Below are 144,179 nucleotides of genomic sequence, written 5' to 3' on the forward strand. Positions count from 1 at the left end.
GAAGGTCCTGAAAGATTACAAGGTCCTGAAAACTGCCTGAGACCAAAACTTATTCAAGCTTCAAGAGAAGGCCACTGTGTCATATATTATGAAAACGGCCTCTTCTGTGTGTTCAGTGTGAACGGGAGACTGCAAGCCACCATGGAAACAGATGACAAGATAAGGGTGAGTGTCCTCAAAGGTGTGCTAAGGACTGTCAGTTCCAGTATCAGGAAAAGCTGTCCATGTTGGAGCTGTGTGGAGACTCTTTTCTATAGCCAGACTGTAAATACATGGCACTAGACCATTACAGCAGTATTCTGAAAAAAATTAAGGGGGCCGTATGCTCCTAATAGCATTAGGAGGATTTTTACAGTTTTAATTGTAAAATAACTCTGTTCATAAAGTAAGGAATACCGTGTAGGCATTTCCTTGAACTGAAGAATACAGTTCTTCACCAGGTCTCCTCTGACCAGGAGAGGCTGGGCTGGGTCTTTACTTTTGAGCCTGAAGGCAGGAGGCCATTGGACAGGCTGTTTTGGATGTTAGCTTTACCTTTTTTTGGCATCTCTGGCTACATTCCCTCATCTTAGTTCAGATAGCATGTGTTGTGCTGAGCTTCAGGAAGTTTATAGGCATATGTCTATATTTCAACTCCTTAGCCCTTGGCATTTGCTAGACAGGCAGCTAAGTTCCACATCTTTAGCTGCAAGAGCCATGGAGCAAGTCCAAAACTATGCAGGAGGCATTTTAAGCTTATGGTTTTATGAAAATTATTTTATACTACAAAATGCAGGTCTCTTGACAGTTCCTATGAAATAGTACCTATGAAGCAGAGCAGAAGCTGCCAGCTATACTACAGTGAGGCAGAAATGTCAGAAGAATACTTTCCTTGAATTAAAAATATTCCTACTTTTTCCTTGAACGAGAAGTAAGGAAAGGGAAAGAAAAAGAATGAACAAGTATTGCTAAATCTGCTACAAAGAGACAGAGGCATGAAACAAGATCACATTTCTGGGTCAGTGTTCAGGCTGCCTGAGTTAAAGTTATGGTCTCTATGCCAGTAGTCATGGTCTGAGAGGCACAGAATCACAGAAAGGTTGAGGTTGGAAGGGACCTCTAAAGATTATATCGTCCAGCCCTCCTCCTCAAGCATGTCCAGGTGGCTTTTGAGTGTCTCCAGGGATGGAGATTCTACAGCCTCTCTGGGCAACCAAACCAGTGCTCAGTCATCCTTGCAGTAAAGAAGTGTTTTCTATATAAAAACTGTTTAAAAAATTTAACATCAGCAAGAGGAGACTTTTGTTGTTCCAAGCATATAGCAGTACTACACCTCCAAGCTGACTTTCATAATCTGATGGAAGATCCCCGGAACTCAGCTGCTGGGATTTCCAGTGTTCTCTTGAGTTGAAAACTCTCAAAAGTTTTTCCTTTACTTGGATTACACGTTTCAGGAAGAAAATGCCTCTTTGCCCTTGTGTTTACAGAATTATTGACATTCTTTCAGTTGTTGTGCAAAATTAAGCATTTTAAATTTGCCTCAGTTCTTTTCTTGACTCTATCCATGCTCATTCTTAAGATGGAAGAATGTGTCAATGTATTTGAAAGAATTTTGATCTTCATTATTTCCATTTTATAATTTACGTGGAACAGTGAATGCTTTTTCAGCACTGAAGTTTCCAGTGCAGTTCAGTATATTCCAGTTAAAACCTTCTAAAAGTCTGTCATGCTCTGTTAATCCAGTATTCCTAGTTTTCAAAGTGTCAGATATGTTGGTGGTGGAATATGCAGAAATAACTCTCTGCTAGGTCTCTTTCCATAGCGAGAGTGCAGTCTGCAGGGGTGAGAGGGCATTCCATCTTTGCATGCTGTGGCAGCCTCAAGTGCAGATTTGAGGCTGGGGAAATGAAGTAGGAATGTGTATATTTCTGTCCCAAGACATTTTTCCAAATTAATGTAGATTTTTGCATCTGTTCTCTGAAATTGTACCTTTGGCTGTCCTTGTACAAATGCTTTTGAGGTTTTCAGCCTACCCTTCCTCCCAGTTCTTGCCATGAAACAAGAACATATCACAGTGTTTTCTCTTTTTACATTAATAATGTTGATAATCTGTCACTTTCAGTTGTGATTATGTTGTCAGCTAGGCCAGCAAATCTGTAAAATATCTAGAACTCCCTTGCCGGCTAAAACAATTTCTGTAGTGTTTCAGTCAGTACCCACAGCTTTAGGAATGTTGCTAGAGGGCGATGGAAGTTCTGCTCTCTGTGGGCCAGAATTACGTTTGTACAGGGTTTGGGGTTTTATTTTGTTTTGTTTGTTTTCTTTCTCTCCCAGTGGTCCCAGCTGAGCTTTACGCTTAAACAACCTACAGCGTCTTTCCCAGTGCTTCTGCACTATATCATCTTAGAAGGCGAGTGGCAACTGCATGATTAAAGTGGGGCATTTAAAATGAATAGCACCTACCCATGGGCTGTGCCGACAAACACTTCTCCTTGGCTTTTGCTTGAGGAGGATGGAAAAGGGAAGGAAAAGGTCATAAGTGTTGAATCTGTAATGTAACATTCACAGTTTCTGTTTCCCTCTGTCATTATGGGCCAATATTTCAGAACGTTATTGGCGAAACTAGCAGTTTTCAATAATGATGTTTGGATCAACATTCTGATTTCCTTCTTGTATTCTTGGGCTGGAAAACTGCTAGAAAAATTTCAGATGCTCTGGGGAAATTCAGGGTCTAATCAATGCCTTCCACCTGTTTTTGTTTTAAATACTGTATTGCTCAGCGGAGCTTAGGCATATCACAGTACATCTACCATGTAGTGTTTAGATATCTTAATGAATAACTTAACTCTAAATAGTCTGCTTGTTCTGAGAAGCAAAGTTATTTTACCCTAAGCAAAGGCTGTATGCTGTTTCACCAGAGGAACCAATTTATTTTCCTTTCATGAGTCTGTTTGAAATGTGGAAGTGCCCACAAGACTCCTGCTGCTGTAAGCCAGGGCTGTCACAGTGTCAGCTCTGCCTTTATACAAAGCACTGCCTTTCAAAACCCGAAACGTTAAAAGGGATTGTGCAAAGTTTTGAGACTTTCCAAGGAAATACGAGTCAGAAATGCAGCTTTTAGAACGTTGCTGAAATTGTGCGCTTTGGGGATTATTTGAGAGTCTGAAGCTCGTGTTGTGAGAAAGATTAGTTGCAGAGTTGTTCCAGTTTCATAGCTAGTAGAATTGTAGATAAACTACGCTGGGGAAAAGCAGAACAGTAAAATTGATTCATGTCATCTTCTATACCAGTTGGAGTACTTGGGAGTAAAAGCATCCTTTGTTTGTTAAATCTTGGAGGGCATATCATGAAACTGAAATGTTGACAGGGGTGACCTTTTTCTTCCATTCATTCATTCCTTACTTCATTCATATATATGTGTGTATATATATATAGGCAAGTGGCTGAGAAATTTATTAATAGACAATAAAACTAAATAAATCAACATCTTGTCTTCCTGACAAGCCAATGACTTAGTAAATTGCATAGGTATTAGTAAGGGTTCAAAGCCTATACTTTATGTAATCAAAAGATCACAAACCCCATTGCATCTTGCAGGTAGTGGAAGAGTTAAAAGATTAATGGCTTTAATTTGCCTTTTAATATAGCATTTCTTCGGTAAAAGCCTCAAGTATAAAATTCAAGTGAACCATGACCATAAGGTTAATGGATTTTCATCAGCTGAATTTTATAAGTGTAGCAATAATTATTTGTCACGGTCTTCATTGCAATTTGAAAATACCCTTAGGACACTGCCATTGCTATAGAGAAGAAAACCACCCCATATTGATTTGGCTTCTAATGAATAATCTCTTTCATAATTATGTGTGATATGTTAGATCTCATGATCATCTACTCAGCGCATGCAAGTTCCACATAGTTTTCACAGTCCTATCAGTTTGTTTTCTACATCTTTCTTACTGAGTTACTCTGCTTTTCTAAGATGGCCTCTAAATTAGTGTTTTCAGGCTCCTTGAGTCTGTGCTCTGGGAGGTGCTTACCATGTTTTGTAGACTGATAAAAACAATCACAGAAGCAATTTATGGTTGGAACATTTGTTTCTTGGGGGAGAGAAGCTTCAGCTCAGCATACTCAACTCTAACCTTGGTTAGTATTTAGTTTTTCATACTTAGATATGGTTGGAAAAATATGCTTTATTGTATCCAAATTTACATGTATGTCTTGTCATCTTAATTCAAAACACAACTGGAATAGTTTTATCATCCGGGTTTTTTTCTGTTCAGTGTTGTATTTTGTTACAGTATGTGTTTGTATTTCAATTACATTCCTTTAAAGTTACTGTGTGAAATAAATTCTAGCAATGTGATTCATTCTGATTACTTGGGAGTTGTTACAGTAAACACTCAAAATTTATAACATAATATAGAAACTCTATGTTAATCTAAGTGTCGCACATCATATAATTCTTAAAGAATGTATTTGGCATCATAGTAATAGAGTACAGCAATACAAAAATACAGATGTGCAATATGTCTGACTTCAGTTATTGGTGTTCATGGAGCAATATCTTACACACACTGTATATTTGGTTTCTAGGCTTGTCAGCAGTCTGTATAAACACTTCAATGTTGCATGAACGTAACGTCTTTGTGTTTTAGTTTCTCTCATTTTTTGTGGGGCAGGCACTATAAATTCTGTATGTTAAAAAACCCCCAAAACTTCCTTTTCCTGAGGAATTTAAAATCACAGTATGGAGCAGATTTTTGCGTGTGGCAAAACTGTAGAAACAGAGACTGCAAGTGCCAAAATACTTGCAGACTTCAGCAGAGAGAGATGTTTGCAAGGTCCTATCTTCAGTTCTTTCTACTGTTTCCTAAATTTAAATCTTTGAGCTGGAATTTTGCTTATACACTATCATCTTGAGGCAATTTCCTTGCCTTCCAGTGAGAATGTTTAGTTAAAGTGGATCAGCCTGTTTGTAGAACGTATGTATTTGGAATTTAAAAGCCGTTGCTCTGAATATCCTCTGTTCTTACACCATTCTATTGAAAAGTTGGGTCAGGGAGCTGAAATTTATCATGAATATATATTATGGTATGAAGAGTGTGTATTTTGTTGAAAGGCTACCAGATTTATTTTTATGTATCGTGATTTTTTTCCAACAGCACACAAGAAATACCAAAATAGATTGAAGACTCCTGTTTCAAGAAATTTCACTCTGAAACTCAAAGATACCCCATCTTTCTCCATGATCTGGATCCCAAATAGAGATTTCAAGTGTAGATTTGCCATCAGTCCCCATGACGCATACAAAATCAGGGTATAAGCCATTGAATTTGTCATAGGCAGTTTCAGGATGGATGATGAAAGGAAACACCATGTCTCTTAAGAGAGGTGGATCACTATTTTATTAATCCAGAGCGGGAATCTAAAAATGCTGGTCTAAATTAATTCTAGTGATTTGTATAACGTTTTGGTTCTCTTCAGCAGTCAGCTTCTGCTAGGATTGTATTAAGACCCTTGGGGGAATGCCAGTGCTGCTGGGTCTTGTAAATCTAGCTAATTAGAAGAGTAAATTTCTTTAGCTGACCTGATATTAGATCTTTGGAATATGGAATAAATCACAGGTCAGGTAAAACTCAGCTAGTGACATCTAATATATTAAAGAGATTTGTGCATAATAACTAGGTAAATAACTGCCAGGTAAAATAACATAACAATAATGTTGCTTCCCAAAAGCGTGTATTGATATGATATTGTATTGGACCTTCAGCCATCAATATGAAACCTTTTATTGAAAGTAAAAGTGGGGGAGTTAGAGCAACACATATTTATCTGACAAATATCGATGTGATTTCCCCTTAGGCAATTCAGCTGAGTCGAGATGGACAGTATCTGCTTACAGGTGGAGACAATGGAGTTGTCATGGTGTGGCAGATGTGGGACCTCAAGCAGCTTTTTGCTTATCCAGGGTGTGATGCTGGAATCCGATCCATGGCCCTGTCATATGACCAAAGGTGAGAGCAAAGCGTGGTCTGGACAAGAATTTTGGAGAATACATGCTTACAATTAAATTACATTTCTGTTTTTCTTCCAGTTTTGATTTTCTGTGGGTCACAGGTCCCGTGATTATCTTGAGAATTCTGTGCTTGCATAAGTTTTTTTTTTTCCTAACATGTCATATTTAGGGCAGATAATATTTTTCAGGATTTTAGCTCTTGGGGGAATGAAGAGAGAGATCCAAGAAGTCTTATTTGGCAGACTTCAGGATAGGTTGAAGTTATTGGCCTGGGCCATGTAGAGTGTGGGTCACATGGAGGTGGAAGGTTACATGTGTGCTTTCATCTCTCTTCTTTCACGTATGATACAAATCACGTTCCTAATGCCAGACCTTTATGTTAAAAATAGAGCAGCTAGAATAGTTGCACACCAAGATTCCCTCCACACATCCATGTATTTGCTAAAGCAAAGAGTAATTCTTATTTTAGACAATTTATTTTATCTACATACATCATAAACCTTATTGAAGACTCCTACTGAAGGTGGCCAGTGAGTATTTTTGCTGCAGTTTTACATCACACTTTCCAGTGCATCTGTACTTAAAAGTGCTTCTGTGTTTTTGTCACAAAAACAGTGTTTGTTTATAAGATGGATGTTACCATCTCATTTGTACACTTTCAGCTTTCAGGCTAGAATTTTATTTGCTTTGGTGTATTAGTGGTGCTCCTGTGTACTTTTCAAGCAGATTTGGCTCCTAAATCCCTTAGGAATGTCTACATTGTGCAGTAAAGCATATTGCTGAGGCTCTTACTGAAATCCATATTGAATGGTTTAAAATTTTTCACAAAATTTCTAAAACTTAGATAAAATGAACTTTAAAAAAATTCAAGCCAGGAAAACCTGTGAACTTCAATGAAACATTGAACAGCTTTCATTTTCCATTAAAAAAGCCTCTACTGTTAAATATATTTCAAAAACTGGAGTTACAGCTGTTGAATGTCAGACCTCTGAGATGTATAAAATTTTGCATTTAGAGAATCTTTAAACTGTAATTTATGGCATGTTAATAACTGAAATCTAACATGGAAATATATAAATTTATTCATGAGCTCAAGTGAGGAACCTATTCACTTCTGGTTTGAAGACAAGGATACTCAGAATTCTGAGATCTACTCAGAGTAATTTACTGAGTAATTTTACATGATTACTCAGCATTATTATTTATTTGGTATGCATAAATGTGTGTGTTTGAGAGTGTGGTAAAAAAGACATTTTTAACCTAGTAGAAAAAGAATCAGAATAGTGCTCTTGAAATGAAATGCTGTCATACTATCAAAATGCAATGTTTTGATGATCACTTATTCAGTCTTTGTTTTGAAGGAAACATCGCAGCTTTTTACTCTGAATTTTTTAATTCTGAGGCTTTTTTCCTGAGATGCCAGAATTTTATACGTCCCTACACTTCTGATTTTTGTAATACTTTAATGAGACAGTAGAGAAGAAAATGTAGAAACTCCTGTAATTGTGTGCTGTGTCAGGATCATGGCTTTTCAAATATATCTAATGATCTCTAGTAGTAGGCCAAGGGTAAGGAATTTAGAAAGAAAGACTGCCTCAGTGGGAAAGCACAGTGATTGCTTTCAGGAGCTTCCAAAACAATCGAAGCCTTCAGATCACTTTCAAACTCAAACACTGATATTTCCAGCTCAAGGCCTGTGCCCACCTTCATGTAGATGTGCTGATTCACTGAGCCGAAACTGAAATGAACACTTCTAGGTTTCCTTCACTTTGCTGCTTCAGTAGGGCTTCATCCCACTCCAGTATCCCTAAAAAACCAAACCAAGCCAGCCAAGAAATAATCCTGGCAAATTTGAAGTGGCGTTGCGGGACAGTGATGCTGGTGAACAGTTCTGTTGTCTAACTCTCAACCATAGCTTCAGGCCGACCATAAAAACTGTTGCATGTTGTTTTGTACTCTTTGTGATCCACAAGCCTACCAGAGGTGCTGCTGATGGCAGTTTTATTCAAATCCAGCTTTCTGAAGTTCTTGGAAGGCCAAGATGAGAGCCCCTAAAGCCTGACTTTCTGACCTGTGGAGCACTTCTAGCTCCAGCTGTCTTCGGTGGAAGTTGTCGTGTCCTCAGGGGTTCTGGGCCTATACTGGTGTAAATCCTCAGGTTTTGACTCATATGCCTGAACATGAGGTGGTTCACTAACCAGTGTGCTCCTGTGCTTTCCTCAGGTGCATAATGACTGGCATGGCATCCGGGAGCATCGTGGTTTCTACAATGACTTCAATCGTTGGCACCACGAGTATCAAACCAGATACTGATGCTCACAGCGACCGACATGAGCACTGACATGGGCAGCTGTGTCAGAAGGGAACTGAACACAGCACGCCTCTCTTGGCGTCGAGCCACACGGTTCCTTTATAAATAGTTATATTACATCTGAATGTAACTTAAATTTGCTGGAAGAAGCAACCTATTTTTAAAGTTAATTGCTATTTTGTAGACCTCGCTTGACTTTTTTGGGGGAAGGGCAAAGAAGCAGAAAAACAGCTGCTGGGTTCTGTAGTTAAAAATCTAGATTTTTAGTCACAACGAGAAGTCTATTTTGATCCCTGTATGTAAACAAAACCTAAAGTAAAGATGGTTAAAACTCACGTTCTAGTTATATTATGAAGAAACAGATTTTCCATCTGAAGCTTTATCTATAACCTTGAGGAATATATGATTTAACATAATGGAAATGAATTATGATATTTGGGGGAATTTTAATCTGTTCTATCTGTACCACACTTTGTCTTGTACTTTTCCAAATGATTGTACTACATCAGCACTGAAGTTTCTGGGAATCAAGGGTAATATTTAAATTATGGTTTAATGTAATTTTAAAACTTTGCAAATCATTTCCATCAATGTTACTATTCAAGCATGTTTTCTAGGCCTAGGCAATTAGTTCTTTTTTTAGTTGTATGTTTTGTGCATTTAAGAGAGAGAAATCAGGAATGGAGTTGTGCGTGAATCCTTTAGTTGCTAGCGGCATCTCCTTCAAAGCACACCAAAATGTGGATTGTTCCTCAAAATCAGAAGGCTGTTTTGAAGACTTTAAAGTAGAAGCTGACAGAGGCAGGTATTTTTAGTAGGTGAGGTGCAAATTCCGAAGCACACCTCTGCTGGTGACTGTGAAAGCACCGAGGCAGCGGGTGCTTGCTTGAGCATGGCCCCCATACAGCAGCAGAAGTACTAGACTTGCAGGTGACTTACTTTCTTTTTTTTCCCTCAGAATTTGCCCCTGCAATACTGTAGCACATGCCATGTTCCTTTTCTGCATATAGCAACGATGTCTTTCATGTTTTGCTATCACCAAATCCAGCCAGATCCTGCCCAGTCATATTAAATTACCTCTTTCTTTTAGGAAATGAAAATAATTTATACTAAGGAACAATAAGTTATTTGGTGTTGCACAAATCTACTTTTCTACAAGATTGCTGTGCAGAACTCTGTGAAATATTGTGAAAAGAACTGTTATTGTTTTGTAAGTCCGTATTGCATAAAAATCTTCTTTGTATGTTGTGATCTATATGAGTTGAAATTTACATTCCATATCTGTATTGATACATACATTTCTCTAGCTGCCTACTAGAGCAGTTCCTGGTTTTTCTAAGCATTTAATTACTATCTCTTTCAGTAAAGATTTGGAATGAGAAAATTCAGTTTGAGTGAAGAAATGAAATAAATTACATTTGTAATTGAGGGCTTCAGTGCAGTACTGGGTTCTTGTGATTCCACGGTATATTCCCAACAGAGGAAAAAGGTGTCATGGCTAATGCATTTAATGTACTCTTGGTGCTTATGAAATGCTGACCAGTTTTCTGTGCTTGTTACGTTTTCATACGGAGGTGGTTATGGTGATAGCAGTAGAGGTTACATTTTTATGTTTTGTGTAGTGGAATTTAATGTGATTAAGCAAAGACTAGTAAGTGCCCAGTGTACCAAGCAATAACATTTGCTAAGCAAAACTTGTACTTCACAGTTCTTTCAGTTCAACAACATTCATAGCCTCATATCAGAAGAGTCTGAGGGGTAATTGGTATGCTCTTGAAGTGCAACTTGCATTTGTCTGAAGCCAGTGGTGGATTTCCTAGGCTGGGTGGAGGGGAAAAAACAAACAAGCAAAGGTGTATTTTGCCAAATGGAAAACCTGAATATCTTCTCTTTCTGATCTCCCGCTGACTTAGGAAACACTTTTATTATCGAGAGAAATAAGTTTCTGATCTTAGAGCCAAAATATTTCATAGGGCATTGATTTGGTAGATTGCTTGTTTCAGAAAGGGCCCTATTGATCATGAGCTGCTTTTTCCAAACTGAAAGCACAACTGTACCTGTGTGTGCTGTCCTGAGCCACATCCAGCCAGTGTGATGGCATGACCACATCCGTGGGGAAGCAGCAGCTGTGCAGCCTGGTGTTCTGCAATATTGATTGCTGCAGCCCTTCTGTGGGAAAGGACATCTCACCTTCTCTGGAGCAGGCCTATGAGGACACCCCCATTCTGGACTGCTTTGGTGAGTAGGACATGCCCCTCCTTCCATAGATAAGCCCAGGTACCCTCTGGGGGATCCAGGCGTGCACTTGGGATCTCAGCTTTGGCTGAACTAGTCCATGTCATGCTCGTTTGTGGTTAGATGGCAAAGCAGGGTTAAATTTGAACTGTTCAGGTATTTGTTAGTCTGTTCAGGGCAGCACCTGTGTCGCATGGATTGCCTGAAACCTGCTTAATCAGCAGGTGCCAGGCATTAACCTGCAGCTGGGCCTCATTTGGCTGTTATTTGCAGAATATTCCTGAAAAGAGGGACTGACTTCTCTCCTCAAAATGCAGAGGAGCATTTATGAAAAGCATTTCTTTCGTGACAGTCCTGGGCTTTCTTCTGTTTTGTAAGTTCAGAGGGACAAGCTGTTCAGCTGGATTTTATGGGAGGTGGCTCTGGAAAGTAGCATTTGCTGCTGCTGAAGTCAGGGTGGTCAGGGAGTCCAGCAGCAGTGCTGCACATTCGGTTGTGGAGAAGTACTTTGCAGAAGTATCTTGAACCCCTTCTATTTTGTGAAATTTCTGATAGAAACGCCGTAGGATCTGGCATGAGGTGATGGGGTGGTCAGGGTGGGGATTTCTCTGAAGGAAGCTTGTGTCGTGGTGCTACTACAAGCAGAGGGAAATGAATGCCATGAGTCTTCTGAGAATATATCTGCAGTTGTTGGCTATGTTGTGCTGTGTGTTATGAGAACCCTCTATAACCTGAAAGGGAGCCTCTTGCAAGGTGTATGGATCTGTTACTGTTTCTGCCCTGACACCCTCTTGGTAGTCCTCCAACTATCTGCAGCACTTCTCCCTGATAAAGATTCCTGCTCCTCTGATTTAGCAGTCAGCACAATAAATGTCCAGAAGAGCTAAGGTAATGGGAAATTAATTCTATTGTAGCTTAGTCAGAAACATGATTGCTGTTAGATATATTGAGTAAGAATGGCCTGGATATAGTGACTGTCCAGATTGTAGCTTTTCCATTTTATGCCCTAATATTCACAGAGATTTAAGTGCGTTTGTGGTATGGCATCTCTGTTTGCTTTCTCTTTCTCCCAAAAGTAATTCAAAGGAGTAAAGATGACTATATTGTTCTTGGAAACTGGTTTTATCCTCATTAAATAAACCCAGAGATGGGCTGTTTGGAGGGGTGTTGCTCTAAACCAGTGAAACCTTTCCCATACTGGGTTAGGGATGTTTGTGTAACACTTGATTCACTCGCTTGGATTTACCACATGATACACTCACATGAAATCCAACATAGTTTATTCTATGCAGAACCAACCTAAGATCTTCAGTAAACTAATGCAGTTAATGATGGACCAAAATCGTTTTGGTGAATAGGAGTTTGAACCCTGTTTTGATGAGCATAGAGGCAGTGGTGTACACATTACTGCTTCCTAGCTAACAGTTCTTTATTGCAACATTGATTAGAAACCGAGAGTATTCTCATATAGGCCAATGTGTCATCCCTGTTGGAAATTCATATGTTTGGATCTTGCTTCTGATCTCTGGATGAACCCAGGGTGCTAGAGTATTCTCCCGTACCACTAGTGCACTCCAAGAACCCGCTGAATGATGCCTGGTTGCTTTTCTTATATATTTGGCAACCTCTTTCATATACATATAGTGTGATTTTGAAGCAGAGAGAAAAGCAGCATTGGATGTTGCAGAAGTTGCCACTGTTGCTGGTCTTGCCACCACATACCTGAACTGTGAACCTCTGTTTTCTGAGAGAGGTCAATGAGGTTTTCGCAGATTCACTCCCTTGAATTACAGGACTGAAATTCCCCAGCTCAAACAAGTGGAAGCTCAAGAAGTGGAACTATATTAAGGCATGGAGTAGTGGATGCTACTTTCCTAAGGTCATACATAGAGTTAAGAACTTTCTCACCTATTCCATGTTTTTAATCCAGTTATGTTGGCCATATGATCATCGTGTTCCAGCTGTCATCACTATCTTTAAAATAGGCATTTTGGCACAATCTTGCACCTGCCTGCTCTGTGAATCAAAATACTTGTATAAGAATGATCAGATGTTGATCAGTCATGAACTCAGGGACACAATTTCAGGATATTTTATCTTTATTCTCTTCTTCCATTAGACAGAGGAATAGTTTAGAACTGGCAGCTGCTGACCAGGCAAATTATCATCCTTTCTTTTACATATGCATGAGGTTTTGTGTAACACTTTGGGTATCTCTGCTAATCCATGAGAGGCTTTGCCTCATAAAGTAAATACCTAGGCCTTGCACACCTGAATATCCATCCTCTTACGAAAAACAGAACTCAACCCAGCATTCATCACTTTCTGGTGCTCCTCTCTCTAATCCCTGAGTTCAGCTCTGGTGGGTAGTGGCTGGTTAACCCTCTCCACCTGAAATCCCACATTCTTTACTGAGCTTCATCTGAGACTTGTTATAGAAATTACCACCACACAAGGGGCCAGCTGACAGACTCTCAGTTTCTGTTCTGAGTAAGGGTAGAGTGCTATCTTCATATTTTTGCTATTCCCATACTCTCCAAATATCTTAAAACTTACTCTACTGAGCCCACAACAAGTTAATTCACAATGACTGCTTGTACCCAACCTTTTTATCACAGTTTAAGACATGTAATGTGTTTCCCTATCTTTATTACCATTCTTCTTGCTGTACATCTTTCAGCTACCGTGACCTTAAGTTCTCAGTTGGCACTTCCTGATCTTTAAATGCCTCTTCAAAAGGTAAAACCATCATGTTTAATCATGTGTTCCCAAGCCTTCCACAGGAGTCGATGAACTTTAAAAGGTTAAGGGAATCCTCAAATTAATTCTATGAAGTGTTTTTGGTAGGCATGGAAGACAACAGTTTCACTGATGAAATAACTGAGTTCTCAAAGAAATGAATGACTTTTTATCTTTTTTTTTAATGAAGAAAGTTTATTGCAGGTCTTTCTTTTACAATTCTAGTAGAAAGTATAGCTAAGAGAGAAAATGAACTATGACCAATTCATAAGAACGAGCAAAGGAAAAGAATTAAGCTGAATACATACTATACTGAACTAAGCATTATGGTAAAGATAAAACCTCATCTATTTTGTGACTGCAGATTCAGGATAGCTGCTCCCCAATCCTTGTTTCCAGTGCCTGCACCAGGTGAACAGGGGGATAGCACTGACAACCTTTGATGGCTATTGATGGCAGCTCCTGTATCAGCTCATCCTAGAAGTGGGAGCTGCTCTGTTCATCGTAGCTTGAATCACATGCAGCAGGCTTTCCCTTCACAGGTCCAACATAATTTTTTTACCTAATAGGTAGTCTGACCCTGGAGAAAGGCCTGGATGGGACACTTGCAGTTAAGATAGAAAATGGCTAAAACAAAAAGGCTTCCTTCACTCCAGTCTTCATTACAAATAAACGTCCAGTGCTCATGTTTACATCCCAAGTCACTTTATTTAAATTCATATTATCTAAACACTACCCTGCCTGCAAGTTAGATAACAAACTTGATGGAAAACAACCATCCTTCCCTCTCTATCTCCAGTGTTTGTTTCATGATATTTACAGTTAGTCCACTAAAAAATTTTTCATGAAAATTTGCCTCTTCAAGTTTAGTAGAAACTTGGCTAAAAATAGAGGCATTGGAATAGAAGGCAAATAGAAGTTTTCATCTCTTGTCTTCCTCTCCCCCTTTTCTGAGAATTCTCATGAGAAGAACAGAACGGGGCCTGCTTGTAGAGGGGAGGCCCGTCACTGTTCATCATCCACTGCTCATATAAAAATATGGTAGCTACACCATAAGTTAGTCTCTTTAAGCCCAAGGCTGTGTGAAATGGAGTTAATTACTAACACAGATAACTTAAAATCTTCTAACATTTGCCAGTCTTTCCCCTACAGCTGTTCTGAAGACAAGGGCAAAGCGACTCAAAGCGCACGGTCACTCGCTCACTATGAGAAAGAAGATCAGAGCTGGCAGGGGCTCACCACGAGAGGAGCACACAAACCAAAAACAGTCATGGGAAATGAAGAGAAACTGTGGCCAGAGTGTGGGGAGCTTCAGTTGGATTTGTTTTCATCAGTCCTACGCACCAGGCTGATCCCCAGCAAGCTCAGGAGATACTGAGGCAGGCAGCGTGGGGGATCGGAGTGGCTCAGAAGCAGCAGGGAAGAGGGTCTCGGACCCAGCCACACGAGGATCATCAGCTGCAGCAGCAATTGCAGAAATTTTCTCCATTCCAGCTCTACCAGAGTCCTGACAGCGCTTGCTGCAGAAAATCTGACTCTCTTTATCTAGAGCTGTGTTCTACAAACAAACAAGAGAAAAAACAAACCCAAGGCACATCATGAATCAGCAGTTAAATAAAGCCCTGTCTGAACTTAAGGGTTAAAACAATCTACAAGACATCAAGTGCATGCATTAGAGCCAGGAAAAAAAGGAGAAATAACATTAGAACTCTTATAGATAATTAAATGGTAGCATTCTCTGTTGCTGACTTTGGAAAATGTAAGGAAACTTATCTTCCAGACATATGTTTGCCAGGATGTTGCAACCTTAAAACTTTGTCTTGCAAGTCTGATGTGGAAAAAAGATGGTGTGAGTGGTTGTGATACAGCAGGAACTCATCATAGCAGCTTAGCCAAATTTATGCACCTGTGTTTTTGCAGACATCACATGATGCTTAGTGAGAGCTCAGTAATACATTTTCTGTAAAAAACTACACATTACAGAAGAGGAGCCCTTGATGAAGGTGACAGATGGAAACCTCATGATTTTTTCTGTCTTAGAGAAAGGATCTGCTTCTCTGCTTATTGCTGAGAGTAGGCAAATGACCTCTCGCAAAGCTGACATGGTGGCAAAAATATGTAATTTCTGACTTCTGTACTTAAAAATGAATTTACTGGAGAAGAGAGTAACAGGTTAGAATGAAAACTGAGAACTCCATAGTGCAGTAGGTGGATTATTTGGAGCACGTAGTATGTCTGCTGAAGCCAACAACTGCAATTTAATTAAATGAGAGTGTAATGTTTAATTGCTAGTGCAGTGTCTAAAGTGACCTAAAGGGAAATCTAGTAGTTCCTGTGTCAAAAACATACGTCAAATTGCTTTTTAAGACTTGGGGGAACAGTGCAATTCACACTTTCAAGGCTGATACTGATCATTATAAATTCATTACTCCTTGGCTTAGCTTACTTTGTGGACGAGCTTTAAGTACCATTGGTAATACAGATTTAAGTTAAAACAGATTAAATGTTCTTTGTAGTTTATTCAGTTATGTAGAATGGTGCAAGGTACATACTTACTCCAGTCATGTACAGCTGGGGCTTTCTAAATCCACAAACGTGGGACAACTTAACTGAATAGTGGAGAACAAATACATGTTTCACCTTTGTGGCACCTCCTGCATATGGATGTGTAAGAATTATAATATTATGTGGCATTTCATAGTCTGAGCTGGGATGTGCTACTTGTAAAGTAAGGTCAGTGCTCTGCCTTTTCCTTAGGGATTTCTTTCTTTGATTGCTCAGGACTTGCTTTACTAGTGTGAACATTTCCGTGTGTTTTTAGAAGAGTTTGATACTATTCACTAAAATATTTAATATTGAAATAATTTTCTGATACAAGTTAAATTTAGCATGGTTCTTTTTTGTTTACAGATGTGGTTTATTGCATCAAAGTCATCAGGGACAGCAGAAATAAGGTACTTACCCTCTTTTTTCCAAACTGAACATGTAGTTTGGTAGTGAAAACTTCCTTTTGGAATGCATAAATTCATATTTCTCATTTATCTGACTTGGCAAGGAGCTGGATTACTACCTCTGATTTCTCAGAGGACTACAAGGATTTAGATGTAGATGGATGGCAACTCTTGTGCTGAAACCATTTTATACAATGCTGTGGCTGTGTGCTGGGGCAGGGGAGGAGGCAAGCATCCTTGTGACACCACTCCTACCCCCAAGGCCTTCTGCCAGGCTTTGCCAGACCAAAGTACTGACTATAAAAGTGCCCAAAAGAAAAGGTAAAGTATTTAGTATTTTGAATTTAGGGTGTAGGTTTTGCTGTTTATTGGGTTTTTTTTAAGTGAGTGACATCACTAGTCTTATCTGCATAGAGTACCAGGAGAAAATTCCATACTACACACTGAATTCTCTGCTACTAACAATCAACTCTGCACACAAAGCATGCAAGAAAGTGACCAGCTGAGCTGCATCTGGACTTTTGAGATTTTGAGGTGGTCTGCAGGAGTTTTATCATTATCAAAGCAGCTGCTATGCTGGCAGGATTGCATTTCCTTTTCTGTTTGCTGGAAAAAGAGTTGTAAATAAAGTGGTTTCTGCTATTTCAGTGGCAGGTAAAGTTATGTAAAAGGGAAAGGACATGCTTTCAGTTCATGCTTGACAGTGATTTTCTCCTGTGCTGTCCTCACAGCAGCTTCTGGTAGATGTCACACGTTGCACACAGCAATACATACCTACGTAATACAATTCAGGATTTTCTGTTTTAAAAAGATTTAAGAGGAGGCTTAATTTTACTGTAACTAGTAAGAATGGTTTTTTATTATCTCCTGACTAGGTCGTAGTACTATAAAACAAGTGACAATTAATATGTTTATTTTAAATAGAAACGATATTTATTTTAGTGTTTTTGTTCTTTGCCTCTGTCTTTGTAGGTTCTCATCTTTTTCTAATTGCTGTTAGATATGTTAAGATATACATATGCACAAAACTACTGCCAGGAGAATAGATCAGGATATGTATGAGGAAGTAAAAAAAAAGTTATCTTAGTGTTTGCTTAGAATTTCAAATATGCATCTCTTAAGACAGATAATTTTTTGGTAACTGCTTAAAAGATATTCCTCAGCTGGTTTTGTGTGGCTGTACAGCTTTTTCCACTTCAGACTGGCTTAGTTATTTCTCCTTTCTTGTTAAAAATGGAGGACATGTATTTTTGTGCAGCAGAACAAAGCATCGCAGTTAGTACGTACCATTGCCTTGGACCTACTCAGAGGAAAGCAATGCAGGCATTGGGAAAGGAGGAAAAAGGAAGGAAGCAAGGGACAGAAACTAGACTTACTTTAAGCAGAACTAACACAATTGCAACAAATTTAGATTTACAGAACATTTTAAAATTGACAAAAAATAAAATCAGTAATTAATTAACAGCAACATGCTTTTGGGGGCAGCAGCCTCCTGTGCAAGAACACTGAACTGGGGATGTGCAGTTTTACTTATCTGCCACAGGATGGTATTATCTGCATTGGCCAGGTGACAGTATTGGAATGAAGTGATGCTAAAGGGGATTCCATTAAATATGCAGGTGGACTGATATAGCAATGCACTGCAATACACGAGAATTACAATATGTGCTGGTCTGAAGCTGAATGTTTTTAAGCAATGAGTGCTAGTACAAGTGAAGAGCTTCTGAACACAAAGGTAACTAAATTTCAAAGTTCAAGATAAACCAGGGCAAGAATAACAAACTGGGGGCCTAACCCTCAACAGATCACAGTGGTTTTGATCAAGATTTTACTTTTCCTTTCACCAATAACTGGGAGCTGCGTTCAGAAATAAATAATTATGCATTTACATCCTTCCATACCTGTTAGAGGAAATAAGGCAGGAAAAGGGAAAATGAGGTGTATTTTCCTGGCTGAAGGCATGTCAGTAGCTAACAGAATCAGAAAAAACCCACACCAATAAGAAGCCAGAAGCTATGCTGTGTCAGAGATCTGAGACAGGCTTAAGTGGCATGCAAGTTGGAGAGGGGAGAGTTAGAATTAAAATTGCTCTTATTAGACGTAGTGCATTTTATACCAGTTTTCAGCTTCAGGCTTATCCATAGTCTCAACAGTATAAAGAATGAAGCTCTGAAGTCCCTCTCAAACTGTCAAGTCAAACTGTCAAATGAAATGTAGACACAGCATGAACCTGAAATCCATTTCCTGACTTATTTTTATGTTATCACTTGCCCTACATTTAAATTGTTGGCCTATTTAATCACATAAATATATTTGCAAAAACATGTATGTATGCAGAAACATTTTTTAAATTTACTGACTTTCAGATGATTAAAACAATTCTTTGTTAACATAAGTGGGCTGGACTTCGAGAGTAATTAATACTAATGGGAAGGGGTGGAAATCACTGTTATGTTACTACCATAGATGGTTTTTTTTTAACTGAAGATACTCTGTGTGCAGTGTCCATCCTCACATCAGCCAAGGATGGACCACAGTAAGGACAGAAGGGCAGTTCAATCACTACTGCAGTTGCATATTCTCTGCAACAGTGACTGGGCAATTACAAATGCAGTTCTTGGTACTGATAGCAATAAATTCCATTTCTTCTGCCATGATTCACACATCTGCCTTCTGGAATTACTGTTTATGTGAGTTCAGCTGTAGGGTCGTCAGGATCCCGTTGTATGCTTCAAGGAAAGTTCCCCATTAGGGAACAGAAAAAATGTAGCAGGGGTTGGATAAGGACAAAATTAATGTGGCAAACATTCAAAACTACAGAGAAAGTTTCTGAAATGGGGTCTGGTTTCCTGGCAAGCACAGTGTTGAACAACAGTATGCTCATGATCAGGCAAAACATGGTCGGGCAGAGGGGAAGAGCCTACTTAACTGACTAGGTGGTCATTATTATTAAAAAAAATCACAGTTTTTGTAATGAAAGAGTTCAAATTCAACATACACCTACTTAGTGTTTACACGTTTCTGTTTGGAAGCTTGTTTTATAGCTTAGGTACTGCACTGTGATGGACTTGGTTGCTCTCAAGCAATGATGAGACAATCCACATTATACATAAATAAAGACTAGAATGAGAGACTATTCTAGCTTTGGTTTTGCTATTCTTGCACCACACATGCTCATAGAGCACTGTTAGGAAGATATGCAAAGTAGAGTATCAATGTATAAAAATGTTTATTTCTCTTACCATGATGACAGAAACCCCAGCAGATGTGTTATTTTGCTTGGGTAGGGTGTTATTAAAGTGCTGCTTCAGTTTACCTGTTACTTCAGCTTGCATATTATTCTCCTGGGAAGCATCATCCTGTATAAGAATAAACCAATATCAAGTAAGGAAAAAACCCCCAAAGTATGCTTGAATGCAAGTAAGTAAAAGCAAAGCTGCAAGTTTTATTCAAGCATGTTAAAAATAACGTGCTTGAAATAATGTTAAAATAAAAGCATACTTGTCATTTGGATTTCTTTTAAATCAGTATTTTAAATGGTCCATCATGTCCTAAGTGTGGAGATGTTACACAGTCCCATAAATAAGTTTCAGGGGAGCTGTTATGCACAAACACACTCATTATAGTTGTCTTCTCTTGTGTCCCAGAACTCCATAGATCGTACTCAGTCCCCTCTTTTAAATATATGTGAAAATAAACATTGACTATGCACATGTAAACCTAGTATTTATTAACAGTGAACTGATTTTAAATCAATCAATGCACTTTGGTGTTCCCCATTGCTTGCTGCCCAAAAAATGAAGGACCTGGCAGCCATCAGCTTAGTCTTAAATTAGGTATTGAATTTGCTAATTGTATTTCAAGCTTGAAGTGCTTCAAGAAACAGACTGTACTCCAAGTAGCTCTGCAACAAGTAAGATGCCAACAGGCACAATAGCCCTTCCACAGACACGTTTTTGAGATAAGTGTTTTCTAGGTTAAATGCGAAATAACAAAGAAGGTGCTGAAGTCACACATCTGCCTGTTGTGCTATGTTCAAGGTTTTAGCAACTCCCAACACCTTCTAATTGCAGTCAGCAAGTGCCAGCCTCATTCTGTTCCTTCAGAGCCCAGAAGCTGACAGTGCTGCTACAGCCGAAGCAAAATTCAGACTATGGCTCTTCTCCTTTATGTGGAAATGGGACCAGTAGTTCCATAAAAAGAAATGGACCTAGTAGAAGTGTATTGCTGCTTCTTAAAATTACACTTTAATGCTTAGATTTACAGGTTTAATATAAAATTAGAGACAAGTAAAATGTAATTTACTCACTGACACCCAGGGATGGCTTAGGATCTGTGCTGCTGTATATCGGGCCTCAGCATTCACGTGTAACATCAGACTAATTAACTCCTTTATTAAAAAGAAAAAAGAGAAGAGTTTGAGAAAAGGATATTACAACTGAAATACTGTTGCACCAAGTTCTTCTCAGTGGAAGTTTCTTGATACCTGGGTGAAAATAAAAGCCAGCTGATTCCAGAACCAGTGATACCAGCGTGACTTCACTGGAACAAAAGATTTGCCCTTCAGGATTAAGAGTATGCTGGACAGCATATTTCATAGCAACTTCCTCATTGTACTCATGTTTCACCAAATCTTTTGAAACCAAATGAAAAGGAAATGTTAAAAAAAATCAGCTATAATGTTCCACTTTGTTCTCTATATATTCATGCACGTGACCAGAACAAAAACAAACCTGGGAGAGATGAGATCCTCTATGGGCAGTGCACACACATAGTAACAGTACATAAAAAATACCAATCAGAGGCAAGAAACTGCATCTGAAAGTCAAGAAACTGAAGGCATTATTTGAGGAGTGTTCATTGCTTCAGTTTTGGGGAATGGCTTCTCCAAGCAGATAACATACCTATCTGAGAGGTTTCCCAACCAGCCAAGTTATTAGTCTGTGTAAGTCTGAAGTGAGAGATCACCTTTAGTGCCAAGACTGAGGGCCTTGTTCAGAATGCATGCCTGGAAGTGTGTGAAATGACCACAGCTTGGGAAATGTTGATAAATGGATAAACAAACAGCCATTGGGAAATGCAGAAAAAAGGAACTTCTCACTGGCTGGATAAAAAATAATCTCTACTTGCTAATGAGCCTTCAGATATCATTCAGAGCACATGAGTGAATTAGCTTGAGTAGCAGGGCTTACAAGTTGGAACCTTTATCCTGCAGACACAACTGTTTTAAACAAAATTGCAATGATAACACAAGAACTGTTAGCAACGGCAATTAGCAGTGGCTGCACCTCTTGAAAAGTTCTAATAACTGGCTCAAGTAAAACAGGAAGAAATGTCAACTGCATTCACTGCACATAGCAATGATTTTTCTTTTTTAAAGAGTAATAGGAGGGGAAATTCAGAGATATTTACTTTGCAGCTGAAGCACTGAACCTGCTATAATAGTCCTTCATGAAGTAAACTGAATATCATGTGATATTCACTGAATGCAGTTGGCATTCTGTTACTCTTACTCACTCAGACAGCAACACAACAGCCTGAAACACCCGAGCTTTGATTTAACGTTAGGTTAAACCAATTAAAAAAGGCACAGCAACTGGAGCAGTGGGCAAGAGTCTGTTCTGAATCTTCTAGTCTGCCTTTCCAAGAGAGCAACATCTTTTCAGGGACTTGTCAGAAATGCTATTTCAGGTTGGAAAATGTAGCAGTACCTTTGCTGAATCAGTGATGTTATCCCAGTAGGGAGAAGGAAATTCCAGCTTCCCAACAAGTATCTGATCAAAGAGGTCTTCCTGAAGGTTGTTTTCACTGCAGAACAGCAGTAATGAAAAAGATGATGAGAAAGAAGTCAATCATGTGAATTCTTAACTTGATTTGGGGATGGAACAGAAATGATGTTAACTACTAAATGTATAATTCTCAAGCTTATATAGAGGCAGCACTTTGAGCTGTTTGCCAATTCGATACGTACACTGCAAACAATACGTACAACAGTGCACAACCATAAAATGTCAGGAAATGAGAAACCTATATACTGAGGTAAAAGCTCTTCCACTGGAAGAGACTGCATAGCTGACACACAGGAATAGGAAAGGGGATTCAAAAGTAAGTCATTTGCCAGCCTAGTTCTAAAGAACCTGCTACAGAAAGCATATGATTGGGGGAGGAAGTGTAGTGAAATGAGCCTCATCTGTTAAACTATCAAAACAGGAGAATTTTCAAAAGCCATCAAGGAGATACATAACACAGTAAACTAAATGTATCATGAGTACTGGCAGGCTACTGATATTAAAAGGATAAGTATTTTTGTATCGAAAACATGGTTTCATGATATTCAGAGATCAATGGCAGCAGGATTTTTGGTTTTTCAACTTGTTGCTGTGAACATCCACCCAACCTATTTCTATAAAGAACAATGTAGCTCTTGAGTTGGTTTTGAAATAAATATTATTAACCTTGGTTAAGGCCTGGTTCTAATAGAATATGGACATTCTCCATGCCTAACCCCTAAACTCTATTCAAATAAACTGCCATTTGTTTCTATACTGTATCTTCAAAACAAGTTTCAGTTTTAAACATGAACTAACTACATAAAACCCCCAAATACCTAAACTAAATAATAGTTTTCCATAACCAGAGTTGTTTAACATTGTGTTCTTTGCAAAATATTCTCGGTCTGGTGTTTTAGTTAATTAAGTATTTTGCTGTAAAAATGAACAAACAGACCATGCATTAACAATTTATATGTTAAGAGAAGAATTCACTATTTAAATATGCCAATTCCCTGGAAAATAAAAATGGCTGAGGCACAAAGCTTATCCATTTGATTTTCAGTAGAGCTCCTACATATGGGTGACGCTGAGTAGCAAGAATGATGTTTGCAAACTCCACCGCTCCTATGACACTTATCAAAAAGACTAACAAGGTTAAAAGTGCAGGAGAAACAAATTGTTCCCCTCCCCTCGGTTCACCACCAGCCACCCTCCCACCTTGGCACTGCAGACCCAGGAGCTGCCGGGTCCCAAAAAAAACGCCAGAGGGCAGCGTGTGCCCGTGGATCGTGGAGCTGGGATACACAGGGAGACAAAAGGAAAAGCGGCTCTGCCCTTACACCCCCACATCCCTGCACACAGCACTAAACCGGCTGCGACCTTAGAAAAATAAATAAATAAAATTAATCCCAGAACCTAAAAAGAAGGACAATTGAAAACAATTTAAAGAAAAGGACAAAGACATAAAGAAAATGTGTCAATCTAATCCACTTTTTTTTTCCCCCAGGATGCCTTCTTCAGGGAGAAAGAACTTGATTATTTTTATTGTTTTTCCCTTTGACACTCACCTGCGAAAAGGTGGAAATCCACATAACAGTATGTATGTGATCACACCTGCAGCCCAATATCCACCTTTAAGCCATATCTGAGAAAACAAGGCTGTGTTACTTGTGCTGAATTAAAAAAAAATCCAAGTCATTTCAATGAAAAAAAAATTGCATTGACATGAATACAGGAGAATCTGTTCTAAATTTACAGGAGAATCTGTTCTAAATTACTTCCTGATTATGTGGTAATGTATTTTGTACCTAAGCACCTTTTTCTTCACAACTTTAGCCTTTAGGAAACCAAGATTCTATGGTTTTTCTTTTTTTTTTTTTCCCCACCAGAAGCCTCAGGCTCTCCAGAGTGTTCTGAATATACTGAAATTCAAGTCAGTACCAAGGTTTTCCCAATCCAGAATCACTAACGATAAAAGACAGGATGTGCCTTCTCAGTCCCTATAGTGAAGTAACTACCTCTTAGGTTATCATGTGTTGCTAAGCAACAAGACACACACCAATCCTCCAGTCTCTTGAGTAACACCGGGAAAAAGAACTGCACTTTTCTTCAAAGCACAGAAATTAAAACACTAGAGGTCAAAAAGAGGTCTTTTTGCCCTGTTCTTTTCTATCCGTAGATTCAGTTTGTCAAAATCTAAAACATGCAGACGAAGTGCCATTTGACATTTGAGTTCGCTGCAGCTGTGAAATATTTCTCCATACAACAAATGCACTGAACAAGGACTGAAACAATACAACAAACCTCCCTCCATTAGGAAGACCAAATTCAGAGGGGGTCACAGCTATGGCAAGACTCAGCTATAGCATGGAATGCAGCTCTAATAAGTCTAAAAGGAAGGATGACTCCTGAAATTCCACCATGTTAAAAAATATTTTGTATTTATGCAATGACCTGTTCAATACAAAAAAATGGGGTTGTTTAATTAAGCAAACAGTTATCAAACAGCATGTGTCACCCAAACAAGGTCACTTGAATCAACATGATCTAATTAGAGCTGCCCTGAGAACAGGTTTAGACTAGGTGACCTCTGGAGCCTCTTCCAATATAAATTATTCCATTTCTAATGCAAACAAACATTGTGTTCTGCTTGTCTGTTTTTTCCCCAAGCAGCTGCCATGGCTGGTATAATGGGCTCTGAACGCAGAGGTGAGGCAGGGAGCACAAACCAATGAACTCCACTGCACCAGCAGGTCCAAGGGAGGTGGGTAAGGAGGCCAAAGGTGAATTCTGGGGTCAGGATGAGCAAAAAACCAGCCTCTTTGAGGAACTATGAATGATGCCCATGGGCGCTTTGGTTACAAAAAGATGGAGAGCCAGCCTATTAAAGCATTCTAGTTCTTAAAACAGTTAGGAGCTACCTGACAAAAATAACTGGTTACAAGGTCTATGTCTTATCCTTACCCTGTCTCTGCAATGATTTCTGGAGCCACGTAGGTGGGTGTACCGCAGACAGTATATAAAGGTCCTTCAACCACAGTCGCCAGTCCAAAGTCTCCAAGCTTCAAAGACTTGGTTCCATCTGAATATTCACATACCTAGAGTCAGAAAAATAAAAGCACATGAGGAGGAGAACATCTGCGGGGTTTTTTATTGTTTGGAAAATGACCATCATCACACCAAGAAGACGGGCAAAAAGAGGTAATTTCCACAGCCCTGAAGGGAAAGAAGAGAAAAATGCTATTACCATTGATTGCAGCTGGAGTTAGTGTTCAATGGAGCTGTCTGCCAGCTATGTAGGTCAGACCATGACATAGCCTCAAGCAACTAGTGGGGGGGGGGAAAAGGAAAACCCAATCCTAGAATACTGAGAAGTTTTAAATATATTAAGTAGAATATAATACTATAATTTCATTTGATTAGGACCTGGAGTTTAAAATGGACTGGCAGCTACATCAGATTTGTTTAACGTCTTGTTAACTTGGCATAAATCTGGTCAGTGTTATAATGGATATTTCATTGGCAAATGTCCTCCCTATGCTTAGTCAGTCTAGGAAAGCTCAGTAAAGGAGTGAGAAAGCTGACTGAGAACTGTTTAGGGTTCTGTGCAGACCCAACTGTATCTTACCAAAAGCCCCATAAATAATCTAGCACTGAGTCTACCTCTGAGTCATTTTACTGATGAAAGAAGTTGAATTTCAATAGAAAGAAAGTGCTACACAACAGTGATTGCAAGAGTAAATCAAACCAGACCAACAAAAAGGAAACATCCCCCTAATAAATTAATCTCAGTTTCGTTCTTAAAGTAAACTATTTATATTAACATAATTTCAAAGGAATCCAATTTTAGAATGTAGGACTCCATAATCTCCAGAATGGCTGAATTTCTTTTGTTTCCTCAAACAACTGAACACTGCCAAGGCAGCAATACTTTCCTTCATTCCTCTCTGTAATTCATATCATTAATGGAAACTCTTGTTCTCTTTTATATAACACCTTCAAAACTCAGAGTTTGCATTTTTAAATGCATGACTAGTAAAGAGATTCAGACAGCTGGATGACCCTGTGCAAAAAAAGTAACTACTTGCAATTCTAGGTAGCAATTGATAGGAATTATTTGCATTTACATTCAATACCAGCATGTTATCTTTATGTTCTGCCACTGTCATCACAGTGAGTAAGATTTGCATCTGTTGAGTAATCTCTTTAGGCTTTCTAGGCAGAAAGGACATTTGTGCCTATTTATAACTGATTCAATCGCTAATGAGAGCTTAAAATTTCTTTGGACTGTCTGTGTTTGAAGATGCACTGATAAGGTGAGACTTCCACCTTCATCTTCTCACTCCTAAGTGCCATGTTGCTGTAACTACATTTTCTAGGAAAAGCCTCCCCTCCCTTTCTTTTGCTAAGCAGTCTAATTTATTTGAGGGCTTATTTAAATGGCCAAACACTGTCAGTGGAATTAGTTGGGAAAGAATTGACTATGAAATGGAAAATATTTTCAGCTTGTAGCCCTATCCTTGTAATAGTTCAAATTCTGTTCTGGGATAAGCCATGACTCCTACTCTAGATGCAACCTCATTACACAGGACTGACAAACACCACAGAAGGTTTTAAGAAATGCCTACCAAGTGTTGATGAAAGCTACCAGCATGCCTGATGACAGTGGCTCAAGCAGGGGAGATTATGGCCCCGTTTGTTCAGTGCGTGACACTTAATATCTAATATCCAATATGTAGTGCACAAGTATAACCTCTGTGTATAAGCAAATGGCATGTGCTGATCCCATTCTGTGAACAGAATGGGAAAGATGCCCTCTGTGGACTGTGGTATAAGTGGTTCCCAAAGCAGACTTCATGGTAATTCTTGTCAACACAGCTATCTTGTGTCTCTGCTGAAAACAAAAGTAGTCAGTCCCCCAGGACAAAATAAACATATGTAAGAGTTAATTCTCAGCTGAAATATTGGTAAATCATCAGAAAGACGATCCTACAATGACAGTGAGAGAAAAATGGGGGGGGGGGGAAAGGCTTCAGATGGTAACCATATGATCGTTCAAAGAAATGGAAGAAATGGCACTCAGCCCACCTTTTCTCTCACTTGCAAACTAATAAATAATTCATTGACGTAGCTTTAAAATTCATTGTTTGTGAGACAATACTCCTGCTTATCCGAATGGCAGCCAATCAAAATGTAAATAAAGATAAGTCTAAGGACAGGTTTGAGCACAGCTCTCTTGCATTACGGTGATTGCTATCCCATGGCAGAAGATTTATTTCATACATGCTTATTCTAAATTATATGCCTGCTCTTCTCTGCTCAGCTCCTTGACATTTATATATACAAGCATTTGCATTAATGAGAACAAGTAAGAGAAAGTATTAGATATAAATGGGACATACCAGAAGATTTTCTGGCTTGATGTCTCTGTGCACAATGTTGAGACCGTGAAGGTATTTGAGAGCACTGGCTAAATTGTAGACCATTGCACTCCCATCTCGCTCTGTGTATTTTGTAGATGAAGTGATAGCATCAAATAGATCTCCTCCCTACATAATAGAAAGGAAAAAGACCACTGTGGGAAAAATTATTAAGATGATATTTAATTTAAAAAAAAAAACACACCAAAAAAAACCCCCATGCAAAATCTTCCTCTACAAAAGGCATGCTCAAAATACCTGTTAAACAGTAAAAAAATTACTTTGCAGAAAGATGATCTTGTCACCAAGATACTATACTGGGACTTGGTCATCTACATTAAATTCTCAGCTGTAATCCTGGCTTCTGGTGTCTGAGTTTGGACAAATCACAGATCTTCTCTGTCTTGATTTCTTTTTATTGATCTTCCTACCTTTGATTACTCATTTCTATTATCTACAGGTACAGGCATACAGTTTCTCTTTTCTTCATCTTATCAGTGTAATACAGTTTAATATAGTGAAAAACAGCCCTGGTTTTGAGTAAAGGCTAAAGTAAATTAGCCCAGTAATAAAAACCTTAACAAACAAATATTCAGCAATTGTAATGAACTGCAAATATCAATCTCTGCAGGTATTGCAGAACTATCAATAAATAAAGCTAAAGAGGACAAACAAGACAAGCATGATCTTTCCAACATAAATGAATCCACTGATTCCATGATATGCCGAAGTGCGGAACCTACAGGTGATTTCTGAATGTTTCAGTTGTGCAGTCTCTGTTTTATGGATGCCCTATTCCTCTTGGAATACATAACAACATGTGAGCAAGTTACTGATGCAGCATTTTCAGTCATTGCAACAAATTTTATGTGGGTGTCTCTATGATGGTTACCCTGGATACATCTGTAGGAGTGATCTGTCTGAGCTGTGGGTGGCATTCCAAGCATTTCAATATACAGGGAAGAGAAGGAGCAATTCAGGAAATACAGGCCAAGAGGATGGTGAATTAAAATATAAAAAATACTGTCTTGAAACCCCAAAAAAGCCTATAGTATATAAAAATAACTTCTAGAAAGGAAGAGAAATGAGTAGGCTACAGAAATTATGAATTCAACAACTACAGACTTTTTTAGAGCTTTCCCAGGCTGGTAACTACTCTAGGGGGGGAATCCTGAATCTAACAATGTTTCAGACAGAAATAAAAAGTGCTGCTGCTGCTATATATATTTGTACCTGACATGCCAATCAAGCTGATGTGCAGTGTTGCTGTGTATGAACACAACTCAGACAAGAGAATGCACAACTAAAACTTGATGCAATTTGTGTATTTGGCTCACAAGGTGACAGCGAAATGAATTATCTTTGTTTTCTCTGTACATGTATGAAAGCAGCATATCTGTTCTCTGGTGAACTGGAAATAAGGGGAATGAATGTTTAATACAAGCAAATCAGGTGAGATTTTTGAGTTTTAATTTTCTTGGATGATGATCACTTGAATTTAAACTATCTGTCTCATTTATTGTCAATTAAGACAAATTTATCACAGAGAGATAAATTCATTACTTTAAGGCAAATTATTAAATAAATATATTACTGACATAAATATATTAGTGAAATAAATGCAAGTGTTCTATTAGTAAAGCACATCTCTATCAGCCCTGCATATTGTAAGCATGATATAAAAAAACACTATCCACTTCTGTCTAGACTGTGCACATTGCAAAATTACCTCAAATCTGTGTTAATAATCTAATTAAAACTGAAGAGAGATAAATTCCACTAATGTAATTGATCAAAAAGAGTATTTTATTATTAAAAATGCAAGTTGCCACTGAAATCGTATATGATTATGTCTCCCAAGATCTTAGTGTTCCCAGATGCTGCTCAGATCTCACACCAACACAAAGAATTCAACAGGATAATAAAGCCTCCTTAGTCTTACCTTGACCAGCTCCATCACCAGATAGAGTTCTGTTGGGGTGTCCATTTCCTCTATAAGCATAATGATATTTGGATGCTTCACTCGACGCAGAATAGACACTTCATTTTCAATCAGGTGCTCCTGTTCAAAACAGGATGGAGAAGTTTATCTGAATAGACATGAAACTGCCAATTTGCTTTTCCTTTGATCAGCTGATCACTTGATCAGTGAGCACCCTTTTTGCTGTTTAATTTATATAGTAGAGGGTTATTGTCAGATGCTGGATTTCACCATTGACCACATTTAATTTAAAATACTGTATTTCACTCACATAAACAATGGGATAGCTCTGAAAAAAGACCCCAGAACATGACAGCAATTCAGGAAGTGCAGATTATATTCTTATGTGGGTATTATGAGGTGAAATTAAGTTCAGAACCTTTCTGCCCCCAAGCTGGATCATTGTAACCTGTCACCCCTCATCAATAGTCAACATGTTCTTGATCCTCTCCAGCCTTCACCTCTCATTTAGTGTAGGTTACTCAAGGACAGATTACCTAGGATTTATATTCAAGGACTTTATTTTTTTTTAAAAGTTGTAGAATATATACAAGAAAAAAATATTATAACTGCTTTGGTTATGATTTTCAGTTCATTTTATATGTATGTTCAGATTTACAATCTGCAAAATGTGTAATAGCTCAGTTAAATCGTTGTGACTCCAACAGCTTAACAGCACACAGATTGCGTTTAATTTCCTCTTCCCTAGACTTCTGAGGAAGTAATGGCGTTCAAGAACAAATTAGTTTCAAATGTCTTGTTTCTGGAACATTTTTAGCACATGGTTAACACTGGAGAGCGAAAAAAATTACATGCCCCTTTCATGTGAAAGAATGATTTTAATTTTCCTTATAAATATTGAAATACGGACGTATTTAGGTTCACTGCAAAATAATACCAATGCTTGCAAAAAAACACGAGCACCCTTACACTGGGGCAGATAACAAATCATGGCACTGGACTCAGAACTTATTCATGTTTAATGCACCGATTAGTAGCATGCACTTCATGCATTTGTGAGCAGAGCATTAGAAGGAGATGTGATCCACTGTGCAGAGGCAGTGACTGAAGATCTTGTGCTACTTCACCTTCTTCTTCCAGGGTTATTTACGGATGCACTGTGTTTTTGCCAAAGCTCTATGTGGCTACATAACTCAGAAACCACATGCCATGTGTGCATCTCATTTCGTGAGAGTAGGGTGCGGCATATACGGGTTAAACAGTCACACCTTTGAAATTCAGTTTGAAAGAGCATCAATTGTCATTCTGAACAAACATATGCCTGCTCCAAGCAAAGTGCTCTGGAGGAAAAAAAACAAACAACATGAAGCAATTTTGTTAAACACAATGCTGAATCTCATCACCAGACAGAAGTGAACAGCCACAGCATACTAAGCCTTAGGGATGGAAGCCTGTAAATTCAAAACTAACATTAAGAGTCCAAGCAAAAACTAGAATATTATTATAGCTTTTCTACCTAAAGAACAGATAGCATATTAAATTTATTACATCCATTAATTACAACTAAGGCACAATAGCTTTATCTGTGCTTTATCTTGTTTCACTTGACTAAATTGTTAATTGCTTTAAATAAAGGCTCAGGAATAACTAATGTTTATTTAAAATAATAATAATAATTTTAAAACAGTCCCCGAAATGTTGTTGAGCTACTGTTTAAAATGCTGACTAATACGTGGTTCTTTATTTTCAACCACCCCACTGTTTTGCTCTATTTTGCTATATAAAAAACCAGTAATTTTCAAAGTCATTACAATGTTTTTCCTGGATAGTGCAATATATGCTTCAGTTTACATTAATATGATTTATTTACAGTGAAATTACTGTGTAATTAACATTTAAGCCACTTGTGGAAAATACATTAGTCAACTGTATTCAAGTTTTAGGACATCCAAGATCAACTGCTAAGGAGCAGTGAGCAACACTCAAGTCATCCATATTTGGGCTGGATGGGTGTTTTCAAAGCAGTGCTTATGTTGGCCTGTGAAACTAAGCGAGGAAGGAATAAGCTGTAGCAAAACTTAATTATTTTCTCTGTTGGAATCTTCCTGGACAGTTCTGCCACTGCCCTAACAGGTACAAACATCTTCCTACAACAGTCTGTAGCTATACAGATACAGATCCTTTCAAAACAGGTAAGAATGCATCCATGGGGCTGATTTTTAATTTGTTTTAAAGCAGGGAGAAAGACATATAGAAAATATGTCTAAACTCTACTGTATAAAACAAACTGTCTATCTCTAGATAGTTGTATGTGTGATACTAAGCAGCTGACTCAGACAAGTAATAAACACCCACTAAAGCTGCAAGCTGTACACATCATCCAAAATTTTGTTTGCAGTGGAAAGCGCTGGGTCACCCTTCCCACAGCTGAAGAAATTGCAACACTTCAATCTCAGAAAGGCAATTTTAGCACTTTTTCCTCATGGTTATGCATTTTATGATTCCTTTCTAAATTTTCTAAATAAACCTGGAGAATATGAGATAAACAATGCGGATGCTGGAACACTGATCTCCTAGCACGTAACACATGATTTAAAATCATCATACATAAAACAATTCTGTTTTAGCACCTCTACTTAAAGGAAGTCATCACAGCATCATACAGCTCCTTACCACACAAAGAATGTCACACAGACTTGCTACATCCTCCTACAAGGACACATGCAGCATTTGGAGCTCTGAATGACACTTCAGAGCAGTTACACATGTAATCAACAAAAAGGATACCTTTGATTTAAACCCCTGACTTGGTTACAAAGATACCTCTAGAATCATTTCAATCAGTCATTTACATAAAAAACATAAGGTGTCTGGATCAAAAAGTCCATCTTTTTAGTAGCTGAAAGAATAGTGTGTTGCCTACTGTGAAAGAGACTTCAATGCAGATTTTGATTGTTAATAAATACTGTGTTTCAGTGATCTTTTAGCTAACACTTAACTATAATCCATTTAATTCCTAAGTTCCTTAAGAGCACATTTCTTTAAGATATATCAAAGCAGTAAAAATAGAAGTATTTTATTTGCTGTTATCTATTCCAACGCTTTGTCTACGTTCTTGGCTGTAGGTTAGCAGTTTTTCTTCCTTTTAAAAGTATACTCATGAGGAAAGGAAAGAAGGGGTGAGATACTCTCAGATATCTATTTCACAGAATCACAGAATTGTTTGGGTTGGAAGGGACTAGAGATCTAGGCAGGATCACTTAGAGCAGGTTTCACAGGAATGCCATTCAGATGGGTTTGGAATGTCTCCAGAGAGGGAGACTCCACAATCTCACTGAGCAGCCTGTTCCAGAGCTCTGCCACCTTCAATGGAAAGAAGCTCTTGCTCATGTTGAGGTGAAACTCCTTGTGCTTTAGTTTATGGCCACTGCTCCTCGTCCTCTTGCTGGGCACCACCAAAAGGAGTCTGGCACCCATTTTCTTGACACCCATCTTTGAGATATTTATATGTATTAATGAGATCCCCTCTCAGTCCTTCTCTTCCCAGACTAAACAAGCCTGGCTGCCCCAGTCTCTCCTCATAAGAGATGCTCCAACCCCTCATCATCTTGGTGCTCTCCGCTGAACCCTCTCCAGTAGCTCCTTATCTTTCTTGTACTGAGGAGCCCAGAACTAGACTCACTATATGAGATGCTGTTCTGCTGAAGAGACAATTTTGGAATTTTTTTTTTTTTTAAGCTGGAATTAAAAGAAAATGTTTAGGAACTCAAGAGATCCTTGTTAATACAGGATGGTAAGAGTATGTAAACAGAAAGAAATGGCCACAAAAATTTCTTTCCAAATCCATGTTCTGCTTATAAAAGGAGCATGTACAGCCATAAAAAGAGAAAAATAAGAGGCAGAGTGGGATGGGAATTACATAAATACCAGTATAGCTACAAATTTCCTTTCTCATATTTTACAGATAAAATAGTTTCAATATATTTTGGATGCATATTAGCATTTTTTTGTCTGTCCAATAAAATAGACAACAATTAGTTTGCTTTTTACTCTGTTATTTAGTAGACTAACACTCACTGCTTTTATTATTTGCTTCTTGGATACATTATCATCTTGTTAAACAGATATTCTGAAAATACTCAGAAACCCAAATACACCCACCATTTATGACTAATGAGCAGCTGCTAGTGCTGCTTCTGTATACATGCAAATTGTTGTACACTACCTTCCCACAGCATTTAGCCTTGTCTATGATCTTCAGAGCAAACTCCTTTCCTGTGGATCTAGCAAGAAAAACATGAGAGCCATTAATTAGAAACCGACCAACAAATTGTGACATTATCTGTAAATATGTCGTCATAACAGAATGTTGTGACCCACCGAGATTGCTGACAGAAAATTCACAGAATGGGCTTGATTTCGGTTTTTGTTTTCTCAGCAGCATTTGTGCCTGCTGTTTCCCTGACTACCACAACCTGGCTCACTTAGTGTATTAATCCCAGGATCCAGCTGCAATTATGCTTTTTGACCAGGCACGGTTCTGTTACGTCCTTAATGCAACATGCAAAATTTGCCTTCAGCCTTCCACTTAGCTTTGTTCAACTGGTAAGCTTTAAAGAAAAAAATCATACACAGATATGTGTAACTGAGCAGAAGAAAGACTGATATCCTTGTAAAAAAATTCAATAAGATTCAGCAGAGCTAAAACCCCATAGTTCATTACAGAGTAGTCTAAAATCCTGTAGAATATATTAGGTAGTGATTTTGAGCTTTTGTATTTTGTTATTCCTTTATTTACTTTTTTTTAAGCATTTTGTTGAATTCTACAGCAGTCATCTAAAGTCCTCATTTTAAGAGGGTGGTTATATACAAAGTAAAAAGGACTGCTGTTTTGGTAAGTACTCTCACAGAAAGGAGCTCTTGTTTGTGAATCATCCCTTTAAGCAATAAAAATCTCCATTTCTCCAGAAGGGGAGAAAATGAGAGAAAAAAGAAACACAGTGTAATTTTTTTTTAAACTAAGAAGAAATTACTACTTATATTAATGATGAACATAAGAAAGAAAATGCCTTAAGACCTTGTTGCTACTGTTTTGTATTGTGCCAATGCCTACAGACTCCAGGTTGCATCAGAACACCACTGGCATGTTCGGCAAAAGTAGGAGGTAGTTACAAAAGCAAAAGTCAGGTATGTTTCTACACTTCCAGGGTAATTTTCACTATGCTTTTGGCATTAGATACAACTAGTCCAAATCAGTACCTTACAGAAAAAAATAACTGAATTAACATCTAACATTTGATATATGCATTAGTGAAAAAATGCAGCAGGGAATCTCTTCCTGAAAAGTGCAGCTGTAGCTGCAAGGTTGTCATAGTTACAACCTGATCTGGTCTTTAGATAGAAGCCTTATCTAAATGGTATCCGTGAAATGCCATCCTCTCTTATTACAGGTATGATGTAAAATCTACTATGAATACAGCATGTAATTCAGAATCACAATTTGTGCATTATACTATAAATTATATCTGAAAGCCTTCAAGCAACTGATCAGCAAAATCCACTTAGCAAACCTTTGGCACTTATGTTGTGAGAAAACAGGAGTTAACATTCACAAAGCCAATTCATCAACCACTTCCTTCTGCAAATGTCCTCTACCTAAGAAAAAACCCTGGATATAATCCACATAATTTCTGTGCTAATACCACAGTGCATCATACACCAGCATTGTCTGACAGGTTTCTGGTATTCTTCTGTCGAGCTGTCAGTGCCCATCTGTTGAATTATGTCTTTATATACAGACATATAGGCACCCTTTACAAAAAAGACCCCCTTATTCTCTTTGTAGAACAGCTGGTATAATGGGATCCTAGCTCCACAACTAAGGCTTCTTAGCACAACACTATTAGAAATTAAGTAGATTTAATAGGAATTAAAAGAGAAGCATTTATGGTTGGCCTTTCCTCTTTCACTCTTATTATTAGCAATTACGGTTGTGTATTTATTTTATATAAATTCATTTAACGTTCACTAAAGATTCAATCACATACAAAACTAGACATTAAGTTTAATTTTGCCTTTTTTTTCTTTTTGTTTTTACAATTGGAAGGTTGTTTTTCTAGTCCAGTTTCCTCATTCCAAAAATCACAGATGACATTTGAAACCCCAGTGACCTACCACCCCTTGTCCCATTTCCAGTGGAACTTAAGCGATTTCCAAAACGCACAGCTGATATTTCTGAAAATAATATATTATGTAAGCTGATGCTTTTAATCTGCTAGCTTCATGAATGTTGTTCACTCTATAAATAACAAAGGATGTGTGGCCAGCTTCAGGGTGCATGAGAAAACACTGTGAAGCATCATTCATCTTGTGCTTGAGCTGAAACCTGGGATTTTAAACCACAGAAGAACTTCTTGAGACACAAGGTATGCTGGGACCTGAGGGGATCCACCTGTCCCAGTGGGGAAAATGCATCTTTGGGCATTTCTGGGGGAGCTGATTGAGAGAGCTTTAAACTAGACTTGGATGGGGGAAGCGGATACCAACAGGATTGTAGCAGGTAAGCCAAGGGTTGGGATGACATCACCTAAGGATGGCAATGCCAATGGGAACATTTGCACTGCTCCCAGGAGTGTGAAGAGCTCAGGCAAGATGCCCTCCTAGACTTGCTATTTGTGAACAGAGAAGGACTCACGGGGATGTAATGGTAGGTGTCTGTTTTGGGGATAGTGATCATCAAATAGTTGAGTTTAAAATTTTGGTGTAATGAGAGAAAAGGACAGCAGTGTTGCTACGCTGGATTTCAAGAAAGCAAACTAAGTTATTCAGAGAGTTCTTTATCAGAGTATCCTGTATCTTCTTTGAGGATCAATTGCTGGTCAGTTTTTAAGAACCACCTTTCAGAAGCACAGGAGTGGGAAATTCCATTGTGTTCTAAGTCAAGCAAGCAGGGCAGAAGACCAGCTTGGCTGAACAAAGGAATTCCTCGTGGTAATCAAGAGGAAAAAAGAAGTTGTACGATCTTTGGAAGCAAGGTCAGGCTCCACAGAAAGATTATAGACCTGTGGTCGTATTTGCAGGGAGAAAACAAGAAAGGCCAAAGCACAAATAGAGTTGAAACTGGTCAGTGTTGTGTCAGACAAGGAGGCTTTTTGAAGTATGTCAATAGCAAAGGGAGATCTAAAGAAAACATACTTGTTGAAGATTGTCACCTGACTAATAGACATTAAGATAAAGCAAAGGCATGTAATGCTTTTTGTTTGCCTCAGCCTTTAGTAGTACTGATAGACATGGGGCTGCCCGGTCTCCTGAGTCAGAGGACCATGAGAGTGGGAGCGGTGACTTTCCATCTGCTGACACTGAAACTGTCAGGGACCAGCTGCATCAGCTGAGTGCTCACAAGTCCCTGGGGCCTGATGGGATTCATCCCAGAGAACTGAAGGACCTAGCAAATATCATGGCAGGACGCAGTTCAAAGATATACCAAGGTCTTAAGAGTCTAGGGAGGTCCCTGCTGACTGGAAGCTTGCCAGTGTTATTCCAGTTTACAAGAAGGGCACAAGGGAAGACCCAGGGAACTACGGACCCGCTAGTACAACCTCACTTCTGGAATGAGATGTTGTCATTCATAAGTACCTTTCTTTCCTTTTAATAAAACCAGAAGATGAGGATCAAATAGTAGAAACCATTTCTGTAACTTTTATGGTTTTTACAGTCATTTGCTGAATTTTCCCAGTATTTGCAAACAAGTTGGGAATTCCTCATAATATTTAAGAAACTGACACAGCTCTCAGATTGATGAAGATAGCAGAAGGTGGTTCTAAAAAAATACACTGAGAAAGTGACAGTCAAATCATCTGTTATGTTTGCACTAGCAGCACAGTGTGACACAAAGCTTTCAGAGGAAGGGCAGTAATACAGCACAGGTCTGCAAAGGTATCCTGTCTACCCCATGGGAAATCAGGCACAAGAATATTTCAGGGTCGGGTGTATTGAAGGGTCTATTTGCAAAGTCTCTGGCTACTCACCGCAGTACCTCACAGAAGAAGGAAGCACAAGGGAGCCAGTAGCACAGGCTAATAGCCAACAACTGCATGCCTTTAAGAATGCTTTACCCACAGTATACTGAAAGCTGTGAAAAATCATGTAAGCAGCAGGCAGTAGGGACATTAGAGCACCAGAAGTGCTGAGGCAGAAGGGGGGCTCTCAAAGACTGTTTAGATGCCACACACTGTCACCCACAGCCATCTGTAGTGTGAGGGATTTCTTGAAGATCTGTGGGGTTTCCTTAAGAGTCACCATTAGAAGGTGATATCTCCTTTAGTTTTTGGGATAAAAAAATGTTTCTCTGCTGTTCGCATATTCCTTTGCTAGAAGAATACATAAGAAGCTCTGCATATTTCATTATGCCTATTTCTCCTGAAGTGTATGCATATCTTTGCATATGGGTATGCTGCTCTTTGCTTTCATCTCCTTACATTTTTCTAAGAAATTATGTTAATGCACAGGGCTTTATCCAGTAAAATAAACAGCAGTACTGGACAGTTTCCTTGCTCACCGTTCTACACATTCCTTACGACAGCAAAATTGCCATCACCAATCACCTTCCCCACTTCGTACTTCTCAAGATGGTAGATGACCCTGAGAACTTGTTTCCATTCACGCCTGTAAAAAATAAAAAAATAAAAAAGTCAATAATGCAAGCTGAAGTGTCAGCAGGATGCAGTATATCCCCAGTGGGTTCCACAGATACAGAACAGTCACAAATGCAAAAACAAACTTAAAAGTAAGCTGTTTTCTTCAGTGCTTATTCCCTCGGTTTTATCTCAAACGTAAGAAAGAACAAGATAAGCCAAAGTTGTTTGACCTTTTCACACACAAATCAATTCTTACTATGGTTTTGTATAGGCATATTCTAAAAGTAATAAATGCAGTTAGAAGTTCTTAGTCTAAAATTTTTCTGAGCTCTAATTACTTTTTTGAAGTATCTTTTTGCAAACTCAAAGTAAAATGCAAATAAAATTCATCTGCATGCATGTAAAGACCTAAAAAGTTTTATCTGCTGATTTCCTTCAAGTTCCTATGGCTGCTGCTGAAACAAGCAAAGTGCAAGGAATGCTGGTAGGCACTTATTCAGTATTTTTAAAATAAAAAAAAATACTCTAAAATGAAATTTAAAATAATTAAAAATAACTAACATTGCTTTAAAGAGATAAGGAATGAAAGGTTAAGTTTAGCTATGGTCAACTGATAGGCCAGTGGTTCTACCTGAAGTACAATCAGCTCTTTAAGGAGGGTTCCTCTTTCAGTCCAGCCCCAAACACATTTCTGGTGATACTGCAGGTCAAAATCAAATTCCTAACAGTGACTATTGAAGAGCACGGTCCACTAATATGCTACCACTTGACAAAAAAATTTACAAAATTTGTTTCCTCTCTTTACTGCCTCGATGTATAAAATGTGATAACAATTTTTCCAAGATAAGTTTGTCGACAAGGTATCAAACATCTCAGAACAGAAAAGGATTTGGAGTCATCAGGAACCACCTAAAAGTGCTAAGTCAACTGTCACCTACAACATAATTTTTGCAAGGACTGTTAGCAATTACTGGTGTCCTACCTTCAGGACTCTGGCAACGGAGTGATTCAGGTACACCATTCACATTGGAAGAAGATCCACCATGTGGAGAGATCTATGGATATACACAAGAACTTTTTATTTCTGATGGTAATCACAAGAAAGAGCCATATAAGAAAGCAGCAAAGTTGAAAAAAACCCACCCTAAAAACACCTATAACCAATCAGTTCACTTTTTACTCCCATTGTATTTTTATTCTTGTTTCCTCATCATCATAAGAATACACCATCACTTACACCAATTTAAGATTCAGTCCCAATTCAGATAAGTAGTTGAACAAATATGAGTAAAAAGCAAAGAAAATTACTTCCAGCTGCACCTACTTCCAACTATACACAACAGTCAGTTGCGTGGAGCCAACATTCCCTCCTCATTCTATGCAAGATCATGACAACAAACTCTGCACACGTTTTCATGTCAGCTGAGGCAGCCACCTCCAGACAAACATCAAGAGGTCAGTGCAGCAATCACGTGCTGTCATGCTGCAGTCTAACACATCTCTTCAGAGATGGCACTGTCTGAGGTTTCCCTACCGGAACTCTATCCATATATGCTCTCTTTAGAGTAGCACTGTAACATGCTAGGAAGGTAATAAAGAAATGTTTGCATGGCCGTACCAGTTTTCATTTAAAGAAGAGAATTTTGGCATAGGTGGCCAGGTACATCTACGATAATCAGATTTATTTACTAATCTATCAGGCTGTAATTTTAGGTTACTATACATGTGAAGATTTATCACATCTACAAGCACTTCAAGTTAGATGTGTGATACGCATCCAGACACAGATTCAGTTTTAGTAACTACGACACTGTAAAAAACAAATATCTAAATTATTTTGAAGCATGACGACTGAAGAAAACTAATTTTCCTGCACTAAAAACTCAACTGGTACTTCATCTGAATCTTCACGAATCTACTATAGTCATCCTGTCATACTGCCCAGGGACAGACACAGCAATAAATTTTTATTTTAAAAAGAGGTGGAGGCATAGGAATGAATGCCATAAATAGTAAAATGTACTGGCTGTGTTCTGTGCACCACTTTCATAAGTTCTCCCATTACAGCTATATATGATCCATAAAATTAAAATACATTTTAGATCATTCCCCCTCTTCTACGTAAAATTTCTTGCTGTTCTGTGAAGTTCCATGTCTTGTTTTCTTCATGGGCTATTATAGTAGCTCACCACTCACCACATAAAGGATTAAAATGCTTCTCTGCCTTAAGCTCAGTGTCTGTTGAAATGGCTTTGCATGACACCAGGAATGCAAATGCAGCATTTCCGTTTTAGCTGACATTGTCTGGTTACACTGCTGAATATTTTAAATCATTAACACTATTGTCAGCGAAAGAACTGAACTGACAGATAGGGATATTGTCTAAAGGCTCATGAAATGCTAATGAATGCTTAAGTTTCTAATGGCAGCTGAGCTGCCAAATCAGCTAAAGGTACAGTAACTATAAGCTGTACAACTTAATTTTGCAGAGCCTCTAAAACAATGAAGTTTACTAGCATTTGGCACAGGAGTAGCATCAAACAGCAAGCAGTCACCTGCTACTCTGCTTCTTGATAATAACTTAAAACTAGGCTATGTTAATGCTGCTGCCTTTCTGAGTTATCTATTTATTTAACAAGGATCAGGAACAAGGACATCTGGGTTAAATGACATTTGTGCAAAATCATGAGTCAGTTTTATAACCAGTCACATTTTCTTCAAGGATGAAGCAGAGCTAACAGAAACAGATCACTCACTGCAAGTATTAGTCATCAGCCTAAAATATTAGTAATCTATTTTGGGTATTCAGTGAGTGACAATACATGGGAATATCTAGCCCGTATTTCCAACTTCCTTCAGTCTTGTAATCAGGGCAGACCATGACAGGGCACATTCCTTCTTACCACAGTATTTACAAGAAAGCAAACGCTAACAGGAAAACAGCTAAAAGGAATAAAAAAAAATTATTGCTGCTGTTGTGGCTGAGGTGTTAGATCAGAATCTGAAATGGCAGGTTTAACCCTAGCTCTGCCACAACTCACATGTGGTGGGATTTTATTTTTTGTCTCATGAGAGTGTGAGGAAGGACCCACAAATATAAACTCATATTCTTCTGAAGTGGAATGGTACCTTAGCTGGCAAATTTTTGCACTCTGGATTAAAGTATTATCCATGACACAAATGTTTGTGGAAACATTTGGGTATTTTTTTCATATCAGAGGAAATACCTAACTCCTCGGCAGCTAAATGGGACGGTGGCTTCTAGAGCATCCATCTAAATGTTTTCCTGTGTCTGTCCTTCTTTCATGTCTACAGAGAAATTAAGGACTTTAGCCACCAGGTTGCCAGGTATACAGAGCTCCTGTATACATTGTCCTGCACACATTCATGAAGTGCTGAAGAAACTGAACTGTAAGTTACACATATACACATATGTATGCAGACCCACATCCTTGTGTCTGGAAAAATGCAGACAGAAACATGGGACACCTACACAAACATTATTACTGTAATACCCTGGAAGTTCATCTAGCCAAAGTTAAAAAAAGTAAGTCTATTACTGCTAACCTTTCCTTGAGTTCTGATCAAACATTGCTGTGGTAATCTTTCATCTGAAGGCTAAGAAAGGAATGTGAACTCTCATACCTTCAGAAAAACTCCTTGGTATTCTCCAAGAAGCTTGTCTTTATGAAAACATTCAAACTGGTGATGAATCTAACTGTAGACTATGAATATTTTAGTGAAACTGAATTAACTGTGCAAGTATTCTCTGAAATCTGGGGACACTTTGGTAGTGTCATTGTAATTCATCCTGACTGGCTGCAGGAGGAAAGGGCTAAAACATATTCCAAATGGAAACAAAACATTTATATAATCAGTATTTCATTGAGATGTTGGCAGTATTTATTATTATAATGATTAACAGCAACATAATCTGTAAGACAGAAACTTTGTATTTTTTAAGCGATACTTCAACACTGTAGTAACCCAACCATACTGAGAAGCTACTTTAAAAATACAACAGCCAATTAGAACGTAGTGATTATGCCTCCATTAATGTGAGCATATATGGTAGGGCATACAGATATATCATGCACTTTGTTGCATTATTCTGAAGAACCAGAGAAGAATTACCCTTTTTCTAGAGATATTTTTGAGTGGCATCATATTATATAAAGCATGTAGCCAACTGATGAGAACGGTGAAGGGACTTGACAATAAGTGCAATATCTCAGTTTCCCTACCAGCACAAATTAGCCAACTCTTTTCCTCCACTGCATGGGCAAAAAAGATGCTGAATTGTAAATGTAACAAATGCACCACTTAAAAGAGTCCCTCTATGAACCCCTATGGCACCTTCGTCACTTGGCGGATAATCGCATGTAAATATTCTTAACATGCAACTACCCACAAAGCACATGTGTACAAAATTGAGGAGATTAAAACCTTGATGAAGATAGGCACTAATCCTTCAAATCACTTAAGCACATGTTTAACTTTAAGTACATTAACGCCCTCATTGAAGTAAAAGGGACTACACAATAGCTGAAAGTTAAGCATACTTAAGTTATTTGTTGATCAGGCTGTAATGCCCTTTCACTTCGGTCACTTGGCCAACCATTGCAAAAATAATACTAAGACAAATTCAAACACAATGATACTTAAGACAATTGGGATTCTAAAAAAGGCCTCAACTGTAAAGCTTCTTTATTTGTACAATTTTATTTTCTTTTTAAAAAAGATTACAAGACACTGTGGTACTTAATTTCAAGAGGGGGCAATAAAGTACACCCAAGTAAGCATAAGGAAGTTATGACACCACTTTCCAAAATGTTAAATTTAATCTAGTCTCTGGATGATTTTATGGTACAAATTGTGCATAGTAACAGATGCACTAGAAGAGCTAAGAGTGAAATTAACCCTAACAGCATTGCATTCAAATGCCACTTAGAACCAGAGAAAAACATTAAACCTTTCAGTTGTCACTTGCCCACGCAACAGCAAAAGGACTCCTCTCAGTCAGTTGTCACCTAATGCTCTATTCCATTATTTCTTAACCCATGAACTAGATTTTATCTCTAAGGAAACTTATAGAAGAACCCAGAAACTGGGCACATTTATCAAAGAAGAATATTTACAGAGTAGTAATTTACTTATGCCCATACTTGTTAACTTTTATATCTAAATCTTCACCTTGAAGAAACCCTCCTCAAAGGCTGGATATCAAACTGGCTTACTGTATGTACTGAGTAATTAATAGCACAAGGGCACTTTGGCTGGAAGAGCTAAAAAGGACAGAAGGAAAGCCCTTTTCTTTGAAGATAAGCTGTTCATGAGGAATGTTTCCTGAGAGGAACTTTCTGTGCCTGAACAGAGCACTTCTTCTTACAAAGCGTTGTGAAGCAGAAGGAATCCTTGGGGACTGAAGAGACTTCATTGGAAGGAAAAATGGCTTTCAGAGAATATGATTAGGACTCCATGCCTGAAACTAAGAAAAATTGCTGCTGGCAATCACTATATTTGCAAGCTGACTGCCTTGATGTTTAGCACTATCAGTTAAGTTCTACGTTGACTGTCAAAACTACAAAAAGCTTAGCTAGGTTCTAATCTACAGTAAAATATTTTAGTTTAAAAATAAAAAGCCCTGGCTTTTCAAATAAAGCAGTTTTTAAAGTACAGTTCATGTGCAGCTGCTCTGATGCTCTGCTCTTTACAGGTAGAAATGTCAACCCTGATTCATTCCCTTTTTTCTTGCTGCCTCAAGCTCCTATAAAACCACTAAGTGCTGCTGTTTCATCTTCTACAAAAACAAACATATATGATTTCTACACAACAAACCACTCAAAATATTGCATTCCCAAAGCCAGAAAACTCTTAAATACACTTTATTCTGTCACTCTCTGCCATGGTATGTATATCTACATTTTCATTCAGCTGTAGTGATGGCGCCTTCTTTATACAACTGCAGGAAGCCAAACTGCTTGTCTTTGCAGCAATGCAGTCTTGGCAAGAAGGAATTACTTAACAATAGGGAAAAAGCAGCAATCTCAAAATAATGAAACTGTTCCCTGCTTTCTCTGTTTTCCTCATCAATCTAACTAAAACCAGTTCTACAAAGAAAAAAAAAGGAGGTTTCTTTAAAGAATCTGGTTTTTTATGTTGATACTTCCCCAAAAGTCATTCCTACTCGAACATAATCAAAAACCAAGTGTGACTGAACAGCACACTTGATCCTTTTGGAATTTACCCTGTGATTCACTAGATAACATTCCTTATCTTTTAGTTTCAGGAGTACAGTTGGGATACGCCTACTGAACAGATGCATCCTAATGGAATAAACCAAGAGGTACTCACTACTTCAGTAACACATCAGGTCTGAGATGCTTAATTTGGTTTTGCTGTTTTCTTTGGTCATATGGGGATGAATTATTTGACACGAAAACCCATTAGTATCCAGCATCAATTAAATTCCAAATTGAAAAAGTACAATAGCCTACTTGAGTGAAACAGACAGTGAAGGGGAAAGAGGACATGTCCACTTTAGTGAGAATTGCTTGTTGCTATCAGAATTATCTCTGTCTTAATGGAGCTTTAATTGGCTAAAAGCAGACAGGACAGCAGTGGAAAAACACGAAGCAAATTATCTAGTTTCTAAACTTGTAATTTCATTAAAGACAGACAAAAGAGCATTTGTTAAATATAGTGCAGACTAGATGAGAGTCTAAGCCCAATGATTTTGGTGTTCTCTACTGTAAGATCTACTGCAGAGTTGTCCAGACAAACTTTTAAGACACATAGCTCTAATTCCCAGTGTCAGAACTATTACAGCTCTTGGAAATGCTTTACAGGAGAAAGTCTAAACTATGTTGCTTTGGATAAAGAGTAGCTATGGGATGGTACAGGACAACAACATAAAGACAGAGCTCAACAGTAAATTACCTCAATGAACCAAATAACTTCAAACATATTAAACAAAGCAATAAAAATAAAAAATTAAACAAATAAATTAAAACAAATACTAAATAAATTAATTAAATAAAATCTTCTGTCAGAATTATCACAGAAGCCTGGCAGAAACCGGTGGCATTACTCCTTGCAAAACAAAGACTTGATAACAATTAGCATGTCAAAACCCAAATCTAAGTACTATTCAAATCACGTCCTTTAGCCAGTCTCTTAACTGCTAAAACAGTTTTCCACAGAATTAGCAGCCTCTTCACAGACAGGAGTTCACCAATAGGAGCTATTACTTGATGAGAATAATCAGTGCAAACCATCCAGGCTGCTTTAAGAAAGGCTGCAATTGGTGATTCCATAAGAAAATTCTCCTTGAAAGGGCAGCTGCACAAATGCAGCAAAAAAGATGCTCAACTGTGCCTCAGGCTGTTCTTTTTATTTTACTGAGCGAAAGGCACAGAGCAGCCTCCAAGAACTGTAAATGTCACCAGTTTTTAAGTGGGAGAGGAAGGGAATTCTCTTAGAGCAACACGGAAAAATCTGCCAGACATGAGGCTGCTCCCAAAGGAACTCCTCAAATGCTTTCAGACCAGAGACTGCATTAAGGGGTGAAATTGTGTGCCACAGATGAAGAAGGGTGCTTCAGATGAAATTCAGGCAATGCTACAAGACTACAAGGCATTGAAAAGAGGATACTACATTTATGTAGGCTGAAGGAATATAAATTACTTGGAGGATTTCTGCAGTCCATGGAACAATGGAAAATTTGGAGGGTAAACTGGCATATTCAAGCCACCACCACCCTCTGCCTTTCTAAGCTGAGTGTTCAAACCCTGTTAACCAAACAGAATACAAAAATCTTACTTCAAATCTATTCTCCATTTCATACCAGCAAAAATTATACTAGCAAGGCTACCCTACAAATTATAACTTTTTCCTTTTTCTGTTTTTTTTTTCCCTTCAGCACCACTGAATACATTCAATGAGTATGGAATGTAGGGGTTTCTACAGTTCTTTTCTTTTTACCTTGAGTCCACGAAAGCTGCCTGGGCTTGTTGGTGAAGAACTGGAGGACTTTGTAGATTTTGGGGTAGATAATTGACTGCTTGGGGTTCCATTAACTGGTGAAGCAATAAAAAGCAAACAAATGGAAGAACAGATTAATAAAATTCAGAAACTGTAACTTGATTTTAGACATAACATACTCTCTTAACAACTTATCCCTCAAGTCTGCATACAAAGATCTCCTCAAAAAAAGACTCCTCAGCATTTGGAAATAAATTACAGACTTGCATGCCACACAACTGCACCCCAAAAAATTCATGTGGTTGGATGTGGGTTCAAAAAGACACACAAATATTGCATCTTCATTCCAGAGATTAGAAAGGCCTATTCTGTCCTTTGCCAGTGCAAGAGTTTTGGGTAAATAAGAGCCACAGCCTTTAAAAATTACATAATTTATTGTGAAATCACACAATAAAATTTGTATAGAAAAAACGCTAAAGACATTTGACCCTCCTTCTATTCATTTGGATCAAGACCCTAATTTCTAGGTAGAATGTTTCATTTCTAGGTAGAATGTTTCACAGAACACAAGCTGTTTGTTTTTCTTCCAAGAAAAAAAACCAAACAAGTATGAACTGTTTGGATTATAAAGAACTTCAGCAGCAGTTCAGAAAAAAATACGGATTTAGGGGGAAAAACCTCAACAAGGGAAAAGCTGTAGGTTATTTCTGAACTTCCAATAAGTACAAGTGTCTGTGAAAACATACACTCCCTCTTCCTTGACTTAAAGAGTTCATTTATGTTAAGTCCAGTTTTCCAGACAGGCCTCATATAACATTTGTTATCTCTCTGGTGACTTGAATACAACTTAAGTCGGTCCTTGTATTTTTCTGAAAAGAACAAACTGAAGAATTTCATTATGCAGACAGAATAGTACACTGTCCACCATACACAAATATGATGCAATGTTATATGATGAGACATTATTTCCTTTCTAACTGAACCTCATTTTTTGTGGGAGATAATAATAGGCAGAAATTTAAGAGCTAGAAATGTTTCATGCTGATTCACAGTGATGAATTATTTCTTCATGAAGAAAAACCAACTTTGGTAAATAAAAACTTAGCTTCAAATTAATTAACAGATACACCTGCAAATATTCTGTCATAGGTTATGCATCACTTCTTAAACAGTGCTATTGGATTTATTATTCTGTCATAGGTTATGCATCACTTCTTAAACAGTGCTATTGGATTTATTTTACAAGTGTCTACTGACCTAGTACATTAACATTCTCTGAGTGTTGCAGATGCCCTCCAAGGACTATTTTTATGACCTGGGCAGTCCATCAGGCCAGGTTGACTGCATTGCAACTTCCACAAATCCTTGTTTTTCACAAAAATCTTTCTCTGGTGTATGACATTAAGATGTAACTAATTAGCATTTAGCTACAGAATAAGTCTATCTTGAAGTCTGGTAACTTGAATTTACATTCTCACTTCTGCTGCAGGACTAGTACTTTTTCCTAAAAATATTCCGTGTGTCTAGGATATTTTTGTCTTGACTTTAACAAGGATTGCCTGTAAGAACACAGGCGAGTTACTTAAGTGGGTTTTTTAAGAAGTTAAAAGTATTTAAGAGTATACATCCCTCCTGCACACTTCATCACTTTGTTTTGGATAATCTTTTTGAAACTTGGCACATCAATTATCCTTGTTTATAAAGAATTGCAAGTACGACAATGAAAAGAGCTACTGAATCCTGTTTTCTGCATGACCAAAAATGAGATACTTCAGTAGAAGAGTTTGCTTCCAAATGACAAACTATTACTACAGGAGGAAAAGATTTTCATTTGTTCACAAATTCTTTTATATGGTTCACAGAAATGTCACTATTTCCTGAATATGACCATTAAGGTCTACACTACAAGGTATCCTTCTTTGTCTCTAAGTCACTTCCATTCTCTTAAACATTGACAGAACCACTAAACTGTACCAGTGAAACTGGCTGGTTAACATAATGTTCTTTCCTCTCAAAACTGTCTAAGGGAGAACATCCCAGCCTACACTGACAGTACTGTAGCTCTTTGCTAATATCTTAGCAATGTTTGGTGGACAAGGGTGGTGTTCTGAGCCAGGGATGTGACCAGATGACATCCAGAGGTCCCTTCCAACTTTTATCCTTTTATGAGTCTACAACACATGGTTCATTCTGCTGAGGATGCTACTGAAAAGAGGCATCTGTAGATTCCTCTTTGCCAATGTCTTCTGAGATCCACTGCATGTGAGTTGGTACAAAACTGCAACCACAGAAAAAGCTGGAATTGGCCCTGTGTAGATGTAAAAGATTTGCATTTATAGGGAGTCAGCACTACTTGTGTTGGTTTTGGCTGGAGTAGAGTTAATTTTCTTCACAGAGCTAGCACAGGGCTGTGTTTTTGCTGGAAAGTGTTGATAATACAGGGATATTTTTGTTATTGCTAAGCATAGCATCAAGGCCTTTTCTGTTCCTCACATGGCCTGCCAGTCAGTAGGCTGGGGGTGCACAAGGTGTTTGGGGGGGACACAGGCAAGACAGCTGACCCTGACTGACCCAAGGAGTACTGCAGACCATACGGCATCACACTCAGGAATAAAACTAGGGGGAATTTTGGCAGAGGGGTTGCTACTTAGGAACTGGCTGGGCATCTGTCACTGGTCATTTGCATCACTTGTCTTTCTTGGGTTTAATTTCTCTCTCTTTGTTATTTTCCTTTGCATTATAATACTGTCATTGTTACTACTATTTCAATTATTAAACTGTTCTTAACACTTTCTTTTCTCACTTTCACCCTTCCAATTCACTTCCTTCATGCTGCTGCAGGGGGGAGTGAGCAAGTGCCTATGTGGTGCTCACTTGCTGGCTGAGGTTAAACAGCTAAAACTGCTATTACATAGAGCAGCACTTCCCCCCCCCAAAAAAAAAAAAACCACACAAGCAATCTGTACAGGCACAAGAATTGTACAGGCAAAAACTTGTCCAATCTTATTGATTTGCTGATTATTTCACATATATTCCAAACCTAATGTTTTTATCAACTCTCTAAGCATAAATTCTTTTGAAGTGTCTTTCAACATGTATACCAGTTTGAATATAGAGAAAAAAAACATCTTTTTTATCATTCTTAAGCAGTATATGTTAGGCTACAGTTCTTTAGCATACTGGAATGTTTAAAACTGAAAAATTATTAATACCCTTTCAGTTGTTAACTTCTAATAGGGTCCAAAGTCTTAAGTTATTTGCTAATCAAATTATATGTTACTTGTTTCACAGATACTTTCACTTTGAACTGAAGGTTCAGAGAGATTTCTCAGTGTTTAAGAACTTAGCCTGAAACAATATAAGAAAACAAAGAGAGATAAGAAAGTGCAGATAAAATGAAAACCTACGACATGGTTTTGCACTGCTTTTTTCAGTAACACTCCTGTCTTTTTTTGCTGGTTGAAATTTTCTCTTATAATAAGCTTTAGAATAGACATATAAATGTGTTGCTCCTCAGAACGCTTCTCTACCTGTAGTCAAATTACACCTTTAAAAATTTAACTTTGACACCATTAGCAGGTGTCCAACAAGTAAAAAGCATTATTTTGCTCAAATAATCTACTTCAACAAAAAAAACAACACCCATTATGTCTCTGCTTCATCAAACGCAGAATGTGTGTTTCAAGCTTGAAAATATTCACAAACACAGCAAAAAGAATACAGGTAAATGGAGAGGGAGGAGACACACTGCTGATACACAGCCATAATAGTAATGGCTCACCTGGGGATTTTGCTGAAGAATGAGCACTGGAGTAGTGGCCACCCCTCTTTACTGTACTCATATATTTGACACAAAGGAAAAAGACATTAAGGAAAGAAGTTATTAAACAGCTGTGAACATGCATGAAAGGAAGAAGGGTAAATAAAGATAAGTAAAGACTACATGAAAAAGAAAGGCAAGTAAACAGAAGGATAATATCAGACATTTGGATAAATTTTTCAAATTAACCAAACCAAGGGAGGTCCAAGTAGAATAAGTAAGGAAATGGCAGCACTGATTTATAAATACTTTGCATAAAATTCATTGCTGATAGATATTCTACGCGATCTCACTGGAGGCAACAGAATTGCACGAAATGTAGATCAGTTGCGAAACTTGTCCTTTATGCTACATTTTCTGTGATCCTTCTTTGAAGCTTTTCAGTTAAATACTCAACCTTTACAGACAGATTATAAATGTTCTACTTTGAAAGAACCCAAAGACATAAAATTACTTTAACCAGTGTCAATTAAGCAAAACAAATATTGGTGTGGAAATGAGAATATGGAACATGTCACAGGTTTGAATACACACACGGGAGCTTACATGTACGGTTACATTCAAAAAAGAGCATCGTATATTTACATATTCAATGGTTTGATTTCAGGGCTACTTCTCCAGGTCTGAGAGAAAAAGAATTAAAGTTTTACTATATTTAGAAATTAAATGCAGAGGTTAAAAAAAAAAAAATTAAAACCCCAAGTTTCTCCTTTTATTTATTGCACAACAGACTCAATGGTTGGAACATATGGTGTTCAGGACCTTTCTTGAAATTACAAGAAGAAGAAAAAAATTCTCTGCTATGGGCAATAACATTACAGTACATCTCCTAATTTACTTTAAACCTCAAAGTCCTGTATTTCCTGCAATATTTGCCTTACATAGAAAAAAATCTTTCCATTTCAAAACTTGAGGGTATACTCTACTTCAATGAACACAAATTTAACCACATAACCACCCTGTAGTTAACAGTCTTCAAGAAAATCAAGTGCCATGCTGAAAACATATCCCAAGTGTACAATTAGCACAAATCATTTCAGTGTGAATAAACTGAAATTATTTGTTCCTGTAATTAAAAAACAGAAACCATATTTCTTCCCAGAATTAAAAAAAAAAATGCAAATTTTATTTTAGATTAGTATTAAAATCTATGAGACAAACTGAAGGAACATTTTTTTCCCCTCAGGAAACAAAGCGCGGCACTTGTATTTTAGACAGCGCCAACAGCTTTCTTCACCCTATTAAACGAATTCTAACTTTCAGGTATTTCATGTGTTCAGCTTTTTCCTAGAAGTAGTACCTGAGGCAGGTGATTTGCTTCGACGTGAAGGTCCTGGACTTCTGGATGCAGTGTGCCTCATGCCAGATGATCGGGAATAAGAGGACTTCATAACACGACATTCTACAAAGCAAGCAGGTAAGAGTTTTGACAACAGCTCAGTGTTGCAGCCTTCCTCCACACACCCCTGATGCTGTTTATTATCCAGAAAATGCCCTACTGAACTAAACAAATTTGTAAGAGCATCTCAGAACTCTAACCTACTTAGCATAAAAACATATTTGAGCTACTCAAATACTGTATGTAATATTTTGCATATAACACTTCTTCATGTCTTGAAGCTGGTTTATTACTATAATTTAAGTTTGTACATATGCTGACGCCAAGGTTCTTCTGATAATTCAATAAATTCTGCATGCTGTAACAGCAGTTTCATATAGGGCAACTGCACAGCCAGCACCATTTCCCTTCTCTTGCAAGAAACTGATATTGTGATCAATTTTTGAACAGGTGAAAAACGTCTATTGTTTCCAAAAGGCTGAAACAATAGATTACTGTCATTTACCATCAGTTATATATTATTAAATAAAGGACAACCTAAGTGGAAAAGGAATCAATAGGCATACATGCACTGACACTTTGGAAACATTTCATTCCTACAGCTGGCATTGTTAGCAAATCATTCTGAATGGAATCATATAAATTTCCCTCATAATTTTGTCCCTGTTATTCATCACTGCAGTGTCAATGTCATCATCAAAATGATGACTGTTGAGCTGTATGCCCTGCTAGTCATGTTCCTCTCTGTACCTAACCTGCTTTTCCAGAGTTATTAGAGGAAGCAGGGACCACCAAAGCTGAAGAGACAAAGGGAGGAAAAACCCCTCCATCACTGGGTTCTCAGTGAGGAAATGAGCCCAATTAGTCTGTGCACCTTGTAATGTGAAAAGTAATCTTATAGCCTTAAAATGTGCAAGAGAAATTAGGATCATGGCCAGACTGGAATTTGCATTGTGAGTTAATACAGAGAGGTGGCAGATGTCTCATTCTGGGAAACATTCAAGGTCAGGTTCAATGCAGCTTGGAATCATGTGAACTTTTTTTTGAAGATGTTGCTGCTCAGGGTTGGAGGGGCTGCAGTAGATGACTTTTAAGGTCCCTTCCAAATCAAACCATTCTATGATTCTACGAACATGGAGAAAAAAATCCAACATGTATATGATTTGATAATCCAGGACAATTCTAAAACTGCCTGGTAGAGGCAGCTTTTCTTTTATTTTCCTTGAACTTTACGTTATAAAGTTTCTCTTCACAGAAAAACAACTTTCATAAACAAGTTAAATTCATGATTTGTCCAAGGCAGACAGGAGAGGCACAAAGTCCCAGTTTGTCTCACCTCCTCCCCTACCCAACAACCCCTATAATCTCACAATATATAAAGGATCAGCACTTGGTCTACAGCAGACAAAACTGGAATGTGTGAATTGTCTGGCAGGACAATTCAAGACCTGAAATGAGCATGGTTACATATGTGACTTTTTAAAAATCTCACGAATATAGAAACATGGAAGTTATCTTACAGTCACAGATGTCAAAAGTGAGCATTTTTAACAGATTTCAGATTCATTAGATTGATGACTGCACCTTTCAAAATTCAATGCTACTTTCCATGTAACTTTAGAGACAGTGTCCATTTTGCAGGAAAATAGATCAGGTTTGTTAGTGCATTTTAACAGGCTCACAGAATCCAGCTGACGGTTTGAAAAAACTTTTTCGATCCATAGGAAGATGTCTTTCCACGTATAGTTTCCTGAATGACATAACTCTTGAGGATTGAACAGGGGAGCTGGGGGGAGAGTTTACTCTTTAAGTGGGTTTAGGATGTACAGCCTTACCGCTGTGATCTAGCACGAAGTCATCCTGAGCATACCGGTACTTCTCAGGCCCACACGCAATGAAGACGTCGTCATCTCCAAAGAAGTCCTGCAAGCACGTTACCTTGACAGCAAAATATATAAAGCAAAATGAACAAATGCAATACTTTCAAATACTAAATCTTCAGTTGGTCAGCAACAATAAGTTTGTCTTTACCTTTTTGCAGTGATACCATAATGTTCTTTTGTAATCATACAAACACTTGAGTTCCCCAGTACTTCAGGTCTCTAGTAGTGCAGGAAACCTCAGGGCCAAGAATGTAAAACATGATTGCTCCCTACTTCCAAAAACACCTTCTCTTCTGTTTAACACCTGTATTTTTGCCAATAAACTACATAAGCACTGATGACTTTTGCCTTTAACTACATATGCAGGTTGATGACTTTGATAGGAACATCTGAAAATACTATTCAAATATCAAAGCTTCTTACATTAATTGCTTGTAGGGAAATCTGTTGAGTTAAAGAGATTGCATCTGGAATTTATTTATTTGTATGCTCTGTTTTAATGTCCTGTTAAAAAAATAATTCTCCCTTTTATGAAAAGGTATTTCATATTCAAGAAAAAAAAGAAACAGAGTCCCTTCCATGGTCTTTGCAGTTGTCTGTCCTTAATTATCCCAGTAATGATGTTGCAATGTATTTCAAGAAGGATGGGGATATCAGAAAGAAAAATGTTTTTGACATTCTTTAAAAACACAAAATCAAAGACCTTGAAAAAACTTCAGCCCTCAAAAGTCAATAAAAATCCGTTTGTGAAGGAGCAAGTGTTTGGTTTAAAAACAATGAAAACCAAAAAGCCACAACAACAAATTCCACTGAACTCAGTCTAACTCCCTTGTAAGGAAAAAAGGGTTTGTAGGTAGCAAGCTATTTTTTAAAATGTAACCAGATTAAAATTTTGCTGTATTGTTTCCATATTCATTTTAACACTGCACGCTCAAATGAATATGGAAGTAAAAGTCATGTAGAAGCTACATAAATTAGAATTACTTGGTAAAACTACAAAATTAAAGCGGTAAAACATAAAACTGCTTTTAGAGAAACTAGCTTTTTCTCCTTCCCCAGGTACCTGTCAACAACACCATTTCCGTGTTTTACCCACTGTGATAATACTAAACATCGGCAGAGCTACGGGAAGGGGTCTCTACTGCCTGCAATATTCCAAGAAACACTCAGAATATCAATGACCCTCAGCTCTCTGCAAGACCAGCACAGGGCATTCCCCAGCAGCGCAGTTGTCATGGCAGCTAACCCAGGAGAACAGCCGGATACTCACCGCAGTGCCACATGCAGTATCCAGCATTTGTGTCACTGTGTTATGCAGCCAAAGGGCTCCAGTCACCACCAAAATCCTTTTATTGTTATCTTACTGCTGCAATGACAATTTGCTCTCATTGAGGAAACACATTTTCAGTTCTGCTTGAAACGGCTGCTTCTAGATAACCAAAGAGGCAGTGAAAACTGGATTCGAAAGGCCGTACAATTTAAGAGAAGTTTCGCTGACTTGGGATTTGTTCCTCTCTGCTTAATAACTCTCTCTACCAACAAGAGGACTCATCATCATTTCCACAGATTTCAGGAATCCAGCAACCAGCCCAAGCCCACCACTACAGGAAAAGCTGTGAGAAAGGTTCCACAACACTTATCCCACACAGGCAGAGATGTTCTGTGAGGCGTAAGTTCACACCCAAGGCCCCTAAAACCGGGTGCCACTTCCACAAGTTCTGCCTACCCACCACTACTCACGCCCCCAATGCCTTTGCAGTGTGTTTCGAGCAGGTTGGAGTTAAATGTTGTGGTTTAGCAGTGCCTAAAATTAATTTTTCTGCTCTGATTGAAAGCCTTGCCCTCACCCCTTAACCCATCCAGTATAACATCCAAGCTGAAGAGTAAGGGAGGAGGAAATGACAGGTTTCATGTCAGACTCTGTATGCAGCAGCATCCTTTTGTTGTCTGCAGAACAATTCTACAAAGGAAGGGTCAGATTTGTGCACAAAAGCTGTCAGGAGCACCCTTAGAAATGCACCAGAAAATCTGCTAAAAATGGAGATTGGGAATGAATAAAGAACTTTATGAAACACATTAATTCCCATAGGGGCTTTCTCACATGTCCATGTATATTGTTTCCTCAGGCAAGAATACACAGGAGTAATCATGAGTGCCAGTGATCAGACAAACTGCTGGAGGTAGAGCAATGACACCTCCATCTTGGAGTTCAGGCTTTCCAGCCTTTCATTCTGCTCACACGCTGTGGTATCTGACCTGTGTGACTTCCACCTGTCAGTCACACACCACGGGAGACTTCAGCTTACTGCAAAAGACACTAAATACACTTATAACTGAAAGCCAGATAAGTGCAAGTGTGAGAAAGATTTACACAGATGCTCGCTATATTCCAGCAGTGAATACTGGAAGTCCTCCTTCTCCCTACAAATAGTCCAGAATGGCTAACATAAAATACACAAGAAGAAAAAAATATTGAACAATTGCACACAACAAGGAATAAAGATCTGCTAGAATTTACAAGTCCCAAATAACCACACACGATGAGGTGAGGGAAGTATTTTTAAAACCAAGCTCATGGAAATGTGTTTTCCTAAAAGGACTTTTTCTAGGCTTTTATCATAATAAAGTCAAAGGCACATCTCTCGAGGTGCAAACTGATGTTAAAATGAAGTCTTCATTTCCTACAGGATTAAAATTAATGTATACAGTGTAATTAATGATAACAGCCCACTTAGTATGCAAGAAAATATATAGAGAAAGCTGAAATTAATACTTGTTTGCCTGTGTTTGTAAATGCTGCAAATCCACCACAGTCTAACTTGCAAAACACACAATTCTGCTCCAACGAATATCTGTACTTAGGTCATATAGGAATTTTTTTGTAAATTTGATCAGAATTCAATCAGTTTAGAAATTTAAAACCAAAAAATTTTGAACATTTTTTCAAAGAATGTCAGTTATTCCAGTAAGTTAGGGATCAAAACTTAGTTTTTCAAACTAGTGTACCACAATGCTGCTTCTTTTTTCACTAATCCTCTATACAGTCTCACACACTCTTCGTTTTGTTGTGCTTAGCGCTAAAAGAACCGTTCCGTTCTTCAAAATCTTTCCTAAAATGCCTTTCCAAAGAAGATGGTATTAGCAAAGCTGCATAGGAGTGTATCATAGCAAAACCAGTCAAATATGTACTCATTCATTCAAATAACAACTCTGTTGCTACTCCTCATGCTGTGAGTTTTCATGCATGAACCTGAAAATGTGAAAAGCTTTAGACACCTTGAGGAAGGTCAGCACCAAAAGGAGATTTGATATTTAACAGTGTTGGGAGCTTTTTTAAAATTAATCATCAAGTAATTTTTGAGATTCAGATCTGTCCACTTCCTAGTTCACATCCACAAAAGCTCTAGACAAGTACCTTCAATGCACACTTTCCATCACTGCCTTTGAGAAAAGCTCAATCAGAATGTCTCTCTTCTGTCTGTGGCTTTAATTACCACAGAAAATGCTCTTTTAAAAGAACAAAATGAATACAATTTGTTTGTCCACAGGAAAAAAATCTACCTTAAATCCGACTTCTTTTTTTATTTTTTACCGAAGGCATATGCAGAGCTGAACAATGAGGTTTTTTGGGAGGTTTATCATTATAGCCAACACTACAACGGCTTCCACCAAAGAAGTTTCACACTTCCTTGAATTCTTTTTTTTCCCTCCATAAAGAAAACTGAAATATACTTTGAAACAGTGCTCTAGGAACACTTTAGAAAAATGTTATCTTGTTAACTTTAAATGTTTCAATTAACATGTTTAAAACCCTATTTACTTCTAAATACAATACCCATTCCCATACAAACATTGCCCATGTCCTGCTGGTAACGCCACTGCCTTCCCCTTATTTAGAACGAAAAATGACTTAGTGCTGCTCCTCTGACAACTCAAGACTGCTCAGGTCATCTTGTCATACTGCTTTTCTTCAAAATACGTTACCATACACAGCAGAGTGGATCACATTTGTGTAGGACTGAATTGGATTTTTATCCAGTCCTTTAAAGACACTTCTAATGGCCTAGAATCACAAGAAGGAATAAAACAGAATAAGGAAAAGCAAAAATGTTGTCTGAGAAGTTTCAGAATAAACATAATTTGAAATCAATATTATATTTTCTTTTTTAGTAGAATCACTACAGTATTATTGTGGGCCTGTGCTGTCAGAATCCTTTCACTTCAATTCTCACCACAGTCTTCTGAGAACACATGTAAAGGACTCAGGGTATCACTGCTGCTTGATGGGCTCCAAAAATATCAGAGGACAACATAATTCACGCAGTAGCATCAGGAGAATTAAACTGTAATTCGCTTCAATGGCTACAAACCCAAACAAGTGGCACAATGATCCAATGATTAAAACTTGTATTGCTTCTTATAAAAAAAGCAGTCTTTTCTCATAAACCTTTTCCCCATACTCCCCAGTTGAGGACACTGGATGAAGTTTATTGAAAAACAAAGACCTTTCTAAGAGACGTACATATGTTATGTTACATTATGTTACAGAAGTGTCACGACTAACTACAGTTTGCAAGACAATTTATGTTAAAGCACTGCAAAATCACACAGCTATAAGCACAAAAAAATGTGGTTTACATGCAGAAAAAAAAAAGGTGAAAATGTGGTGTTGAAAAGGAAGGGAGAGAAACGCATCTATTTGAAAAATCAAATTCCTGATCCACTACTGTCCACTAGTGCCGTGCTTTCATGTCTCATACACCCATCATATTTACCTTTTAAAATAGGCTTATATTACTGACAAATATTTATAACCAAAGAAGTTTGCTCTTTCCAAAGAAATACTTCTTCAGTCAGATCAAGCCATTGGACTAGAATATTCCAGTTGTGATCCATACAGAAATCCCGTTCCCATTACCACCACACACGCCTTGAAATGTAATTTACATCAATCCCTACTCCCACCTCTGAACCTAACAAACAGAAAATACTTTCCCTTGGGAAGAAACATGAATAACAATCAATCTTTTATAGATAGAATTCAACACATATTCAATGATTGTCCTTTATGGTGAAGTTACAATGAAAAAAAAATTGAAATAATAAGTGAACATTTATCACAAATGTATTTGTCCTCCAATCTCCAGAAGAAAAATACTAAAAAAAAATTAGGAGACTGGTGCCACAGAAGTTTTATAAAAATTTGAAAAATTAATGGAAATTCAAATGCTCTGAAATCTTTAACGCTAAACAGAGTTTTGTAATCATATATCAACAGCCTCCAGCCAGGAGCTTGCTGGATAAACTGTATTTATTCCAGCTCTACAAATATACTTCATTTTAAACGTAGCTGTAAAGACAAATAGTTTGGCTTAATTTAGTATGTCTGATTCCATTTAAGTAAGCAGCTACAGGACTGTACAGTTTAAGTCTGGAGAGCCACACCCTCTGTCTGGGGAAAGCTTCTCTGGATGACAAATTCTCTACAGCAGCTGAAAATGGAACTAAAACATTAAAACTGGAAAAGATATGTGAGATTATTTGTATTTGTTTTAACAACAGAAGAAATATTTGTATCTACTGACTTCAAGAAACAGGATATGGTGCAAATATTTTAAAAAGGAAGCACATAACATAGGAGGCAAAAGGAAAACTGGCATGCACAGTAACAGCTGGATTTGTGAATATATTTTCAGGTCAGCAGTTTAAGGTTGAAATTCTTAAAGAAACACTGTGGGTTTTTTCCCATGAATTGCTGAAAAAAAAAAAAAGCCAATAATGTGTTAAACGTCAGGGTGGCAAATCTAGATACAACCTCCCTGTACTGCCTTCAGTGTGAGGAGTCTCCACATTTCTACTGGGAAATGCTGTTCCTCTTTGACTGGGACAGATTACAACTGTGCTGTCCTGATGGTTCTGCCCTTTCCCCCCCGGTATCAACCTTTTTTTTTTCTGAGTAAGCAAAAGTCAAATACTTGTCTATTTTGCCAGTCAGGTCATATTTGCAATCATCATTTTTGTTTCCCCTTCTGAAATACACTTTGCCTGCCACTTCCTCTTCACTGCCAATCAGCCTCATTAAAATTCTTGCACTGTTTCTGAAGTTGCCAGTCTCCCATTTCAAGGGTTTCTGTGTGTCCTATAGTGAAAAATGCAAGGAAAGCACTCCTGCAGAAACAGGTCAATTGTCTGTTTCCTATTTCAGTTCCATCACCAAGAGGAGGCTTAACTTGGAAAAGGAAGTTTCCTCTGGGCAGCCTCAGGAACTCAAAAAGGAAGGTGAAAAGGGCATTCCCACCCTTTCCAACTAAGTACCGTGATTTTAATACAGGGTTTTTTTTTTTTACTTTGGAACTTCCCCTTGGTCTCTGCACTTTCTCAGAATAGCGTGACCAAGGGAAAGAGGGTGTGTTTAACCAATATTCTTAAATACTTACTTAGCCATCAACGCCCTTCATGATTGAAACAAGAGGCACTAGAAGTTCACTACTAGATTATGGCAGCTATTTGCTTGGTTATACTGAGTCATGTTTCCTGATATGTCTTCAGTAAATAGCTGGAGAATAGCCAGATGGGTAGCTACAATACACTCAGGAAGTAGAAATACAGAGAAAACTCAAACCAATGAGCCCCTAATATGCCCTTTAAAAAATACTGTTATTGCCAGAATTATTTTCTCAATTAACAACCTAGTCACTTGGTAGAAATGACAAAAGTGACAAAGGCAACTATACTAAGCAATTTGGGAGCAGGCAAAAAAGAAACTGTTCCAAGGGCCAGAAGCCCATACTGTACACAAGAACAGCTGTTATCAGACACATAGTAAACCTGGAAAATCAGGTCAAATTATAAGATTCCTGCTGGTATAATGAAGAAGCACTTGACATTTGCAAAAGCTTCTGTTCCTCCCCAGCTTATGTCCTCTGTGACAGCTCTACTACAGAATCTCTCTGGGAATTCTTAAAGTAAATAAAATTACACAACACCAAAAGAAGGGTAAGCAAGCTGCTAACTTTTGACATAAGGCACGAAAGAGCTCAAATGCTACTAAAACTGGGCACATCTGCCCAAAATAGCTACACGGTAGACTGGGGGCTCCTAAAGTTTGAGGACATAAAACCATGAGCTTGATAAACTCTAGACAACTTTCCTACTGGCTCTAGTTATGAGGATTATGTGATGCATCATAATAACTTCCCCAACAGTCAACGTCCATGAGGTAATTAGCAGACAAGGAGAAAAAAATCCACTCCTTTGTTCTCTGAAAATAATTGGAATTAGGTCAAATACCTCTTAATTTCTGAGGCTCAAATGAACAATTATTTTGTCTGCAACTGAAACATGAAAAACAGTAACAGAGATTACATCATGCAGAAAGAATGCAAAAGTATCAACTATGTTACAAAATTCAAAATTCATTACCTGATCTTCTGGTTTGTGACTGTGCATCTTGACCAGCAAAATTACTTCAGATTTTTAAGACTATGATTTTTCTTTCTATTAACTTACCATATTTCTTGATAAAATAAACTTTTTAAACATGGGGCTTTTAGGTTTGTTTGTTTGCAATTTACTCAGGGGCTCTAAAACCTTTCTAATAGTACCAGTTAACCTGTTTATTGAAACATGTTGGTGGTCCTTTTTCTCTACAGTCAATTCAAATAGTTCACTTGGGTTTGGTCTCACTCTACAAAGTCCCTAACCATGCAGTTGGTTAGCTTTAGACTTTAGAGCAATTCCACCACAGTCAGTGAAATTATTCACATTTATGAAGCTATACACAACCACAGCTTGTCAAAGGTCTGAGGACCTCCTGAACTCTGCTGGACACTGCAATAAACTATAAAATAAATCTGATTTCTAGGTCAGAACTTCCACAAGACACTGTCTAATTTACCATTTGAGGTTTGGCACCTGGAATCTTTCGTCTTGTCCTTCAAGTTTATTAAATTCAGTGAACAGTGAGAGAAAAAAGTAAGTTTTCTGTTTGTAATAATTTGTAAATGTTGATTTTGTCTGTCTTGGACAAAGGGAGTTCATTAACCTATTTAGGAAAACAGAAAAAAACTGAATCAAAGACCATAATGAGAGCAATTCTTCTAGGTCAGCTTCCTAAATGACTATTTAATCAGTGGCTGTGTCACATTATTACACTGACCATTAGAAAATGAACCTCATTTCACTGATACTCCATGATGAGGAACAGCAGTGAAAAAAGGAGAAGACAAATCCTTCTGTCTCACAGGGAATCTGAAGAGTAAGAAAGAAAACAGAAATGTTAAATCTTTGCCTGCTGCCTTGTAAACAGAGAAAGTCTGGCAGTAAGCCCAGGAAACGCCTAATACAGGATGACAGTGCAGAAAGACTGAACAGACAGCCTGGTCAGGGCACCACAACTCATAAAGCCATACAGCTGTTGGGAACAGATGATGAAACAGAGCATATATCACACTTTAGTTTTATCTCAATTTTTGTATATTTTGCAAAAGGCATTTTTGCATATTTTTTTTAACATCTCAAAATTTAATTCAGAGAATGAACACACACAGAAATGGAAGATCACATCTGGGTGTGATTCAAATAGCTCATCCTCACTGCAATGGAAATGACAGCAAGGAAAATAAGCTGTAGGAATATGCATAAGTTAAAGTGAGTTGCTACATATATCTATTTCTCAAAGCCTTCCAGTAGTGTAGGACTTTCTGGCAAAGTCCATCCACTGGTTTTTCCAAAGGGCAAAACTGATCTCTGCAAAATGGTATTTCAATTATTGCACTGATTATGTGCAGCTATTTAGATACTGGAAAATTACAGCTGGAAAGGACTAAAATGCTGGAAATCTTGAATTATTTTGAATCACACTGTACAGTTCATCTTTCTCTGTAATGCAAAACACCCCTGAACAACCCTTCCCTCAGTATTATCCACTACTTCAACTAGAGTCCATAATTTCAGCATATTAAACAGTGAAATTTAATGTCATGCTTCTCAGTTTCATGAGTTACACAAAGAAACAACAATTGGAAACAGAAAATTTGCAAATACAGCTCATGATACCAACATAATCCAGTTTGTCTGAACAGAAAACCAAACAAAAGTGTTTTCAGTTACCAGACAAGGGTATCTTTGCCCATAGGTGCATTAACCACACCAGCTCACAAGTCAGCATAACAGATTCTCCCCTTAAGTGGCATAACTGGGAAGGCTAAACAGAACCAAAAATAGCATCTGACTTCACACAGCTAACCTTCCATCTTACCACTGAGTAGCTAGTCTAAAAATAAAAGCTAATTGTATTATGAAAGAATATTAAAAGAAAAAGTGTACATATAAGGACAGATTGTCTAATTCAATAAAATCTTATTGATTTCATGACACCCTGTTCCACAACACAAATGCAGTTAAATTTTAAATTATAACAATTTTTCCATAAAATCACCTCTTTTGCACTATTTTAGAAATCAGTGCCTTTAGCTAATCATCCTACTTGAAAAACATGGCAGTCACATACTATTGAAAACTTGGAAAAATCAAAATTATATGGGCAAATATTCAATGTACTTTCATTTTTTTGAGTCTTCATATGAGAAGAGTTGTAGTGCCATGTCACAATAATTTAATGCAATGTAAAGTTTCCAGTGTTCAGCAGCAGGCACTATTTCCTGGAGAGGTTACAAAAGCTGCAGTTCTTTTAATGAGAAATATTTTTCCATAGACAAATAAGAAATTCAAATTCAGTGTTTGTGGTCAGTGCAGAAAGAATAAAAGAAAACTTATAAATCTAGAAAGCTCCTTTGATGACAGGTACAAATAATTTTTCATGAATCCTTAAGCTTCAAATGAAAGTTTTACAGTTTTACACTGGAACAGGTTGCCACAGAGGTTGCAGATGCCCTCTCCCTGTAAGCAATTCAAGGTCAAGCTGGATGGGGTTCTGAGCAACCTGATCTAGTGAAAGGTGTCCCAGTTCATTGCAGAGGGGTTGGCCTAGATGACCTTTAAAGGTCCACTCAATTAATAAAACCATTCTATGATTCTGTGGTTTTCCTATAGCTTGAATTGTTCATGCAGTAGCTGCTAAAGTCAGGTTTATGTTCAAATTCTATTAAAAAAATCAAATTAAGTAATTCTAAGACACAAAATATTAGTTGAAGTGCATGACTCACTGCAGTGTAACATTGTTATGCAGAGCTATAAAAATCTGAGTTTCTGTGTCAGGGTTTCAATCTTGTAGTCAAAGTTGTTTCTCATTACACTGCAATAGGAGGAGAAAAGATTTAGTTACTGTATAAATTCAGGTCTTTCTCTCAATTCTGCTCCTTTCATATATACCACTTTACATAGCAAGAAGTCTTGATAAAATCCACTGAGCTCATAACAGATTAGAAGGATATTTTTCACATATATTATAATTTTTGGTCAGTTAACATTTTTTTTAACCTTTAAGATACTTCATTTAATCAGTGTTCTATTTGTCTCAGTACAACAACAACTACACTTTCAACTAACCTGCAGTTCTATTTTTATAAAATTAGCTTATAGGTTTTGCAATGCTAATTGCTTGCCATACAGTCAAACAGCACACACAGCTTGTAAAGGCATTTGAATCTTGAAGTATCCTCCTCACTTAATTGCAAACTCGAAATGAAGGAACAAAATTAAACTTATGGATGCCCTCTGTGCATGACTTCCAACAATATTTCCCAGATGCAGTAACAGAAATTTTGCGTAAAACAACTACTACCACTATATATATATATATATAAAAATAAACTTCCATGCCCTACCCTGCTTTGCCTGTCATTAACTACTGAGGTCTGTTATACTTGCATGCAGAAACTGGAACAGCTATGATGGGCTAGGGGCATCAAGTAAAAAAAATGAAAATATAACTGATTAATAGAAAGATCAGAAGCTCAGAAATGTGAGAAAAATTACAGTAATACAGGAAACAAACTACTTTGGATCTGGCTTTCAGAGATCCAATTCAATCCCATTAGCCGCCAACTTCAACCAATATTATTTCCAATCTGTTGCTGCTGCTTCTGAATTGCTTCCCTAAGCAGATAAACAGATGTAAAACACATTTCAAGATGCAGAAACATCTTTGTTTTCAAGTTCAGACAACAAATGTATTAGGAAGGCAGTGGAAAAGTTACATGTTTAGGCATTGAAAAAAGAACAGATGCATTGATACTGTCATATCAGAAGTCCTGCCAGAAAAACTAGGTGTCTCTATCAGTTTCTCCGTAAAAACAAACCCCAACAAAATCCCACACATTTCTTCCTTCATATCTGAAAATGTCAGTTCTTCCTTAGAAAAAACATCCACAAGTTTCAGAAGAAAAGCAAAATAGACACCCTTCACTCCAGCATCACAGAACTGAACTCTCTAGAACACGTAACAGTACAGAAAAGAGATCCAAACCCCATTTATCAGTCAGTTGACTTTTGTGGCATCTAAAGGTTTGTTTTATAATCACAGTGTGATATGATTTTACTGCAATACTGCTATTAGCAGATTGGAACTCGACTTTGGTGAGTTAGGCAGAGTTTTTAGGTGACTCAGTACTTTTTTTTTCTGGGTTAAAAGCTGACTCAGTCTGTTGGATTATTTTAGGTAAAATGTGAATAAATTGGAAGGTGAAAAAGATGCTTATAGGGTCATAATTCAGCAATAGACTACTAAATATTAAAAATCTCTGAAGGAGTCTGGATGACTGTTTCTGCTGAGCCAGAACATCAGAGACACTGCTGAACATTGGAAGCATCTCGTAGCATTATCTTGTTTTAGGGACCTCTGTATCAATCATAGGACAGGTGCTTTTGAAATGCATGAGAAAGACCACTCCATTTTGAAATAAATTTTCAGAGAGTAGGAATGAGACATCACAGATTGTTACTGAAGATCCATTTTCCCCCCACTTTTTTTTTAAGAAACTTTAAAAAACACATTCCAGGCTTCCTCCCTAAGTAAGACACTGAACTATGAAGCATAAAATGGAGCAAACACAATCACAAAATTATGACACCAGTAACAGTGAAACTCAACACTGAAGGCTCTGCTGCCCTCAGAAAACAATGTTGGCACCCTGAAAGAATTTTTCACTTTCTTCCACTTATATCTGGAAATACTCGAATCACTACTTTCTTCCAAACTCATACCACTTATTCAAGAGCAAATAAACTCCACATTTATTCCTCTAATACAAACCTCTTCTGACTTTAGAATTACATAAAGCCAATCTACATGACAGAAGGTCCAATGCAAAATTTAGATCTCTATAGTATAGAGATTCTGGTTGACCTAAATCTTTTCAGTTGTTTGGCTTAAGTCATTTTTTCCAAAATTCTAATCAACATAACTGCTGCTAAACTGACAGTCTCCAAAGGTTGTGTTTTCCAATATTAAAGTCAGAGTTCACTAAATACATTCTTTTATTCGAGAGTTGCTTTTTCAAGGAACTCTTTTTCCTCTCAATAAAAAGCACTTAGAAGCATTACTACATTACTGAAAGCCATTTAAATACAATAAGAAATATGAATTGGGATACATTTGTTAACTTCAACTTGTTGTTCAGTTCAGAGGGTTTTTTTTGGTTTCTTTTTAATTACCAGTTCATCAAGCATTTCATCATACCTTGTCTGCATGATGCTTAACACCTCATACATCAGACCTCATTTTCACTGCATTGCTTATTTTTTTTCACATACAGAAAACAACTAAATGCAGCAGCAGGATCTCTTCACATTCCTAGTCATGTTGTTCACAAAGCATATTACGTGAAAACTAAGACCAGGCTATGGAATTGGAAGCAAAAATTATACATGTGATTAATGAGGAAAAAAAAGGATGGTATCTCCACACCAGCAAGAGCAGTTATGAAATAGTTTTGTGCCTGCTAGTACCACTGCTTCACCATTCTGGGGGGCTTTTTTTCCATTTAAGTTTTCTTTAGCATCTTTATATAATACCTGTTTTCAATTTTGATGAAAGAGGATTTTTCAAAAACATTACTTAAACCGCAAATATAGATAAAAATGTAAACTATGTTACAGTTTACAACAAAACTGGGAACAGATGAGGGTTGTAATACAACACAACTAGTGACATGGAGATTACCTCCAAGGGTACAGAGTATTCTTCCCTGTGTTCCCAACCCTAAACTAGTCTGGGGTGGTTAAGAATAGTAAATGCAGCCCCAACAGCTGAACTGCCATGTTATTTTGCACAGAATTAGAAGCTACTGTAGCTGCAACATCTCTCTGGTATCTCTTATGATGTTCCCATCACAGTTCCCAACAAGTGGAATTAATCAAGATCCAGCTCAGTCTGGCTCAATCCAAGCTGCAGCACTATGCCTCTGCTCTATGTTCCATATTGCAGTTTCAATAGAATGATATCAAGACGTTCAGTCTGGCTCAAAATGTACCTATTGTTGCAGCTGATGGAAATACCTATGCAAATAATTTGTGAATCCCTGGATTACAGCTTTTTTCATTATCATTATGAGAACTAATTTACAAACCAGAAAAAAATTGCAAATTCCCTTCTTGTTTGCCTAAAAAGCAGAGCAATATCCTCACCAAGACTAAGCACATGTAAGATCATAGAATCATAGAATGATTGTGCATGAACATTAAAAAGAGCCAAAAAGGGCACTTAAATAGGTTTTTATTTTATTTTGTAGTAAGATAAAAATAATGCTGAGATTGAAGATGATAGTATCTACATCTGCATACAAATTCTAAATTTGGCTCTAGTAATACGGACTCCATCTCATACACACAAATCCAAGGTAACTTTAATCTTGCCACATTCAATACCAACGGTAGCAACACTCCAGCATAAAGCTTTGCAAAAGGCAGTCTGGCATCCTGGGTACCAAAAACCAGCCACTGAGACCTGGGCTGCTGCCAGTGCACTGCTGGTTGCATCAGAGCCAACTGAGAACCTGCAATTGCACCATGCAGAAGGGAGGTCTGTAGCACAGACAGCTCCTCAGCCTGCAACTGGGTTTGCAACTGCGCAGAAATGCAGTGTAACAGAATAAAGGGAGTATGAGTGGTCTCTTAATATCATAAGCATAAAACTATATGCAACTAGCAGCAGCACCAGCTACTATTGAGTAGCACACCAGCAGCAGGCACTGAATCTGCTCAGAATTACGCAGGCTTTGAAGCAAACACTGCAGCAGGTTGTACTTGTCACATGCTTCTGACCACACACAGCAACATGGCACCAACCTCATTCTTGCATTTTTCTGCAGTCAGGTCAAGATTTTATTGGCTCCATCTCCATAAATATACAATGCCTGGAGAAGCATCATAATTTAAGAGGCATATATTGTGATTTGTCTCTTTTTTTTTCCCCCTTGCTAACTTCCATTACATTTATGGCTTAATATACAGTTAGTTGTGTGATCCTACACAAGCTGATTAAAAAAAAATATTTTCATTTTACTAATATTTTGTAGGCACCTTGTTTCAGAAAAACTTGAATTCTTGTCATTTCCTTTCTCCTTAGACCACAGGAATCATACTCTGCAAGAGCAAAAAATGCTTCCTCAGGTATGATTTCTGACATTGTCTTCAAAGGCTGGGATATCACCAGTCTTGAGATAATACAGACCATAAAAGGGTAAAGCAAGTAGTTAAACAACGTGCCAGAACATCATCACTGAATCTCACGTACTAGTTATACTAATAGATCACCTTTACACTGTCTGCTTTTACAATTTCTCCCATTGAGACAATTTCTGCCCATACTGAAATCCTGGTTAGAATTTCAACCACTCCTACACTTGTTTACGGCAGTATTAGCCTTAATCCTTTTAGTCACTATTACTAAAAGCAGGAGTATAGTTGTGGTGACTACTCCTTCATTATGAGGTTATTGGTGTCCTTATTTCTACTCTCAAGGTCTAAGGCTTTTGCAGATATTCCCTAGTGCTTAAAGAGCTTCCTAAGCAGCTTCTGGGAACATATGTTGTTTTTACTAACTCTGGGTAGAGTTTCACTATGTGTGCCAAGCAGATCTCCACAGGGCCCTGTCAGTGATCAACTGATTTAGTGTTGAAAAGCAGAACCCAAGCCCAGCTACTTCTGCCAGATTCACTGCAAGAGTCTTGATTCTTGTCTGCATTCAGCATATCCAACCACAATCACTTGATTTTACTTACCCTGACATATTCTCTACTGATACATTAAAAGAGGGCTCTGTACAGTGCGTTAAAATGTGTTGGCAGGTACCTGTCTGGATTGCAAAGTCTCCCCCAAATAAGAAGTTCTCTTAGTAGCTGCCTTAAAGAAAATGCCCAGAGAAATTATTTCTATTGCTACAAATTATCCATTTGACATTAACAATAGTCATTTTCAATTCAGTTGCAAGAGGAAAGTCTGAAGCACAATAGGCAACATGGCTCATTTATTCCCAAAATAAGGGCATAACGTCAAAAGGTTTTCTAGAAAGCATATACAGGATTAGCTGAATATTTCCTCCCCCTTTTTCTGAGTCCCTACAGAAATATTTCTAGAGGAGATGCAGACCCCCAAGAAGGAAATTTTAAATTATCAGCTATTACTCTTCTAGTCCTAATTAGTTTTTAGAAACCATCTGTTTTCTATGAACACCATGCTGAAACTGCTGCTTAAAACACCATATGGAAAAGTTAACTGCAACTGCAGGAATCCATGGCTCTTACTGCATCCATAGATGTTTCCCCGACAGGCTTTTCTCTTCTGTGGAAAGAAGGCTGTAGGAGTATTTTTTGTTAAAAACCCCTTTGTTTACTAGCCAGAAAAACATCTTCTGAAATTTTTACACAAGTATTTACATTCAATAAATGGCAGTCACATAATGGTGTTTTTAAAGGAGGGAGAACTATCAATAAATACAAAAGAACTCAACCATCCTGCAAGAACTGAATATAGCTTTCTGCAGAGTTGCATTGAAGTCTAGAACTCATTTTTATGATACCTTTATTGCAGTTAAGATCCAGATCAAACAAAACATGACATCTCAGAGCTGTAAGCGAGCAAGAGATTCTCTGGACTTGTGCTGAGTTTCCTCAACTCAGCATCTACCAGTATGGACATTCCTAAGAGTCTATCTGGAGAATGCTCTAAAAGATACAGTATGAAATGCCTGCAGGGCAAAAATCAAGTTCATTCAAAGTTCTTAGTCCTCCTGGGAAGATTCTTTTCTCTGATTCAGTTAACTTATTTGAAGTACTTAGGATAACTCTAAAACCAGTAGGCTTAAAAATGAAAACCACTTACAAAACAACTCACAACAGAAGTGCAATCTCTCCCTACACACAGTTACTCTTAATATGCTTCATGTTTCATTAAGTACTGTCAACACGAATTTAAGTCTACACCCAGACCCCAGGAACGTTCAAGTACTGCCCGGTGCATCAGCAAGTTACTACTGCCAGAAGTACGTGCAGAGGAGATAAAAGCAGTAAGACTCAACAAGAATAGAAACCCAACAAAATTTAAGACTATAACAGCTATGAAAATAGCACTATTTAAGACATGCACACGTTTCATCTCCTTCCAAGATCAAAGTAAAGATGGGAAGAGCAAAAGTTTAAAAATATTTTTATAACAAGAAGATATTTTATGCTTTTTAGCAAGTATAGAAGTTAAAAAAGTAAACCATATTAACTCTAATATGCCTCATAGGCTATATGCAAATGTATCTACCCTCAGTCTCTAAACTGTCCCATCCTCTTGGTCATGCACTTTAGAAGTTATTCCAGTGATTTGCCAAGTCAGACTTCACGGTAAATATTGACTTCTTCTGTCAAAATTCGCAATTTCATAGATATTTTTAAAATAAAATCTTTTAAAAATAAGACTTCTGCTTCAGTCTACTCCACTTAAGTAGACTAAAGGCCATATGTATTGTGTGTCACTGTAAACTCCTTATATCCAAGGCAAATGAATTCAGAAATCCTCTGTGGGGATTTATTGTCTGCCAGCATGAAGTGGCAGATGCTGCATCAGCTTTTTCTTAAACTGTCTGGTAACGTTCTTTTAAAGAAACACTGCAAAAGTGCATTTCATTTACTTCATAATGGTCCCTCCAAACTCCACCATTCCTGGCAAGCACAGTTGCTCATCCCTTAGTACCATCAAGCTTGTGTCAAACTCAGCCAAAGGAAAGTAAAACTTTAACCCACTGAATTGCATTCAGTCAAAAAGCAGTCTTCATTTGACAGAATTACCTGTGCAGGGACATTATATTTATCTAATTTGAGTGGTTTGAAGCTTCAATATTTCGTCAACTAAAACCCAAGAAATATTTTTCATCAAGTTGCAAGATTAATTATTCTTCCAATACAGTGTTCTAAATAGCTTTTACTACATCCACAGCCAAAAATTCATAGTGGTTTTCCATCAAAAGACAATTACTCTATACTTCACTGCAACAACAACAAAAAGGTACATCTTGGTACCACCAGCTTAGCAAGTCCACTTTTTACTACAAATCATTCCACACTGGATGAAAGACTTCAAGAGAGGGAGGAGAAAAGGTAAGTGAAAATTCTCAGTCAAGTCATTTTGCTGTTATTTATAAAAACCCCATACTATCACTCTGAATGAAGTCACAGTGTATAATTTAGAGTGTATAATTTAGAGAATATGCAGTAATGGTTACATTGATGAGATTTTAAAACTTGTTAAATGTTACACCTGTCTCTCTGTGTATTATCACCAGGAATGAAACAAAAAAGCATTTACACCAAACATACAAAAAAAAAAAATAATAAAAAAGCTGTGGAAACTCCATTTTTTTAAGTTGGAAAGAGGGCAAAGAGACTGAGTGTGGAAGCAAGTAACTTAATCCCTCAAACTCCTGTGTACAACTAACACCTTGCCCAAAGATGCCTTGATTTACATACCTTCCCTAGTACACACCAGCATCACTGACAGGAGGGGAAAAAAGGGGGATGTGGGATATAAAAAATCATGTCATATTTAGAATGAAATCACTTCAGGGGTTTCCAAGGCTATCTTAATACTATATTAATAATAATGCTACAACAGTTGAAGCAAAACAAGAAAAACTAATGTAAATTGAATCCCACCAGAGAGGTGATGGAGATGGGTCACCATGAATTAGAAGGCGGCAGATAGCAAGTTTCTGTTCAAGAGGTGATGGACAATAAATAATTTGCACCCAGCAATTTTATTATCACCGTTTTACAAATTAATAGCCTGCCAAGTGCTACAAGCATATCTATGCACTAATAAAGACATGCTGGTATTTTTGAAAATCAATTTCTCAGAACTTTGACCCGAGTATTTAATTTTTAAAACAGTTGGAAATGTGCTCAGAGGTTTGCAAATTTGAAGCATAACCTAATACATCAAATTCTAAGAACTGTCAGCCAGATTTAACCACAGAATCTAGTCTAGCAGAACACTAGAAATGAACAATTTCTTTCAACTACACTTTCTATTAAAAAAATTATTTTCTGCTGTATTGAGGATATAAATTCTGGTATCAATTTCATCTGTTTATTTAACAAAATACACAAACTCAAGTGCATATATAGATATTGTGAAGAATTCTACTAAGTAACTTTCTCACTGAAACCTGGTAGTACAATATTGGAATAAGAGTTTCCTTGTTAATACGCCATTTCACAGAAGACCTGACTTTTCTATTATAGCAAATGACAATTTAAAAGAGTATTTCTATAAATAAGACAGAATTATAACTTGTTCCCTGCCAAATGAGGACAGTTTACAGAAAAGGTCTTCACACAAACATTCAGGTGTCATACACAGAATATGCAGCCCTTAGCTAAAAATAAAAATTTCTGAGTATGCTAGTCAGAGTAAAAATGACTCATGGTACGAAGGAACATGAATCATCTAAAAAATTTTGAGACTAATTATATATGGATATATAAAACACCGGGAAAAAATGAGTTCAAAAGAGCCTCTAACTTCAAGACTCATCCCTAACAAAAAGTCAATTTACAAAAGAGATATTAATATTTATTCCTCATGTCACACCTGACAAGGTTCTTTTAGTTCAGTCCCAAGTCAGTTTTGAACCTCACATAACCCTTCTTTCCGTCATAAAAATGAGAAAGTGCTATAATTCTTTTCAGTCTTCTAACAATGATTCACAGTTGGGTCTGCATGTGAAAATATTAGAACCTAGTTTCCCCCTCTATCCTTCCCCAACATTTACAGTAACTAAGACTTGTGGCTCAGAGCAATGATAATTTTCACAATACATCCTGTCCTGTTGCCAGGATCTGTATCAATTCCCATTGGCTTTGAAGAGAAGGAAGAAACACTGAGATTACAATTGTGAAAAAATTCTGGGAAAAGGAAAAGATTCCATTTAAAAGATAACTCTACTTCTAACTATCAATCAAACAAACCAGATGACAGGCATATTTTGCCTCTAATGCAGATGTGATTCCAAGAGAATTTCACCAGATGAGGGGGGAAAAAAACCCCCACCAAACCACAAGCCATATGAAAAGATTTGGAAGTCATTTCAGATATACACTGCAAGCTTGGGAAGAGTGAAACACTGGGGACTCATATTTTGAAGAAATACCCAAAGACCTATTGTCACAGTTTTTCCATTGTCCAGAAAAATATGACTCAATGTGCATTGAGCATTTGTGCCCAAACATTTGAGAATAGCCAGAGCAGGTATGCATCTCATTTTCCTAACAGTTGACTTTTTAAATTATAATTTATCTTTTGTAACCAGAAGAGTACGTACAAACTATTTTCTACACGACAGCAATGTTTTCCATAGGGTAATTCCATTTCCTCTCTCTTTCTTTTGATAAAGAAACAATGCCCTCCACTTCCAGCCCTGTTGACAGGGCTAATGCAATGAAAGCTGCTTTTATTACTTAGTTAAGAATCCTTATTTAAGCAATATGGATAAACTGAAGTTTTCAATTTCAGACAAGCATTCAGACACTATCAAACTTGCATCTGCCTTGCAACAGATGAAGAAAGAAGGTCTAGGATGTGATACTGGGATGTTCCCCACAGTGTAAGCATGAAGTAGAAATCTTGGAGGCCTAGCTATTAATAGGTTTGGAGTCCCTCATCATTCTGGAGGCCTGCTGGGTTCTGAGTTGATAAAAATCCCTGCTGTGTTTTACCACTAATATGCAAGCAGCAGAGTAGCTTTGCATACCTCGACTTAGCAATACTTATACAAGGATTAAGGAGAAGCAAAGCAGAAGAAGAAATGCAGCTGGATGGCACTGGACTCTGGTTGTTCTCTCTCCAATCACGGGTACCTCAGTAAAAGTACAAATAGCTGGGAATCCATCCTTTATTCCTGTAATGTGTACGGAGAGTAAAAAGAATGAAAAACTCCTAACAGTTCAGACATCTGACACAATTTCAGAAGGGATTTTCGTCTCCCCTCACATGGAGATACTACTGAATATTGAGCTGATAAAGTACATCACTGTTCTACTTGCTCTCACTAGAAAACTGCATACATTAAATTAGTTTGTCAGAGACTGAAGGGTTTCAGTGTTGTGATCTGGCCTTATAGACTATGTGGCTAATCATATTTTAATAGTTTTAACACTAGATGTGCTTTATTCTTAAACATCAATCAGACTGAGTTTTCAGACATACCCTTCCCCCATACTTAATAACTTACACTAGTGCTTATCTCCAAAAACTCCATAGGAATCTTATTTCTTACGAAGGACTGTGACAGAGACTTCTTGAAAGCCTCAGATAAGGCAGGGAAAGGTGCTAATCTCCTAATCATTTTAGAGGTACATAGTCTGTCAGTGCTTCTGATAATTTTGTGCTCATGTCTTTTGATTTGTATTGAAACAAACAAAATATCTGGTGAGTCCTTTTTATTTCCATTAAAATACGTGTAGTGTCATTCGTACTTTGTTACCTAGGCCTTAAATGAAGACAAAAAACTTCCTAAAAAAACGATATAAAAATGTTCATCCATCTAATCTGTGCATCCATGCAGATTTTGGAAAAAAAAATTATACACAGTATTATGACCAGTAAATACTCCTAATATTAGCATTTATTTTATATCTCCCATATATTAAGACACCTATATATGGAAGATGGAGTTACTGGAATGTAAATAAAGTTCCAAAATAGACACTCAAAGAATAAAAACTTTCAAATCACACTGATTATTGCCAAACTATGTGAGCAAGCCATGACAGTTACTTTGAAAATTGCAGACAAATATCTGTCCATAAGAAGTAGTATCAAACATCTTCATCCTCCTACTTACTATAATACTGTTCTAAAATTTGAATATTCAGTGACATGTAGATGGGAAGGAAAAGAAGTTGTTGAGATATAAGTATCATAAATACATTTTTTTAGAAGTCAAATATTTGAGAAACAGAAGATAGAAAAAAATAATGTGCAAAAGGTGAAGTGTGCTCTAAGAAATCAAAACATATTAACGTGTCAAAACCAAGAAAATCTGTATAATAATTATTAGTTCTAAGAGTACTCAAAGCCCTCTCAGACCCTAAAAACTTCTCAAAAAACTTCTCCTTTGCATCTTGGACTGCACCTTCTCTCATGGACTTCTCGATAATGTGTGACAGAAGACAGCTATGAGGTTCTCACACATCCGATTACGTACGTCAGCCCAAGAGCAAAAGCAAATCCCTGTCAGGAAAAGGAAGATTAGTGCTTAAGCTAGAAGTGTGCTCTTAAGAAGGTGACAGACTTCAAGGACTGAGGTAACTCCTTGTCTACACCAACAGCCACTCTGATACTAAAACTGCAGGAAATAGTATTGTGTACGAAAACCAAGGAGGACAAAATACAGAGCTTTGTGAATGAGATTTCATCATTGGTTCATCATCCTCTTAGACTTCATGACTTTACAGTATCAATTTTACTGTATTTACACTTTAAGTAAAAATATAAAGTAATATAGTCTAAAATTTACAAGTATATATTAAAATAAGTAATAGAAATATGCTCTAATACGTAATCCTTTTCCACACTAATCTGTTGTAACAGATCTTGCATGGGTATCTGCAGAAGACAGATTTCCCTGCTTAACCCACCAGGCTCCAGGGACATGGAGAGAATACTTTTCCCTTTGAGGCATAAATATCAGCCACAATGAGAACTGACCAGAATTCTTGGCTACCAGGAAACCTCACCGTGCCATGTTTCCTCTTATGTTCATATAAAGCCAATTGTGGCATACGAATTTTGTTTGCAGAGACTTCTTTTCGAGTCAGATGTCAAGAATACCAGTGTGTTCTCTTTGCAAATCGAGGCAGAACACTTTCCAATTTCCAAGACATTTCCAAATGTCTGCCTGTACAACCACATGAGCATATTCTAAGTGTCTGTATAACTGGGTCCCTTGCAAAATACAGGGAGAATAAGGCATGCTTATCTCCCGTGCTTGAATCTCTCTCGTTCAGTTTTATTTGTGTTAAATCAACCAGACCCTTGATTTCTCTAAAAGATTTCTCTAAACTGCAAGTTTCCACATGCAAGAAAATGGCACCTTCAGAAAGCACTTACGAAGAGGATTCTGGCTGTTTGTACTTTTTATGGTATAATCATCTTTATCTTTCTTAGCTAACTGGCCTTTTTTCCAATAATTTTATCCATAATTCCTTAAGTACTAACTGACTTGAAAGTTGGAGATAAGATTGGCAAAGCCAAGAAATGCCAAACCTACTAGCCCAAGAGTCCAACTTCCCATCTAGTTTATGAGTTATGTTCTTTTCTTTTTGCTTTCTTCTGAAATATTTTTGTTTCTCTAAAAAGCCTTTCATGATTACAGAGATATGGTGTGTGCCATGTATCAATAAACAAAACACCAAATAAATATGAACAAAATAAATATTTTGGGCACAGATCGCATATTTCTGTAACAGAAAAAACGACTGTTGGTTCTGTGAACAAGATAAGTGCTATAAGAACACTGACTTTTACTGCCTACACTGAGTTATCACTCCTTCCTATGTAAAGCTTACAAACTGCAAGCCATAAACAGGATCACTGTCCCATTTAAGTGCTGGGCAGCTCTTCCCTTTTAAAAGTTGGCTTGTGTTGCTCTTACTTCACTATTACTTTTAGAGTCCTCAGGGCTACTGTGTTTAAAGGTTCATTGCCCATTAATCAGTTAGCAACATTTTAAACATTAAAGATGAATAGTCTCTTTCCTCTCTCTGACAAACTGTTTCATGTTTCCTGCCATTAATTTATTATGGAAGAGAACATCATTTTTCTTAGTAACTAGTACAAATAGAAAAGTTCACATTTTAAGATTTCAGTATTTTTGCCTCAGTAGACTTAAGAGACGCTGACAAGCTGATTACAGCCAAGCAAGAAGCAGCTACAGGTCCATCAACCTGACAACCTGGAATACTAATCTTAAAACTAGAAAGTCTGCTTAAAGACTCCATTATGATCAGGAATGGAGAAAATTCAACCTTGATAACTTTTCATATGTGATTGGTAAATAGCTTTAAGCTGTAACAATCTTCTTAAAGGAAATTTGCATGTTGTAATGTTATAATATAACAACTGTTTACTGAAGTAACATAGGGTAATTTAATTACAGGAAAAAAATTTCCAAGATCTCAAAGTAATGAGGAACCTGTGACACAAATCCTAATCTGGCATATGACAGCTGCAGAACGAATTCAAAAGATTTTTACCAGACTAATTATCTGTTAATGGCCAGGCTCAGCGGGACGTAACAAATTCCCAAGGTTTAGTTTCCAAGTCATGTGATTCAATCTTTAGCATGGCAGATGGCAGACAATGATGGCATACCGCTCTTTTATTCCAAGAGCTACACACACCATTTCTGTAACCCATCACTAAAATTATTGTAATCATACATCAACAAAGATACGACGCTACCACTGGTGACACCATTATTTTTGCAGTGATTGTTTCCCACACTGTGCAGCATGTCATTTTTATTAAGTGCTGTCAGCTCTTGGTGTGCGCAGACAAAAATTGAAATCCCAGCAGGATTCATCCTCTCTATAGATCCACAAAGACTCCAGCAAGTTGTATGTCACTTTTAACAGGATACACATGCTTGCTGTTAGCTAAAATATTAGCAAATTTTTTCAGTTGCCATGGCCTAATTTAAAAGTGTTGACCTCACACCAGGGTCTGATTTTACATTCATTTTTAGAAATACTCTGTTATTTTAACATCACACTTCACCAACCTGTTAGTCTGATGACAATGGGTATTACTAATTACATATCTAAACTATACCTCACTGAAAAAGATTAAATTCACACCTAGTGGACACCAGCCACTAGATTCCCAGCAACATTACACCACATCCCTGAAGCTAGAATTATGCATCCCCGTGGGAAGGAAAGAGATACGTTCTCTATTCTATCTGTACTGTACTCTGGGTTATTGATCTCCAGAAAGTAAGAATAAGACACAGGGGTTCCCCCGCTGTGACAAATTCTAAAGACCTTTGTTCCAGAGAGCCAATTTTTCCCATGCTAGACTGTGGCTGTTTCACATGGCATGACCTTTATTTTTTGCATATGCAACAAAGCTGAAGAGCTTTCTCAGCATTATTGCTCACTTCCAGTTTAATACACTCTCCTGAGATGACTCACTAGATGTTCAAGGTTCTATTGCTTTTTTAATCCTTATTCTGTAGCATCTTAAGCATCATAATTTTGCTGCTTTGAAACGAAACTTATCATTTTGCATTTTCTTTTTTCCTTAACATTGTAATTGGATTGGTAATGGGATCCTCTGACAACTACAATAAAAATTGTAAATACTCTCTAGGCTAAACCATAAACCCCACATTAACTGCCTGGGGCCCTCGCACCACTGTGTGTAATGAAAATGCTTTAGAAAGTATTCCATGACAACATATGTACCCAGAACAAGACTTCTATATTTTCATATTTAGGGTATTTTTCAGATTGCTGCAACTATGACAGGGCAGGGTTAATTTCAGGTTAGTTTCAGATAAACACTTCCTTCCATAAATAACTACAGATGGGAATATCTCTATGTCCACAAACAGAGGCCAAAATTATCTCCACTACTTGAATATGCTATTTCCTTTTTTCTTCTAGCAATAAATAACCATGGCTTCCAGTTCTGAGTGTACCGACTGAAAGTCTGAACAAGAATACCACGTAGCAGTGTCCATGGATGAATTCATTTCCTGCCATACAGACTTCCTCAAGATTGGAGCCACTTTAATTCCTTTGTTTTCAGTAAGACTTGCAAGATTTGTATCCCACACTGGCTAAACGGAGCTGTTCTCTGAAATAATTCTATCCTCTAGCACAAGTCCAACTTCCCTTAAATCACGTGCGAAGAGGCTTGCTAGCACTAGGATAAAACTTACTCTAATTGTAAACCCCGCTGTTTGAATTCTGTGGGATGTGCACATTTTATTATTAACAAGCATTCAGATTTTTGTTACTTTAGCTTAAGAGCTCTTTCAAAGCAGTAGATGACCTTCAGTTACTGAAAACACTCTAAACCAACCAGTTTTCAGAAACCTTAGAGACTTAGACTCCAGTTATCTGCTCAAAAAATAAACGCCAAAACCCCCCTCTTCATTACTCCTATTTTTACTGTGACTATTTACCATAGAGTTGCACAGGGTCTGATCTCAACTGTAAGACTATTATTTCTTTTTCTGCACATAGGGAAGACACAGAAGTAATTGCCTTATTGCTGCTAGGCTTTTTTCTTGTTCATTCAAAAAAAACCCCGCTTGTTGATTATCTTTCTATAGTCTAAGCAATCCCATTTCCTTCAATCTTTATTCATATAATATGTTTTCTTAAATCTTTTTACTCATTTCTGAATTTTCCATGATAAAGCTGTGTCTGGCTGGTACCATTGCATTGAGAAGGACAGAGCAAAGTGGGCACTATGACTGTAAGTTCCATATGGATGCTGGCTTTCCTCTCCTATGCATGACCAATGACACCATTAATTCATCTTCACCTGTGATCCTCTACCACATTTCCTATCTGCATTTTTAATAACCAGTGAGTGTAAGATTACTCAACCTGCTTTATCCTACGCTATTTCTGCATCTTGTCAAAACTATTCTGATCTTCTGTTGTGCAGGTTTCCTGTAGCTCATCTGTTTTGTGTGTTCTTGGTATTTATTAAGAATATCCTCCATTCCATCTTCCAAGTCATTTACAGACTGGTATAGACACACACTCATTGACCCCTACTCATATGAAATGCCAGTTTGGCAGTGAATCATCAACAATCACTCAAAACAACAGTATCCTAATGGTGCGTTCAGTAAGTAGTGCATTTTCTGGACCATGCCTTCCTAGTTGACTGATGAGAAAAGACAGCATATCCAAAAGCTTACTTCAGATACAAGGAAATAGCCACCATTATTTCCTTCCCTTTGTCTCTCTTTTTAAAGACAATCTAAGTACAACTTCTGGTTTCATTTCCACAATATGTTTTACTATTTGTCACACAGTAATAAGGAAAGACTCCTTGCCCACGAATGCCAACTTTCTGTGGGATCTGCAATGCAGAGATTCGCTCTTTCCAGCTGTCACCGACATTCCTCTTCAACAATACATAAGCCTTTCTAAGAGTTGAGAGATATGCAAGGGCTTAAGGATTTCTTCCCTTCATACTTGCAGATTAATGCAACATTTCAGCTTAAAATGGAAATGGTATGTTAAATTTCAACAGAGCTAGAACTGCAAAAGAAGCTGGAGATTTCTATATTCTTGCAAAATTGCCTGTAGCAGAAATTCAAATCTGTGCAATTTCCAACACATTTGTACAGTGCTTGCAGTAGGTTAGAGCCTGAGATGCAAGATAAAAACTGTTTTGGCTTTAGCAGGTTTCAACTACAAATAATGCCTGCTAACACTGAAGCAAGTTTCTATTACAGTTGTTTCTCAGTCTGCAATGAGATATCAATGAGGTAACAGGACAATTAAATGACATAAGATTAAATAAAAAAGTACACTTAACTCCTAGAGCTGGGTTTCTTAAGGAACCTCCTCCTTAGGTAGGAGAGAACTGAACTAAAGGGAAATATCTGCTAAAAACACTTATTTAACTGCAATAAAATTATTTTTAAAAAATCGTCTCATACAATATGACTTCACATACAAAACTGCAAAACTGAGAAAAAACAAAGTTCACATGTTCTAAAACTTGTCTCAGTACTAAATAGTCAGATCTCACTGAGATTAAGACTACAGCAAAAATACTGTATTAATGGAAATGTGCAGATCTGAATGACTGAAGGCTATGTGCCAAAAGACTCAATCAAGAATATGGGGAATATCTGTTATACTAATAAATGAAATCTCTCCTGCTCATCCCTTGTTTTGGTTTCTCCTCTCTATGATGGGCATGTTAACAGCAAAGCAAATACAAAATTCAGAACCTATCCTCTCTACTAAGAAGTTTCAAATCTCCCACTTGAAAATAAAAAAATTACTGAGAGGAGAGCATGATGAGTCTGATAAATACATCCACATGTAGTATCTATTTCCTTCAGTTACCCATTTACTTTTATTAGCACTTTATAAAAAAACCTCATTATCAGAAAATTGGGGAGCTATTCATTTCAGAGACAGCCACCACTACACTTATGGTCCACCAAAAAACACCTTCAAACTAAGGTTAATCTGCAGTGCATTCTCACTATTTTGGGAATGGAGTACAGAAAAGGTGGCTCATCCACCTTTTCAATTTTGTTACGGATATTAATCCATCAAACTGCAACACATGGCAAGCCTAAAAAGTGTGAAAATTTAATTTTCTATTGTGTGTCAAATAACATGCTTCAGAGTTCTGCATGGTTTTTTGTGAGCTTCTCACAGGAAATTTCCCCTACCCCTCCCCCAATATAATAAATGCTTTTAAACAACTAGTGCAGGTAATTTACCACTAAGTTGCCACTCTACACTTTGCAATGACTGAAGCTTGAAACTTGTTTAGCAAGAAAGAAGCCCTTCATTCTCTTCAGGGTTAACAAATGGTTAACTTCCCAACTGGAGAAGGTTCAGTCTCACTGTCCTTGCTTCACAGTAGGATAGTGACAGATTCCAGGAAAAATGCAGCCAAGTAAGGAAAACACTTCGGTCAAGCAAATATATTAGGCAAACCTCAATGTCAAAAGCACAAAGACTGGAATAGCAGAAGCCTGCACTGCAAAGTTAAAGCCTAGTTACTTTGATAGAAATATTTTTTCTCACATAGAAACCCTCAAAAAAGTCTTGGGAGGTAAAAAAAGTTGGTTCCTCAATAGCTTGAAAGTTAAAAGTCAGTTGCATCAACATAGTTAAAAAATAAATCTGTACTTGAGGCTACAAAGCACTATGTAACTAATAAGTTACAGCATATTGAAACTGAAGACAAAAGGAAACCTTGTAAATATTATAAAATCTTACAATTAAAAGCTAGATAATTGTCTGTCTTCACACACAATAATCAAGGAAAATATCCAACTCGGATGTTATTCTCTGTATCACTATTATCATCAAGATGTTGCTACAGTCAAGATTAATGAAGTCAGAAGGGTAAATAAAAACTATTTTGAGGACATACTTTCTGTTGTACTGCTTAGAAAGACCTCTTCATAGATCACTGATTTCACCATCATTTCTTACTACACGTGTTAAATACTTCCACTGGAATACAAAATCACCCCGCAAGTTAACAGAACAACACATTCCCTAATAAAAGAATATGAATTTTATACATGCATGTTTTAAACACCTGAATTTCAGGGTCAATTCCATATTAAGCAGAAAATACAACCTAAATCTATTCACTACAAAAAAAAAAAAAGTATTTCCACAGAGATAAAAACATGAAGGAGCGGGGAGAAGAAAAAAGTTAAACCCAGGAGAACACAAGAGCTACATTTATAGGAACACAGCCATTTACAAAATGCCTTTTTTTTAATGGTTGCCTTTCAAGCTGTGCCAACACTACAACAAACATAAAAGATCTGCCTCCCTAGCACATTTAGAAGAATAAGCAATTACTACATTAGAGAAAATAGGCTCAGAAATTTCCACCAATTGGTAATTGGCAGCAAAGCAACTATTTATGTGCCAAACCCCAAAAAGCCCTTGTGCACCAACCTCTACATATACCAGCAATGAACAAACAAATAAAAAAAAACCACTATTGCCTCAAACTGGGGTCAGCCCTTCACTTTGGGGAAAAAGAAACAAACAAACAAAAAAATCCAGAACTCTCCATCTTCCTAGATATGCACTAGAAGGCTTTTTTGTAAGGGTGTTTAAAGCCATAGGTCTTCTCTCTGGGGCACTACATCTCATGACCACTCAAAACATGACTTCACTACAGTTGTGCAAGCAAAGGCTCCTTCCCAAAGTCTACAGTAAAGCAAAAGGCCCTTCTTCCACGTGGAAGGGAGGTCTCCACATTTTTTCACTACTACTACTACTGCTGAAAATGTTTACACAGAGAGTCAGCTGTAAGGAACAGCTATTTGCAGGTTGTTCCCAGTGAGAACTAGGGATTTCTCAATCCTGCTTGAGAACACTTCTACATCCGCAGTCCAAGTTAGATTATTGCCTTTGCGAGAGAAAGGCAGGAGGAGGTACTGCGGCAATTAAGAATTTTATTTTGGAGCATAACCAGTGATTGGTCATCCTCACCATGGACTGAAGACAGCCATTATCTACCATGAGTGATGGTAACATGCAAGCAATGTATGTGAGATTCAATGCTAATTATTTTCATTGTTCTCTGAGGCTCTACTGCATCTTCGACATCAATGCAGATCAGTTAACTTCTACTGTATTAACAATGTAAAAGAAGAGGTGAATGTGAACTGAGTTTCCTTTCCTGACTAGTTTGAGAAGATTAAAAGCATCTTATCCAAGACAGTAACAGAGTACTTCATGGCCAGAAGAGACTACTTACTGCATAATAAATATCCTCAAAACCATTTTATTATGAATTAAATTAAACATGACTGTAAAACGTTTCAGATGTTCCTAGGAAGGATTCTGTCTTATGAAGTAGCATTAACAAACCTCATTTAAAATCAAACCTATTAGAAGAACTAAAGCTAAAAAGCACATTACAGTGCTGACACCAAGTACTGAAATTAACAGTCTCAGTGATGCATTTGCCTTGCTACATTTAATACCAAAATCCAGAAGTTATTCTTTTCACGTATTTAATTATAAGAAGTGTATCCAAGCACACAGAACATAACCAGAGACAGATCTCATATTGAGGCCATCTAAGTGCACTTGTTCTGCAATACATTTCCTAGCAACCTGCACCACAAAAAAGTGCTTTTTAAGCAGTCTGTAGGATTACAACCATTATAAAAACCTTGACAATAAAAATTTCTACATTTCTGAATACAACTGAAACTTCTACAAATAGTTCATGCAAATATACAGGCATGCAGGTGTACAGAAATACCTGCTGAATGAGCAGGGATACTAATATTTAGTCATCAGTATAATAATCCAGGTACCCAATACCAAATGTGATCTACTTTGCAGCCTGTGTTGCTCTATACTAAAATCACAATGCTGTCAGAGTTCCAATCAGTGTTGAATAAAAGTGTCAAGTATCAAAATCCTGTTCCATGAAGGGCTGAGTCATTAACCTGACTGACCAACAGCAAATGTATCCCTGACACTTTAAATTGGTGCAGCAGAACATCTTGTGGGCCACTCCTCTGTATTTCTGCAGAATACTGACCTACCACATCATTAATTCTGGCAGCATGTTTTTGCAGTGGTAAAACTAAATGCAAAAAAGAAAGTTGCAGACATGTCACCACCCTTCTGAATTATTCATTTCAGATAAAATTCTTGACCTTAGATCATGTCAGTAACTGCTACTTGAGTAGCTATCTATGGAAGTGAAATGGAAGGGGGCATCAATATTTTTCTTCTACCAGTCAGCACTGTGTAGTAGTCTGAAAACAGGATTCTGCTTCTGAGAACACAGAAGTATTTTAAAAAGTTTCCTTTCAAATGCTTCAAATAAATTGTATTACTAAAGCAGCAGGCACTTTTTTTAGCAATAAAACAGGGTTAGTATAAAAATATTTTTTTTTACTTAGAATGCAAAGATCAACTTATTTTGCATTATATACAATCCTAATTTTGTTGTAGATATTAATATTTTAACACAATTTTTTTAAGTTGATGTTTCTAACGGTCCTTATTCAGATTTAGGTTAAAGCATATACAGTAACGAGAATTCAAGTTATGAAAACAAAGCAGCTTAGATTAACTCACAGCTATTAGATGGTCACAGCAGTTTATTCTCCTACCTGCTTTCCGTCCAGTGTACAAAGTCTCTTGACTACACCCGAGTCTAATTTAATGGCTTCGGTGATGTCATTCAAGACCTGTTCAAAGGAGTGAGCAGTCTTCTTATTCAGCAGAATTCTCACAGCTTTACGTGGTTTTACTCCACTCCTAATAACAGTCACTAATTTGGGTTTAATGAAATCTTTACTCTCCTTCACTTCACTCTTTGTGGATGTCAAAGATGTCAAGGATCGACTGGACCCAGTCCTTATGTTCACACACCAGTTCGGATTGACGTTCTTGGTGTAATCAACTTTGCGATATGGTTCATTGGACGCACATACATAACTTTCACCTGAAAAGAAGATGACATTTGCACAATTTAAGGAGGTTTGCAACTACTTTTTGTCAATCTGAAAACAAACAAACAAACAAAAACACCCAAATTTTTCAGGAGTGATTTTCCTGTGTTTCAACTACAGGTCATTTTAAATGTAAGACTGTAAATTATCAGAGCTTTCCACTCAAACAATACTCTCAGAGAGTGGTTTCAACAGGTTGAAAAAGACCTCTGGTTAAGAAATAAAATAAAAAATAGTAAGGGGTAATGAGGAGGTTGAGGGGTAATGAGGAGGTTGAAGGGTAATGAGGAGGTTGAAGATATTTCACGTTTCTTTTGGACTCAGAGTAATTTTGCAAGTGCTTAAATTACTTGAGTTAACAGTACATGACAGTAAGAGCATTTTCCTATAGCAAATATGCAGGTCCTTCCCTTTATGTTCCTCAGTCATATACTTCAAGATATGTACACACATATATATGTTTATCTTAAAAATAGCAACTTTTAACAGAATAAAATTCAAGCATCTCAAGATCCTTACCCTGAAAGACACATTAATTTACCAGGATTTACTGCCTTTCTACCAAAGATACACTGTCAAAACATATTCACTTCAGGATTTTTTAGACGTACAAACACCTGCTGAGGCCACAAATGAGTTTTTGAGACTACAGGAGTATAATAGGACATCTACACTTCCCCATTTTTAATTTCTTATCTAATTCAAAGTCTGCATTGCTGAAGTCATAAAAGGGAGGTCACAGGACAAAAAAAACCCATTATCACAGACTTGTAATGCACACCTTCATATCAAATTATTAGTGGCACCAGTCATGATGCAGACAGAGGAACTGGTTACTCTTCTCCATTTCTTGACATAATGCAAGGCTGGAAGATAATTTTAAAAAAGAAAAAAAAAAGAAAGAAAAGGGCAGTTTTTAAACTGCTGCTTGTTGTTTACCATAACTCATAACGTCTGACAGCAGTATTCAAGATGTAAACCATGACAAAGAACATCTTATTTATGTAAACCACATCCTCAGGATCTCACCAAATGACATTCCAAGACTTTCTCAAAGAGGGAGAGCTTTGCCAGAAGGATGAAAGGTTAAGCATTCCAAACTGACAGAATACACCACTCCTCCAGGCAGAAGAACTACCTATATCTTAAAAAGCTAAGCCTGTTCTAAGACTAAAGTTACATGCTCAAGGTCACTGGTGGAACAAACCAAACTCACCTCTTACATACAGAGCAAGACAAGTCAAGAGTAAAGATACATCTACTGGACAGTATTGTACCACTCACAAAATGTATACCCATGTTTAGATACATACTAGAAAACTTTTAAACAGTACTTTTACTTTCTGAACTCTAGTTTGGAGAGCTGATTTATCTTAGAAGTTGTATAGCTTATTCTAAAAGCAAGATGCTAAATTACTTTCAAAGCCCTGAAGAATTACTGCGAGCTGAAAGACCTTTCTATTCCTTTTCTAATACTAATTACACTGCTTTCTAATTTATCTTGTATTTAGACCTTCTTGAAAGTCTACTTGTTGTATTTGAAAGAACACAGACTATAGTGAAGTCAAGTTAACAATGATTTTGTTTGGGAAAGTCTGGCAGCCAGTTCTATCTCCACAAACATCACTGGGACTTCACTCCACTGAGGCATTAAGAAAAAATTTGGTGTGAGGTTCTGTGGATGCCACTGCCTTGCCTGTATTCTTCCTCTTCATTCATCCCCATCATTCCTCCTCATATTTTTAGATCAAGTGGTGCACAAAACAGAAATCAATAGGGGTAAACCCAGACTCCTCTTTCCCCAAAAAATTAGCCAAGAGAGGAGATGTTTTCAGCCCATAAACTCCTTTAATAGGAGCTGCATGCTGCATGCACACTAGCACTAATTTACAAGTAGGGGGAAAAAAACCCCCCAAGCTTCACACAGCTTTGTAAAGACTGTGGTGGTCTAGAAGCCTATGCTGCCCCTGAGCTGCAGCTAAGTTGTAACAAACCTCCAAGCAATCTCATTTTACCAGACCTGCTCTGAGCAAGACATTGGACGAGATGACTTCAGAAGGTCCCTTCCAAACTAAGTTATCCTATCATGCTAAAGATATTCACAGTTCTCTTTTGACAGCTGTTTCACTCATCTATCCTGTTACTGCAAAATAGCATGAGATATTCAACTTTTGTTACAGCAGCTCAGCTGCAACAGAAAGCAAAGGCTTCTCCACCTGCATCCTCTAGATTCAAAAAGCTTGTTTTTGGAACAATTTCTAATAAGCCATGAAGTTGTCTTTCTCTAAACACAGTGCTACCAAATAAGAAGCATCTCAAAGAAGTTGGTAGTTCTAATTTATGCCAACACACTTTCTAATTATACCTGCTGGTCATTGTGTTATTCTCCCCTCTACAACTACTTTACTGTATGACATAGAACCCCGGCAGGGTTTAACCCCAGATGGCAACTAAGCATCACAGCTGCTTGCTCACTCCTCTCAGTGGGACAAAAAAGAGAAAATCAGAAGGGTAAAACAAAACTCAGAGGTTGAAATAGATACAGTTTAATAGGTAAAACAAAAGCCATGCCTGCAAGCCAAGTAAAACAAGGAGTTCATTCACCACTTCCCATGGGCAGGCAAGTGTGCAGCCATCTCCAGGAAAGCCGGGCTCCATCATGAAGAACAGTGACTTGGGAAGACAAACACTAACTCTGAACATTACCCCTCTTCTTTCTTCTTCCTCCAGATTTATATGCTGAGCATGAAGTCATATGGTCTGGAATATCCCTTGGGTCAGTTGTCCCAGTTGTGTCCCCTCCCAAATTCAATTCCCCTGAGCCTACCCACTGGTGGGATGGTGCGAGAAGCAGAAAAGACCTTGGCTCTGTGTAAGCACTGCACAGCAATAACAAAAACATCCCTGTGTTATCAACACTGTTTCCAGTACAAATCCAAAACATAGCCCCTACTAGCTACTACGAAAAAAATTAACTCTATCCCAGTCAAAACCAGCACAAAATCTTAGGATTTTTTTTTCCCATGATTACATGCTAAAGTTTTTATGGATGCACCTAGTGAGTGATTTGGTTTTGTGTTTGTGTGCTTGTTAAGAATGCCAATTATTATTTAAATGAACAGAAGGTAATTTAATCATTACTCTGGGTGCATAATATCAGACATTCAACCATGTAAAGTCAGTCTCTGAGCACTTGCTTTGAAGTTTATTGATCTGCGTAAGACTTTGGTTATATTCAATCATACTCCAGTAATAAGTTTATACATAAATAAACTTGACAGCATCCTATACCTGTGAATACATCTCTAAACATGTTGAGTGCATCTTAAAGACCTTACATTAGTTTCAGCACATGAAGTCACCTTTTACTTCAGAGCAACCTTTTCAGTACAGCCTGCCCAGCTGTGTGCAAGAGTTTTAAATAAACTCTACAAAGTACCTCAAAACTGACTATCATTGAGCATATTCAGAATTATCCTTTCCAACTCATAAACAATGCAATTCCAAGGCCATTGAAAAAAGCAAAACCAAACCACAAAAAACCCCAACAAATGCACACAACGTAATTCAAACCTCAGGGTTGAAGTTTAAATTAAAAAAGTGAAAAAAAAATCAGAATTAAAGCTATTCAGAAACAGGCTCTCAAACTTGAAATAAATTAATTGCTTTAAATAAAGAAGTATGGGTAGAGAACCAAAGGTCCCCTTGCTAGAGGATTTACCAGAGAAGAGTTTCAATATGTTATGTTGGCTTTGTTTTTTATGGATTCATAGTCATAAAAGAAGCATCTTTTTACTATCATGGAATGTGATCTATTATCTGTTACAGCTGTACTACAACACTCTGTTACAAAATTTTTGGTCAATATTAATCCAAAAGGATCTTTATTTCTTTAAAATAGTGTAAAACTCTTTGACCTCTACTAGTTCACTTGTTTGATGTATGAATAAAATAACTTCTTGATTATCTCAATATGTTGCAAAGTAGAAAAAAATCTGCATTTTTTTTCTTGCTATTTCTTTTCCTTTAAGTAGAGGCCATGATTTCCTTTTTTCTGGTAAACAAAACCTAGGAAGTCCTTTCAACTTAAAACAATGTAATACCTTAAAAGAATAAATATCAAATTATTTGTTTCAATTGCATTTAGCCAAGCCTTAAGTTGAAGCACAAACAATTTTAGCTTAAAGAAAGAGAAAAATCTGGCAAAATGGATTGTTAGATTTCCTACAATTGGCAGACATGGGAATGCCTAATTACTTGAGATCTGTAATATATTACAGATTGTTTAGTAAGTGTTTTAAATTCCACGCCTGCTTTCATACACCAGCCATATAAATAAACTTAGTGACACAGGTTTTACATGGAAAACAGATTTTACTACTACATGTGCAAGGCAGGCACATATGGTAGAACTAGAGCAAGGACTGTAAGTGAGAAAACACATTCACTGCTTGGTTCATGACTTAAAAGACAAAAGATGAAGTTTTTACTACTTAAACTTCTAATGATTTCACCACAGCCAGGACTTCACCCACAGTTTCTAGGTTCTACTGAAAACCTTGCAAAATACGAAAAGAAGAAAGAAATGGAATATGATTAGGAAGGCAACTGCTTCTCTCCAGATAAAAGCTGGTTTTCTAGGAATGAGTTAAACACTGATTTGTTTGGTTTAACAGGGGCCTACAACTGATTATTCAACAGAAGAAAAAAAATGGCAGGGATAACTTAAATCACACATATAAAGTTAATGACAGGAAACTTTCTTACAGAATGATGTATTTAAAATGCCTGGGAAAACACCATCCCTCAGTAAGCAGGCATTAATTTTTCAACCTTGTCCTATTGTTTAAATTATTTTAGTCATCCTCCAAAGTAGGAAATGCATTTATGTATGTTTGTTTGGAAGAAACACTAAGTCATTTGTAAGAGTATTATCTCTCTTTTACATTATATTTTGTAGGTAAAAACCTGAAAGTGCAATATTATAAACAATATTTGCTCACAGCTTTAATGTATGACCTGATTTTAAATCTGGCTTGCATTAATTCATGTATACATACACACTTCTGATAATCTGCACAATCTTCCAGAAAACCAGTATTTGTAAAATATAACACATGGTACTTCTTTTGGGGAGGTGGTGTTTGAACCAAGCCAATTGATATCAAATATTGTTAACAAAGTAACAGACAGCTTTACAGCTAAAAATCACATAAATAAGTTTGACTGTTTCACTGACCACCCTGAATGAGATTTTTCTGTGTCTAACCTAAATACATGTCATCCCAAATACAAAGAAAATCTTTTCTGAGACTTCAGTGGCATTTTGATCAGGCTGTAGGTTTTCTTTTTTTTTTCAGCTGTAAATCTACCAGTCCTAGAAAGTTGACACAACTCCAAAAAGAGGCATAAATAAATACTTCAAATATTTATACTGTTGACTTCAATATGGTCAATTTTATGGTTTGAAGGTCCACTTTCCAATTATAATTTTGAAATTTGCATACTAGCTTTAACTAGCACATAGTCACATCAGTTACATTACTGAAAATAAATACCATGCCTTTAGCTTACAACATTAGCATTGACATGAATCAGCTCTTTAAGTTTCAGGCCAGATCACAAACTTAGTTATTAATATTACATTGAGATTTACAGGTAAAAAAGCAAACTACAGGCTAATGAAGTAGAAAGATCTATTAGGCTATGCTTTCTTCTTTTTATTTAAATGCAGGGAAAAAAATGCAAGAATTACAGACGTAGGTTACATGTGGGGATCTTGAGCCCAGCCAAACTATTCTACAGCAGAAAGCTTAACCAGGCTATAGAGCAGTTTTGGCAGAAAAAAACCTCCTTATAAATTCACATTATAACTTCAGAGTGTATGTGCCATCCATCCAATGCTTCGTGACAGTACCAAAGCAATTTAAAAGTGCCAATTCTTCCATGAAGAAATCCTCCTACCACCAAGAATTCCTCAAATAGGACATACGCTCACTTAAATGGAGTAACATCTGCTGATATTTTGGGTCACAAAATAATCAACAAATGGAATAAGTCTACTTCTGATTCTCTAAGTCTTATTAACATTAGAAAATCAAGAAGACATGGAACATTGCCTATTAACAAGGAAACACTACCTGCCTCTAAATAATTTATCTGTGCTACATTAATAACCAGATACACTACCCATGAAGCAAGACCTGTGTGTGCTGTGTATATGGTTCAAGTACACTGTCCAGTTTCAGAGAGCTAACAATTTAAACATAACACGTGCCATTCCCTCACAACAGGAAAATACAGATGATAAACACAGAGAATGGATAAAAGAGAAAACAAGACTACCTTGGTCAGTCTGACTAACCATTAGCCATAGATCATCAGTTGCCTAAATACTATTTTGCTTACTTAAAAACTCATCCACTTTCTAACTTTAGGAGACGCAGCAGAGTACCCTTTTTGTGTTTTGTAACACAAAGCCAAGCAGAATTCCAGAACAGTATATTTATGGCACGTATAAAATGACTGATCTAAAAATAAAACAACCCCTTTTATGAAGGATTAGCTTATTTCTCTTTCCTTCCTTCCTTTGAGCAACTTCCCTCCTCATCAGTTTCTTACAATACACTTTCACATCACCTCCAATAACCCTGTATAAATCACGATCTTTCCTCATCTACAGCATCTGAAGTTCCCCATGCACTTTTTAAAACCTGGGATGACAACCCAGGATTTTAGCAGATGACTAACTGCTACTACTTCTCTTTTGACTTTATTTAGACAAGAGGTTCAGATGACAGCTTCCCACAGGCTTTCACAGAATCACAGAACAGCTGAGGTTGAAAAGAACCTCTGGAGGTTCAACCCCCTGCTCAGGCAGGGTAAAAGCTTTCAAAAGACAGTCAATGCCACCTGGTATCAAACCCACCTAATAGCATGTGCCTCCTCCACAGTAAGTAAACAACTCTTCTCCGGGAAGTTACATTTCCCCCACCCCTGAAACTAGGAGATACACAGTGGTGGAATTATTTTATTTTGCGGATGGGAAGTTAACCAACAATTTCATCTGTATTTCACATCCACACCCTGTTGCTCCAGAACTGGGTAACTACAGTGATTTGAACATAGATTTGGAAGCATATGTTTTTAATCTTTTTTTAATCCTTCTTTTATCCTCCGTTTTTACCCTTCTTTGTTCAAACTGCTATATTTGCCTCTTTTTTAAAGTATTACAGCTTCTGGCTTTAGCACAGGAAGGTAATAACACCTTCTGAAAGAAGCAAAAGTAAAAACTCCCTTCTTGGTGTTACCATCTGCTTGCCCTGACAAGAGAAAATATATTCTTGACCTAATATAACAGTGCACATTGGCTAGAATCACAGCTACTTATGCAGGATTAAAATCTAATATGCAGTAACAACAACAATGATCTAAGGCAGTAAAAACTTGGATTGTTCAGTATCTCGTTCCAAAAACATTCTCTTACTCTGTATTAGTGAGGCAGAGCTCATTTCTATAAATCAGATATTGCCCTGTACTACATGTCCTAGCCATGCATAAGGACTGCCCTGCTCAGATCCTTCCCACCTCCTGCCCAAATATTTCCCTACAGATGCCTGTTGACTGTGTGCACAATTGTGCAGGCAACACTACTGACATTTTATAAAGGATTGTATTAATTAAGCATTGTCATAGAAAGAACAAAGACTCTTAGCAATGTTTCCTACCTAGGGAATGTGAAAGATTCCCTATTACATGCAAAATCAACATAACTTTTCTTGCCAGGAATAGAATCTACACTTGGTTTTCTCTACCAAAATCCAGCAATAACGCCCAACTTCGTAGCAGACCTTTACAACCAAGATTCCCTGTCTTCCACTAACAAGACAATGAAAACAAAGAATAGTGAGACACAACATGACTGACTGACATCCATGTAAAACACATTGCCAAGGACTAAAAACCTGTATCGTTCTATTACCATTGTATCATGCTTTAGGACGCTTGCATTTGAAAGGAAAACAGAAGGATACAGACAAATAATTAACTTTGACAGAAAATAATAATCCATTGACTATTCCATTTTTGCTACTGAAGGGCAAATCTAAAATTACACATGCAATCTCCTATTCTAAAATAAACAGTAATATAACATCTGAGAGTAAAGCTGAAATAAAGAAAACCATAAGAAAGTCCTAATAGTCCCAACCCCCATTCTCTCTTTGGATCTGCGTGCTCGAGCAGATAATGAAATTCTTCCCTCCTCCCTTTCCAAGATCAGTGAAAACTGTCAAACTCACAGGCCATAATGTTTCCTAATCTACAGGGGTTGGGAATATAAATTATATTTGCCTAAGGCTGGTCCAGCAGAGCACACTTTATTGATTGTCACAGCCAGTTAAGAAAAGCAATATACTTAAAATGGAGCTTCTATTTTTGACTAATAAACATGATCTGGTCCAATTTTTAACTGAATAATCCCATAACGGTAATATTTCATATCCTCAGTATGTCTATGCCTTAGCTATTTTTCTCTTAAATTGATAACCAGCAAAACAGATTGCCAAATCTAGTCAATCTCCAAAAAACATTCAACAGTGACTCAATTCAGCTAGTTTGGATTATTATGATACAGAATTTGATCTTGCCAGCTTTTATATCCCTGACAGATACTAACCTGATAAATGGCAAATAAGCCTTAAAGAGCTTGCCTTCACTGGGGCATGCCAATATCCAAGAGCTACACCCACATGTTCAAGCTGAGGGAGGTTTAATGCAGATCTTGTTGGTTTGGCAAGGATTGCTGAGTGCTCACCCTCTGCTCACTTCATAGATCTGCCACTACTGAACTTGAACTGCTGAGACTCCATGTCCCAGTTCAACAACACTGATAATGTGCCAACTGACCAGTCAGCGAGGTATTGCATCACACAGCCGTGTTCCCTCTGCTGTTCAGCCTGTAGCTGGCACACACTACAGCACTTTATTTTCCTTTCTGGAAAAACTAAAAAGCAATATAGCAAAACACCATTCAAAACTACTTCTGGTGCTACTGCAGTTCAAGCTTTAGGATAACACCTATGTTTAAGTATTTATTTTAGAGCAGAAATTCAAGCCTGCTGTGCTGTAACTACAAGAAATAAAGAAAATAAAAATAAACCAAATCTCTTCCAGAATCTCAAGAACAAAACAGTTGGCAAAGAGCTCAGATAATTTCAAGGAATGATGGAATCACTATTTGTTTGCTTTCCTTTCAGTATATACTTTCCTTTCTCTGTGTGGTCATTAGACTTACACAGGTGAAAATTTTAGCAAGCTAACAGGAGAACATACTAATCCAATTATAACGCTATAGGATTTTCTTAAGATTGCTGAAAGTTGTACTGGTCATGGATAGATGGCTAAGTAATTGGGACTCTTTTTTTCCCCACTTTTATTTAATTGAGAAAGCATGGAAGTGGCATTTTGACTGTGACATTTATTTTGCTTTATTCTTCCAGTGAAGAGACATGACAAAGGTTATGCTTTCAATAAACATTTGAAGAGAAAACAAGTAAGTTTTGCTTTCAGTATTAACTTAGTGTTGCGAGAGTATACACTGTATTTATACTGTTGACCAGCAAGCAATTTTGTCATAAAAAGCTTGGTATCATTTCCACTGCAACATTTCAAAAGTCATCCCAAGTTGTTACTTGTTTATCTGATTTCCATTTCATTTCCTTTCATTACCATCACCACTTCAGCACCTCATATTTTTTGTCTAAATTAACCACCAAATCATGAAAAAAAAATTATTTAATTTCTTTTATCATCACAGGGTCAGCATTTCACTCTGCAATCACTTCACATTTCCTCCGTTTTCACTGTGGAACAGCCTAATGGTAGACCAGATAATGGGGAAAGCCCTCAGGCACTGTTACTATTATGAAATGCACTTTCATGTGTATCCTTTTTGAGGGAGACCCAGTTGATGCAGCAAATGTTGTAAGCTCTCCCTTTCTTTTCCATGTTGTGAAGTGGCTGGTCCCTAACTCCCAGTGCCTTTGCTGGTGGATCATAAAAAGGTCTTCAGGTTCCCTTTCCCATCAAATTCTCCAGATGTGATTCAGCATTGCTTTGAAAAGGGAAGTTTCCAAATCAAAGCTTAAAGGACACACAGCTGAAATAAGCAGGATGCTTTAGAAGGTCTACAAATCTTACTTCTTTATTAATGAAAATCAGCTACACCTGGCATACAGAGTCACTGGGTCAAAGACTGTAGTGGCTGATGTATTAAATACCTGAGGACAACCATTAAGGGCAAACTGATTGTGAACCTCACAGTGTGCACAACATAACCAATGCATTTGAAAAGCATGTAATGCTGAGCTTAAACTGTATTTTAAGACAGCATGTGAAAACATTGGAATTCTGCTCCTCATTCCAAAAATTATCATTCCTTACAAACAAGGGGCTTATGTTTCATTCCAAAAACAGTACTTCTGGCCCCATTTTGAGACAGTCAAGGCTGCTCTGATCAGATTTACAAGGTCTACATAACCTTAGCAGCTAAGTCCCATTATCAAAAGCTACTTAGGAACAATTCTCAAATACATCAGATTCTATAACATGCTTTTGGAAAGTCAGACAAGGTAGGTAATTCCCTCTATTACCACGGACTCTGATCTCATTTGAAAATAGGACTTTACACCTGTTAGTTTTAATATGTGGTAGGTTGTAAATACCTTTTTCACTGGGGCTTTCTCTCTGAAAGCTTATGCCACTGTGAGTCAACAATGACACTTAAGAGACTTAAATTACAGGACGTCCCTCTCTTACAAATGGAAGGTAGCCAAGAACTTTACTACAGTTCTTGCAGATGAAAAGGACACCTGCTGCTTAATTACCACTGGAGTCAAGCCCCGCACATGCAGACAGCACTCCTCAGAGTTACTGGAGAAGTGGATGGTCCACTCTAGGAAAACGAGGCCTACTGCCTCTCAAAGCAGTGGGCAACCCATGCCACTTGCCCACAAGGGCTCTGTGGCTGCCAATTTTCATCACGGCACCATCTCAGCTTTGATCCAGGCAGCGACAGGAAAGCTCACCCCAGGGAGCGCCTGCACCCCACCACCATGTCCCACGGCCGCCTCTTGCCGGACTTTGCCATGCCCCCTCACCTTCCACCAGCTCGTCCAGGCTGGTGAGCTTCTTGCTGCCATCGATGGTGTAGATGGTGCGGACCCCTTGGGGCAGGTTCACGTTGTCCGACAGGGAGCGGGTGAGCTCCACCAGGAGGGCGTCGAAGGAGCGGAAGCGGTCGGGGGAGATGGCGTACACCAAGCCCTTGAAGTACCTGTCCCCGTTGCGGTAGAAGCGGGCTTTGCGCGCCTTCTTCTCCGAGCTGAGCGCCTGCAGGGTGCGGGTCCGGTAGAGGCTGCAGTGTGCGCTGTGCGCCGGGCTGGGCACCAGCCCATTGCCCCTCGGCCCCGCGCCGCCGCCGGACCCGGAGCCGCCGCGCCGGGGCCCGGAGCGCTGCTGCCGCTTGTCCCGCTCCTCGAAGTGCTCCAGCTCGATGCTCCGGTTGCTCGCCATGGGGAGGGAGCTGCCTGCCCGCCCCTCCCGGCTCTCCGCTACGGGCTGCTACGCCTGCCCCCCGCGCTCGAAAGGGCTCCGGCCGCCTAATTCAGCATCGCGCCCGGCCCCGCTCGCCGGGAGGGCTGCGGGTGAGCGCGGCGCCCGCAACCTGCCCCGCAACCGCAGCCGCCGCTACCCGCTGCTGCGCCCGCCGCCGCGCACAAAAGCATCCCTCATGCCCCGGCACGGCGCCTCCCGACTAAGGGCGATGCCGGGAGGGGAGCGAGAGGCTCGGGGGAGCCCCGCGGCCGCGCCCCCGCGCCGTGCCCATGCAGGCTCGCACAATGCTCGGGTCCCCTCCGCAGCCTCTCCCCTGCTGGCTCCGCCGGGAAGCGGTGGCCGGGGCCGGAGCGCCTATGCCGCCAGCTCCGGCGCTGCTCCTGGCTCCGGTCCCGGCGCGGGGGCACCGGGACCGCCAGTCGGCGCGGGGAGCGGCGCAGCCCCGCCGGCTCCTTGGCGGGCAAGGGCGCTGCTGTCGCCCGCCTCGGAAGGGAAACAGCCGCAGCGGATCCTGCGGGAAGAGCGCGCTCACGGCCCGGCCGCTGGCGGTGGAACGGGAGCTGGCGCTGGAGCGGGCGGGGCTCCCGCCGGGCCCCCGAGCCGGGCGGGCGCGGGGGCGGCGCCATCTCGGCTCAGCGTCCGGCGCGGGGGCGGTGCCGTCCGCGGCGGCGGCGGCGGGATCGGGCGCGGTGAGGGGTGGGGGAGAATTGTGGGGGAGAAGCGGGAAGGAAAAGGAGGTTCTTCTAGGGAAGGAGAACGAATTTGGAGGAGTAGCTTTCCCGCAGGGGCAGCGCTGCCCTTCTCGCGGCGGCTCTGGCGGGAGCGGTCCATGGACACCCCTACAGGCGCACCAGCGGAGCTGCCTGCCGGCTCTCTCCCGGCTTCACTTGGGCTCAGTCACTAGGTTAAAACGCTAAAAATGCCCCTAGGGCTCTTTCTGTATGGCCTTCTGCCTAAAATATATCCCCCGGGACGAAAATTACGCATCCCTGTCATTTGTCGAACACAGAAACTGTTTCACAAGGGCGCATAATGATAGGTCATGGGATAATGGCTTCAAACTGAAAGATAGTGGGTGTAGATTAAGTATTAGGGCGAAATGTTTTACTGTGAGGGTGGTGGGGCACTGGAACAGGTTGCCCGGAGAAGCTGTGGTTGCTCCATCCCTGGAAGTATTCAAGGCCAGACTGGATGGGGCTTTGAGCCACCTGGTCCAGTGAAAGGTGCCCCTGCCCGTGACAGAGGAGTTGGAACTAGATCATCTTTAAGTTCTCTTCCAACCCAAACTATTCTGTGATTCTGTCATTCTGCGATTTTCCTTTTGCATTTGTGCACACCACTGATGCATTCCGAGAAACCAAATAACCCCATTCATACAGTCTAGACCTCCCAAATGTACTGCAGCCCACAGTTCATGGCTTCCCCAGAGATCTTGTCATTGCTCCCTAGGTTGCTCAAGTCAAATTAACTTTTGGTAGAAATTGCCAACAAATGCATTGAAATGGATGCAATCTCTCTTTTTTTGTTTTTACTTATATTTGACTATTACAGAATATATTTTCTTGGCATAAGGATTACGTAAAAAAACATAGAAGGCATTTACAACTACCTACAGGTTTTCATTTCTTTTAGGTCTCTTGCATTGGGAGGTTCCAGTTGTGTTATGCCATTACAGGTGGTCACAATTTCTGCTTTTGCCCAATATTCTTTACCACACTTCTGAGGGATTTATTATTTTTCACTTTTTATGTTCTGAAATACCAATAAAATCAAGCACTGTCTCGCTATTATTACTGAGCTTCTTACAAAGTAGATCAAACAACTAGCTACAATATTCCTAAACACAATACATAAAAACATCAGTGATTTTCACTTTTTATTGAAGTGCCAACTTATGTGATGCTTGGAAACATTCACAAACAAAAAGAAGTGGTAAGCCATGGTGCTGGATTATCTCTTTCAGTGGTAAGATCAAGAAAAGGAACGGAATAAGGGGGGAATTTTGTTAGTCAGGGAACAAATACACCTACTAAGATTAGATATGCAGGTCTTGCCTAGGAATCAACTTTCTAGACTGGTTTTGATATGCAGTTTCTCATCCTGTTTACAGGCAAAGTTACACAGACAAAGTTCAAACTCACTTGTGTAACTTGGCTCCAAAGTGGATTGGTCTTAGCTGCGAGGCTGTATTTTTTTCCAAATGGTACCACACTACATGGGCCTTTGTAGAACAAGTCTCATTACTTAGTTCAAACCTCAGCTGAAGGCTATTTGGACTAACCTTTTTCAATTTGCTCCGAAGCAGACCACAAAAACTCATGGAAGTTTAATCTCCCCTTGTACACACCTTCTGTCTGCTCCCAGCTCTTAACTATTGCCTACTGACCACAGTATAGTGCTCAACTATGTGTAGAGGACTCCTGCTGACTAAAATGTCAAATATATATATATATATATGTGAATTCAATATACTAACTGTGTCTATAACTGCATTTATGTTGGAGAATTCAGTGCCAGGGTAAGCATTTCTTTGATTTCAAGTTGTTTTGCTGGGTGGTAGGATATGTCATGTGCAGGACTTGCTCTGACTTCTGAACTCTCTGGCTGGAGATGGGATAGAAGGAATGGAATTTTATACAGCCTCTGGTAAAGTAAAACTAAAAGGGAATTCTTCGGCTTTTACCAGGAAAATTCTCTCTCCTCATCAAAGGGAATTCCCACTATGGAGAGTTTTCAAAGTCTGTACAGCCACTGTTTTTTATGGAGCATATAAACATGAAATTGACTTCTGGCCTGTAAAACTAAACTACTTCTATATTAAGAGGCTGTTTACAGAGAGGTTACAGTTAGATCTGCATGTGTAACCGCCAAGGAAATGCCTGGTGACACCTCAAACATGGTCCTACAACTTGTGCTCTTTCTTTTTTGGTTCTCCTCAGATGTTGTGTATATTTTTAATAAGCTCTGCAAGCCCCCATTAAGAATGGTTCATGGTGCTTCCATTTGTGTGTATGCTTTCCCTTTTCCTTGCAGCCTTATTTCCCCTAGGGAGTTGTCTGTAGTCGAACAGGGAGGATTTAAAAGACTTTCAAAGATGAGGAATAAAACCCCCAAACAATCCCATATACAGCTGGATGACATTTGTTGTTACACATTAGAAATTTAGTGTGATTAATATGCAGTTCTGTATGGAACTGAGCTATGCATTCCCGTTATCTTCTTCCAAAATAGAGTTGACAAATTAGTGGTTCACTTAGCAGCAAGCAATGTTACATGTATAAATGATACCTTGCTTATTAACATAAATCTCAAAACACCATAAAAATGTGATTATCATTCATTCTTGTGATATTCTATTAATGTACATCTCCTATTTGAAAAGAATAGAGCTTCCAGTTTTCATGTCCATCTAATTAATCAGTTCTCCCGCCTGTCTTTGGGTTTTTTTTTGCTTTATTGTGGTAAGCATAATGAATTCTTTGTTTAAATCTCTTCCTGCATCTAGAAGGCCTCTTATGTGGTTTGGTTGGTTGGTTAATTTTTTGCTTTGAAACAAGCAAGATCTGTAAGAAATTTCTAAAAGGAAAGGAAGAAGACTTTGCCATTGCATGCAGCATCTTTTCTTCTTCTGTTACCTGAACTCCCTGACTTCCTGGTTGTATTCAGTGAAATTCAAGTCACTTAGCACATTTAATAGGATTGATAGGTGAAATTCAGTTCAGAATCAGAGTTTACACTAGATGGTTTTAGAAAAGCAATTGTGTATCTGACCTTCACGTTTAGCCCATTGATTTCACCTTGAAAATGATAATACCTAATGTTGCTGAAGAAATAAAAAAACACCATAAATGTGGGGTCTGTTGAATCAAGATTTATTATATGAAAAACATTATTGGAATAACAAAATATTTACTTGCCACATTAAAACCACCAAATTTGAGTATTTAAACAACTAAATGTTTATTTGTAATGATTTGTTTTCAACCCTGAATGTTAAAATGCTTTTAAAATATTCATACATTAAAATATCTCAGCATCCCTGTGAGATGCTGTGCCCTACTTTATAGATATATAAAATGGGAAACCAAAAGTTTAAGCAACTCGACCAAGTAGCAGAGAAATATTTCAGCATAGGTGACATAAGAAGGATCTTCAGTCCTCAGTAAGGTGGCAGTGTGCCCAGGTGGCCAGGAAGGCCAGTGGCATCCTGGCTTATATAAGAAATAATATGGCCAGCGGGACCAAGGCATTGATTGTCCTCCTGTACTTGGCACTGGTGAGCCCACACCTCAAATCCTGTGTTCAGTTTGGGCCCCTCACTGAAAGAAAGATGTTGAGGTGCTGGAGCATGTCTGGAGAAGGGCAACAGAGTTGAGGAAGAGACTGGAGCACAAGTCTGATGAGGAGCAGCTTAGGGAGCTGGGGGTGTTCAGCCTGGAAAAAAGGAGGCTCGGGGAGACCTTATTGCTCTCTACAACTGCCTGAAAGGAGGTGGGGGTCATTCCCTTCTTCCCATGTGATAGGACAAGAAGAAATGGCCTCAAGGTGCAGTTGCACCAGGAAAGGTTTAGGTTGGATATTAAGAAAAAATTCTTCACCAAAAGGGTGGTCAAGCATTGGAACAGGCTGCCCAGGGAAATGGTGGAATTGCCATTCCTGGAGGTATTTAAAAGATGTGTAGATGTGGCACTTGGGGACATGCTTTAGTCTTTCTGCACTCCAGTAAAAATCAGTTCCTAGCTGATCACCCACTCATATTGGATCAGAAATGTCCCATTAAATAAATTGAGTATGAGTGTCTCTGATATAAATAAATGCCCAACTCCCAATGCCTTTACTGGTGGATTATATAAAGGTATTCATGTTCCTTTCCCATCAAATTCTCCAGGTGTCACAGAAAGTGAAAGAGAAGTTTCCAAATCAAATCTTAAAACATGCACAGCTGAAAGCCTAAAGGAGAAGAGGCATTAGAAGGCCTTCAAATTGTATGTCTTTGCTAATGAATCTACATTGCAAGCTAGTTGTGAATTTCACTTTTTTGCCAACAATTCAAGATGGCTACGTTGACTTGTATGACTCATTTAGGCTTTGCATATGGCAAATTCCAACTATCCAATACCACTGTAACTGAATAGAAATAGATTAAACAAAAAATAATTTGAAGAGGAAAAAGGCATGATTTACAGACAAAGAAATGCCTCTTTTACCCATCTATTTTTTTTCTAGATAATTTAAAAAAGAAGTCATTGGAGTTTTTAAAACATATCTATTACATTTTTGCTGGTACTCCATCATCATTTTTGTATAATCATTAATTATTTTAGTTCCATCTGTTGCTCTTTCAATACAAGATATCACAGTTCTATATTTCCAGTAGAAATGGAGGTCTGGAGAGTTGCTGTAAGTTTAGTTGAACAGTCTGTGATCAAGGGTTAAATGGATCATTTAATCTGTTGTCTTACTTAAAAGTATGATTAGTCAAATGTAGGATCTTAAAAAAAACCCTGAAGAATGATGTTATTTCCCATGTTAAATAACTTACGAAGAGAAAATTACAGTAAGTTTTTCAAAGGCCACTGCCAAGAGTTATTTGAATTAACAATAGTTATAATGAATTACCAATATAATTAAAAAAATGAAAACTTAATGTGCTTTCTGAGACAGCTACTTAAACAAAGACGTCTAAAGTTCACTGCTGCTCCATACCTGGCAAAATATGGAAACTAGAGATAAAAACAACAATGAAACAGTACATATTTTGAAACAAATGAACTGCTCAAGTAATTTCTGAAAAATAGAATTTTATAATATGATGGTTAAGGAACCAAAGCCAACTACATAGAATTCTCTCATCTACACTCCTATTCCTACATGTTTCTTCTCACCCCCCTGGGGCCGCTGCCCTTATTTGTGCTGGTACAAGTATCTGTACTCCTAGTATACTTCCATCAATAATGCCTCCATACAATCCTAAACATCCACTGGTCAGATTATGTGACCAATACATCTGTTCTAGAACAAGCAGCAGTCACAAGCATTGAGGCCACGTTGCTGAGAACACAGCTGCGCTGGGCAGGACACGTCTCCAGGATGAAGGACCACCACCTCCCTAAGATCTTGCTTTATGGTGAACTTGCCACTTGCTGCTGCAAGAGAGGAGCCCCAAAGAGAAGATACAAGGACTCCCTGAAACAACATCTCAGCCTTGGCCATATTGATCATCATAACTGGTCTACTCTGGCCTCAAATCAGGAGGCCTGGAGACACACCATCTGTAACGCTGCTGCTTCCTTAGAGAACGCACACAGGATCACCCTTGAGGAGAAAAGACAACGCAGAAAGAATCGTGTCTTGCAGAATATACCACCTAAGGAGTCTTTCTGCTGTGCCTTTTGCAACCGGACGTGTCTATCTCATATTGCCCTTTTTAGCCACCAACGCGCTTGTAACAAACGTGGGTAGAGCCCTCCCCAAATCTTCGTTCGCAAAGCCCAGCCATGATGATGACAAGTATCTGTGCAAACTTGATCTGGGAAAAGTTCTTGGTTGAATAATAACCCTCACCTCCAAAGATGGGATAGGGCAGGAAGTTAGGATAGCATATTTAGCTTGCTTTGAGAACAAAGCATTGTACAGGGTAGCTTTATACCGTGAGCATCAACTTTCTAGGCCTATGGAAAAACGTGCAAAAGAGCCACTGCAGAGAATAAAATGAGTAATAATCCTCTCTCTTGCTTTCTTCCAGTGTCACAATTGACATTGCTGGCTTCAGGGACATTTTCATCCAAGGAATGATTTTTTTTGTAAAAAAAGGGAGAGTGTACAAATTACATCTTTTGATAATATTACCAAGATGAAAAAAAAAGTGAGGTATTATATTACATCAGAGTAGTTAGTATAGGTGTTACAAGAAGGATAAACTTTTAAGCCCACAAATCACTTTCACGTCCAAAAAGGTAACAATATACCATTTAAAGGTACCATTTAAAAACAATTTTGCTCTAAGAAAAATTACTTAAGTAATTAATTCTGTTAATCATATTAGCAAGAGGAAAGTAGCAGATTTACTAGCCTTGTGATACAGAGAGTAAAATAGGTGATTGTTGCTTGTGGGAGGTAGAGACATAACAAGAAACTGTCTAAAAGAAAAATATTATGTGTAAAATACCTCCTCACTTTACATTGAATTTGTGAATTTTAATACCTAGAAGAAATAGGAATTTTATTTCTTAGGTTTACTTTCTGTATGAATCTTGTAGCTCCCTTAAGGATTTTGAAAAGCATAATTAATGCAGCAGAGAATGATGATGCTTTACAGAAATACCTTGAAGACTAAACAAGTAGAATGACACGTAGAAGTAAAAGTGTACAGTCATGTATTTCAGGATTAATTTCTACTCCAAGGTGGACTAGAAACTCATCACTTGAAAACAATAAAGGAGAAGAAAGGGGGGAATGAATTGTTGATCTGAAGTTTTGGCTAAGCTGGAAGAAAAACAAATGTAGCCTTATACCTTCTTCTTTAACTGAAGACAGTAATTAATTAAAAAATGGTGCAGGGAGACTCCTTCTGAATAAGCAATTGCTGAATGTAACCTATATTCTTTTAAAACATAATAAATTTTAATTATTAAAAAGTAAGCAAGCCATTACTTCTGATCTGTGTTGATATGTCCAGGGTGAGCATGGTCATGTCTGTGGATGCACGTCTTGCTTTCAAAGCCTGTGTGTGGCCCTTACACTTGTGGCTACTTGGCTGTGGAAGTCCTGGACCATGGTGATATTCCCAGTAATAGACTTCATAAAGTGTCAGAGCCTTGTTTTGTGCTGTATCAATATAGTGATGAAGATGATCAAGAAGGCTTGCAGAAATTGCCAATGAGAATTTTATAGCATTATTTAAAGATCTGTCACCTAGCCAGCTACTGAGGAAGATAGAGTTGTATCCCCTTAGGGTGTTTTCACTCTTTTTGTGCTAATATATGCTCTGTGCCCATCACTAGAGACTTAGCACCCTAGTAACTTTTTTTAGAGAATTCTTGCATCTAAAGGTAAGTGTTGTTTTGGAGCTGAGAGATCCAACCCAATCCTGGCCTTCTAGGTCTGTGTGACTGCTTGAGTAAAAATGGTCTGAATATCTGTGTGTGTGTTGTCAGATTTACTGGAGAATGGTGTGCTGCTGTTTTGTACCTAATTAAAAGCAAAGGTTTTAGTTAACTTTAGCAAAGTTATTTTGTCTGTTCCTCAGCACAGTACAAGATGAAGTTCAGTCGATAGGGTTGGCTCCTGTACAGAAAAGAGAAAGCAGTCACTTGGTTTTCATTTGATGAGAATGTTGCTTTTATTTTTAAAAGGAAATCAGATAAAGTTTTGTGAAAATCTTTAATCTTCTCATGTTCTCTCTCTAGCAGTCATACTTTAGTTTGCATGTTTTGCTACTCCTTGTATCTTTGACAAGAAATCTATACATTTGACTGCTTGCTGCCAGCAAAACCATTTACATTAGCAGCAGAATGATGTCTCTCAACTACTACAGACACCATGGTCGAAGTCATGTTGGAACTTTGCCAGACTGAACTTTTGGCCTTAATAAAATAATGAAGTGCAGCTTTGGGGCTTAATTATTGGCATATATAAATGTGTGAATATCACATTTCTTTTCCACAGATGACTTATATTGAGAATATTGCTACCTTATGATTCCTTATTTTACTGTTTCCTTTAGGGTCACTCATCCTGACAGGTCTGGAAAGAGGAAAAGGATCTGATTTGTCAATAAAGAAACTATGAGAGGTAAGTGGATGGAATCTGGTGAGTTTCTCAGGTCAGGGTAGTGTATATGGACTAGAAAGTGAAAAATTTACTGCAAAACCAGTAATGTTTCTTCCAGAAGGGGTAGTGGTCTGTACTGCTTTGTAAAGAGCTGGAAATAAGATAGAATTAAAGTATTTGGATAGAAATTATTGAGTGCAGCCAAGTAGTATTCTTGAGAAGGCAGAACCTTAAGCAAAATAATTTCAAGGTCAGTTGTGACTCAATTTGGAATAATTCTTAGTTATACATCTAGCTGAGAGGCAGAGGAGATGAAGGGGCACAGAAGCTAACTGCTGACAAAAGAGCGACTATGGCTATAGGCACAAAGTAACCCTGGGCTGTTCCAGAGTTTTCATTATATTTGCTGAGCCTGAGTGTGGAACAAAAGTAATAGTTTCGATACTTCTTTTTTTTTTTTTCTTGTAGGAAAGTCAGATGCAAGGTTTTAATTAGAAATCAAGCCTTCTCAGAGAACTTCAGGAGTCTGAATCCCGCTTTTATGATGAACTTCTTCAAATCGCAGAGGTGGGAGATTTTAAATGCAATATAACCCTTTGGTTCTGTAGAAGTAAGGAGAAGCAAACCGTTCTCCAAGTACTCAGTTTTACCTCTTCCTTGTTTCTTACCATAAAGACAACGGACCAAGTGCCACATGTATGCTAAAAGGACTTATGGTCCTAAACCCACAGAGGTTACAGTCCCAAGTTCTTATCTTGAATGGTTGTGCCCACAAATGGTAATTCATTGACTTAAAATTTGACCCATGTGTTTGCAGAACAGGAACCAAAATACTACTGACAAACACAAGAGTTGCAACTAAATGTCCTGGGAAGGGATTTTTTTCCTTACCATTAAACGTTTCATAATTTTTTTCTTTATTTTTTACCAAAATGAGAGCATTTTTCAGTCCTAAATTCTTCTCCTGCCATACACAGAAAAAAACCCTAAATGACTGGAGTCAGTCATTCACTGCTACTCAGTTACTTACACACAGGTGTTCTACGTCTTTGTCCCTCAGTGATCTAAAAGTCACTACATCTAGGCTATTGTGGACAAGTCAGTGGTGAATTTTAATGGCGAAAAAATCTATGGAAAAATTCTTTCTAGGAACTTCTACTTCTTTCTAGTAGAGACCTCTCAGGAAATATAATAGCTCTAACAGGTCTTTATAAAAAGAGGAAGTTTTTATATAGATACATATACACACATACATATAGTTTCAGTGTGTGTTCTACTTTACAGAACAGAAAACTGTAACACCTGGAAACTAGTAGTTAGCCAGAGCAGATAACAGGGAATTAGGCTATTAATCTGCTTAACAAGGACATATGTCAAAGTAGTTTAAATTGTGCTAGGTTGCACTTCTATTTTTATATAAGAGGGATTCAAATTTAGCAAGACATGCAGGGGTAAAAAGGCGTATAAGCATGCTAGTTCATTCAAAGTTCAAATCCAAGTGCAGTAACTGTCCTATTTCAGTTTTTCAGCCATTAATATACAGGCTTATGGTCCAATAAGAGCTGGGTTTACACCAGCTGGGATGGTATATACTTGATTGATGTGCAAAGCTCCATATTTCCACAGATATTCCATCTGTTCTCTTGTCTGATCCTTTACTGGCAAATTAGTCATAAGAGTCTGCTGTTATCATACTATGAAAATACCTCTAGTTTGATTTTTTTTTATTTAATTTTTTTAATTGGACACTTGTGTTTCCCCCTGACACTTTTATTCTAAATGGCAAGAAAAGCACTGTGCTGTGAACTTGGTGGAACTTTTGCCACTCTGCTGTTCATTCAGTGTAGAGCATGAAATTTTCAGAGACTTAGTAACCTCTGAAATTTTAGGTCAGTGTACTTTGGCCTGGGAACATCTCTTGCAAGGAACTGCTGTGGATTAAACAAGGAGAATAGAGGGAAGGTTAATATTTAGTTTGTAAAGTATTTCTTACGTGTAAACTTTTGCAGCTAAAAGATCATAAATCTTGATCTTACTTGTTCTATTACTTGTTTGATACTGGATTTATTTTATCCTCCCCCTGGAAGATTTTTATATTTGTGGAAAAAAAGATGGCACCAACTTTGCATTAGGTTGAAGATACGTGGGTAGGTAATGAAAGAGAAGCAGAGTGGTGATAGTTTCACAGTAGCAGAAATACTCTCCATGTCTTGCCTTTTTGTCTAAACACATGATTTAATCTGGACAGTGAAAATATGTGCAGCTAAATGAAAAATATACCCTCTTGAGGGTATCCTGTATATATTTAATATTGATAGCAAGAGCAACAGCAGCAAGGTGAATGAAAACTGAGGGGGTGTGAGGAGTTTATACTAGAGTTGACAGCACATGCTGATTTGTATTCACAACTATTGTTCACTGCAATACTTCTATCAAAGTAGCACACATGTAACGTGCACGGTCATGCCTTTTATTTTACTGCATAGGAATACACAGAATGGTATTTGATTGTGACAATTTGTCACCAGTTTGATTTAAGCTGTTTAGTGGGTCTTGGGTAAATATCCAGCTGGCTGTAGGGGATAACCCAACCAATTTAGCAGCCCTTTGCACCGGAGATGAACCTATAATATTTTTTTCTAGAAGATTTGTGGGCCAGTGCATTCACAGAAGAGTCAACCCAAATGACCTTCTTCACTCTGGCTGTCAATTGGTAGCCTGTAAAACTAATTATTACAGCTTGTTAAATACTGCTCAGCCAGTTGCTGAATGATGAGGGTTTTGTCTGGATGTGAGTAAATACCATCTTAGAGCTGTGTTTGTAGTTAGGAAAAGATTAGTTGTGCTGATATTCGGTTTAGTCAGGTTATTCTGCCATCTTGTGGGTAATTCGAGGATGTGGAGAATTTTTGTTTACTTGTTTTAGAAATAGAAGTTTTATACCTTTGTAGATTAATATTTGCAGGAGGAAAATTTTGGTATTGTTATAAGCAATGAGAAAATGTGGAAAGAATTTCTACATTTCCAAATGCATTTTATGTTTGTTTGGTTTTTTTTTTGCTAATTGTGTGTTTATATCCGCTTACATTGTCTATTTGTTTCTATCTTTTTCACTGCTTTTCTTAATTTAAGGAATGTATTTGCTACCTATGGTGTTTAACAGTAAAAAAGGGGAAACTTAAATCACATTTTCTGGAGTACAATTCTTTGTCTATTAGGAAACAAACCAACAAACCACCACATCAGTAAAACAGAACACACAAACAAAACCCCCCTATTGTCTTAAAGATTCCTTTTAGAACAGACTGCTTGGCTGTTGTATCTTTGTGTCTCTATTACTGAGGAGTACTGTGTGACCTATTACTGTCCTGCTGATCTTCAGTTCTGTTGTGGATTAAGATGTTTCACAGTAAATTATTGGACATTTCTTAACTGAGAGCTAGGAAGGGTTGCAAGAAGTGGTTATGCATAACTATAGAATTTTCTAGCTCCCAAATTGCATCTAGCTGGCCATATGTCAGTCTAGGTGCTGTTATGTACTGAAAATAAATAGGATTTTTTTTTTTTTTGGGTTGTGTACATCTCTGATTGTCAAAAAAAAAAGTATGGGGAAAGGCTATTTGATGATGGAGATATCACCATAGCTCATTAAACTTCATTAATCTAGACCCATCTCTTTGTGCAATTCAGAAAAATAACTTTTAGAAGGTGCCAGGTGACTTCTTGTTGCCTTATTGCTGTTGCACAAGTATGCTGGCTCTATCTGAGATTAAAGTGTTGTAAGAAGTGATATGCAAACATATAATAAAATCATAGAATAGTTTAGATTAGAAGGGATCTTTAAAGTTCATCCAGTCCAACTCTCTCTGCAATGAGCAGGGACATCTTCAACTAGACTGAAAAAAAATTATTATGTTTATATTTATATTTTTATATTTATATATATAAGTATGTATAAAAATTATGTTTAGTACCCAAAATGGTTAACTTTAAAGCAGGCCAGAAAGAAGAAGGGAGGAAGAAAGGGCATCTTATCTTTACTTTAAAAAGGGGAATTAGTACAGCAATATTGTAGTGAGACTTGTAGACCTAGAACTCCTATTTTCTTTTTCCTAGACCCCTTTCATCTTCACGCTTTTACTTAGTGTGAACTATTTACAATGGCAGCAGACCAACAGGAAAATATAACAGGTGAGTTGGTCCTTATTTAGAAATCGTATCACAGCAAGTATAAGATTGAAGTGGTATCAGAGTACATTCTAGCCCCCAGAATATTAAATACCTGGGATGAAGTAAGGTTGCAAGTAAAAAATATGAGTGTAAATCTTTCAGTCAGTTGAAAATAGTTTTGCCTTAGTCATGGTTTATTCCTGCTGTTTCTAATTGAATATTATTCTCTTTTTGGAAAAAACTCTCATCACCACCAAAACCCAACCCAAACCAAAAACAAACAAAGAAGAAAAAAACCCCCAAAGACAACCAGAAAAGCCCGCAAAGCAAAACCCAAACCCCAAACAAAAATAGAAAAACCCACACCAAACCCCAGCCTAGTGTGTATCACCAAGTTCAGTTTTGGTCACAGTTCTTGAAGGGAAAGCTTGCAGCCTAGCTCAATCCAGTCAGTCAAATCAGCCCAGCACTGACCAACTGCAGTGGATATTCTGGGTATGTCCTATCCATTCCCTCTGTCCAGCCCCTACAGAGCAACTGGTTTGGGGAGGGGGGCCCTCATTTAGCTATGAGTATCCACAGAGAGAGATTTCATAGCTACTACAGACAACTTGTTTCCATAATACTTTTTCCCGTTAATTTACCTATGTGTGTGAACTCAAAGAATAAAAGAATTGAAAGCTATTCTTTGGAAGGGTAAAAAAGCAGCTCCGAAGTCCATTTTAAAGAAAAAAATCTCGAATCTTCCTACCTTTCTCTGACAGCTGAAGCTAGCAAACATGCAGACTCACCCCTGGAGGCTATTGCTCCTTAGGCTGTATTTCTCTGATGGAAAACAGAGGGAAAATAAATATTAAACCAAACCAAATAATGCACAAGGGATGTTAATAGTTTCTTCTGAATGAGGCCCTAGAGGCTGTGGCACAAGGTAGCTACTTCTGCTAATGGACCAGAGGTATGTCGCTGGAGAAACATCCTTATGTGCACCTTTTCTCAGAGGAAAGAGAGCTTGTGTTTGGTTTTTTAATTAAAAAAAAATAAAAATACAAAGGCTGTGACAGGTTCTATCAGTTTTACCACTGATTCTTAAGGCTGTTACGTCCCCACCTGTCTTCATCTCTGAACAAGGTTACTTCTGTCAGCTCTTCACCTCCCTCTGTTTCCTACTTGAGGTAGTAACTGCGGTATTGTTTCCTGGGGAATTAATCAGCTACAGCATGCTCTGAACTGTGACATTTGAGCTGTTTTACAGATTTGCTTTTTTTGATTGTTAAGGGGGAAGAGCTTTTCGTGAAAGGGAAGACTGTAGGTGATGGTAACTGTTAAATCAAGGGCACCCAAGTCCAGAAGAACGTGCATTAAAAGACGTGATGACCTGTAATTGATTTTTAGCTGTAAATGGGGAAATACGTCACAGATTCCAAACTACTTGTTCATCTCATCAAAAGTGGGTTTTGTGGTTTAGTGCTGTGGTTAAATAGTTTGTTGAACCTCTGAGAGAAAACAAATCTGGAAGAAACAAGCAGTAGAAGGTTAAAAATAAGCTAAGAACCAAAAGAATTAAAAAAATCACTATCTGGTTCTTAGGTAACAGTGCTGTAGTTGACTTGCAAAAATGACAATTTACACTAACTTTTCTAAAAATCAGTTTGCAAGAAATTTGAAAATAAAATAATTAGAATAATTTTAAAAGGTTGTAGTTGCAAGGTTTTGAGAATCTCTTACAAATGTTGCAGAGAAGGCAGCACTAACACAAGAATGTTGATGCTAGAACATGGTCAGCAAAACCCCTGACATTAGACAAATCAGAAGATGTGTTGTCCTTGCTAAAAGGCAAATGAGATAATTATGAAAACACAGCTACATCAACAAAAATGAGAATACTTGCAAGGTGACTTCTCAGAGTTGATTTTAAAGAAAAAGTTGTAATTTTGCAGAGCTGGAGTAAAAATTACTTAGAGAAATGTAATATCAAAAAGTATCACTGGTATCAGGCAGCCATTGCGAAATATTAGTTGAATTAAAAGTAACTTTATTTTTTAATTTTTATAATGCTGCTGGTCACCTAATAAGATATCAAGCTCTTTTTTCAGCCCTTTCAGTCAAGATCCCTACTACAAGGTCATCTGCCTTTTTGCTTTAAAATATATCCATTCTATCCTACTTCTCAGCTAATATTTTCTATGCTTTCAAGTTGTTTTCCCAGAGTAGAGAAACCAAACCATCTTGACAGAACTCAAACAAAACTACAGCACAAGAGAGATCTCCTTGCAGTACTAGTGGAGAAATTTAGAATTCCTTTACGAAACTGGTATTTTAAAACTAGAGTTGTGATCTTTATTGCTGCACATATCTTATTCTTTACAAATAAGATACCCTTATTTACCTTTGGTGAAGTCAAGGGGTGTTTTATTCTAACTGAGAGCATCTGGGTGTTCTGTGCTGTGGAGAATGATGATGAGCTATATGCTAGCACTTAATTAAAACTTGTAATGATATTCAGTTGTCATTCCACAGATACTACGATGCTCAAATCCTAAGGAGTAGATTTTGCTATTTAAAATTCTGTGTCCTACTAGGTTCCTGATTAAGCACTGACTATGTGCAGAGCCTACCAATATGTTGTATCTGGGGCTTGAAGTCTGCATAGTGATTTGTATGTTCAGGCTGGAAAGCTGAAAGATGCAAAGGAAACAAGAATCATGGAACATTACTAGATTGAAAGAGGTGTCTGGAGGTCGTTTTGTCCAACCTCCCATTCAGAGTAGGACCAACTTCAAAGTTAGATCCAACTTTGCCAAGATCACGGAGCAGAGAATTATACCAGAATTAGAGCCAGAATTAGAGTTCCGACATTTCTTTGATGTAAAGCTGTTAAACAAGCCAGCAGAATCTGTTTCACATACTCCATCTGTGAAGCAGAGATAATTCTTGCATAAATATTCCTAAAGTATTTTGATCTGTCTGGGTAAAATCAAAGCTCTAGACAGGAGGGGTTCACTTCAGTGCTGGGGTAAAATGATTTTTTCTCCTTTTCTTGAAGATGTGGAGGAAGTAAAAAAGAAATCTTACATTTCCTGTCAGTATCAATGAGGATTACAAGTACTACTAATATCCTTTTCATTGAGGAAATAGGTCAGATTCCTATTTTCTAGCATTCTCACTATTGAGAGGTTGAATTGCCCATTTTGCTGTTCAGCCACTTAGGGGAGATGCTGTATTTGTGACTACAAAAGTTCTGAAAGCTCCTATTTTTGTCCAGTTCATGAAGCAATTCACATCAGGGAGAGTAGAAATATGATCTCATGACATTATTTATATGAACTGAAACAAAAAGGTCATATTCTAAGTGTGCTGGTTTTATCTTCTTCCTGAACACTGATGAATAAATAAGGAGACTTGAATAGTGCATGTTAGTGACAATGGTTGAACAGGCAGCTAAATCCAAACAAGAATCCCCCTGCTGAAAGCAGAGTTGCATGTACTGACTGGGCAAAAGGTTACAGTTCCCTAGGTTTCTATAGTATTGCTAACACTAGCTTTAAGTCTTCAACACATGGCAATTAATTCTCAAAACACTCTCTGAAAGCCTTCTTGTTTTACTAGCCTACGGTCCTGTTACAAAGGTGAAGAAATCCACAGAATGTAATTTGACTAAGATCTTGTCAGTCAATGACAAGAACAGAGAAATATTGTTATACCCTCTGCTGCTTTCTAACTTGCATTTCACTCTTCTAGTGTAGATTGGCAGAGCAAGGCCAGGGCATATCAACTGGCACAGAATATGGGGGCAAGGTCTGAAATACAGGGACTGTGGCAGATGTGAGGGATTTTGAATAGCAGAGTAAGGGCAAAGGATGACAGAAGGATTGATGAGGAAACATCTTTAATATATGCTACTCACCTTTTTAGTTTTCTCAGAAACAGTTTTGCCATGATTTGGCCATAATAATTTGGAGTTCTGAAAGGTAGTTTAAACTTCCCGTCAGGATTTTTCAGTTTTTTCCTCTTGCCTCTGAGCTGTTTGTCTTCTGCCTTGCTATTTTGTTCTTTCTGGTATTTGCAATATTTCCTAATTTTTTTTCTGCTGGCAATTTTAATTGCTATGCTGTTTCACTTACCTGCTAAGTCATTAATGGCAAGACGTGTAGATTATGTGACATTTTTCAGGAATAAGTTGGGTTTATGCTTCCTATAATTAGGAAAATATTTCAGTGTAGATGTAACACTTGCATTTCCTGATAGGCCTCCTCAACTCAATAAACAAAGGTTTTATAAATATTCTGAATTTTTTTCCATCAGCGGACTTTCAAAAGGTGAAACAGTTCAGGTAAATCCCTAATGAATGTGCCCATTAGTCTTTTTGTTTCCCTCATTTGGATTTCGGGTTTCTGGTGACTTAACACAATACTGTCATGCACATGTGAATTAAAAACCATGCTAACTTTTATTTTTTAATATGTTTCAAAATTGTGATTGGGTACAATTTATAACTTATGATGTTTCTAGAATACAGCCACTTAGCTCTTGTGGAAGAAATGGGTTTTTTCGATTGTTTGACCCATAACTAGAGCTGAATTTACTGACAAAATCACAAGAATTTTTTTTTTCTATATTTGTTAAAATGGTACCAAATTTGCCTTTCTTTTCTCCTATAGCTTGCTATCTCTCAAGGCATGCATGTCTTGACAAAGGAATACCTCTCTCCTAAGTTCAGAAGTTTTTAGGTACATATGGTCATGTTTAAAAGTCCCCTCTTACCTACAGTCAATGCAATGCATTACATACCTCTACCACTTGATGAGTTGCCAGTTCTCTTCTCTACTTGCCTCACTGAAGGCACGTTTTTATAAAGCAGTGCAATATCTCAACCATTTGATGTGCCTCATTAATTTCAGCAGCCCTCTCATTTATTAAAAGTCCTTCGTTGTCTCCAGTTTTATTCTTTTCATGATTTGTTATAACCCATCCAATTTTCTCTTAACTGATTTGACTGCTCTAATTCATTCTGTGTTTTGGCTGCCCTTGTCTTTGCTGCAGTAATACATTCTGTATATTCGTATTCTGTTGCTTCCATTACTCAGTTTTAAGTTCACAATTAGTCCCTGATTGCTTCATATTCCTTGTATTCTTTTCCAGAAATTTTTCTATACAGCTGATAACATTCCTGCTTGCAAGGGAATTTTCACAATGGATTCCATTTAATTTTTGTCAAACTTCAATGAGAAATTACAGAAATGACAATTTTTGACAGGTAAATGGAAGTCCAGATGTCTAGATCTGTAAGTAGAGGTTACTCTCATCAGTCTAAATGGGGGTTACTAATGACTCTGTTTTGTGAAATGCATTCTGGTGTATTTGCCATTTGTAATGACAACTTGATTCTTTCTGTACCAGGTGTTAAATTAGGTGAGGTATACACTGTCTGATGTTGAATAGCTTTAATATTTTATGCTACTGGAATGTGGAGGGCGTTACCAGAGCAGAGAGATGACTACTCTTCTGCAAGTGCTTACCCTAGGTGAAAACAAAAGGTCAAGAGTCTACTGCAATCTTTTCACGTGTTTTGTAACTTAGGAGACCTGTTTACACTCCACCTGGGACTTAATAGAAGTTCTTCAGACCAAGCCCCCCTGCCTATGGGGAGAATTAAGTTTTCTTTTATCTCTACTGGGGAGAATTAGTTTTTCTTTTTTCTATACTGTGCTGACCACTGGAGCTGGGACCAACCAACCCAGCTAATCCTAAAACATAACAGGAGTCATGGGTTGACTTCTACTGAATTAACAGAGGAACTGTTTATCACCAGGTACCTATTGCTCAGCCTCTATCAACTGAAACCTGTCAAATCTGCCTGTAGTAGCTTATGTCAGATTTCACCCATATTTTACTTACTTCCTTCCTCCCTCCCCTCCCCTCTCCTCCCCTTCTCTCCCCTCTCCCTGTTTCCTTTCTTTCCATCATCTCCTTCTACATTTTTCTAATCCACAAGCAATTTTTCTAATTGCCACAAGCAGCAGGGCTATGGTCAGGCAAGCAGGGATTATAAATTTCTTTAGCTAGGCAAAATGTAATGACTGTCTTGAAGATCTTGGTTTGCTCATGCTGTTCAAGTTAGTTTTCAAACTGAGAAGATCAGTCATCAGTGTTGTATTGGTCTCTGCTACGGTAAGACAGGACTGTGTGACAATAGGGGAGGTGTGATCATTATGATGTATTACAATTTTAGATTTGTAATTTAAAATTTTGTAAAACTTGGTGGAGAGGGACTAAATCATTGCAAAACTGCAGGGTGAGGGAGTATCCCAAGGACACGAAATGACACTTCAAAAAAGCCTCTCCTAGAAAGCTGTTTTTCTTGGGGGGGTGCATAACAGAATGAACACCATTAATGTAGTAGTTTGTTGAAATACAGAGAATACGGGGATCATTGTGAAGGTGTTCTACACAGCATTGATGTTTGCACTTCAGTTGCGTTGTGAACCACTCTGCTAGATTTGTTTTGACATCTGTCTTCCTTTTTGCTTCCTGAGAAGACTTTGTTCAATGGAAAAGGTCTTGGATTTAGAGTTCAGCAAACTCTGACAACAAATGGAACTTAAAAGGAGTGATAAATTTTCCCCCTCCTAAATAATGAATTGCTTGTGTGTTTGAAGAATGAAATAAATTCTATACAAATTAGCAGAAACAATGAAAAATTAGTCTCTTTCGATTCTAGCGAAATAAATATGTTTAAATCTAAGCTTTCTTTTGGTTCATTTCACAAAACTTCCAATTAAATGGAACACTGTCAGCACCAATTTACTATCTTAAAGGAAGTTTAGCATCTCTGCCCTATAAACAGTCAGTTTACTTTTTCTTTTTTGTGTCTTGAAATTTACAGGCATGGGCATTCAAGTTAGGGAGATACCTGTCAAATCCTAAATTTTTAAGTTAGGCATAAAAGTGTGATCACTCTGATTTGTGGAGTTCTCTCTGATGACTTATCTTCTTTATCATCCATGAATCATGAAAGCTGTTGAGTATTGAATATTTGTGCTATACAAAAAGCCCATAGATTTGAATAAAGGTGAAAGCAGTGGTTCTACAGTTATTATATTGTATAGCAGTTCTTATTCTGTATTGTTGTTGTTAATAACTAAGACAATTTTCTATAATACTTTATGCAATTATTCATAAAAATCCCTACAGGAAATTTCTTTGAATTATAATATTATATAAGTAGACTGTGTTAATAAAACTTTTATTTGAATTTCTGCAAACATTGTTGTAATTTAAAGTATGTTTATGAAGTTTTTAGAGTCTCAGTCAAACTAGTTTAATTTAATGCAGTTCCTAACTTATGTATTCTGTAAAACAATCTTCCCTGGGTATCTTTGCTGTGCAAGTGGAAGAGAAGACATAATTTTTTATATGCTTCTAAAATTGACTTTAACTGCTAATTCAACTAACCTTTAATCCAATTCAACTAACCCAATCTATTTGTGGTCAAGATTTGAATGAACATTGAAGAGGTTGATGTTTTTGTTTGTAATGCACCTGCTGTCTACAGGATAAAACTTTGTTCAGCTGGCCCTCTTGATATAGAAGGCCTTCTTCATGTAAGAGTTAAGAGAATTAAACAAACAAACAAAATTAAAAGCTTTTGATAAGAAATTCTTGCTAATGTAAATTCTAGGCAGTCCTTAGGGGATCAAAGCATAGGTCACTGACATTCTGAAAAAGATGATATAAGAGATACAGTAAGTGTGAGTAAACAGTTGGAGGCTGTTATTTAGGTGCTGCTGAACCACTACTTATGTTTTATAAACTATCTGTTAGAAATGCCTCTGTATAAGAGAAAGTGGCAAATGCATTACCAATTTTTAAAAGGACTTTGGACAAGATGTGGAAAATCCCTGACTGGTGAGTCTGATGTCTGTACAAAGAAGTGAAGCCATAAATAAATATAATATGTTCAGGAAGAGCTAATGTAGCTTCTGCTGGAGACAGTCATGTCTCACAATTCTGCTATAATTCCTTGAAGGAGTCACTGTTGTGTGTTTGACTAAGGTGATCTAATTGAGGTTGATTTTAGAAAGTCTTCAGAAATCCCTCCAAAATGCTTAAAGAAGCCAAACTACCATAGGATAAAAGGAAAGGTCTTCACATACATTATTAATAGTTGAAAAGATAGGAAACAGAAGGTAGAAACATGTTCCGTTTTCTCAGCGTAGGATTTTCACCTGGCAAATTCCACTGAGATCTGCATTAAGACCCATGATATTCAATGTAATCAGTCTAGGAAACAGAGTAGAGAGGGAGGTGACAACATTTGCTGCTGGCATTAAGTTGTGCAGAGCAGTAAAAGGGAAAACTTTCTGCCTCGAAGAAAGGTCTTGTGACATGGAGTGATAAAATGACAGATTAAATTCACTGTAGAGAAAGGTACAGCAACATAGATGAAGAAAATGATTCTTAACTTTGTATATGTGATGAAGAGTTCTGAATTAGCTGTTACCAGGCAGGAAAGAGATAGTGCAGTTATGAGTATTTTAATGACCATGTAAGTGCAGTGCTCTGTGGTGATTACAAAACAGCAGATAGGTGTTGGGAATGATAAATATAGAGAACAAAATAAATACCATAAATTTCCTGATCTCAGAAGCTGATCACAGGAAGAGAAACAAGGAAGATTGAAGTTACAGAATGACTTCCATATGAGAAGTGACTACAGACCTAATGACTGTACAGCCTGTGAAAATCTGCTGATGGGGACTATAATAGAGCTTATAAAATGATGAGTGATAGTGAGAGAGGAAATAGGGTCCAAGTGATCAATGTCGTTTCTAGTCTGTGAAAGAAGGGCATCAAAAGGAAATATCAGGAGGTTGAAAAAAACCAAGCAAACCTCAGCATGTTCACATAGTGTGCCTCTGAACTGTGGAGTTCACTGCTGAAGGATACTGTGCATGGCAAAAAGTTTGTGCAGGTTTGAAGTCACAAAATAAAACCCAGCAAAGTTTGTTAAACACAATTCTAGGTCTTCTGGCTTATGAAGTTAATTCCCCAAGTCACAGACCTCTGGAAGCTGGAGGAGTACTGGGATATATTGCTGCATATTTGCTCTATTCTTACACACTCTTCCCTAAGCCTCTGTTATTATACCAGTACTGAAGAGACTAAATGGACTATTTTTATATTCTCAGATATTGAAGATTGCAGAGTAATTTTCGTAAGCTGTTAATTTGTGTTTGTACAGTATATAACTAGCTAGAACCTAAGCAAGCCCTTCTGTGTAAACTAGCATTTGGTGACATTAAGATAGAGAAACACACAGATGCTATATTGTGGGACATGGACAAACAAGAACATGGTACAGTAACATACAGAAGACGTGTCAGAATGGTGAGGTTACGGTTGTGGCTGTGACGTACAGCTGAATTCATCAGTGTTCTCTGAGGCCTTATTCTCAGTTAAAGTATCTTACTTTTATCATCAGGGAATTGCTTGAGCTAAAATTAAATTCAAAGCTGTTAATGCCAGAAAGAAAGGGAGATTTTTGTCTCCTGCCCACTGGTAAACCTATGTAATTCTTTTGCCAGTACAGTTTTCTATTTCAGGTGACAGCACTTCTAAACATTTTGGTTTCTGAATGGGATACATGTGGGGATCTGCTGGTAATCAGAGCTGGGAGCAGAAAATGAGTAAGAAACATACTCCTGGATTGTCAGTCATAGAACAGCAAAACAGAAAATACACCTGCTAACACCTAGATTGTCTAGAAGGTATGCAGGCTTTGTTGTTTCAGTGTGATACAAAGCTACAAACATATTCTTCCAGATGTGGAAACAATTTCTTCCACAGAGAGAATAGCTGTTTGACCCTTCTGGAGGAGATTGTTTTGCTGTGGAATTGGTGTGGTATTAATCACAATATTGACAATATCATACTATATTACTTTTAATGTTCTGGATGTGGTGATTTTCTTGGATAGCGAGGTTTTTTTTAAAGTCTACACATAGGACAAAGGTGGCTGAGGTTGCCGTAGGTGATAATGGAAGCAGGTGCTTTGACCTTTTGAATGACTAGAGGCCTGTCTAATAACTGAATTTTTTTTTCTGTCAGTTTTCTTGTTCTGGGTAGGTAGTGTGACAGACAACTCGCCCTTTTAAAAATCAAATTGCCGTAAAGCTAATTTTGAGTGGACTTGGATAGCCGCTTTTTTCTTCTGTTATGTGTTTGTTTCCCTTGGGAAATATTCGCTCCTTCCCTTAGGTGTCACTGTTTATCGCTGCTAGACTTCCATAGGCTCCGGGTTTGGCTGAATGGCGGCTTCGCTCCTCACTTCAGGCGTCTTGGCAAGTGCTGTGTGTGTAGCCTGCTCTGCCAGTCTGTGCTGCCTCACATACTTGTCTCCCTCCTACATCAGAGAATAGCAGTGACAGCCTGTGTAAGGCTGTTACCAGAGATCTATATTAGTGCAATGTTAGATACCTTGCCAGTAATTTCTCAGTGTGCGTTATGTCTTAAAGTGGGGTTAATAGTTGTATGCACTCATTTCCTTAACAAAAAAAAAAAAAAAAAAGTGATATAGCTAGTAAGAATGAAATTTCTCAGAAACCTAATTTGTGAGCCCTTTAATTTTTTTTTTTTAAATCTTTTTAGTTTTGCTTCAAAAATATTTAGATTTGGCATGTTTTTCCCTTTCTAGGTCAACTTTTCTTTCATATCATTATTTTATTTAAAAAAATAAATTAATTTTTATGTATATTTGTGATGGGAAAAAAATATTCCTGTCAACACTTGCCATTTCCTTAAGAATTAATTCTTATCTCAAACCATCTATCTGATGTCTTGGGTCATAATACCGACTTCTGAGCATGCACATTAATTTCTTCCTCCTTCATGCAACTAATGCATACTCTGACATGCAAATCCAAAACTTGTAAAGTTACCAAAGGGAGTTATTTAACCTGCCTTGATCCATCTATTCCTGCAATGAATACCTAATACTGTCACACCAAGGACCTTTGGCTATTTGCAGTTATATTCACTAGATCTTACTAATTACCACTGAAGTTGGGACTCCTTTGCAAAATTCTTGCTCTGTGTGTAACAAAGGAGGCAAGCTGTGTCTACCACCACATCCTCAGGAGCTTGCTTGCTCTGCTATTCAGGAACTTTAAACAATTCCTAGGGCCTCCCATGAGGTGCTAAATCCTTACCTGGTGGACATGGCCCATCCTCTTTGACAAACCAACGTTAATTATTCTCATAGGTGGTGCCATCTCCTTACAGCTCACTAAGTGGTGGGGAAGTTTCCTCTAGTTTCCATAGCAAACATTTTACTACTAACTTTATACTTGCAGAAGCCTCAATTATTCTTACAGGAGGCATAAATATTGCAAAAGTTGAACTACCGTACATAAAAAGTTTAAAATATTGAATATTTACAACATCATATAAAAATATAACTGAGAAAAAGCTAATGAGTTGTAAAGGCCCAGGTGATTGTTTTTAATTTTTTTTGTATTTGTTTTATGTTGTGAAGGTGTTAAAGAAAATTTCTCTAAGGGTGGAGTCTCTTGTTTTTAATCCAAGAATGACCTAGCATTATGGGGGAAAAAAAGTGGACCAGACTGGCTAGCGGATTACCCAGGGAAAACTCTGATATTTTTAACCATGCAAATAGCTAGTCATCTGTTTTGAAATAAAGAGGATTATTTTTGCTGGATAGCTCTGTGTTGTGTTTTTGCAGTGCCCGGAGTATGAACCCTGCAGTTTCCAAATAAGGGGAAAATGGCCGTAGATCACATCATAGCTTTAGCTCCGGGAAGAAAATGCAGTGGTCATTTACAATGTTTAATCTGGGCTTTGACAATTGCGTGCATGCTAACTCATTGATGATTGTATAAGCAAGAAATGCAGCAGGGGTTGCTCCATTTCTCATGTGGGAGGTTTCATCTTTAGTAAATGGAAAATAAAACGCAAAACCTACTTTTGTGTCCATGGGCAGAATTTCTTTTTATTTCACCAATAACTAAATCAAGGAGCCATCTGTATCTCCTGCAGGGTTCAAATCTCACAACTAGTTTCTCCATGAGCTGGCAACAATATACATATAAGAAAAAGTACAGAAGCAGAATGGCTGACATCATTTCTTTTAAATTACAAAGGGAATTTTTTTTCCCTTGTTGCTAAGCTGTGTTTCTTGTTATGACTCCCCTAACAATGCTGTTTTAGAAGACTTGTTGATTTGGCAAATTAATACTTCTAAGTTACATGTGGCAAAGAGGACATTTTGGTCCTGCTTGAACAATCTGAAAAGCTTGCAAATATTAGTGGAAAACTATCTGCAAAGAGAGCGTCCTTTGGGATTTTCACACTATTGGCTAACCTGCTCTTGGTATCAATAATATGTTATTGATGTTTAAATGTTATTTTATGAGGAGACAGCAGGAAGAATGTTTTGTTATTTCAGCTGAGAGGAAGACAAAACTTAATGTCACTTCTGGTAACTGAAAAAATTGAAGAACATTAGAAAATTGAAGAACATTAAAATTGAAGAACATTAGAACAGTGTTCGCTGAATTCAGGTTTTCGTGTCATACTTGAACTGATCTGATACCTTTAAAGAAGGCTGCTAACATAGTTTTTGCAGAGCAGAGGCCATTGGATAAAACCTTTCTAATTGCAAATGGCAGTCAGGTCTATTGAAAGAAGAATAGCTCATCTTACTTGAAATGTGAGTGGAAGTAATAACAGGATTGCTTGCCTTTTTTTTTGTTTGTTTATTTCTTTTTTTTTTACGATCAATGACCACAGATACCCTTGCAACTTTTTCTCCTTTTCCTATCTTAGTCATTAATTTTATTCTACATCTGAATACAGCCGACTTTGAAAGTGCATATTTTTCTAAGTACCTATTACCAAGATACGAAGGTAGAAAGTGTGTTTTGAAACTGTTTCTAACTGGTTTGTTGAGTGCACCTTTGTTAGAAAAGATGTCTGGCCAATTTTTCTCTTCTGTGTTGTTTGACTTCTGTTGAATCTTGCATTTTAAGGTATTCTGAGCAAAGCATGAACAGAAGAACATATATGTATTGGCTATGAAAATACAATGCTATAAAGAAGCAGTCTGAAGATAACTGATGTCTCCTCGAAGCATTTCCATGAGTTAACTAATTATAAATATTATCATCTGCCACTAATTTTAAAATATGCTTAGAGAAATCTTTCTTAAGAGAACTTGAAAGAATGCACTGTTGGAGGTGGATAACAAGAAACAACTCCCTGCCCTGTACACTCCCTGACTACTTATGCTGTGTGCTGTTTGGTTTGGTTTTGGCTTTTTTTTTTTCCGATTTGTTTTTTCTTTTTTTTTAGTTCTGCTCCTATGAAGTCATTATTTTTACTTTAGAGAGTCCTAGTTTCCTAGTTTATGATTATTTTTCTAAGCTTGAGTTTGGCATTAATACAATGGCAGGAAGGGAAGGAATCATGGTGTGTGTGGGAATGGAACAGTAGTTGTGCCCTCACCCTTCCTTACCTGTTTGGAAATTTCTGTTTCAATGAATCTGACAAAACCAGGAGCATTTTTGTGACGGAAGCACTAAGAGCAGGCTGGTCGAATGATACTCTCTGGTCTCAGATATGCATAGCAAGCCAGTGTAGTAGCCAGCAAGTCTAGTCTTGTGATAATGAGCTTGTTGACTTGACCCGAGGATGTGCCTTTAATATCTTAAGAAACCATTTTGTTTCACCAACAGATTCTGTGTCTTTCTTGTCAGGATAATCCAATGATGCATCTTGGACACATGCACATTTTTCTGTTGTCCGTGAGTTCAGTTACAATAAGTTTTGTATCAGTATTTTTGGTCTGCTATGTGGCTTTTTTTCCTGTCATGAATTTAGTTGTTCATGATTACTTGCCTGCTTTAATTAAAATAAGTCTGCAAGCTGTCTGTGTCGGTAACTTCTTTGCCAAAAAATGTTCTGCAGAGGTAGAATTCTTCAGGGATTAAACTATGCTTTCTTTAAATATCCTTGGTCATTGACCTGGGATCTGTTCAGACTCATGTGGTGCTGTACCCTGACCTTGTATCCAACCATTTTGTGTTTCCATGAGGCTGTTGTTGCAGCTATGGGCTGTTTCTCTTGGCTGGCTGGACAGTCTGGTGAGAGAGGAAGGAGAAGGAGTACTGTTGTGTTGGCAGAAGTGAGGAACGTTGCTTAGGAGTTGGATCACTTTTACGATGACCCTGGGTTCAGTTTCCACTGCTGCTACTGCACCACATGCTCTGCAAGGGGGAATTACACCCCACTATGGTGTGGCTGCTGGTCAAGAAAAATTGAAGTAACTTGAGAGAAATCAAGGAAACTGGAGGAGTAGTTCTCTTTGGAGTCTAGATTTGGAATAGCTCAGTGAGTGACAGATCAGCAGATCTCCAGTTGAGGCCATCCTTTACTGAACTTGGCCGAATAGGGTAGATAAGAGCAGGCTGTCAGTCCGGCTTCTGACAGTTATAATTTTGGAATACCTACTGAAAAGAGTGACACAAGCCCAGTCACCCAAGCATGTTTCAACTCTTGCACAGTAAAATGAGAATTACTTTCTTAAAGGCTTCTATGCACCTAATGAATACAATGACTGGTATGAAAGCAAGGAGTTTAGAAAATGCTAGGTACAATTCTAAATAATTCTCTGTGGTACACGAACTGTTGTCAATTCCTATTACTTACTCTCTCAACTTTTAGATCTTACAATAAGGTTCGAACTTCCTGAGTTCCTGCTCACTGTTCCTACTTTCTAGAGAAAAAAAGGCTCAGGAAAATTATCCTTATTTCAGGGCTCTCAAGCCCTATGTAGTGTGCATTTTTGTTTGTAAAGAAAGGTCAGATGGAGACTTCCATTTGCGATGCTCACCAGCTCGTTTGATAATATTATGCATTCTCTTCTGTTTCCACAGAGTGTATCTCTTTCCAAACCAGATCTTCTCACAGAGGTAATGCCATAATCTTATCAACAGTTTAAGAACTTTAATATTCTCTGTGTGGTTGTCTGTCCTAACAGTTTTCAAGGAAAAGATGATTTATTTGGTGACCCTCCTGCCTTTGCTTGTCTCAAAAATGTGTGCAGAGGCCTTTACTGCCTTATGTAGCAGGCAATTCATTCTCATCTGTCTCTTCTTGTAGTGTCTCAGAAAGAAACCTCCAATCTCTTGCTTAGTTCTTCACTGCCAAAGAACAGAGCAACACAACAGTCTTGTTGCCCACAAGTCACAGCAGGAATTTATAAGCTCTAGCAGTGGTATAGTTTTTAGAAACTTTGAATGGTAATGGAGAAATAAAAAGGGAAGAATAAAAGAAAGTAGTTCAATAGTTTCACAAGCAGTGGACAATTACAGGACCCTTTATTCCATCTTCTTCAACATCCTGTGTTAAATGTCATTTATCTTTTAGAAATTATGACCTTTATTGTTGATTCTATTTTTATTTACAAGTCCCTTCAGAGCTAGGACCATGCGAGCTATTCCTTGCAGTAGCTGTAGCCCTTGCAAGCTGGCCCACCAGCTAACTGTTGCAACACCTCCATGTTAAGTCCCTTAATCCTTTTCCATTCCTCTTACCCACTTACATCTGGAAAGTAGAATACAATTCTAGTGTGTCTAATGTAGACGTTAGAAATGAGGAATAACTTCAACATTGGGGGAAGTCCTAGTGATATTAGTTACTCTGCCTGTGGTCCATCTTTCAAAGATTCTGTTACCAGATATCTTCCAGGATGATATTCCAATAACTTGGGTCTGTGGTCTGTCCCCCATAAAAGGAAGGAACTGGACTCTGATCACTTCGAACACCATCTCATTTTATGTGAGGGGAAATGACGGTATTACTCTAAACACTGAATGACTAATGGCTATGTCTGAACCCTGGGACCTGATCATTGTCCTACTTTAGGACTTGGCCGTAGCATATTATAACACTCTTCCACCCTTCGTGTCTGTTTTTTTTCCCATGGGAAGTAAGGTATGGGAGAAACTGGCAGAGGGAGCCAGAAAGTTTGTGAACACATGTCTTGACTTACCATTTAAATTTATCTCGGTAATTTGAGGTTGTTTATGGGATGCCTTCTTCACATCCTCTCAGTGCAGGGAGGGGTAATGATCCCTTATGGAAATCAAGATTTGACAGAAAATGAGGGGGTGATTTAAGAAGAGAAGGTCTAATGCTGAGAAGTAGCAGTGAAAAAGCTCAGAAGTGGCCAGTGAAAAGCAGCAAAGCTATGAAAAAAAGAAAAGAAAATTTTTCTTTGTCATCAAAGAAATTATAGAATAAACTGAACTGATTTCCAAGCTACTCTATGACACAGCTTCCCTGTATTTTTGGGGATGCTGAATGATTCATTTTATAAATATCCAATTTTCCCAAAACTGATTTATATCAGACATGGAGCAGCAGGAGATTCTTTGTTAATCACCTGTAACCTATTATGTCTTCTGTTCCACTACAGTAAGAGGAAAGAGAAAGCCTTTAGATCCAGCTCTGCTTTTCCTGTTAGATGCATTAAACAGTTCTGTAGTTACCAGGTATAGAATTCAGAGGCAAGGCTACTGTAATTCCAGAGCTTTGCTTTCAAAATCTATCTAGTACTAAATTCCATCCCAACATGAACATTTGGCCCTTTTCTAGGCCTTCTTGACTTTTCACTAAGAATAACCAGACATTTCAGAATAAGTTATAATACTTGGAAGCCATAAAGAACCGCTTCTGCCCTTCTGCCTCATTTCTCCCTCCTTTGTTTCATGTTGTTCTTCTCCCTGATGCCTGACCAGAGTAAATCCCTGAGCGTCTCATGTTTATTCACCAGGCTGTTGCTGATAATCACAATGAAATCTCAGTAGTTTTCATCTAGGGCTGAAGTGTTATTTTTTTAGGAAGTATTTCTATTCCAAGTTATTGCATATGATATCTTGGGCCTTGATCTTATGAAAATCATACTTGATGCCAGGAGTAGTCAGGCTGGTAAAGCCAAGCGCATACATAAATGTTGGCAGGACTTGTTCTTTCAGGAGTGTAACAGTGAAATAATTTAACAAATTATGTCATACATGTAAGGAGTATTTATCAGGCCCACACAGAACAGCTGTTAGTAGTTTAGAACTGTAATCCATAAAATGTGTCCATGTCAATACGTGTCTTTAAGTGTGGAAGTATACCTCAGGGGAAGATTTTTGGAAGCAGCCATCTTCTGTTGTAAAAGCAGTTGAAATATGCTACTTGTGTGTTTGGGTGTGGTTAAAGTTTGGGGATTTTAGGACTGCATCTTGTCACAGTTACAGAAATAAAGATTTTTCCAGGTTTGTTACAGGAGCTCCTGTCTGCCACCTTGTGTGGCAACATCTAAAATACAGAATTGGATATTTAGAGGAAAACTAGTAGCAGTGGTTGTCAGATTTTAGAAATAAGTACTGTACCTTCATATCATTGAGATATGGATTCCCTTGAAAAAATACCCAGTAGAGTACTAGAAAAGTGCTTTGGTAGAGAAGGATCTGCACACACATTTTGAACCCATAATGATTAGAAAGACCAGAATAAAATATTTCTATGCAGGGAATCAATAAATGAAATGCCCGTAGTGCTAACAGATCACAGTCCTGATCTTAACTGAGGATAACTAGAAAACTGCCATGACCTCCAAAAGGCATAAGGATATCCTAACCCCTTTCTCTAAATTAATCACTAAACTTAGTTTATTGTTTTCATAGTGGTCTACTATTTTCATACTACTCTCTGGGCTATTTCTCTTAAGCCTGTGGTGACTAAGAGTTAGTAATGTTTTGCCTGTCAGAAATGCTCCTTATTTTTGCCTGTGGCATAGACTTTAATTTGTAATTTCTAATTCCACCCTTCCACAGTGAGCTTCTGCTGATCTGGTCTTTATATCTTGTTCTCAAAGTACTGTTGATGATATTGGTTGGATCTGTTTCCCTGCCCCAAGATACATTTCCTGTTTCCACTGTTGTAGTCCAAATGGATTCTACACCTCTTTACTTAACTGTGTTCCCAGCTGCTAGTCCTTAGAGGTACTGCCAGCCTTTAATGGAGCTCATATCCAGGCAGAGAAATGTGAGATGCTGAGCTACCTTGGCTGTAAGAGAAGTAAGAGAAGAGCAGATTCACCATGCTAAGACCATTGAAGCCCAGGTGCATGAAGATATTTAATTATCCAGATTTAAACCTCTGATTACATATAGATTTCAATGGTGAGTTATCCCTCCAATTAAGAATCCTGGCAGAGAACTTCTGCTTGTTTTCTTGCCTAAGTAACCTAGCAGAGGCAGGGGCATGTCTTGACTAAATAAGGTGAAGTGTTTGAATATAGTAGGAAGAGCATTGCCAGCAGGTCAAGGGAGATAATCCCACCATTCTTCTCAGCCTTTGTGAGGCCACAACTGCAGTGCTATGTCCAGTTCTGGGCTCCTCAGTACAAAAGAGACATGGAGCTCCTGGAACGGGGTCCAGTGGGGGGCTGCAAGATGATTAAGCAACTGGAGCACCTCTCATAAATAATAGGCTGAGGGAGCTGGGCCTGTTCAGCCTTGAGAAGAGATGACTGAGAGGGGACCTCATTAATGTATATAAGTATCTGAAGGCAGGGTGCCAAGAAGATAAAGCCAGGCTCTTCTCAGTGGTGCCAAGCACTGCTAGGACAAGAGGCAATGGCAGAAACTGATGCACAGGAAGTTCCACCTGAACATGAGGAAGAACTTCTTTACTGTGTGGGTGACCATGCACTGGAACGGATTGACCAGAGAGGCTGTGGAGTCTCCCTCACTGGAGATACTGAAGAACCATCTGGACACAGTCCTGTGCAATGTGCTTTAGGATGACCCTGCTGGAGCAGGGAGATTGGACCGGATGACCCACTACGGTCCCTCCCAACCTTGTCTGTTCTGTGATTTTGTTAAAGAAACAAGTTGTTTAAATTACATAGCTAACAACCTTTGTTCATTATCTAACCCCCTTACCAATACTTATAAATGCAATTAAACAAATGTAAAATCAAAACCAAGATATACAAATCTAAAATTAGAAAACTAATTAGTTCTGTATTTCCTGGTTCTAAAGGGGAAAAATTTCCACCAGATTGAGAAAACTGTGGCAACTCTCTCATTGAATTAATAAAGTACTCAAAAATAATCTTGAAAATTAATGTACTTACAGCTGATTTTCAAAGAATTAATATAACAGTGATATGAAAGTACATGGGTATTTCCTACCTAATGTTATACAGATGCTTGTACATGTATGCAGTGATATGTACAAGGACATTTCTAGGGTGGACTTCATGTCACACACCAACTTTAAAAGTTTAACTCTGTAAAGTTAGACATTTACTTCAGTCTGCTAATCTACATTGCCTCATTAGTCAATGGAGAGAAATAAGGAACTCTAAAATGTCTTTCTTTCAATCTCATGAAGGATGGGATGAAGCAGAATTTGAAAGTTCTCCTCTTCCTACTGTCAGTGGAGGGGAGTCTGTTTAGCATGCCTGCTACTTTGATGTTTAACTTTTCAGCTGCTGAAATCTGAAGAAAGAAAGACCACCATTTCCTATGACAGTAAATCACTATTTTCACCAAAGAATTCATACCACTGCATTGAAACAGTAAGTTTTTAAAACTCTAGGAAATTCTCACCATCCTTCAACATGAGACTTGAGAAGTACCATGGAAGATTTAAAGTGGTATGGGAGTAAGGTGGTTTTTCTGGTATGGAAGGGATGGTTTTTGATTGAAGACTGGAAAATATGTCTGTCAGTTTGTTCATGCTCTGACTGTAGAAGCTAGAATTCCTGCTTGGATACAGAATCCTTACTGTGACTTCTAAGGAATGCTGGGAAATGGGAAAGTGGGGAAGAACATTTCATTTGCTCAAAAATGTTTGTGTGGCTACAAGACGAACAGCACCTTGTAGAATCAATCCCCGTAACACCAACCGACTTAATGAAAATTATTCCTGAAGCAATCTATTCATTACTGCTGATCAAAATCTTGTACTTGCTGTATGTATACTGCCAGACATTCTACTCCCCCAGAGTCGCCCTGTGCTATCATCCTACACTGAAAGTTTACACTTCCTCGGTCTGCTCTAGTTTATATCAAATGGAGATTATTAAGTTATACACAGGGGAACAGGTGGGTGGAGCAGCTGGCATGAGAAGTGAGCAGCCTGACAACAGAAAAAAATCAGGGTAGATTGCAGTACAAAAAATTTCCTAGGAAATTGCAAATTTCACAATCTGTTCATGAGAACTGATGGTATAGCTCGTGTGCCAGGTAACAAGTCTGGGAGACTCTAGACTTCACTGGAAGCAGACTATTCAAGACCTTCAAAGATCTTGTTAGTTTTGGCTTCAGTCTATTACACTATATCAAGCAATCCTACTCATTCTGGAAAGCAACTCTTTATGAATTTCTAAAGTAGATTGAAAAGGTCACAGTGGTTTTTCAGTCTTAATTGACTGACTGACTGATTTACTGTATTTTTTATTACAGATGAAACTTTAAATATAGCACTGTGAACTCTCAAAGTCATGCAGAATTTGAGGGGCTTGTCTTTGGTTTAGTTCAGTGTCATGAAAAAAACATCAGCTTAAACTAGTTCTGAAAAACACCAGTTAAAGAAAGCTACCCAACTAAATAAGCTCTCCTGAATTTGGGTGCATTGTGGAGGGTGATGTGATGGAATGAAATGTTACAGATTCAGAAATACTTAAAATTTAGAGTATAATGAACTGGGATGGCCAAGGAGGATGCAGTAATTGTCAGGACAACCTGATAAGGCTAAAGTGGCAAAGTTTCTACAGTAAGTAAATGTGTACGTGGTTATGGAGAAAGTAGGTAACAAGATCAGATGTGGAAGAAAAGATAAGCTGCCAGTTAATGTCTAATACTGTGGCAATTTATCCTGCATCATTTACAGAGAACCCAGACTAAAACAACCTCTTAGAAGGTTAGGTTACTGTCACAGGATGCAGCAGAACATTTTACCTTTGTGAGCTGAGGGTTTTCATGGTTTATCTCTGGTTCTCTCTTGTTTTGAGTTAAGAAGCTTTTCTCATGAAAGTTTCGTTAAAATATACATTTCTGCAAAAAGTTGCACTTCTGACAAATCAGCATTTTTCAAATGAAAAGTGTTTAATTAAGAAGTTTCCAGCCAAGTCTAATTATAGCATCCTTTTTAAATGTTTCAGGGTTTCAGACAGCACTTCAGAAAGAAACACAATGAAACATTCGTTATCACTGAAGCCTTTCATATTACTCAAATTACAAGAAACAAGTATGTCATAAAAGATATCTTGATAATCATTTGACATGCCACTGAGTCACATTTGGTGGCTTGAGTTTCTAATTTCTCTCCTTTAAATTCAAGCTTCCTTCTATTTCTTATCTGAATTACTGTTGAACACAAGCCAAAGTTCACTCGGACTTCCTTTCTACATAAATTCAATTAAGAAATATAAACATTTGGAGTCTCTCTTGGGGAGGTGACAGTGAAAAAAAAAAGAAAAAAAAAAAGAATTGTCAGTGGAAAAGATGCATGTAGGCCAAAAGGAGAGAGAACTATTTTTATGTGGAGAAAAGAACCACTAGTAGCTTTTGACATGGACAAAGTAATCTGCTACTGGAGGCAGCTTATGACAGAAATCAGTCAAACAGCTGCATGTGAAAGAAAGGTAACTCATGTTTGTACAGTCACAGGGAAAAACATACTGTTAATGGCAGGAGAACGTATTTAGCTTCTGGAAATACTTTTACTGTTGTGGAACACCCAGTGAGTGTTGATCTGAAACCAATATATTTTGTTGTTGACATGCTACTTTTCATAGGCTTTTGTTGAACAACTTGCAAATTCCTGGTATAATCTAAAAGACAGTGTTAAATTTTACAAGAGTGAAAGTAAAGAGAGAAATATGACAGAAATAACAGGAGAGAGAATATAGGAGAAAAGGCTCAGTAGAAAGTATGGAAGCTCATATGCTTTATTTTAAGGCATATTTAATCCAGTGGCATGGGAATTGTCAATGCAGACTTGAGACCACTGCACTGGCAAAAGCTGGATAACACATGCAAAGGCCAACACAATTCTGACTCATTGTCTAGAGTATGGTAAAGTAAGTGACAGCTGGTGGTGTTCTTAATATCAGCATCAAATCCAAGGAAACCAGCTGAAGCATGTAGCTGAGAAAATTCATTACCCATTTAAAAAGTTCAAAGGGTATGTGAGGAAAGTTAGGAAAAGACTTTGACTTTTGAAAGCTCAGCTCTTTCACAGGAACTTCAGGAGTTATATAAACTTGTTAAAGAATGCATGCTGAGAATATTTCAGCTAAATGACTCTTAAAAACTTGGCTTACACAAGATTTGAGTTCCAGGCAAATTGACAAAATCCTTTAGCTGAGATAGACAAAGCAAAAGAAAAAACCCCAACCAACACCAAGCCCCTAGAACTCCTAAAACACCAGTACAAGTAGGTGCTTGAAATATATATTTGCTTTTTTTGTGTGTGTGTGTTGTTTAAATGCGTTGATTGAAAAGCGTATCTGGAAAGTTTCTGCAGTGCCCAGTCAGAGACAAGCATTTAAACCATGGGATCCCAACATCCTGGTTAGGAGTAGACATTGATTTGGGTTATACCATGGCAAACTAATATGGAATTCAGCCCTTTTCTGATCACACTTGGAAGAGGAGTCTTATTCCATCAGGGCCTAGGAAATGACACCCCTCCCACCTTCTTTTCCCTTTAAATTATGTTGCTAATGTTGCTCAAGAGTAGAGAGGGTCTACTACTAGAAAGGCTTATCTGGAGGCACTGGGAAATCTCTTTGTTCTTGGAGGTCCAGCTGAATGACAGTTGAAGACTCAACAAGTTGCTGTTGGGACAATCACAATTAAGGAGTCATTTGAGGCTGTAAAAGAAGCTTTGTGTGCTGGAAGTGGCCAGGAAGCAGTACTTGAGAGCGTCTTGATTCAAAATAGCAGTGGTTTTTGAATGCTTACTAGGCATATATTCATAAGAGCCAGTTGGATATTATTACTCAAATGTCAGATGGATTTTTAAGATATTGGTAAATTACAGCTATATATTTTGTGGCATTAATGTTGTCTTAGTAGACAGTGTTTTTTATAATCTGCTTTAAAACGTAGTTTAACCAGAAAAAAAAATTAATCTGAATCTAGATGCTTCAGCATGTGTCTGACATTAATAGAATTGTACAGAAACAGCTGGACCAAATCCTTGATAGAGGTTTATTATTAGCTCTTGAAAAGGAAATTATTGTAGAGTTGCTCACATGGATTGTGAAGTAAACTGGCTACTGCTGCTCTTCTATATGCTCTTTTAGCATATCACGCTAGGCTGTCATAGTTTCTTGGTAGTCCACTTCCATGTGGCTTAGATTTGAATCTTTTCCTGAACCGTGGCCTTTCCTGTTGTTGGTGAGCATAGCAGTTCAATTATTTTAGTATCCTTTTTCTCTTCTGCTGTGTTTTCCAGGAGAGGGTCTTCATTTATTGCAAATTGACCAAACATTATCAAAGCATAGTTATATTTTCTATGCTTTACACCTGAGAAACTGAAACACTGACAGAAGAAATGTTGGCTGTATGTTCTGTGTCCCTAGAAAAGGCAGGAGCCCTCTTGCTCTTTTACAACTCTATTTTCAGAGCGTGCAACTGTCCTGGATGATTAAAGCCCACAGATGCAGATCACTGCAGTCTTTGGTCTTTTCTTTTGGCCGTGATATTATGGTTGAATTTACTATCCTGTGCATCTTTTAGATATATATTTTGCTTTTTTAGGTTTTCAGTGTTGGAAACAGACATAGTATGGATGAAAATTGGCAGAAAAATGTGAAAAGCTTCAGGATTTTGAGTCAGGTGGCAGAACATTCGGGAAGCTTCTGGCACACCACAGATGGTCGGTATAAACTGTTGTGGCAGAGCAGCTCTGCCAGAAACCCCATGGAGTTTATTTCTAAAGTAAACTTTTAAAAATACACAGAATATTAAAGCAGGATAAAAAAAATTAATGTAATTTGAAATCACTGCTAATATGTTAGTTAGTTTGTTAGGAAGTTCCATGTTGCCCCATCCTTCACCCCCCTGCCCCCAGTTATTTATGAATAGTATCTTCATTTTTCTAATTCCACCTTCCATGGTCTTTGTACTCTTTCTAACAAATCACGTAGCTGGACTGAAGGTACAATGTAGTATTGAGCTGAGAGCTGAACTGAACAGGAGAGTGCTAGATACTTTTATGTTTACAAAAGAACCATGAATAGAATTAAGGAGCTAACGCCTTACATAGTTTTACATGGTAAATTTATTTAGTTTTACATAGTATATGTTATAGGTTTATGAACTAAATCAGAGCATTTAATAAATATAAAATGACATTTTTATTATTTGTGTAAATAAATTATTTTATTACCTTAAATAATATTCTTGTATGAATTATGCTAGAAAGTATGAAAACTTGGGCAGAGGACTGGGAATAGGAGTGGATGAGTCTAATATCGAAACTCAAACAGGTTTTTTTTCCCCTTGTTGATGTTTTTTTGGGGGCTTGACTTTTTTTTTTTTAACAAAGGAGAAGATATTCTCAGAGAAGAGTAACTTTCAGTTGAAAAATTCCCATGCACAGAGAACAAATTGGATTAATAAAAAATTTGGGAATTTGATTATCTTTTTTTCAATAATATTGTCCATACTTCAGAATGTCTTGAAATCCTGATCCATGATGCTTGGTAAATCTTAGCTACCAAGTGATATTTCAAGATGAAACCTAAATGCGTAAAGTTAGTGTTAGATTCTTAATCACTTCTTTTACTTCCCTTGTTAGCTAGAGAATTCAGCATTTAGAAATGTCAGTCAAAAACGTATAAAGGTGTTCCAAGGTGTGACTCATCTTTTAATAATGATTCCATTGTATGCTACTGCAAAAATGTAAATACTCTTTTAGCTAGTTCAGATACCAGCTAAAACTTTCTATCTCAAAACAGGTCTTAATATCAAATTCAAAATATATTAATTATCAAGAGAAGATTCATCTTATGTACCAGTAAGATATATCCTCTAAGATAACAGCATGCATTAAGGTCCCAAACATTGAATACATCGGTGTTTTTCCTGTGGCACTTTGATGTGAAGTTTTATTCAAGATTTCATTGAATTAGATCATAAATGTGGATAAACTGAGGTTATTTGGGTGAATTTGATTGTCTCTAAAAGCAATGCATCTGTTGAATTTTCAATGAGTATTTTTGCCCTCTGTGCCTCGGCCTTTCAATCTCATGAAACAACTTATTTCTTTCAGGTGGAATCCCTGTGAAGTTAGTAGCAAAATTCCATGGGATGGAGTCTAGACTTTTTGGGTCACTGAATATGAGTCTGTACTGGGAATTAAATTATAGGCTGAGCAGAATAGTTTCAGATTGAACTATGCCCAATGCTGTTACTTTCTATTTTCTAGATTCTTTTTTCTCCCTTCCCCATGTTTGAAAGGAAACAAGTAAACCCCTTTCTGGGCTAAGTCAGAAAACATAACCTGTAGTTGCTGTGTGAATGGACACAGAGAAGCCAGTTGTAAAGCTTGGAAGATGTTTTAATGAGATAATATGAAGAGTTCAGCTTGAGGGAAAACTTGGTTGGTTACTAATAAAATACATTTAGCAGTAGTCCCATGTCTTTCACATGGAATATGAATGTTGTGTCATGTATACCTTGCCATTTTTGTCTTGCAGAATGGAACCAGGTTGGGAAAACAGAGAAACATGGTTATATAGCTACAATAACCTATTTTCATTATATAATTAGCTATATTCATCCTATGAGATTTACTATAATGTGTCATTTGTGGTGAATCTGTATGTGAAGCCACATTTTTATGTTTCAGACTCTAGACTGTTAGTCTGGTGTGCTATTTGGTGGTTGTATCTTTCCATTTCCATAGCAACAATTTAGCTATTCTCAGCACTTAATAATTGTGAGAAAATAAGATTCCATCTGTTTTTGCCAAATGAAGTCTGAATAAACCTTCACTGGTTAAACATCACTTATTTCCACTCCTGGGCTGGTTAAGTAAAGTAGTGTGTGTTGGTGTTGTGTGAAGTAAACAAACTACCCTGCTAGTAAAACATGTATGTGGTCACTCAGTGCCACAGCTAATACTGCAAAATTGGGGTCAGCATTGGAATAAGAGGAATTTATTGGAATAAAACACACTTGAGGCCATCACCACAGAAGCTGGTTCTAACCCTCATGCTGTACAGTAATAGTGCTGATCAGTAGATCTAAAGTCTCAATTTGAATTATGTTTTAGGAGTGCATCAAAGAGTTTCATTGTTACAAAAACTGGCAAAATGTAATGTCAGCATCTTTCCCTGTCCTTTTTTGCATCTTCTTGCTGCTTGTTTTTCTGTGGCCTGTTGTTATCAAATGGTTTTAGTTCCCACTGCTAAAACTTGAGGGAAGATCTCAGGCCTTTCCATTTGCTGTGACTTATTCAAGTTAATCAAGACATGTTCTGAATCCTCTTGGCCTGGAATAAGGACTTAGGCTGTTCTGTAATACAACTTTTAGAAACTCTTCAGTACCCTTGATGCTGTGAGCATTTCTTTGCTTCTTCATGGACCATTTCTTCAGTGATTTTCAGTGCCTTATTGCCCTAATACTATTATAGAATCACAGAGTCATTTAGATTGGAAAAGACCTCTAAGATCATTGAATTTAACCACCTAACCCAGCACTGCCAAGCCCACCTCTAAACCATGTTCCTACGTGTCACATCTACATGTCTTGCCAATACCTCCAAGGATGGTGACTCAACCACTTCTCTGGGCAACCTGTTCCAGTACTTGATAACCCTTTTGGGGAAGAAATTTTTCCTAATAGTCAACCTTAACCTCCCTGGCACAACTTGAGGCCGTTTCGTCTTGTCCTGTCACTTGTTACCTGAGATGCTCCTAGTATTTTCACTAGACTTGCCACTGTTTACAGCGTGGGGAAGCAAAATTATAAATTCTCTTCCTCTTGTGTCTTTAGAAATCTACCACAGAATTCAGTGAGAGCTCTGAGAACAGAGTCCATCTCCAAGACCTTGACAGTGCAAGGATTTTGGACATGACCTGTAAAATGCAGGCAGGTCTCCAGGCTCCTTGTTTCACTGAAAACTAGGATGGTTCTGCTCATTGGTGTTTTGCTGACTGTACTCTATTTATCTCCTTTCTGCCAATGACAGGAATGGAAAATCAAGACTTAACCACTTACTCCATGGCTATTTCAGCACACCCATCAGAATTCCTGCAGCTGCTCTCTGCTCGGGGCTCATCAAACATCTCTCCCATCACCATTTATCAAACGCCTCCACCTCAGCATTTCAAATAACTCAAGCTGCTTCCTTTTCTTGCTTGCTCTCCCGCTTGCCTGCCAAAAGCAGAAAGCCTTTATTAAGGGCTTCCCCGTCAATCATCCCAAAGGCCCCTTTGGAGATCTGATTAGTGTTCACAATCTACATTCAGGAACAGGCGGAATCTGTCTGGTGCAATTCATACAAAGGGGTATGAAGGAAGGGAGTGATTTAACTAAAGGGTGAAGCCTTGTTTCTATGCTTTAGATATGTTATCATCTCTGTGAGAAGTGAGATATTTTCAGGCTGTAAAGAGTTTTACATGCAGGAATTTAGTATCTGCAATGTCATTTGGGATTGTTAGGGTTTGCCTTTAGTTCAGAGACTGAGAAAATGGGTAAATTAGCCTGTACCGGAGCTTGAAACTTCTGTGCTCAAACTGCCACTATGGTGTTAATAGTTTACACTTGGCTTAGACATACCTACAACCTGTACAATCACATCAGCACAGACATTCCCTTCATCTTGCTAAGCCCATATGGAATGGATAAAGCATTTTAAAGGAAGGTAGAGGTTTTCTGTTACTGGTGCTCTGTATCCTGTGTCTTAGGATTTCACACACACGAAAATATAATTAAATGTTAAATTCTGTCGACCTAGAAGCATGGAGAATGGACTTGATTTTGCTTTCACAGGAAGTGCTGGAGGCTTGAGAAGTTCTGGAGCTAGGCTGGCTGTGCACAAGGCATGGGGAGACTCACCATGAACTCCCCATCTGCGTAAACTGCAATGTCCAGCCTTATCTGCTAAGCTCTATTGACCAAGAACTGAACTAGGCATTTGAGTCAAAAAAAAGAAAAGTGAAAGGAACAAATGATTTATTTCTGATGCCGAAAGCAATCGCCTTACATGCTGAAGGATGAAATTTTACTTAGATATACTGCTTTATTCATGCAATCCTTGTTAATCTAATAACCTTACTAAAACTGCACTTAAGTTCTTTTTTCTGGCCTGTTGCTGCTGTGAATTTTGCTTAGAAATCAAGCTGCAGAGAGTTGATATTACCTGATTTAATTACAAAATAGCTATCAGAACAAATTAAAGAGACTAACTGCTACCTGCCAGCTCCAGGTGCTGCGAGCAGTAGTGGTGGCAGGACTGCACCTCATCACAACCTCACAGGAAAGAAATGGGATGTTGCCTGGTAACAGGAACTGTTGCCTTTCTTTTTCCAGAGGTTTAGCAAACAGCTGAAGCAACCAATTTGGGGAGCAGCATAAGGTTTGAAAAGAACAAATAGCTGTTGAGGAAAAAACAGTCAAAGAGTGAGATCAGAGATTGTTACTTGGATACAGTAAAAGCCAACACAACAGAAGGGCTGGGAGGAGAGGCAAAGGCAAAATAACACTAGACTTATTTAAGTGCTGGAAGTATTTTTTAATTTTTTTTTTTCAGTGCTAGTACATCTAGTGGCAATGCATTTCTTCTACACTTGGTGATCCAGAAGAGTTTTCAAAAAATTGTTGCAAGTCTTCTCTTCCTTGCCTTCCAATCACTTCTTGCTCAGATTTTCATTATTTATCTTCCACTATTTTTGCTCTCTCTTTGCTCTTCAGAAGGAGATTCTTTTGTTATACCTCATATGAAGTAAGGGTGGTACAGGTGTCAAAACCCAGCAATTTTGTTGAGACAACAGAGGCACTTGATGCACCTGGGTTACTAATTCTGTGTGCCTGGTACCTTGCTACCTGCAGTTTCAGATAGAAGACACTATATCATCATCACTGTATCATAATTTTTCTTCAGTCACAAAAGTTGCAGAAATAGACTGCAAAGTTCGCTCATGTGAGCACAAGGAAGACTTCACATTTTCATTCTTGATCAGAGAACACAGAAATAATGGTAATATCTTGGAGAATTGCTTCCTGTAGAAATGTTGATTTCAGTTCTGTTTTACAGGTGACAGAGATACAGCTGGACTGCTCAGGTCAAATTTTCCCTGTGGTTGCTTTCCATCCACATGGCAAAAGTACATTGCTGAATTCTTCCTGTGGATCAGGTCACAGAAACAATGGTGTGAATGAAGGTAAAGCAAATAGGCTTATTTGTGATGACTTTACCACAAAGAAGTTCAGGTAAATACACAAGTTCACAGGTATGAATTATGAGAGAAGACAGCCTGGCTCTTGGTGTATTCTTGTTGCTGGTGGTACCTATGTAGATTATTGTATGTATAATCTTATATAGACTAGAATTACTTCAAACATTTTTACCTTCTTTGTATTTACATTTTTACTTATATGTTGCAGCCTTATCTTACAACTCAACAACAGGTTGTGCAACTTCCTCTTTGGTTCCATACAGCATGGAGATCTCCCAAAATATATTGCTGGAAGGGAAATGCAGCATAAGGAGCTAGGTATGAATACATTTCCCACTACAGCAGGCTTTTCAGGGTAACTTCTTTCTAGTGCTGCCTTGTTATTGGCTTGCAATAATGACCTTTTACTCACATGGATACTCTGGTGGGTTTCCTTTCTGTGAGATGCTACTGACCATCATGAGAGAGAGCTCATAATTTGCACTCAAGACCTGATATCCCCATTGTACTGATACAGTATGGATTTTCCCTCCTTGCCATCTCTGTTTATGTTAGTTTCCTTCTCATTCGGTTCTTAAATTGCAAAACATATTTTTTCCATGTATAAAATCCCTTTTTTTCTCTCTCCATATTGTTAGGTATGAAAAGATAAATCAGATGTGTAAAGCTTGGAAAACCCTAACACCTTTTCTAAAGCAACAATATTTAGGTTCACTGCCTAGCTCTCAGATTTACTCATCCCTCTCCTAAAGCTATTTCAGTCAACTGTAATTCTTATAAAGGTCTTTTGGAAATTATTATCTTTTATTTGAAGCGAAAAAACTGTGAGGAAATGTGTCCTCCAAAAAAAATTATTAGAGGACACAAAATAATAATTGTATAATTGAAATACCATTAAAGAAATTAATACATATATTTTTCAATTGGTTTGTGTACCCTTATATAGTATTACAGCTCACTATTTTATTGCATTACTGTACACTTCAGCTATACTAATTCTATTTGATAATTAAAAGCATGTACCTTCGAAGAATAATGCAAGTGAACGTGTCAAATATACTGACATAACATTTAAAATCTTTTGTCAGGGAAATTCCAGGAGTTTTTTCTCAAGAATGAGAATTGCAACTTTTGGCTTTCCTTTACTTGACATATTTTAGACCTAATTCAGTAGTCATTGACATCTGTGGATCAGGCTTTTTTTTACATTCTATGGCATTCTGTGAACATACTGTACATGCCTTGCTTTTTTTTAACACACTACTGCCCTATAAGATGAGAGATTTCCTTTTCTTCTTCCTTTAATCTGGAACTACTCTATTCTATTCTGTAACTATTATTCAAGTGACTGAATCTTTATTTGAGAGCATTCCACTTATTTCTCTGAATTATTTAAAGGGAAAGGGTTTACTCAAGAGTAGAATGTGTCCTTTGTAAATAACCTTAAAGTGTGTGGAATAAAGAATTTTGGAGTAATTTAAGTCCCCTGAGTTAAATTATGCTCTTGGCTATAATACGGGCTGTTCAAAAAACTTCTGTTGAAGCTTCTCTTTGAAAACGAGTATTACTTGTATTTTCTAAAAGGAACACTACTAATCCTCGAAATTTATTACAGTGTAAACATTTCTAGCAGCTGACTCTGCAACTGCATTCTCTGTCAGAAATTTTGGTTATGCAGCAAACACAGGTTTGCACTCATACTGTATCTTAAAATGACCTAAAAATCTATAGATATTTTATTTTCCATTTCTCAATATGATGAGCCAGCTGGCAGGACTGATAGCCTGTTCATGTGGAGTTGTGGCTCTTCCAGAAGATTTCCTGTAAAAATAATCAGTGTGTATTGAGATGTACTCAACTAAGATGATTTCTGTGTCACAAACCTTTTTCAGTATATGGTATCAAAAGCTTATCTGGTATTTTCAATTTGTTAAACTTTTAATGTGAAATTTTTAATGGCATACAACCTAGGAGTTTTGGCTCTGATGAATAATCAACTGTGAGAGTAACCTCTTTTCCTAGATGTCTTGTAAAACACTTAAAAGCCAATGGAGTGCACTGTTCTATTGGGTTGTTAAAATAATTCACCAAAGTAGCAGATGTTCAACAAGCTACAGGCAATCATATTGTTGTGCATTATAGCTGCATATGCAAACCCAAAGACGCGTGGACCATATTATACTGCTGAGCCCCTTGTGAACATATTCTCAACAATAAAATGAAACAAAATGGAAAGAACTATACTAAAAAGAATTCCTTTCAGCAGTCTTCCCTTTGGTGTAGTGCCATCAGGAAGGGCTGTGCTGCTTCTGGATCTACAAATGGCATTGTAAGAGCTCTCTCTGTATTGCACTATTTTGTGTCATAGTTATGATAGTTTTGTTACTGTTAATTTTGGAACTTTAATCCAAAATCTAGGTACAAGAAGCTGGCTAATCCCAGGACTGCCTAGATTTCTGTCAATAAAGTCCACATATCAAGTACATTTTTACTTATGGCTGTGCCTAGAAATGTCAGATTCTGAACAGACTGGGGATTTTGTTGCTTGAATCTTTCCACCGTTCATGAAGTGAGAGTTTCTCTCCCTTTTTCACTTGAAGTCCAACGCTTACTGATGCCTATCCTCAACAGAGTGAGGCACATGGCACCCTGTTTAATCAATGGTTTAGTGATCAGGCCATTTGCCTGGGGTATGAGAGACTGCAGTTTAAAATATCTGTCTGCTCTGGAGTCAGATCAGAGCAGTTCCACTTCGCATTAAATATTCATTAGGCCCCTGAGTGAAAAAGAGAGAGAGAATGACTGATTCTATTTCAGTAGACAAGAGACTGGGACATTTAACTGTGGTTTAAGAAAGTTATAAGTTCCTGTTCCAGTGAAAGAGTTTAGGGTAAGATCTTCTTACCGTATCTATGATTTCTTTGTACCCTCTCTGTGAAGCTTGAAATTTGTACTTGCTGTACATGAACGTGGCCTGTTCTTGAAAGTTGTGGGAGTCTGCATCGGATGCTGTGAAGATCATTGGCTGTGAAGTTTGGTTTCATGCTTTTAATCCAAAAAAGCCCCTAGATTTCCCCCCCCTTTATTTCTAATCAAATACCGCTATTTTATTTACCATCTAAACATTATACCTGTTAATGTTCAGCAGGATAAATATTCCATGAAACTGGATTTCCAAAGTTCATTAAATTGTGAATACATTTTTTTTTTTAAATTTAAGTTTTCCCCCGGACTAATGTCAATGCCTGTGAATTTATTAAATGAAGTGCGTTGTGCTGAAAATCTTTAAGGGTATGAGAGCACATTAAATTGGCAGCTTTCCTAGCAAGGAGAGTTCAGTTCAAGGCTGTAGGTCAGTATTTAATATCCTTCAAGATATTTATTATATTTCATTTATATAAACCACTGTCTTTCCCTAGGTCACCTTGATCTTGACCTGGACAGATAGAACAGATAAACAGTTGAATAAACCAAAAAGGCTCAGTAATACTTTAGACAGACCCAGGAACTTAGAATGGGAGAGTATTTTATGGCACAGAAACAGTAAATAGGGGTAATACTCACAAAACCAAGGAATTTCCATGGTAAATTTTCCAGGAGAGAGGGCAAAAATGCAGAAAGCATAATGTACAGCAACTTCCAGAAGTTCTCAGTGCCGTTAGTGACCTTGGATTGTAGTAAATTTAGAACGGGACTGATGAACAAATGTAAACTCCGGCATCTTTCAGGTTCGATCTCGTGAATATTTGCTGTGTTATAAATTTATAACGTTCAAATCCTCTCTTCCATCCACATGTGAACATCCCACCGAAGTAGATGGTCAGACTGGGGAGGGGGGAGAGGGTTCCCGAGTCTGAGGGCCACAAAGACTGCAATTCTGAATTTGTCCACAGCGCTGTAACCTAAGCACTGGACTTGAGACACTTGGTGAAGTTTCTGACTATCAGAAGGTGGCAGCATTGACGAAGGAAACAAGTAGAAAAGGCGAATTAAAGTAAGTATCGATATACATCTTGCTTTTTACTTTGAATAAAGTAGTGTTGTAGCGAGAAAATGGTAACATAAAAATTGAATGCAAAAGAAACCTTGTCATGTCTCTCTTGATGAGCAAACCACCGAGTTGAACAGTATACTACTGTTAAGGTGACCATCTAAGCACCATGTGCATTTGTTACTGGTGAATGCAGTTACTAAAGTCACAAGTGTGTGGCGAACATGCTTTTTGCCCCCTTTTTTATTTTTTTCTTGTGTCTTAAAGTTAACGTCTTCCAGATGTAGGCTAAGTTTAGGTCTATTTGTCCAACAGGAAGCTTAATTGGATGTGATTTTGTTCATATCATTGGCTCTTAACATTCACAGTAGGCAGGAAGCTCTGTGTTTGACATTACTGACACTGCTCTGCATTGTGATATGTTTGGCCTTATTGATGCGGGGCTTATCAATACTAAATGTGTGCTCAGACTATAGAAGAGTCTCGTTGCAGACTTGCTCCAGAGTTCAGCTTAAACCTACTCAACATGGATTTGTCTATGAATAACATGCAAGTAAATGGAGCTTATGCTCTTCTTCTGGAGGAGTGTTGTATTTATCTGATTCTCAATGCAGAATCTTGAAACAACAAAGCGTTGACATTTATGGCTCAGGTAAATGTTTGGTGAGTGTGGGCTTAAGGGCATATGTATGTAGAACATAACCTACCTCTTAAAGAAACAAACAGAAATTTAACTTTTATTATTTTGAAAGAGACTTCCTAATTCAGAACCAACTGTAACAGGCAATTGTGTCTACCCCCTGTGACTCACAGTATCTCTTGGACAAAAGGATTTTTCTATCTTTCTTTTCCTTATTCCCTATTTTTCTTCCCCCCCCCTTCTCCTTTTATTTGTTTTCCTTTTCTTTTTCCATTTGGTTTCCTCTTTCCTGTCAGAAGGAAAATAAATAGAGTTCCTTTTTTCTTTTCAGCTTTATCCTGCTTTCCTTTCTCTGTCTGCAGATTTTCAGTCTTGGGTATCACAGACCACAGAATACTTTTTCACCAGTTTTGTTTTCACAACAACATAGGTTTTCAAAAGTGAAATTGAAAGGAGAATTAGACTTCATGTTTGTGCAACAGCTGGTTCCTCAGCTTCTTACCTGCTTCCGGATAGCTCTGACTGATTTATTCTGACTCTTCATATTGCTTCAGTAATATACCCAAATTTCTTACTGCTAGGATCTTATTAAAACATCTTTATTATATTTTACATATAAAATTGTGTGATAATAGGGTGATAGGCAAGAGGAACAGAGAGCTATGAGAGAAGGACTCCAATTTTCTAAATAAATCCTAAATGTTTGGTTAAAATAAATAAATAAATTCTTCACTCTTTTTTTCCCCGCAAATCTTCAGAATACTGTGGCAGGAATGCAGTCAGATTTTGT

At 37.8% G+C, this 144,179-nt stretch overlaps 2 protein-coding genes and 1 long non-coding RNA gene across 3 annotated transcripts in view; 1 reads left to right on the top strand and 2 right to left on the bottom strand.

Annotated features, from left to right (window-relative positions):
- The window catches only part of LRBA (LPS responsive beige-like anchor protein), a 399,190-nt gene extending 389,445 nt beyond the window's left edge, over positions 1–9,745 (top strand). Inside the window, 4 exon segments of the mRNA XM_032687089.1 lie at positions 1–165; positions 5,845–5,996; positions 8,222–8,256; positions 8,259–9,745. The exon segment at positions 1–165 is cut by the window's left edge and continues 50 nt beyond it. Coding sequence (XP_032542980.1) covers positions 1–165; positions 5,845–5,996; positions 8,222–8,256; positions 8,259–8,311 — 405 coding nt within the window. The 3' untranslated portion in view covers positions 8,312–9,745.
- Positions 9,746–13,457: 3,712 nt separating this feature from the next.
- On the bottom strand, positions 13,458–96,812 carry DCLK2 (doublecortin like kinase 2). Its single transcript, XM_032687091.1, is given in 20 exon segments — positions 13,458–14,841; positions 19,477–19,593; positions 20,544–20,624; positions 21,946–22,042; positions 23,574–23,631; positions 23,634–23,650; positions 24,970–25,103; positions 27,408–27,554; positions 29,368–29,487; positions 33,593–33,650; positions 37,925–37,943; positions 37,946–37,996; positions 37,999–38,031; positions 38,986–39,058; positions 45,987–46,081; positions 49,768–49,818; positions 51,107–51,208; positions 52,981–53,083; positions 84,359–84,693; positions 95,860–96,812. Coding segments are annotated over 20 exon segments (2,328 nt in total). The 5' UTR covers positions 96,275–96,812; the 3' UTR covers positions 13,458–14,619.
- LOC116786488 lies at positions 60,964–63,240 on the bottom strand. Its single transcript, XR_004356955.1, has 3 exons — positions 63,195–63,240; positions 61,187–61,278; positions 60,964–61,072 (listed from the first exon to the last, which is right to left on the bottom strand). It is a non-coding gene; the product is annotated as an uncharacterized LOC116786488 (long non-coding RNA).
- Positions 96,813–144,179: the final 47,367 nt, after the last annotated feature.

Source organism: Chiroxiphia lanceolata, chromosome 4, assembly GCF_009829145.1.
Source record: "Chiroxiphia lanceolata isolate bChiLan1 chromosome 4, bChiLan1.pri, whole genome shotgun sequence".
In the NCBI taxonomy this organism is placed as follows: domain Eukaryota; kingdom Metazoa; phylum Chordata; class Aves; order Passeriformes; family Pipridae; genus Chiroxiphia; species Chiroxiphia lanceolata.